Raw genomic sequence first — 110,394 nt, forward strand, 5'->3', positions numbered from 1 at the left:
GACAGATTGAGATTAGACATAAGGAGGAATTTATTCACCATGAGGGTGGTGAGGCACTGGCGAAGCTGTGGCTGCCCCATCCCTGAGGGTGTTCCAGGCCAGGTTGGATGGGCCTCGGGCAGCCTGAGCCACTGGGACGTGTCCCTGCCCATGGCAGGGGGTTGGAACTGGATGATCTTTAAGGTTCCTTCCAATCCAAACCATTCTATGATCCTACGATTTTCTCTCCCTGCCGTGGGCACCCATCTGTACTTTCTGCAGAGGGTTCCGAGCACTGTGCTGTGCAGTAACCGTGACACCCTGGTTATATTCTTAACCAATTGTTATAATGTTTGCACAAGTTATTATCCTTGGGTTTCAACGGTGTAAGCTTGGACCCTAAATCAAGACGAGATCCCTAGTCAGTGAGTCATTCTGTGTCTGACAAGGTCAGGCATGGGTTTCTCCAGGATTTTCGCCTGCTTACATCTACTGCATAGCTGCTCCAGCTGAAGGAGGTTGCTGCATCATTGGGAATGACTTCCACTCCTGGAAATTTTTATAAGCGAATTCACTGGTCATGAGAAAATGTCTGGTGGGGGGGGATATTCTTTTCTGAATTGTCATCAGTGTTTAAGTTCTGCCTTAATAACGGGAAAATATATGTCTCAACCATTTCTTAGTTTCAAGATAAACAAACAATAATCTCATCGTACTTCTGTAGCTGATGCCCAGCCATGTCTAGATTGTTTCTGCATTCTACCCGCTATCTGGCAAAGCGAAGTGGAAGACAGACATGAGGTCTGGTTTGTGGTGGCAACAAGTCAGGTTGGTGGGATTGAAATATCCCATTTCAACTGTACTGCTACAATGCTGATGAAGAAATAATGCCTTTTGGAAATACACTGGTTTTGAATAGACAACGAATCCTAAAGATGATCTTTTGTTTTCTTATTCCCACAGTGCAACATCCATTAAACCTCTAGAGTGGAAAACTAAGATTCCTCTCCACAAACTGCATTCTCTGAGGCCACCTTCTTTGAAGTGCTGCAAACCATCATGAGGAGGGAATAATGTCTGGGATGCGTAAGCGTAAGAGCCAAAATGCTGTCTGGCCCTTATATAAGCTTGTAAATTTGTCTTCAAATAGGTTCTACATGTACAGTTTAGATACAACGTGGCCCTCTGTGAACATCTGTATTCAGTCATGTAGACAATACCACCGAGGCATATTTTTGAAGAGTGAATGCAGAACTGCCGGATTACATTTTGCTATAGATGCCAAGAGCACAGGCTGCATTACCGTATACGGACACTGATTTAATTTTTACTAAATTGCCTGTGGTAAATAAACATGAGTGTTGATGCAATGACCTTTTACAAAGAAATTCTGCCAATGTATGTTGTAATAAAGAATACATAAATGCCTCATACCTGAAGCAGAAGACTATTCCCATAGCATACTTCACATAAATCAACTCTACAAGCTCCTTTTGGTGTAAAGGTGTTAACCACTGGTATCGAAAATAACGTACACCCCCAGGAAAGAGTTATTTGCTCAGTTATCCTCAGAAGATGAGTTGCTGCTGCTCAACACAAAACAATTTGCCATTCAAACTGTGAGAAAGGTCAACTGAACAATTTATATTCAAAGACTGCTGGTGCCATGATGTTTTCCACAATGAATTCCAGAAAAACAAAGGCTGCTCTAACAGTCCTGAGGTAACAGAAAGACCTGGTAATATTTGTAAAGGATTGATCATATTTAGCTCAGAAACAAACAAAACCAAATCTAGAATTACTTTTAGAAGATTATTGCTGTTATTATCATTATTACAATGATTATTCACTCTGTTGTGGTAAGGGGCAAAGACCCACTCAAGGTTAGTAGCTCATAATGCTGAATCTTACATGAGCACAGGGCAAGACAAAACATCAGTCAGTAAGAAATACAGTCTTGCTCAGTTCTTCCCAAGAATGATCTCTCCCAGCCCTCAATATACATGCTATCAGCTCTAAGTAATGTTATGTTACTGCTTGACTCATACAAATCAGTTGGAGTAACGAGGGATTCTGATACAGGATGCTCCTCCCAGCATCAGCTTTAAGGTTGCTGTGTGCCAGCAGTGCTTACATGAGGGTAGGAATTTCTGTCTATTTGATTTATAGGTAACCATGATTCTGTAATATGTTTTTTTCCTTAAAATGGTCAACAGTGTTAACCATGCATGATTCAAAGCAGTGTCTGCTTCAGCAGTAATGCATGCCATTTTTATCTTTCCCCTTTACAATGTGAAATAAAAAATACTGTCATGCAAGTTTATAGTACTCTCTTCCAAACCAGACAAAAATAGGACAATTAAATGTATTCACCATGTATTAATTCAATTTCCCCTTCCCCATTAATCCTGACTGAGCTTCAATAGCAAATTACTTAATAAAATAAGCAACTGGCAAATAACTGTAATGCATAAACCTACTGATTAATCTTCTCATTAGTTAGTCTATTTTGGTAAAGTGAGTTGACTGATTTAGAGCATGAATCAGTTCTGCCATACAAATTCTAGTCATAGTAGAATATCTATGCAGTCACATATGCCTCTGAGCTAAATATTTTCTTTCTTACAGCTAATAATCCTCAATGACTCTAGAGGAAGGGAAGAGAATGTATTCCTTTTAATTCAGTGAGACCGTCTATGCATGAGTGAGAATGAAAGGGCTAGGGGCCTGATTTAAAGCAGATGAAACATCACCAAATAATTACACAGCAAACAAAACCAAATCCCATTATATTTTAAAATCCGTAAGAAGGAATGTCTTTAGATTAATTATAAGATTTAATTTCTTCTTGCAACTATATTATACAGTCAATGTACCCATTTAAGTACAGTTAGACCATTAAGGTCTGATTCCGCAAACAGTTACCATTGGCAACAGGCAACTTACATTGGGCCTTCATCTGAGTAAGGTTATTAACCTGCCTCTAACCACTATAACATGTTCATGACTTTAACTGCTGCAGCCCTTAGCATCCATGGCTTCCACCAGGGCTCCCGTGGTTGAGACAGAAGCTATGTCAGCGTTTCTAATCCCCTAAGTGAAACACTCAGGTCCCTGGAGTAGATATCTTCTGGAGGTATGTAGAATTCAGTAAAGTTTGGTCTGTCCTGGCTGTTGCAAAGCCTTGGTTACAAATCTTTCACACATTTAAAATAGAAAATAATATATGGTTTTATTCCATGCTTAAATACTGCTAGATTTCTTTTTATTCCCAGCGCAGCTGCTTTTTATACTATCACAAAATGCAAGGACTGAATTCCTGCCAAGCAATTTATACGCTCCTGCTGTTATTTTTAATCCTAAAATGTAAACAGAAGTAATGTGCAGACCTAGATAATGTTAGATACAGTTACCAAAACAGCAGTGGGAAATAATAAAGGGAAACAAGTTCTATCAAAACCATGACACATACATCTCAAACAGTTCAACATGTGCATAAACCATCAGTCTTCACTGGTAAAAATAAATAATATATTTTAGTAAATTTTAAACTGAAATACCTGAAGAATCCTGGATAAAGTATTCCGACAAGAATTAGCTGCACGTTAATGAGATCATTACAGATTGCCAACTGACTGCCAACTCTCAAGAACCTTCTGCTTTCAATGTTAATGCAAAACCTACATTGCAATCTCTTTTCTAATGGAACACATCTAAGCAGCCTAAGCTTCTTTCTTGCATATTTTTTATACATAGTGACTTTAACAAGGCATCTATTGTGGCAGGCAAATAACATTAAAGTGAAAAGAAAGAATTTTAAATAACAGGATATATAGTAAGTAACAGCATTTTAAGTAACAGGATACATAAATATATATGTAAGTGTGACAGAAATACAATTTATTTGCTTTTCCATACTGTCTGGGTCATTCATATTTTAGAAATAGTATGGAGTGTTATTTGTTGTGATACCATACTGTTTATTATGGTAGCCCAAGTGCTCTCTGCACAACAGCTAGAGCCACATTTGTGAGGCAGACACTAAGGTAGGAGGTAGAGAAAGGCACAGCTCCAACAAGGTGAAGGGAGGTGAGAGCATACTGCCTTCCTATGCACAAAGAAGAACAGAGATCTTTTTGCCTTTAGAAAAAGAGGAGAAAACCAGTATTTTTAAACCCCTTTCCCCTCCATTTTCAGTCTTTGTCTCACAGATGGAAAAAAGTGGAGCAGAAAATTGTTTTGCCCAAAGCCACACACTGGCAGTAATTGAACTAGCGAATAGCATTGGTTTAAATAGAAAATGTGCAATACATTCATATTACTCAGGTTATTCTAACTGCTTTTTCTTTCTCTTGTCCACATACGCCATTTACTTTCAACTGTAGTTGTGCAGCACTGCTGGTAGTAGAATCTTATGGGGATTCCCAAATTTTTATTTGCTTTCAGGGAACTTCATAAATAAGAAGGAACAGGAGATACCAAACGCAATTCTCAATTCTTGAGAGAGAATCTAAAATTTTGGATGCTGCTTTCCCAAGAAAAAGATTAAGAAGTCAGCTTTGATTTTTGCCCTCGTCCAACAATTGTGACCCTAATTTCTAGTATAAAGCACCTGGTGAAACTCAAGAGTCCAGCCTCACTGTGCTGTGCAATACACTAAACACAGGGATAGTCATTGTTTTGCTCAATGTACAGTCTTAAGTAGCAACACACTGAAAAAAAACCCTCAGTACTCACTTATTAGATAAGAACTAAGATGCAAGGAAGTTAAGAATTGCCAGTCACACAGGGGTTTGGTGGCAGACCTCAGGTAACGCTTGTGGATTTCTGGAGACCACTCTAGTCCTGTGGCACACTGACACTCCAGCTTCAGAGGAGACACACAGAGTGTTTGCAGGAGATCATACAGCAAAGTAGAAACTATTAGGGACTAAAAGCAGAAAATAATGGAAGCTTGAAAGTTTTATACCTCCTTCTCCAAAGAAGCTAGTTTTATATCAGAAGTAAGATTAAGGTTCACTAGATCATACTTTTTAAATCCACATAGATGCCTCAGACTGACAGAACTGACTGCTCTTAAGCAGGGGCTAAAGAGCAGTGGTTGCACTGAGTCACAGTGGAGAAAGAAACTTTTGTGCAGCTTTTGTGGTAAATGAGATCAGACATCACAGTTGCATCAAAGGACCCGATGAAACAAACCATAGAGGCTGGCTAATATCCAGCAGCCCGTCAAGTGGGTGCCTTTTCAACACGGGGAAGCAATGGTCTGCAGGAGCTCTTATGTGCAAAATCTCGTTATGGCCAAAAGAAATCCACCCTATGTGTAAAGTCACACAAAATTTATTATTAGTATAATCAGAACCTTAGCGATCTAATAAAATATTTATTATTAGTCCAGATCTAATTACTGCACAAAAAGAATGGAAATAAATTTTATAGACAGTCTTAATAATAGTACAGTTAAAATCATCATGCATGCACTATGTAGTACCTACCCCTTCTCCTGGTGTCATGCCTACCCTTTCACCTCCCTATGGCTTCCATCTGATGGAGGGAGTACAGTGGATCATCAGCATCCAGAATCCTATGCCTGTAGGATAATGGTGTAAGTGTTTACAGCTTCTTTCTCTCTTTTTCCCTCTTCTGGGAACAGCTCTCATCTGGAGCTATTTTTATACATTTTCTAATCAAGTTTTACACCTTGCTTTTTCTTCAGTAGTCTGCAACTGTGTATTTTGTCTTTTTATCTTACATGCTTGTTCTTTTTTTTTATCTCTAAAGACTAGTTTTGTCCTGCTCCAGGTCCGCATGTCTTTGACACCTGGCAAGTTGTTTATAGCCTTGGGGTCTCCATCGCCAGCCTGTGCCCCATCTCCTACTGTTCCATGCTTCTACTCTACACTGCAGCGCATGTCTTCACTTCCCAAGGCTGCTGCTGTTCTAACTGGCCATAATTTCTGTACACTGTAACATTATGTTAGTCATAAATATATCATTCTACACAGAATAACTATTATTAACATTGATATAAAAACTGTGGTTACACCATATGAAGCAAAAAGTAAAATGCATCAGCCATGGGCTGCTGTCAGAAAAATTCTTACAGCTAAATCAAGCAAAACCAAAGCTCCAAGAAGATCAGGGAAAGTTCAGGCAAAGCACACATGAGAAGCCTTCATCCCGAGGTCTGGTAGATCCTGGACAAAGCCTGTGAACTGTTACTAGAGATAGCTGTGCAGTTGCAGCACTGTCACCAGTATTACTGGGCTACATGCTTATCACCTTCCAATTCTGGATTAATATTTGCATGTTGCATACTGTATGTAGCAGCAGAGGTATTTCCACAAAAGGCAAGGGAAGGAAGCCGGAATACTGCTGACTAGAAAACAAGCTACTGCACCTGAACTCATTAGTTTTATGAGCACAGTTCATAGTCCATGCATGCTCGGCGTAGACACACTGGGTTTGTAGGCTGCAAACAAGGTCACAAAAATCTGATGTAGCAGTTACTGTCTAACAGATGAATTGGAGGCCACACTAGAATAGCACAACGATGACTCTTGACTTTATAGTTTATTTCAAGGAAGTGGGGAATATTAAGCATCTTCCAATAGATATTCTCTAAGTATAGAACAGGATAATTATTTGAGGTTTTGTCTAGTCATAGAATAAAAACTATTTAAAGCAGCGTCAGGCCATCTGTTTAAAGCATATATTCATGGCAGAAAGGAATGAGCATTTGACTTTGAAAAAATAATTTTAATCCATTTTTTCATCAGTACAGTCCATCTTCTTATTCAGAAATGGCTTCTTTCAGTAAATGGACTGTGAATCAATAGTAGATATAAATAAAGCAGTACAAAGGGCGCAGCATTCAACAAGCTGCCAGTCGTTGGAGCAGAAGACATCAGAAATCAGTATTCCAAGATAGATACACAAATAAATCAGAAATAGCCAGATAATAAACAAAGATGCAACCTTTTTTACAGAAACTCCAGAGTTCTGTCTTATCCCGAGAACCACTGAAATATATCTAAGCTTGTAAGTGTTTTATATGAAAGATCAATATGAGATGGAGTTTGGTCTGAACTCTTGTTTTTCACTACGTATTTTCAAGTTCATCCCTCCTAGAACTTGCAGAGTTCTAGAAACATAGAGAATGAATTGCAAGGCTGCCAATGATCTTTCTGGAGCCAATAAAAAAAATATAATTAAAAACTGCAGACTTGGAATTATACTTCAAAGGATCAATTTTTGAGATGTACTGAATACCTGCAATTCCTGTAAGGTCAGTGAGAAGTGGTGTTACTCAGCATTTTTTAGAATTTGGCCTCCAACAGAAAGAAGAATAAAAGTTGTTTTACAAGCACACAGACCATAATGAATCAGTATTAGTTATCTACATCACACCAATCATATTTAAATGCTGCTAGTAAGAACTCAGAAAACTACTCATATTGCGTCTATCATAACTGTTAATTATTAATGAATAAATATGTCATTTGAGACCTAGCTAATATTTCCAGGCCATTTGTGTGAATAGTTGTTTTCAGCTGCGAGAGTGCCAGTTGCCAGGAATTCAACATTCTTAGGTATTTCATAATTATTAACCATACAGTATGTTAACCTGAAAAATCTCATTATTCTTTTATTAAAACTATGAGCATTCTAGCTGTTCAAAACATGTCATTCTCATGGCATAGTTTGAGCCTGCAGATGACGTGTTTTGTTTTCTTGTTTTCTTTTTTTAAATAACACATTACATTTTTTAAATAATAAGATAAAGACAGAATATTTGTAATTACTGATCTACAATTTAAGACTGCACAAGCTGGCATACTCACTAACCATGATGTTTAACAGCTTTTCCAAAAGAATTTATTATTTAAATAGGAATTCTGGATAATAACTGCAAGCCGTATAATTGTCTAATTTCACTTTGAACCCTTCTAAATTACTGACTTCAAAAACAATTATGCCGCAGTAAAACAAATTTGACTCAGTATGAATGCACTTGAATCAGTTTTGTATTTGCCATATTTTAATGTAGCTGTTCCATTCTTATTGCCTTACAAGGCAGAATTTTCCATTATATCTTAACACCATCTCTAATAATGTTTATGACAGTGGTGCATAGGGGGTCAGCTGGGAGTGGGGCCCCAAATGCGCCAACACTATGTAATAGAAATATAAGCTAGTCTCTGCTTGGCAGATTCAATCGACAAAAAGCTGGAAGGAAGCAATAGGAGCAAAGAGATGGCAGCACATGTTGTACCATTTTCATTTTTGTTTTCATTTGAATATCTCAGTCCCTCTCCTGAGGCTCTGTTATGAAAGATTTTAGTAAGCCACAAGACCACGGTAACAAGGACACACACAAAGCTATAACAAGAAACCTATCAAAACACATCGGAGGAGATTTTGGAGTGCAAACTTCAAGAAAGCAATTCAGTGGTACAGCCTTGACTTCAGTTTCTAGATGCATCTCACTGTTTCTTCCCTGTTAAAGCCTATGTTCAGTCCTAGTACTACCTTAAAGTGTCCACATCTCTACACACTCTGGATGAGGGGATGAACTTCCTTATTTAGCACCTATGCTGTAAGAGGCTAAAAATTCAGTGAATTTGTGCTTTCAGTGTATTTGTTAGCTAGAAAACATTGCTATTTTATATACAGAAAACAGAAAGAGAAAAAATTATCCAACTCAGGAAATCTGGGCATCTACAGCAATCTTGGTTTTTTATCTATGTTTCACTTCCTCAAGCGTACTTCACAACAGATAATGTACTTCACATGTAATATTTTAGTCATTATTTTATAATAAGAAATGTATGCATTACCCTATTTTTATTAATAAAGCTTTCCAAATTATACATCTTCATTGGATCAATATTAACAATTATTTGAGCACACTTCAGATGAATATGGACATAAAACACATACTCATTATCACAAAGCAGTCTCAGGCATCCTTCTATTTACTGGGATTGGCAACACCATTACAGATGAGTTGAAGCTTTTATTACACAATCTCTGAAACCATTTAAGTACATTAATGCTTATAAACGAGAAAAAACCCAAAACAAAGAAAATCCATTAGTTGCAAGCCAGCATTGTTATCCAGGATATAATTTATTTTTTCAAAATTCAATCAGATGAGTGTAAGGTCCATTTGTATCTAGTTGTAACACCTGCCTGTTTCCATACCTGCCGTGCTTGACGAGAACACCTGCTTCCACACATTTGGTGTTGGCAGCCAGCTCTTTTTCACACAAAGTCACAAACTGAGAATAAAGTTCCAGCCCTTTTTCTTTTTCAATGTTTGCATGGTACTGCATCTTTCTTCCCTTCACTTTACCACCTAGAGTAGCTTGTGGTATGATTAGCACATTGCCTGGTAAATCAAGAACAGAAACGTTCCTGCCACTTTCATCTTCACTTAATTTAACATTCAACAGCACGTTGACTGCAAATAATAAAAATAAAATAAAATAAAAGTTAAAAAAATTATTAAGAGTTAGTGTAGCTAAAGTAAACTAAACAGGACTGTGATGCGTGACAAACTACTAAAGTAAAAGAAACTGCATATTAATGAAATGAAAACTGGACAATCAATAAATACTATTAACCAACTAAGATTTCCATGTATTGGGAAGAATGTGAAGGATATTTATATTCATAGTATCATAGAATCATATAATGGTTGGGGTTGGAAGGGACCTTAAAGATTATCCAGTTCCAACCCCCCTGCAATGGGCAGGGATACCTGCCACTAGATCAGGCTGCTCAAGGCCCCGTCCAACCTGCCTTGAACATTTCCAGGGAGGGGGCATCCACAGCTTCTCTAGGCAACCCATTCCGGTGCCTCACCACACTCCCAGTAGATAATATGTCTAAAGAATTAGTCTGTGGGGGAAGTGGTTGGCTGTTGGAAATCCTAAAGTTGTTTCTAGCTGGACACTCTCAAAGGAACCCAGGATCCAATTAGTTATGCTAATCTAATTTCCTGATACTCAAGTAGGGAACATTTGCACAACACAATACATAGTAGGAGGTAACACCATCTTCAACACCCTTTGCAGAAGTTTCTGCCCTGATCATCTCTTTGTTCGAGCGGCAGTAGTTTATAGCAGGACCCAGCACCCATCTGGGATGAAGCCACACGCTCAGCAGTTCGGTCTCAAGTGGAGTGAGTGCCCTTACAGTGCTGCACCTCAAGATGTACAGTTCCCAGCTCATCTTTTGAAAGAGGAAAAAGGGTGGGCAGGTTGGAGATGCAATTTGGCCCATAAGCCAGAATATATAAACATGCAAATAAAATCAATGCATTTAACTAACATTATCTTTCAGTGTTTCTATTCTATAACAAGCCAAATCATTCCCCCAAAACTTCTTCCAATTCTGTAAAAGCTGTGAGGATACTAATCATGCTTCCAGAACCATAAAAGTTTAATTTGTTTGAAGCAAAGAGTGCCGAGTTATGATTTAGGAAGCAAAACCACTCATTTAAACAGTTTCAAAATATATTTAGGAAAAAATATTCTGCAAGGCAGACACTTTGGGGGCATGGTCAAAGATGAATCTCCTAATAGAAAACAGAATTTTCTTTTTCTGGCCTGTTTCAGCAGCTACACAGCTGAAAAGGTCATTATTCTCAAGTAACACTCTCATGAAACTCTCACAGGCACAAAAATCAATTTTTGTATCATAGCTTTGAATACATTCAAAGATTTCAACTTCTTTTAGCATCACAGAAAGACTGTGCCCTCCAAGACTGAGAGAAAATCTGCCAGGAGTTGCTCTCAGCATTTTCAGTAGCATTTATGCTTGTGCAGTGCCAGGTCTTTCTGCTGGTCCCAGCAAGTAGCCCAAAATAAACTACTGCCGATGGACCTTTTGTGAAACGACTTATATTATTCAGTCACAGAAAAGAAAAGGGGTACTTTGATCTGGAATACATGGCAACACAGAATTTCCCAAGTGATCCAGTGCTACTGATGGAGGAAAGGAGAGAGAAGAAATGAAACAAAAGTGAAAAAGTAAACAAAAAAAAAAAAAAAAACCAAACACAAAACCTTCAAGCCAGAACACCAGTGGTTGAAGACAGAAATGACTACCATTTGACCTTACCCACAGCATCTTCTCCGCTTTGATGTAAATGTTAAAGTGCATGCGGAGGAGAGGGGAAGAACTGCAAACATTGCTGTTACCCCCTCTGAAACAGAAAACTGCACTTGAAATGCTAACAACTTACAGAGCATCTCTGAAATGAGATGGGAAGGACACTGTTTAGTTATCCACCCGACTCCCTCTACTGGCTATAATTTTAAATATCCTGCACATACAGTGATGTTAAAATACTTCTCAAATTAAGTCATGAATTATTTGAAAACAGTTTTTCTAAATTAATTTCTGTCCTGGGCTGATCCTGTTGCCTAATACATGTAACATGTCAAACAGCACATGCTTTGTTTACTAAATGTGATCATCATGGGAACTGATCTTCTGATAGGTTGATCGTGAGCAGATGGACAGAGTGAGAGGTATGTCAAAAAGACACAAAACTGACCAAGCTGTTCTTTCAGCCAGGTGACTGATTTGGAATAAGGCTATCTGACAGCTTTTTGACTTCTACTTTTCCAAATAGTTGCTGCCTTCTCTGCCTCTACTGCTTTTCTTCTTCTTTTTTTTTTTTCTTTTAAATAATACAAGAATTTATAAGGATTATATCATACCAATTTTTGGAACAAGATCCTCATCAGCACCTTTGAAGAAGCATATGTAGATAACAAGCCCCCTCTGGATCTACAAAAGATTACAGAAAACTATGTAAATGTTTCTCATTGTTCACCATGCACACTTATTATTAAAAGTGGTATAAAAAATGACAAAACTACACAACAAAAAAACTTCTGAGAATAGTCTTAGTTATTTGGCATAGCTTCAGACATCAAGTTTACATACCATGCTATAGAAGCTTATAAGATATGTACTATCTACACCATGCTTCTACATAAAATAAAGGCAATCTATTAGCTCCATGTGGAGCCAAATTTAGTTGGAATGTACAATGTACAGCATTGACATAAGGCACAAGATGAATTAGTGTGCTTAAATTCAACATAGGAATTTAAGCTTTTTTCCTATCAAACATACAGATAAAGTAATTTTCAGTGTGAATTATGAGTTTATTTCCAGTTATGAAACATGACAAACAGCACAGGACTTGTCAGTGAACTGAACTACATAGTTGATGTTAAAGTAATCTAGTACAAGATAATTCTGAAAAAAAACCCACAAAGTCTGTTAATTAAAGATCTAAATATCATGCCTAATTTAAATTTGATGAACAAAACTATGAAGTTATTTGGAATATTATAAAGTTGTTCAAAATATATCAGTTTGGGTGAAATTTTTGGGGACATGAGACCTTTCCCCTGGTTTGTACAGGGTAAAGGATATGCTGCTTCTTTAGCATTCAGAGCTATTACTTGCAAGAACCATCTATTTGAGGGAAGAAATAGGTTTGTACTGAGGAGAATGCAAAGGAAATGTTTGTGTGGCATTTCTGCTGTCTTGATTAGTTTACAAGGGATTTGTGTGCATCTACCTGTGCTTTATTAATGCAGACTGATAGACTCTGCAGGCAACAGAAGTTGTCTCTTATGCAGAAACAAAGGGTTTAACTTCTTCAGGAGAAGAAAGACAGGCATACAATAGCCACAGGCATATAGTATCTAAAAAAAAAACCTCACCACTGCTTTGCCAAGGATAAGTACCTCTATATTTTTATTAGAAGAAAAATAAATGTCAGCTTATGAAATACCTAGGAGATGCTAACTCGATCATGGCAGAAAGGAGTCATTAATACTGACAATAAGAAAGCAAAAGGATAAGAAATATGAATAGCTTCTTAAAAATATATTTTTTTCTTTCTTTTCTTTATTTTTCCTTTCCCCTTTTCTTTAAAAGAAAAAGGTTCTTAGTGAAGAAAACTTAGCTATACACATGAGATTTTATCCCTTTGTCACTGCAGACATTAAACAAAATGCTCAAGGCAACGACTAAGAACAGCTATGCCTTCTCAACTATTTTTTCTAGTGACTAACTTCTGGAAAAAAGAATGTTCTTGGTATCCAAAACGTCACATGCTGAGAACTTTTGAAAGCTTTAAATGGCTCCTTTCAAAATTCATTGACCACTGCAGAATATTACACAGGTTCCCAAATGACTGCCAGATTTCTTAAACACTCTAAGAAATTTTATGGCCTGAACCTGAAATGACATTTCAAACCATCTGTTCAAATAAGGTAAAGAAATGCAGGCTGCGAAAAGTTAGATATCCTTACATGTTTAGCTAAATATTTATTCCAGAAACAGATCGGCATCGGGATATTAACACAGAATAACAATGTACACACACACACCCCCCTACTAATGAAAACATCTATGATAAAATAGGCCAAATGCATTTACATTGTGTGTATCTGACCACTGCATTAGAAACAAAGGACTCCATGATACAGCATACATCACAGAAAACAATTCTGAGACTTGTGACAGTGGTTTTTGCACAATCTCACATACAGAAGTAAAAATATTCTGCAAGCAGCTCGTTTAAAAAGACAAAAAAAAGTAAAGGAAGTGACATCTGCAAGGCCAGATAGCTAAAGATTAATTAAAAACATTTATTATTTTTCCAGCCTCTCTCTTACGGGTTTTATGCCTATTTTTCACCATACTTTTTTATCACAATATGAGACCTACATATTGAGGGAGATCAGAAGGACTTGAAGTTAAATGACAGCAAAAATATTCAGAGACGAGTTAAAGCTGCTACAGAATGCCTCCATTTATATTGCATGTTTATGATCTCCTGGAACACTCTTCAACCATATTGAAATAGTTGAAAACTATTCCACTGTGGTTGAACGCTCTTTTCAACACATGCGCAACTCTTGTAATGTCTTACTTTTTTGTTCTTTAGTTTTCTTAACTGAACAGCAGATGCAAAAATGAATGCAATTTCAAGACCTGACCTAAAAATATCACACCTCAGTCCTCCGATCGTACATCAGTGTTTCAGGTGTCCTAAGACTTCTCCTTGTTGCCAGTGTAAGAAACTTTAATGTGTAAACCTTCTGAACCAAAGCAAAACCATTACTATTGCTGAAGGTCCTCCATCACCTATCAAAATCTAGTGGACTGCTCTTCAGAGCTGTATTTAATGCAGGAAAAATCAAAGAAAATAACACAAATAAGAAGGTCATAAATTCAACGTGCTGATGTACACACAGCTGCCACAAAGAACTTACACAGTGATGGGTAGGCAGTTGGGCAGGGAAACTGTTCTATGTGGATTTACTGTTACCAGTAAAATGCCTACACAAATAAACCAGCAAAGCAAGTTACTTTGCAACACTGGCATTTATTATAAAACTGTTCTAAGTAATCATCAGAGCAGGCAATCTGCATCATGGAGAGCTGAAGTATCCACCCCTAAGGCCATGCAGCCTTAGGTAACTGTCACTTCTTAGCTGTTTTGTAGAAAAACCAAATAATTAACTCCTTCCTTACCCTCCTTTCTAAATACATTCATTTGAATTTTGCAATTCAAATATATTCTGCAAAACATTATCACAACACTATCCTTTTTTTCATGAACACTTCATAATCCTTAGGAAGCAAGCCGGTGAGACTAACTTTATATATAAACTATTATTTGACAGTTCCATTTCAAGTTCAGATTTGCTACCCCACGAAAAGATTTCTTCATATTTCTTGCATGCAGCTGCAGAAAAGAATACATCATCTACTGCAGGTCACAGAACAAGTCTGTGCCTGGTACTTTGCACCTTTTTGCTATCTTAGCCAGAAAACAAACCAAGGGAAAGAAGTTGAGGGAAACAGTTTTCACTGCATAAAGTGTAGGCACTTATATTTTTTAGCTGATTATTCATTTTATGTTTCTTTTCTCCCATAATTGTGAAATACACCAAACCTCACCTTATTTCTCTCCTGCCTTTAAAAGGAGAATACCTTTTTCTCCTCCTAAGTATTTTGCTGTATACATAAACCTTTATGGATACTATTTAATCGACATTTCTCCATACACAACACATCCCCAGTAATCCTCAACAGGCCAGAAAAACTCAATCATGAAAACACAATGAAGGCAGTGATTCATGAATAGATATCAACTACACCCCCAACCTTTTTCCAGATAAAGAACATCCACTCTAAAGTTCCTAAAGTACCTACAGGGGTGTCTCAATGCTCAGAAGCTATTCAAAGCCACCTACAAAATGTGCTATTTATAGTAAACTAGAAATTTCTCAAGGTGAGGACCTACTTTTAAGTTGCTACAGTTCATCAGGAACACAGTGGTGTATGTAAACATTAGTTTATGAGGTCTGTATTTTTTTTTTTGCTTTGACATACATATATAAGGAGTAACATTATCCTAACAGAAAACATCACCAGCAAAGATTCCTTCCAATGATCTCTAAAGTAGTCATACTAAAGCAACTATGAGCTTCCATATTTTTTGTTGCATGTTGACTAGTTCTTGTTACAATAGATTTCTCCTAAAAAGACACAGTTATCCACGAAAGATTCTTAAGTGCCCATGACAAATATTAGTAAGGGTCACGTCTGAAATATATCTTTTGCTGAGACTGCCCAAATCTCTTGCAGATTCCTTCAGAGCAATCTATTACTTTCCCAGTGATTTTGGTTAAGCCATTAAAAAGTTCAGATAAGATATATAAACAGCATAACCTCCTTGTAATACAGCTAGTCAAGCTCTCTCTAAACTATAACATATACTTCTTTTCAGGTAATTTAAGACAACCAGCACAATGACACAAATGCTTTTATTTACTAGATCTACAATGGCTTCTGAGATTAGCAAGATAGAAATAGGATATTTCATCTAAAGTTAATTTATGTTGTGCTGAGCAACTTTCACTATAATCAACCTTACACTGAGAGGCTAATAATGCAATACACGCAGATGGACTTCAGTCAAACACAGTATCTGTGAGATGGCAGATATTTCCTTTGAGCAAAATGTTCTGTTTTCCCAGACCATGATGCAGAAACTAGGTCTTATAGATCCATCTGCCTCTTCAAAACAAGGACAGAAATGTTTTAAGAAAAGCGTGAAAGTCAAACAGTGGATAGACCTAGGGACAGACTTATTTTTTTTAAATTCTCTTCAGATTTGTTGAATGAACTCATAAGCCCTTTAAACACATTAGAATTTTTACTTTTAAAAAAAGTTATGGAAGTGACTTTAATCCCTTCTGTTACAGTAGTCTTTAAGAAGGACAAAAGACAAAACCAAAAGGGCTAAAGAGTTGACACCTATGGGCTAAGATGGGTTATTCTAGTGTAGGTAATCCACGAACAGTCACAACCAACGGCATCTTGGCTTGTATCAGAAATAGGGTCACCAGCAGGTCCAGGGAGGTTATTCTCCCTCTGTACTCGGCACTGGTGAGACCGCACCTGGAATACTGTGTTCAGTTCTGGACCCCTCACCACAAGAAGGATGTTGAGGCTCTGGAGCGTGTCCAGAGAAGAGCAACAAAGCTGGTGAGGGGGCTTGAGAACAAGTCTTACGAGGAGCAGCTGAGAGAGCTGGGGTTGTTTAGCCTGGAGAAGAGGAGGCTGAGGGGAGACCTTATTACTCTCTACAACTACCTGAAAGGAGGTTGTGGAGAGGAGGGAGCTGGGCTCTTCTCCCAAGTGACAGGGGACAGGACAAGAGGGAATGGCCTGAAGCTCCGTCAGGGGAGGTTCAGGTTGGATATTAGAAAAAAATTCTTCACAGTAAGAGTCATTGGGTACTGGAACAGGCTGCCCAGGGAGGTGGTCGAGTCGCCTTCCTTGGAGGTGTTTAAGGAACGGGTGGATGAAGTGCTGAGGGACATGGTTTAGGGAGTGTTAGGAATGGTTGGACTCGATGATCCAATGGGTCCTTTCCAACCTTGTGATTCTGTGAACTACAGCAGCAAGTGCATCCCAAAGGGCAGCCCTCATGCTTTGGTGAATAGCCCTGTGTGGTACGCACAGCACACAGCCTAAAGAGTCTGCAGGCCTCCCTACCTCTCCCAACAGGACAATGGGAGGAAAAAGGAGAAATGACAATGTTTCCCTCAAGATGCATGGTGGCCTATATCCTACATTTCCATTTTGGTTAGTGGTCTGGAAAAAAAAAAATCAGAATAACTACTGCTCTAGCTGTCCTTTCTCCACCAAGTGTACACTATCAGACCATCAACACAGTACACAGCTGAGTCTGTCAAGTCCATAGCACCTCTGTGTAAGGGGATTTGAGAAAGGGCAGATAGTGCTAAGGAGGGAACAGCAAAGTTAGAGGGGAAGGGAGTGCTGTGGAACAGTCATGCTCCTAAAGAGACTGCAGCCTGTGGGGGGCCCACACTGAAGCACAGAGTAAGGAGTAGCAGCAGAGAGTCCTATATGCTGTCCCCAGTCTCCGATGTTGCTTGCTGCCTTGCTTAAGGGACCGTGTGAACATCAGTGATAACTGGAGGGGGAAGAAAAGGGCTCTCAGTGAAAACGAGCAAGGAGGCACAAGAGGTGTCTGAAGTGAAACTTCACCTGGAAAAGCAGGAAGGGTGTTTTCCTCAGGTGTCTAAATGGGTTTTTCATTTGTTGTTCCTTCCCTAATATCCAAATCACTAATTAAATATGTACATTACCTGACAACAAATTAATTTGAATTCCCCAAGTCAAGTCTGTTTTGCCTGTGATGGTAATGGAGAGGTATTACCACTGATTTTACTCACTCTTTTTGTTCCTACTCTCCCTCCCGGGTGGGTGAAGAAGCAGCTAGGTGGGTACTTGGCTGCTAGCACGGACCAGCCCACCACCCAGGGCTGCTTCCAAGCCAGCTCCCTGAGGAGCCAATGCAAGCGGAGACAGACCGTGGGTTTTGAAGGCAAGCGTAAAGTCCAGCTGGGATCTCCTGAAGCTCCACAGGCCTTACTGCAGGGATTACTGACCTGACCACGTGCAGGGAAAGGCTGGCAGCTCCACTGCCTGTTACCACTGAGACCTGCCGCGGTGAAGGTGTTGGACCATGACCCTTTGCTGCACAAGAGGCAGCCGTGTGTCATGGAATCATAGAACCATTAGGTTGGAAAAGACCTTTGAAGCCACCAAGTCCACGATTCAACTGTATCCCTGGGCACTTCATCCACTCGTCTTTAAACACCTCCAGGGATGGGGACTCAATCATCTCCCTGGGCAGCCTCAGAACCCTTTCGATGAAGAAACTTTTTCTGATATCCAGTCTGAAACTCCCCTGGTGTAACTTGAGGCCATTTCCCTCTCGTCCCCTCGCTGCCCGTCCCGCCCGGAGGAGAAGAAGGGGTGATGCGGGGGGAGAAGAAGAAGAAAGGGCAACAGTGGGGATTGAAAGAGAAGAAGGGGTGACGCAGGGGGAGAAGAAGAAAGGGAGACACCAGGAGGAGAAGAAGAAAGAAGGGGCGACAGCGCGGGGGGGAGAAGAAGAAGGGGCGATGCAGGGAGAGAAGAAAGGGCGACAGTGGGGGGAGAAGAAGAAGGGGCGACAACGCGGGGAGAAGAAGGGGCGATGCCGGGGGGGGGGGGGGGGGGGGAGGGAAGAAGAAGGGGCGATCTGAAGGAAGAAGAAGGGACGACGCCGTGGGGAGAAGAAGAAAGGGTGACAGTGGGAGGAAGAGAAGAAGAACAAGGGGCGACGAGAGGGGAGAAGAAAGCAGGGGCGATGCCGGAGGAAGAAGAAGGGACGACGCCGGGGGGGAGAAGAAGAAGACGGGGCGACGCCGAGCGGCTAAGGAAGAAGGCAGGGGCTATGCGGTGAGTAGAAGGGGCGACGAGGAGGAGGAGGAGGGCGTCTCACATTACCTCGACCCACTCGGCGCGGTCCCCGCTGTCGGGCGGGCTGACCCGCAGCCGCGCGGCCTCGCAGCGCTGCAGCAGCGCCCGCGCCATGGCCCGCACCGAGCGGGCGGCGCTGCTCCCACACACGCGCTTCCGCCGCCGCCCCCGGCCCGGCCCAGCGGGGAGGCAGCGCCTTGGATCCGCAGGCGTTTAACAGCGGGGGTTTGACTCCCCGGCGATAAAGTCTTTCCTGAAAACACGCGAGAAAAAGCGTGAAGTACCACGTGTCTGTTGTAGAGCGCTCTGCCCCGGGCCCGGCGGGCAGGGGGTGTCCGGGCTTCAGAATGGGACGGACGGAGCGCACGGCTCAGCGCCCGGAGCCCTTTGTGAACAGCTCCTCCCCAGCTGTGCTGTAGTTCCTTCAGGTACTGGTAGGTCACTATAAGATCTCCTCGGAGTCTTCTCCAGGATGAACAATCCCAACTGTCTCAGCCTGTCCTCGTAGGGAAGGTGCTCCAGCCCTCCGATCATCTTTGTAGCCCTCCTCTGGACCCGTTCCAACCGCTTCATATCCTTCTTATGTTGAGGATTCCAGACCTGGACACAGTATTCCAGATGAGGTCTCACAAGAGAGGAATAGAGGGGCAGAATCCCCTCCCTCGCCCTCCTGGCCACGCTGCTTTTGTTGCAGCCCAGGACACGGTTGGCCTCTGGGCTGTGAGTGCACATTGCCGGCTCACATCAAGCTTCTCATCAACCACCATCCCCAAAGTCCTTCTCTGCAGGGCTGCTCTCAATCACATCATCCCCCATTGTGTACTGAAAATGAGGACTGCCCCAGCCCAGCTGTAGGACCTTACACTTGGCCTTGTTGAACCTCATGAGGTTCTCACAGACCCACTTCTCCAGTCTGTCCAGGTCCCTTTGGATGACATCCCGTCCCTCCGCTGTGGAAACGTTGAAGGGATAAGATGCTTCTTAGATGTTATTCCTTTGTCTACGGTGTCTGAAACCATGATTAAAGGTCTTTCAATCAGCTATTGCATCAACAGTGTCATCTATTTTGAAGCAAATCTAGGCAAAGCTACAGTGGCACTTAGATAGCAAAGACGCAAAATAGGTTGCTGGTCAGAGTTATATCTTGGTAGAAATACCTTTTGTAGGACAGATGTAGCTGAAAGGCTGCAGTATGTCAAGGGAAGAATTAGATTTAAATGTTCTATTTTCTCCATTATCCAGTGTGGAACTCTCTCTTCCCACACATATAGAGATTTTTTTTTAAAAAAAAGACAAGAAAAGTAGCAGGGCACATAAGAGGAAAGAAAGAATACTTAGTTAAATCACTTAGAAACATTTAGTGGCATCCACCTGTGATTCTTTATTGCTGCTGTGAAGTGTGAGACAAAAGGGATAGACTCTGCTGTGCTAGCAGAAGCTGCTCCTAGAAGACTCTTTCATCATCAGAGATAGCCTGGAAAGTGGACTCTGCAGCAATGATTTGCAAATTTCTATTACAAGATAAAGAAAATGACAAAAAATACTTTGGAAACTGTAATTAATGTTTAAATAAAATGCATTTCTTTTAATTTGGCCATGCTGAAACAACATATAAATCCCTCAATGAAAGAAAGAAAAAAGATATTGCATGTGTTACTCTAAGATGTTAAAACTGCCACAAGACAGCTCAGAATGATAATGTTTTGGTTTTTGAAGTGATGTTTACAATTTTACATCCTGAATTAAGTCCTTTGCTTTCCATTGGACGATTATCCCTTTCTTCTCTTTTGCTCCCAGTTTATTTACTTCTGCTTTTGCTCATCACAGATAGCATGAATAGGCTATCTGGCTGTCATATAGTGATTTTTTTTTTGTAGCTTATTTCTCAGTCTAGTTCAAGATCCGCATAAGCTTTCTTCTCTGTACGTCCTCAGAATTGCTGGCTGAAATGCTGATTAGCTGAAAGAAAGAAGATATCACTGAACAGCAATGCGGGTGTAGAGAAGATGAGGTGGTGGTGTTAGAATCATTTTATTGTCTAAATGGCAGACACGTTATGATCAATGTACTTAGTACTGATTTCTCTCTGATTCAGTCCAGACGTTAAGGTCAGAGGTATGTCTGCCTCCCAGCCATCCTCCTAGAGGTATTTAAGGAAAGCAGAGAGAGGTCATGAAGAATTTCCCTAGTACAAGTCAAGTAGCAGAAATGAGATAGAATAGCAGTCCTGTCACTCAAAGACCACAAGTATTGCACAATGCCTGTCAAAGGTACCAGAAATAGCTCTGCCAGAGAAGTGGGGCAAAGACTATCATCAACTTTGCCTTCCAAATAGACACTCCCACCCCCCACCCCCTCCATTTAGATTTCAAAAGAAGCATAACATACTTCTGGGGGAAGATGACTGAGAAGAAGAGATGACACTGTGATTTTTATCTTTCTGGTTTGCACCATAGCTCTGAGGAAGGTGGTGACTTCTTCAGCTCCAATTTTGTTGCTTCAAGGTTGATACACCTCTTCAGCTCTTCCAACGTAGCCAATTCACTGTCCTTACAAATGTCAGAATTGTTTATAGTGAAGGCTGGTGTTCCTGTTGTAGGAAAACAGTTCTGTGATTTGAGCAGTTGATTTTATGCATGTTTAAAGTACACAGCAAAAATTAAATATGCTATTAAAAATAGATCAGTGTAATGTTTAGTCCTTCATACAATTACAAAACATACTGAAATGTGTTAAATTAGAGTAATCAAAGTTAATAAAATTTCTGACCCAAAGAACAGATTCTGTATGGAGTCTATGTCAGGTACAGTTGAACATTTTCAAAGTCAGAAGCAGAAATTTCATGATATTGGAAAAAAAAAAAGGTAGCCAAAGAAAGACACAATCTGCTTCTTTACTGTGATTGCTTAAGGGGAATAAAACACTATTAATCACAGTTTCTTTCTCTACATGTGTCAGACATGTTCATTTGCCTGTGACATTTATCTACTGTATTTTTTTCCTGCTTGGGTGTTTCCCACATCAAACCTTTGTCTGCATGATTGATGGACAGTAATGCTAAAAGAACTTCTGTGTCCTGCTCCAATGAAATTAATGCAGCAGTGGGAGTAGCCCACCTGCAGTATGTACCACAGAGTCTCGTTGTAACTCCTCACACTGGTTAGAAGCAAAACAGTTTGTTTTGTTTTGTTTTGTTTTTCACAGAACTGAGCTAATCTACTGTCCTGAACCTTTCTTGTGTAGAGCCAACCTTGACTTTCAATACCACACTCTCAGTCCTGGAATTCAGAAAGAGGTTGTACAAAGCCACCAAACTCACTCCAGAAGGAGTCCCTCAAAGGTCAGCAGTTTTCTGCTCTGGTTTAAGAACGGTGCTGCCAGGTCTGGGATCTTTGTACTTGCTTCAGCAGTCCCCTGAGTTAGGCATCTGGGTTCTACATAGCAGGAGTGCATAGAAACAACTTGGATGTAGGACAGTAACTGAAGCAGTGGTAAGGGAAAAAGCACCAACCTAGCTATAAAAGCCTCACTTTAAGTCACAGGGACTGGAGCAAACAGGGAGGAGTAAGAATATTGAATGAGTGTCTGCATCTTGACAGTGCGTTTGCTGTCCCTGAGCAAGTTCAGTATACTTTCTAAGGCTAGCTTTGATCAGTGAAGCTCAGCTTCAGCTTCTTGTGCCCTGTTTGGAGCTGCTGACCACTCACCTGTGCAAGCCTGGCATGGATCTGGCAGTGTGGTAGGTGACGGTTCTGCTTTGCATCAGACCGCTGAGCTACCCCATACCTGACCGACCTATATGGTTTTGCTAACTGGGTTCCTCCTAATGTGGTAAGTGTTTAGACTGGGCTCTTTTGCAGGCACTGTGGAGGACAGGTCCTACATTCGCGGTCGGTTTGGTGCAGAACCAAGGTGACTCCACCAAGTGTTTGTGGTGGGCTGCACGGCCCCTGTGTTATTGGTCACTGTTGTGTTGGAGGCTGTCCTCTACCCCTGTCATGTTAAAGAAATCAAAATCTGTTTTCTTCCCCAGGTATTGCTGAACTGTTCTCTTAACCTCATAGATACTTTCACAGCAGCAGTTAGTAGTACAGAGGAGTGTTTTTGTTAGTTGATCCCATTTCTTTCATTTTCAGTGAGAAATTTTGATGGTAATATGAGGACATAGCTGTAAGCAAAAATGCATCAGTATCTTCTAGGAGATGGAATTTGAGTTCTCCATGTTTTCAGTAGGTGCCATACTGTCAAACTATTGGCACAAAGTCTTGTGTTATTATTAAAAAATGTACATGGATTGAGACATAACTCTTTCCGCTTCTTTCACAAACAGTATGAAAGATCATTTATTTTTCTGTTATCATTCATTTTATTATTGACATGGAGAACTCCTTGTCTCCAGTTACTCTTGAGTGTGCAGGCATAATCAGGCTGCACGTAATTTTTTTTGAGTTTATATAGATGACTTTCAAAATAAAACTCTTGCCATAGCTTCAGGCTGAAAGCTTTCTCCTTGAGCCGCAGCTCCTATCATTTTTTTTCCCCCTTGGGCAAACGGATGCTTAGCTCCTCAGGAAAGCATGCACACAAATGATAGATCATTAGGAAATTCTCTGAATAGCAAACCTCTGAAGTCATCCCAAGTGCTATTTACCATGCATCATGATAAAACTGGGCAAGTTTGAGGAGGCACTAATTACATGCTTCATCTGTCATTTATGAGTTCCTGGAGCTGTTGTTCCCAGAACACAGCAACCTCTTTCACAGCATAGTACAAGACTGCCAGAGCTCGGTCAGCCAAGCAGGGGTGACAGATTTGGGCATTTTATTCCCTTCGATGTACGATCATTGCATTACAACACAAAGGGGTATCTTGCTTTGCCATAACACAGCGTCATACACAGATAGAGTAACATTGGTCTATGGGACTTTCCTAAAATTATATGCTGGGAACTCATCTACTTACAACAAATGGCAACTGTAGGACTTTAATTTACCGCCATCCTTTAGTTTTTGATTGTTTGTTTCAAATAATACAATAGTGTATTTATATCTCTTTAAATTATTTTAACCAACTTAAATAGAATTGATCTTGTTTCCCCTCAGATCTTGTGGGGAAAAAAAGCAGATGTTTAATGCAGTGAGCTAAATTATAGAAGATTGTAAATTCTAATGAATATTCATAGACTTAAATAAGATAATGGACCATGTGTCAAGAAATAATGTGGCTTCCTGCTATGACTTCCAGCGTGGCTTAACATGTTTCAAAGAGCCTCTGGTGTCAATAATTGTTCTTTAATATTTAATTCACACTTTCTTAAAGCATAAATTTCTTTAATGCATGTTGCTGAACTAATTTGGGGTGATATTATTTCTTTATTATTTGACACCTCAGAAGCATGATGAAAAGGATATTTTTCACATAATCTTCGGGGATTTTTTAAGCTGCTAAAGGGTCACAGTTTGTTTCTTTTACAGTAGATGCTAAATTAGCTGCTACTGAGTGGAAGTAAGACACTTTATCTTCAAAATTTGATGATCTAATGGAACAGAAATATGGTATTTGGTAAAACTTTTTCTAAAAGAACTTTTCATTTCACAGCTAATTTTTGGAACTGCTGGAGGCATACATTTTTTATTAATAACTAGGTGAAACAATTACTCTGTAACTTGGGATATGTTAATATCAATTACAGATATTTAATCTTCCCCTGGATACTCTGTTGCCTATAGGACAGAAAAATAATTGTGTCTTCACAGTGACAGTCTGAGTGAGGGCCACATCCAGATTAAAAAACACCTTTATTTCGGTGTCCACAAATAAATCCTGGTGCAAATATGAGGTGATTTAGCTCTTATTATAGAAAACACAGATCTAATGCACCCTTGAGGTTGGAGAATGACTCAGCTCACCTTCAGGTGAACCTCTATGCTACATCTATACTAGAAAGTTAATCATTTACAGGAAATATTCTTGGACGCTGCAATTCATCTTTACTTTTAACAATTCCTGACATACTTTTGGCCAAGGCTAACTCACTGACAAAAAAATTCTGGTCCCGGTTCAGCAGTTAAGATGGGCCTGAGTCCATGCTTAAGAGGCAGGTTGCATGACACCACCCTGCTTCGCAAACCTACTTTCTCTAATAACTTTCATAAGTCCAAAGTGTAAGCTAATAAAGCCAGATGCTGAATTCAACAATTGCTTAGTGTAAAAAAAAAAAGTATTTTCTATTAGTAGTCCCTCTATTTTCTGTAAAACCATTCTATTTCCCCATCTCAAAGTTTGATTAAACTGTTATTTTAGAAGGTATGGTATGGTGCTTTAGTGGCAATAATTAGAAGAGTCTAAATTACATTGATTTCTGTGATAGAGTTGTTTTTTAGACCTTAGTTTCAAGATCCATAGGCCAAGAGCTTTAATGAAGAATTTACTAGGAAACTACCTTTCTCTGAATCAATTACAATGAGAAACCTAATTACTTTGATGTGGAGAGCCACAAATCCAGTCCCTCTTCTCTTCATGCCCAGGGAGCTGGGATGGAAAACAAAGGAAAAATAAACTCTCTGGGTTGAGAGGAACTCAGTTTCTTGTCAAAGTTAAACTTCAAACATACTCTGCTTTAGCCTGTTCTTTCCTCAGTCTAAGCTTCCTACAAAGGAGAAAATAGGCAAGTTATAAACATGCCTATCTTTGCTCTCCGTGCGAGGAACATCGGTTGGCTCTGTCCTGCCTACAGCAGCCTGCTGTTTGATATTAGAGGACATTAGCATAATTAAAAATCCAGGGCACTGTGTCTCTCTCTTTTTGGGAGGTGGTGGTATAAATCAGTAACAACAGCACTTCAGCATAGATTAGAAATCAGGAACTCCAGATTATATTCCTATATATGCTCCTGACTTAATTTAAAAGCCTGAAGAAGAGTTACTTTCCTGCACAGGTGAGGATTAACCAGAGGGTTGCGTTCCAATAATCAGCTGCTCTGGCTTCACAGTGGTGGAGTGCCTCTCAATTTTAGTGCTTCAGATAAGGTGCACAGACAGAAGAAGTGTTCTTGGATCATGTTTTTTTCCAGCTGAGATTGGTCCTTGCACACTGAAACACCCCAGAGCAGGGTGCTGCTGGCATAATTTTTTAAGTGGTCCACCTACACCCGAAGTGCATTGATGCCCTTCGGAAATATCTTCCACGGCTAGATACTGGGAATTTGAGAAAAGTATTGAATGGCTATGGGACAAAACTGAACTGATCTGGAACACGAGCCAGATATAAAAAATAACTACTAAACACCAAAATCACTAAAAGTTGATGTAATATCTGGTAAATGTCTGTATATCAGGCCTCATTGTTCAAATAAGATAGATTTGCTATGCAGAACTCATTTATACTTAAGGTTCTGATGTTAACAAAAATGCTTCCTGCAAAGCATAAGCTCATTATTGAGAAAAGCGATTGAAGATCAGAATTAAAACTATTTCAGAAACTAAAGTGTGACTGAATGCCATTGTTACTCGGACCAGTAGTGTTAAATGGATTACTAGGACATCTTTTTCATTTTCTATTTGTATAATGTCTAATACAATAGGGCTCTTTCTGCCCCCGGGACTCTTAGCATTGCAATTTATCCCCAATACAGAAAACAAAACAAAACAAAAAAGGAAGTCCTAGTCTTCCTTCAATGTGTGTAAAATATGTAGCAAAGATTAGGAATACTTTTAAAAAAAATTTGTATTTCTCTTTTCTTCAACTATAGAAATATTGTTAATTGAACTTAATTCCATGCATGCAGGGAATATCTATACACCAGGTACCTAATAAAAATTATGTGGCTTTGTTCCTGAAGGGCATATTCAACAAAATAAATCTCTTCATTTTCCGCACGGTTTGCTTAAGGCTGGAAAAATTGCTGTAATATCAGCTGCATCTTCACAGTGATGTGACTGTTACTACAGTAAGCTGTACATTAACCTGAAGAACTTCATGACTGACTTCAGAAGAATCTAGAGATAATTTAAATAAGTTTTTCATTTCTTCTTGACTGTGAAGGACTGCACTGATTAAAATGTCCACATGAAAGCAATATAAAATCTAAGTGGGGCACAATTCTGCTAGACATTCTTCCTCCTTTAGCAAAACGGAACTAAAGGAGACAATTTCTTTCTCAGTTTTATGGTTTGGCAAAGCATTCCTATAGGACAAAGATACTTTTGTGGTCTCATATTTATTGAAAACGTTAATGCACATGACATGATAAATAAAAATTAATACATTATTCCTATTTCTTAGATGTTTTCATTGTGCTTGCTAAGATGTTGCAGTTTCAAGTATTGATATATATAATGAACAAAGGTTGCTTCTTAAACAAGGTGATATTCCGTATGAAAACACAGGTAAACTTCACCCACTTTGTCTGGATGTTTCAAATCAGGATCTGTTATAATATCTTGGGCCAAATTTAATTTGCAACAGGTAGGCATAATGGCCTTGATATCAGCGATGTTCACCTTGGTATCTAAGCCTAGCAGGAAAAAGACACAAGAAGAGAAATTCTAATGAATGACAGAGAGGCAATAGCACAAGACTGTCCTCATACGTGCCTGCAGTTGTTTTCTCCTCTCATGCCTGAAATTCCCTACATCCATATTTTTGAGGTGTGCCTTACTGACACCACCGCAGGTTGCTCCCTCCAGGTATGACACCGAGCCCATGTGCATGAGCTCTTCCAAGCCAACGCCAGCCCATGCAGGACCAGATCACGTGTCTCAGCATTAACTAAAGCAACCTGAAAATCGCTTTAACTTACATGAGGAGCATAGCAAAGATAAAGCAAAGAACTCACATTGGTAGGCATTTTGGCTTGGCTTATTTTACAGCCTGATCTAATTTTTCAGTCTCACAGGAGAATGATTGGCAACGGCCATGAATGCAGCTCTATCTTGGTTTCAGAGCTGCCAAAGGGAGGAGGTGGCAGCCATCCTGAGACAGAGTGGCTGAGCCAAGAGACAATACTAATGAGCCTGAGGCTCAGAAATAAGGGCAGATCAGCAAGGATTGTAATTTTATTTTTTTTTTTTCAAACTAGGTTTGGCTTTAAAAAAGCTTGGGAACGACTGCTCCGGTTTAAGATAGCACCGAAAAAGGGAACATGATGGACCCAGGTGTCTTCTTTGCTTTCCAGCAGTCTGAGGCTCAGAAAGAAGGCAATCCTAGTGAAAATTTTTCTGGCTTCTCCAGAAAAGCCACAACTCCCATAATTCATTTTTTAGAGCATTGTGTCTCATTTAACTATATAATAATATATAGTAGTAGTAGTCTAATTATTTAATTATTTATTTCTTAATCATACAACATCAGTCTTCTTGTTGATCACTTGAGCTTTGATAACTAGCCTAAAACTTAACTGCCTTGGACTTCTTTTCTTCATGAACCAAGTAAGTCTCACTACCTCAATAAAAAGATATAAAAAGCAGCATTTTAACCTTCTTTATTTTAAATGTGCCAGAGCTGGCTGACCAGCCAGAGAAAGAAACAAGATCAGTGATACCACTGCCACACATGCTACAGTATAACAATATACATCTGCGGCCAAGGATTACAGACCCAGCTATGAAGATAAAATGACCCTTTAGCTGTGAAGAACATTTCTTTCCTTTATTTAATATAGTACCTCGTTTAAATTGTGACCAAAATGTATGGCTCTTACAAGTAAGAGTCTGCAGCGTGCCCTGAACTTACTGTATTATTAATATGGTACTATGCAGACACACAGAATGAAAATGGGGCTCCATCAGCCCCATTAATTCATTAAAGTGGGGCTCCATCAGCCTTGAAAGCATAAAATCCTGATAACGTACTCTTGTTTCAGCTGCTTGCTTCCTATTCCACCTATATATAATCAACCTGATTAACTACCAAGTCATTTGTCAAATGTTAATTCACTTTTAAAACTTGGAGTCATTTGGCCATAAAACTCTCCTAGCTATACCTGGATACCCTAAATTGATTTTGGGTGGAGAAAGAATACATTTAAACACAAGACAATCGAATTTCAAACAAAAATCAGTTGTATTTTAATCATGTCAGCGTTCAGGCTGAATAGCATTTTAAAGTCTTTGAAAAGTTTTCTTACATTTACTTAAAGAAAATGTTATCAATCTGCATTAAAATTAACTATTGTGTTTTTCATTTTGTTGAACTGTTGAAAAGTAGAGAGTGGAATTTTAGGATAGATAGAGAGATTGTCCGTATATTCCATAAAGACTCAAGTCTGGCAGTAAAATCTTTGGTAATTTCTGGTTGCATTTTCCTAGACTTGTATTTTAGCACTGTATGTAGACTGCAATGACATGTCAGGCAAACAACTTACGCCAATACTTTCAAATGTTAAATTTTAAATAGGAAGCGAAAAGCAATTATGAGGCGACTGTAACCCATAAAACTGTCTTCACAATTAGTAGAGATGGTGGAACCTGATTCAATCAAACTGTAATCAATATATTCCACTAGTAACAATGATGGTATTTTGAAAATGGCTGCTTTATTCCTGAGCAAATGTAACCATTTTATAATGCCCAAATTCTATCTTACACATTCACTTCCAGTACAACCTACTGCCGTATTAGTTCCTTAGTATTACCAAAGCAGTGCTTAAAAAAATTATTCAAAACATTGAAAATTCTTCTTAGGTAACAGTTTGGAAAATTCCTTCAGCTTACCTTTCTAAAAATCAGTTTTATTTTTTTGCTAGATCAGCTTTACAAAAGACCAGACCCATAAAAATTTTTTTTAGGGTTGTTCCAGTCAGTGTCAGAACTATTCTCAGAACCAAAGAATACATAATGGAACACTTTTGTCATTTTCTTTTCTTTGAATAGACTTTGAAGTGATGGATAAGTAAACTGTGTGCCTACCACTGATCCTGTAGTACCTATTTAATTTCTTTGAGATGCATAATATCTTGCTCTTTTACACTGCCCCCAACTGCTCAAGGTAGGAAAACCAATTATGCAAATTTCTTGCAAGGTGAAAGGTAATATATTTTCCTGAGGCACTGAGAAAAAGCCCTCGAGGTAGATTTGTAGTTTCTATATGAAGTGGTGCATTGGTTTTTGGTATTCTTTTGCATTTTGGTTTGGTAGCAGGGTAAATTATTGGGAAACTGTTTCAACTCTTGAGGTGACTGCGCACCACACAAAATACGCTTGTGTGGGTACAGCAAAAAACAGAGTTTGACTAAGAATCACTCAAAGGATAGCAAAAAAAAATTATTTTCATTGTGATAAATTTTGTGTGATAGCTGAGCACTGGAAGAAGCCTTAGTAATGTTTTTTTTAGCAAAATGCTTGATTCATGCTGTCAATAAAACAAGTCAAAAAAAAGCATTAAATAGTGGTGAAAGTTCCACTGAATGTGAAGGACAGGAAATGTTTTTCATAAAAAAGTTTCAGACTGATGTAAAATTCTCCAATCCATTATGTATTACAATAGCTGATACCAACAAAGGACACTATCTGTGCTGTTTTGTCTTTGAAAACGATCGGCCTGGCACTGCCAAGATCTGAATGACTTCTGTAATCGCACTTAGCTCAATAAGGACTATTCACGGAATTGTCAAGAGCAAATAATGTCAAACGGATCTTATTTCCTTTGACAACATGGTTAGAAGCCTTGCAGATGTGAGAGAAGCAGCAGATGATGTGCATCTTAACACTTGTAACAAGTCTCACACGAGATAAGAAACAGACATGGTTTTGATGAAACATCCAGGGAGTAGGTGTTAAGTGGTTGGAAAACCAAAACTAAAACCAGAGCAATGATCAGTGCTTCAGTATTATTAAAAAAAAAAAATTAATTACCATGTAACCTGTGTCCTGGCTACCAGTCTCTTTGTTCTTTTAACTGATGACCCCAGCTATGAATTGGAGTGTATTTGCTCTATTTGCCGAAGACACTGATGCTGTGAAAAGCCAGACTCAATAATCAATGCCAATTTGATTATTAAGTATTGTTTAATGCGATATTCGGCATGCAGGAGACAGCTCCACCTAATGTGCATGCAACGTCCACTACAATTCACAAAGGCTATATACAGTCAAAGCATACACATTCATTGCTGTTCCTGGAACAGGTGTGTCTATTATAATCAGTTCCCAGAATTTATGTACATAGGTTTCCTCCCCTTGGTGCACATGCTTTGCCCTCCGGGGGTCTTTTTCAGAGGTCTTGAGATGAAGGCCATAGATCTTCCTCACAGCTGAATTTTTCAGCTCTCCTTCTTGCGCATGCTCTTAGACTCCTTGGGCACCTCTTCAAGGCTGCATCTGCTCCTAGCTGGTTCTTTCTCTTATCATTGCACTAGGCCTTGTTATCTGGCTTAATTAGATACAGTCACATTCTTTCCCATTATTTCTAACTGCAGCCTTGTGAAAATTCCTTATATAAGCATAAATATCCAGGCATAGGCTAGCTAAAAGTTATTATTCAAGCTAACCCTACATTTTAGTACTAAAATCACAAGTTCTATACATAATATTCAAATATATAATAGGTTAGCAACTCTTAACAAGTAATTTCTACCTTGAATAAAAAACCAAGGAAGGAACGACCTCTTGCCACCCATTCTGTGGGCCAAGGTAGGAATACAAAAGGCAGAGAAAAACCACAGGCGCCGCAGAGAAAACAAGAATGAGATGCAGCGGGACAGGTACAACACTGTGAGAAACACTTATTCACAGGTAAAATACTGAAAAGGACAAAGTCCTCAAAGCAAAGACAATAATATTTTATTTTACAATTCCGCGCTGAATCCAATGCCCTTCTAAAAAGGCATCCCAGTAGGTATATACACTAGTTTTAGACAAAGAATCGTCTAAGTTTTTTTACGTTATGTGACCATGTCTGGAGACTCCTTCAGGTTCTCTCTCGACCTAAGTCAACAATATCCTACAAGAAAATTAAGCATATCAATAAGTTCTTGCATCTCTAAGAGAGTGTTTATTCTTTCAAGTTATTTATCCATGCCTGGAGATTGTCTGCATATTATCTCTTGGTACAAGAAAGATTTATATTACAAGATAATTAAACATACAAACCAGCTGCAGCAAAACTTAGCAATTAATTTTCACATATTCAAATATATGACAGGTTAGCAACTTATAATTTCTTCCTTCAATCACAACCCAAGGAAGGACCTGACGTGTGGGAAGAACTCTAACTCAGGAAGGGTTATAAAACAGGTATGTTTTGACACACCAGGTGCAAAGGGGATAGCTTCACTTAGCTTGCACACCGAGAAACAAAAGGATAGCTTATTTATTCCACTAATGCATGCGTATTCATTGAAGTCCCTGGAACAGATGTGTCTATTATAATAATTTCCTGAAATTTATTTACATAACTTCTCTCCTTTTGGTGCACGTGCTTTTGGGCTAGGGGCTTGTGGAAGAAGGCTCATAGTCTTCTTCACGGTGAACTTCTCTACTCTCCTTCTTGAGCATGCTCTTAGACAGCTTGGGAACCTCTTCAAGGTTGCATCTGGTCCTAGCTGGTTGTTCTTCCTCTTATCCTGGTCCTAACAATTCTCCTTTCTTTTATCATTGTCCTAATGATTTTGTCTTTCTCTTATCATTGCACTAGTCCTTATTATCTGGCTTAACTGGCCAGGCACAGGCAACAGATATTCAATATCAAAACCAAACCGTGCTTCTGTAAGAGAAATCGCAATCTTAAAGGTTAAACAATCAAAGCATTGTTATAGTGCAAGTGAAATAGCTACTTTAAAACTTAAACTAGCAAAGCACGGCTAAACATATTACAAGTGAAATAGTTACTTAAAACTTAAACAAAGCAGAGCCAAACATGTCATAATGCCCCTCTTCAATTGGAATGGTTGGACTCGATGATCTAAGAGGTTTTTTCCAACCTCATGATTCCGTAATTCTATAATCAATAAATCCTTGCAGACCTAAGAGTGTTTATTCTTTCAGGTTATTTATCCATGCCTGGGGATTGTTTGCGTATTATCTCTTGATACAAGACAGATATTACGGGATAATTAAACACACAAATCAGCTGCAGCAAAACTTATCGATTAATTCTCACGTATTCAAATCGAGAACAGGTTAGCAACTTATAATCTTTTCCTTCAATCACACCCCAGGGAAGGGCCGAGCTCTCGGCCACCCGTTTTGCGGGGCCGGGTGAGAACACGAACGGCAGAGAACCAGGACGAGATACACAACACTGGGAGGAATAACCCCGAAGCAAAGCGCGGCCCGTGCGACCCTCAGCACCACCCCGCCCTACTTTCCCGCGCCCCCGGTGACCACGCCCACACAGAATTGGCCACGCCCCATTAACATAGGCCCATTGACCACGCCCACTCTTCACCGGCCGCATCCCCTATTGGCTCCGCCCCCGCCGCCCCCGCCCCCGTGGGCGGTGCTACCTCATCGCTGGCGGCGGGCATGGCGGGTCCCGCCTGGCGCTGGGCGCTGCGCGCTGCCCGCCTCCCCGCGGCTGGGGCGGCTCCTGGGGCTGGCGCGGCGGTGAGTGAGGCGGGAGGAGGGCGGGGGACCCGCCGGGTGCGGGAAGCATGGCGAGGCGCCGCTCTCGAGCGGCCCCGCGGCTCGCCGCGTGCGGGCGGGGGAGGCCGCCGCCCTGACCCGATGGGTTTGAAAGCTTCCAGCTTTGCTAAGTGGTTTATTTTAAGGCGAGCCCTTCGTTCTTTTCTGAGCGTTAAGCTCGGTCCTATTGAACCGTTCGTCTAAATGAAATACCCGTGTGTGTGTGTATATTATAGAGTAGAATCATAGGATAGTTTGGGTTGGAAGGGGCCTTAAAGATGATCAGGTTCCAGCCCCCCTGCCCTGGGCAGGGACGCGTCCCATCGCATCCCATTATGTTTATGATGTTTAAGCAGGCCCCGCCGGATCCCGTTATGTTTATGAGTAAGCAGGCCCCGCTCCCGCCTGCCCGTGTTCCCAACGCCCTTTGGGAGCGCTGCCCTGACGCCGTCCCAGCGCGCGGGTGGGTCCTGCCCTGCCGGCTTTCCCGGTGCAAACGGCGGGTCGGTGCATATGCGTTCCTTTCCTTTCTGTTCCTGTTAGTCCTCAGGCTCCAGGGATGAGGCTCTAAGGGACAAACGCGCCCGGATCGTGTCTCGCGGGCTGCCCAAACAGAAGCCCATCGAAGGAGTTAAGCAGGTGATGGTCGTGGCTTCTGGGAAAGGGGGAGTTGGAAAATCAACAACAGCAGGTAAGGCTTGGGTTTTCTTGTTTTTGGGGTTTTTTTTTTGTTCTGTTATTTTGTTTGTTTTGTTTCTTTTTTAATTGTTACTTTGCACATTTTGTGATACTTTGTTAAGGAATATTTGGGCACTTGTTCCCTCATGACTGTACTTGAGTCCCACTGTGAGAACTAATTGTGAAGTTTCGCTGCAGCTGGTTTGTATGTTTAATTATCTTGTAATATAAATCTTTCTTGTACCAAGAGATAATATGCAGATAATCACTAGACATGGATAAATACCCTGAAAGAAGAAGCACTCTCTTAGAGATGCAAGAACTTATTGATATGCTTAATTTTCTCGTAGGATGTATTTCCCTTAGGTCGAGAGAGAACCTGAAAGGAGTCTCCAGACATGGTCACATAACGTAAAAAAACTTAGACGGTTCCTTGTCTAAAACTAGTATATATACTTACTGGGATGCCTTTTTAGAAGGGCATCAGATTCAGCGCGGAATTGTAAAATAAAAATATTGTCTTTGCTTTGAGGACTTTGTCCTTTTCAATATTTTACTAGTGAATAGGTATTTCTCAGACCGCTAACACAGCCCTTCACCTCTGTCAATTCCCATTCCAGCCACTGAGAGTCTGTGCAGGTATAGAATTCTTGGCTTTAAGTGAAGTGCAAATCAAGCAGACAGCTTTGAAATAATGTCTTTTTAATAGTGCAGTGCCATCCTGGGACAGTCTGCTTTTATAAGGGATAGATAGGAGGTTTTGTGGGGAACATGTTCAGCCATAGCTCTGCTGACTCAATTTGAGAGCAAGAGTTGAAAAGGAAGGAGAGTGGTATGCACCACTCGTTCCTAAAGTGCCACAGAAAATATAATCAATATTATTGTCTACATTTCTCAGAAGGACTATCGAGGCTCTCTTCATGTTCTTTCCTCTGGTGTGTTTATGTTTCACTTGCTCTGGATCTCCATTTCAGGACATGTGGATAAATTTGACCAGAATGTCTATCAGGGCCGTTCCTTAACCCTGCTTTGTATTTCTGTTGAATGACTCTTTCTGCTTGTTGCAGATAGCTTTCATGTTTTATTCTCTGTTGCTTCTAGTGTTTTCAATATTCTGAAATCGATTTAGTCAATGATAAGAAGAAGAAATTGTGTTATAGAAAAAATGTTTTTCAATATATGTGTAAATACTTAGGTTGTTTTTCTCTTATTGTTGTTTGTATTTGTATATTTTAAGTGTTGGTTGGTTTGGTTCCTGTTTTTCGTATCTCTTTCCTGTCAAGTTCCTGTCTTTTACCAGCACTCTGCTGTATTTACTCCATCTGGCCAAGGTGTGGGGTTTTTGCTTGTTTGTTTTGGTGTCTTCTGTCCTCTCTTTTGTATTACCTCAAGGTGAGAGTACTGTAGAAAATTGATCCTGACATGAGAAGAGTTTAAAGTGTGGTCTTGAAAGAAGAGAGTTTTCTAATTTATTGAAACTTATTGTTTTCAGCTATGGAAGTGGAAAAAAAATAATGGCTGATGTTGTTGCTCACATTTTGTTAATCCTGCAGTTTGAGCAAAATAAAACTACTGATACCAGCGACTACCTTGGCCTTCAGCCATTTTTGGCAAAGGCTAACAGGCTGAATTTTTTCATTATTATTCAGGAGAGCTGATACGTTTGACCATATATTGACTTTATCTCAGTCATACTAACTGTTGTTTTTCTTTTTTCCCTCTTGCATGCTTTTATTCTGTGTGTAGGATGTACTATTACTGAAACTCACCCTTTGAAGCTAGGGACCAAAATTGATCTATTCACCTGAACAGCTCAGACGCAGGTCTGGGCTTTGGCAAAGGTGATAAAAGTGTTTGTTGATAGTTCTTTTCCAGGATTGACATCATGTTTTTTTTGATTCTGGGCCTTCTCTACATTTTAAAATATTCTGAGAAGTAGCCATAAGCCAATCATTTAATTTCTAAATGCTACTTGCAGTGAGATGTAGTATTAAAAGTTATCTTTCGGAAAGTGTTCATCTTAGTTACAAGTTTTTTATTGATGGATGTAGCTTAACCATGTCACAGATGCAGGTACGCTCATCTGGCTCTGTACATGTCTGATTTTGGGCCAAGAGGCTTTATTTATTTGTGTTGTCTGCTCAGCGTTCTGAGAATTCAACTGTGCTAATCCTAGGGCCAGTTCAGATATGGAAGTTATAACATTCAAACTAATCAACTTTTCTAGACTTGTATTGATTTCAAGAAGGCTAACTCCAGTCTCCCTGTGCGTCATTCTTGTACTGGTCGACTGGTTTGGAATGGGCAGAGATACCATGGTAACCTTCCTTGGAGCCTGCTGTGAAGTTTTAAAAAATAATTTTAAACAAAATTATTTAACTTCTGGAATGTCTCTGCCCTGCTCTGCACTTCTGCCTATGGCACTTACTAGTTAGGCCAACATGAATGTTTAGGATCAGGTTAGGTCCAGTGCCCCATCTCTGTGCCTTCTTGAAACTGACAGTAATGGAAAGACAACAGAATGCAAGGATCAGCTAGGATTTGACGGAGGACATGGTGTCCAACTATAGATATTCAGCCAAAAACCTTAGGTTTTCCCAGTGTGTTATTCTCGTTGTCTCCCTTTTTTCCCTTTCAGTGGGTGAATATCCTTTATTGAAGAATGACGGTGGATCGTATTTCAATTTTCACATTGATGGAAATGTGAAAGCTGTAAACAAACTCAGTCTGTTTAGTTGCTTCATCCTGTTTTTCTGTTTCTTTAGTTATTACAGATGCTTTCAGGATAGATGATACTTTGTCTAACATAAAAATAAAGTGAAGAGCATGCTTTGCACCTTCTTCCAGAAAACATCCACATGTAATGTAGCACAAAAAATAAAAAAAAAATGGGTATGGTGATCTATCTTGTCCTGGTACTTTAATAGTTTTGGTCAATGCTTACCTAGCCTCTAGTTTTTAGAAAGTTGACTAGAGCCTGGTGAAGGTTACCTGTGATGGGGTGTCGTAGTTTAGCCCTTGGCTGGCAGCTAACGGTATGCAGCTGCTCTCTCACCCCTCTGCCCCTGCCCTGGTGGGTTGGAAGGAGAATCGGAAAAGGAAATGAAAACGTGTGGGTTGAGGTAAAGACAGTTTTAATAGAAAAATAAGATAAAATAATAGCACCACTTTCAGTGAGCACAGATGTTGCAGTGAGCACAACAATAGCAGTGCGTGTGGAACACTGAACACCTACCTGCCCCCCGGCCAAATCCCTATTTCTATCCTAGGCATGATGTTATGGTATGGAATATTCCATTGGTGAGTTTGGGTTGGCTGACCCGGCTCTGCATGTGTACCCTAGCAAAAAAAAGTAAAAGCATCAGAGTATCATTGACACTGTTCTTACGCTTAATCTAAACACAGCAGCTACCGAGAAGAAAGTTTACTCTCTGCCAGCCAAACCCAGGACATAGGATTACTTCAGTTTCACAGTACTTATCAAATGTTGAGTTGGTACCTCAAAATTTTTTTCTTAATGTTAGTCTTTGCCAAAATACTTTGATTATGTTTTTGTTTCCCAGTATCCTTTGGAAACTTAGAGTTCCTGAGTTTTTATGGATTAGCTTGATTTTGTTAGCCTGTTATCAAACATAGGCTGAAATGTGGGTGCTGCTGCCACTTAAATAAGTAATATTGAAGAGGTGCAAGAGTCTACGAACCAAGATGATGAATGCAATTACTGTGTGATTTATTTTTTTTTATTTTGTTAGAAATTATAACATCCTCAATATTTAGGAGTTAAGTTTTCTTGCACTTAATTTTTCTGTTTTTTTCTTCTTCTTCTTTCTTGCAGTGAATATAGCCCTCGCCCTAGCAGCAAATGATTCGGTAGGTGAACATCTACTTAACAGCCTTAATGTGAAACAAGTGTATGTGTCTTAAATAAAATGATTACTGCTGGGGTCAGTCGAATACATTAAATCTAAGTATTTACTCTGATGGTTAAATTCTTTATTTGTGGTTCATGGACTACTGAGTTCCTATTTGATTATATTTTATCAGTACCATGAATAGCTTAGTAGCTCTCATCCTTCATCTCGGTTTGGCTGTGTCCTTTCTGCGAGGATGTGTAGACATAGTAGGGGATGTTTGTGCAGGTTGGAGAATGTGAAAAATAGTTAATTTCTATCACTTTAGAGCACTGATTTGGAAAAAATATGAGTAAGTGCTGGATGGTGTCCAAAACATTTTTTTATAGCTCTAAAGATTTACTTTTTCCTGACAAGTTAATGTGTAAAAACATATATACACAGCTGAGAGGGAAAAAAACCAAGGAACTATGTATCTTCTCCAGAGCTTGGAAATATAATTTTTGAGTGACAGAATGTCACTGCCCAGTTTGGTATTGCCCAAACTATTACTTGGACTGTAAATAGATAGAGGGAAGTGTAAAAGTGTGAAAACAATAGCTCTTCCTTATGTCCACCTGCTGCTTTAAACTGGAAGTAGTTCCTTTGTGCACATTTATTGCTACAGAGGTAAACTCACAAGCAAGCTTCTCTTCCTATGTGAGTGTGTATAATGCAGGTTTTGTACTTATAAAGCATTAATTAAAACCAAAATGTTTTCAAGTACTTTTTTAAATGGAACAAGTAGGAGTACATGCAATCTGCACACTTCTTGTAGAAATTTGGTAAAAGTTTAAAAAAAATTCTATAAACTCAGTCAAAGTTGATAAGAAGAGAGCGTTTCAAGCTGTTACATGAAGTTTGTGCTGTTGTAATAGCATCTGATGATGATATTTCACAGTTTTTTATTTCTGTTTTAAAATAGGCTGCTGGAATAATTTGGTTTTGGAGAAAAATCTGCTTGAATGGTTTCTTCTAATTAACTTTAAAATGTGACATTTGCTGTAATACTTTGAAAAAAAATGTGAACCTGCAATGGGATCTGCATTGTGGCATGGCCATTGAGTAGCTCCATGGAAACCATGTCAACTAATTGCACATAACTTTATCGGCTTAAGTATTTTTAGGATTGTGCCTGATACTTTTCAAATGTACTGTTTTGTGTGTTCCTTAAATTTAGATAAAGCATTCTTAGTAATTCTGATATGCGCAAGTTTTGGGGTTATACCCTTTTTTTGGGGAGTTAAACGTCTGACTTTAAAAATAATGATGTGTTACACCACTTCAGTAGTCCATTAAAACACTTGTAAAGCACACAGTTAAGAGAGCCCATAGTCTAGAATGATTGAAGAGGTTGTGGCAGGAGTTACTTGGACAATCAGGGACTGAGAAATAATTTTAAATGAAGTTGAATTAACGTAGAATGCATTAGTAAGTTTTGATGTTATGATTATGGGATGGTGTAAAATTGGAGGCCACTGTCTGCTAGATGTTATTGAAGAGCAGCTGAAATTTATGAAACAGCTGTGGCTTGCATGAACTGATGCTTGAACTTGCATGAACTTGCTGCTGCTATGGTGAAATTGTGCATTGGTGTAGTTACAGGTTAGAAAATATGAAATTATGGTGGATTGAATAAACCCAACTCTCTCTTCTTTGTTCATGTATTAATATTTATATAGTTTAAGATAATGGTGGCATCCATCATGTTTACGTTTAACTTTTGGGCTTGAATTTGCTGGTGTTCCTTTGTGTTTGCCCACTGATTTCAGTTTGCTAGTTTTGTGAGTCAGGGTTATGAAATGAATATCTCTGGGACCTTGATCCATGCTGGCATTGTCCAGTGCTCTGAAGTGTGGGGATCGTTGCGGTGTGCAGCTTTGTTATGTTGAAATAAATAAGGAAGTTGTTTTCTAGAGTGCATTGCTGCCTTCTGCTGAAGTTTGAAGTGTATTTCTTTGATCTCAAATATGTAGCAATGGGCCTCCTTTATTTTTTTTAACTGCTGATTGTGCACTCCCCCTTCCCATGATTTCCCTTCCTGTCATTCTGTTAGTAGGTAGAGCTTCAGCAGCCTTCTGCAGCTTCCTTCTGATGTCTTTTATAAGCAACATACAAATTTATAGAAACTGATGCACAAACTTGATGCACTGCATAAAGGAGGAAAGAAAGGACTTGTGCAGAAAAAGAGGTCACCATGACAATAAAGGTCTGTGTTTCCATCATTAGATGCAGTCTGTTTCTGTTACAAGCTCAATGTTTATAACAAACTACCCTTTAAAAGCAAGTGGAGCTAAATGACTTAAAAAAAAAAAAAGTGTTGTCTTCTGATCTTTGAAGTGTTCTTTTTCTAAGTTTATACAGGTCACAGACTATTGAGAACAACTGTTTTCTAGTGAAGGAGATCCATGGAAGATGCTTCCTTCTTCCAGAGGAGGTTGGATTAGAGTAGATTGTTGCTGCTTTCAGTAACAGCTGTGACAGCTTATTGTTATTTGATAGTATCATAAGACGGAAGAAGATTAACAGTTAAAGCATAAAAGGTCTTATTGTCCTCTTGATAAAAAAAAAAAAGCTTCCTTCCATCTTCTCTTAAAAGTTCACTTTCTATAGTTGAAAAACAAGACTGAAACCCCAGTGTTTCTACAGATAGGTATTTTTTTAATGGAAGCTTTTTCAGTTATTATAGTGATGCTCTGTTATATTAAGGCATTGACAGAGCCTTGGACATCATCATGGGCACACACAGCGATGTTGGCAGAGCTGGGATAAGAATTCAGGAGTTCAAGTCTTGCATGCTGGTGCTCAGTCTGTTTGGCATATTTTTACCTTATGGTTACAGAGTGACTAATCCAAGAGAGGTTTTCATTTAAATGCCTAGATACCACATCTAAGACAAAGTAAAGTTTTTTTAAAATTTTGTTTTGTTTGGTTTTTTTTTTTTTGATGCACAGCCAGTGAAACAATCAGGGCAGCCTTTTATCCCTTTCTGGAATATGAGGCTTTTGGTACCCTGTGTTACCTGTTATAGATGGATTAGTTAAGTATTGTATAAGCTCTTGTGTCTGTACCAGGACCTATAAAACAATACAGTGTCCTTTTTATATTAAGAAATAATATAAAGTTTTATCCTTGTGTCCTATTTTTAATTGCTTGCTTAGTTGGACAGCTGATTCTTCCCGTTCTTTTGATGTACCAGCAGTTAGTTGTGTTCCCCTAGGAGGACTAGGGGAAGAATTTTTGCGTTTAATGCCAGGACGATTCATATTCAGACTAGTAGGACTACTTACGAAAGCTGCCTGGCCAGGGACTATTTATTATAGTAGAAACAAATTGAATTAATAGATGGCAGCAATAATAGGATAGAGATTGCTTGTTTATGAACAGAGTATTTTAGTGAGCAAACACCAGCTGTGCATGACTAAGGATGGCACCAATCCAGTTGGGAGGCTGCATGCTTGTGCTGTCACTGTGAGGCAGGCTCTCCAGTCAGATTTCCTTTGACTCCTTTTCTTTCCAGGAAAATTTACATTTTGCCCTGTAGGATAAAATGTTTTTTGTGTTGTGCAGGATGGCGGAGCAAGAAGTAAAACCATATGGGAGAAATGAGTATGTTAGCATAAACAAGTGGCTTCTGCCTGCAGTACTGGGGGCACATGATTAAAGGCATCAGTTTTAGCTATTGTAGCTAAACACTGTATTGGGGGATTATTGGATCAAGGAGGACCAAAATTTGAAGTATGTCAAGGGTGGTTTAATCTTAGGGAATTGCCTTTGTTTTCCTAAGCAAACCCACTGGTTGCTGAGCAACTTATTGTATTTAAATATAAATCCATCAGTGTTTCTGCACTGAGAGAGGCAGGTAGCACATGGAGGGGATGTTAATGGGGGGTGAGTGGGGTGCTTCTCCCCCCGCAAGATACATTTAACCCCAGGAGTAAAAGGCCAAACACTTTGGCCTGTAAATACAGCTGTGGAAAGCTGATGACTAGGTAAATGAAAAACCCTTACTCAGTGTGGCAGTCAAAATGTTACAATGCTATTCTTTTTTTGTTACAAAAAGCAGAAAACCGGTGTGGGTATCTGCCCATTATATGCACATGCGAGTAGGAGGTTTCTCACAGGTATATAGCAAGTTAGAGTATAGTAATTATGTAGTTATGAGCAGAGTCCTCATGTGAATTCACTATTGTGATAATAAAATTACTTTTAATTATTTCAGAATGTGTATTTAATCAAACAACACACATTAAATTTAAAACTACTCAAAATCCCCTCTTCTTTACATTCCAGCTTTTTTCAAATATTTGGCTCCTGTAATTAAACTATTTGTTACAGATTAATATTTGACTGCTGCACTAATAGTTGAGTTCACAATGTATATACATTCCTTTCTGGTAGGGACAGAATTCCCTGGGAGGGGAACAAACAAATCTAGAAGAATTTAAACAGTAATGGGCTCCTTCACCGAATAATTAAAGCATGAAGGCAAGTACCTTTTTTGTCCTCTTCCTGTGCAGCTTTCCTAATTACTAGGGTTTCATTCGTAGGCGTCTTTACTTTTGTTGCTTAGAGAATTAGAAGACTTCAAATGCTTTAGATAAGGTCTTCATGCTTGTTTCTAGTGTCGATAAAGCTTGAGATGCTGGTTACAATTGATTTGGTTTATCTCGCAATGACAGCTCAGCTTCTAGATTGGCTGAGAAAGTGAGAAAATAAAGCTTCAAAAATCCTAACTGTTTTTCATGTAAAAACCAACTAAAATGAAAGATTGTTTTGAATGTAGGCCATTTAAAGTGTTTTATTTTAATCAAGTGACTATATGGTAAATGTGAGGAAAATAAAAATTTTAATTTTTTTTTTTTTAAGGAAGTATTCTATGTAGTGTTAATGGCCTGCATCCTGAATGTTCAAGTCATTGAAAGCCTATTGCGGATGTCAGAGAGACTGATATGAAAGGTGGAGCATGTTTATAATAACTTGGCATGCTTTGAAAGTGTTGAGGCATCTTGTGGACATGTGCTTACGTTTGGGATAATATTTTGGATTGTGGTAATTTGTTTTTGAAATGGTGCTGTATTGAATTTTTTTTCCAAAGGATACATAATATTCAAGAAGGCCAAACAATTCCTTGATGTCTGATTATTTGAAAATCTGACTGGGAGCTGCTGCAGACTGTGGAAAACAGTGTCAGAGAAGTTCTGTAGCTGACAGAAAATTAGATCTTCGTATGAAGGAAGAGGGCTTTAAACCAGTAAAAGAGTGAGCTTTTAAAACCAGTCTGTGTTTCTAGGTTAGAGTGTTAGAAAAATGCAGTGATACTTTTGGGGGCTTTAATCCAATTTACAGCTAGACATTTAAATATTGTGCAGCTGAAAGAGGCGGAGAATTAGAGATTAAAAGATGGCTATTCAATGTGTCAGTATGTCAAATGAGGAATTCAGAGCCTATCCTAAGTTTCATTTTGTCCTGTATGGATTAGCTTTAAATCGGTAATGACATTGAAAGGGTAAATTGAGAATCCTGGTGGTGGATTAAGAGTACCAGCTTTAGAAATTACTGGTACCTTCACTTAGCAAAGCTGGAATGTCTGTCTTTGGAATCAGCTGCAGCTGCTGAATATTGGGAGTACTTCTAACTTGCAGAATCCTTCACCATGTAGAACAAACGCTCATTAACCTATGCCTCCATACCTTCCAGGCTGAACACCAGAGAATTCCGGTGGTGTGCAGAGTTTACTTGAAAGTAAAATATCATCTGCTAACATCCAGTGGCGATACATATGCCCTACCAAGTATAGAAAAAATCTCAGAAAAGATGAGCAAAATTGAAATCAATGTTGTCGAAGAGTCTCTGGATGTTTAGCAGTAATACAGGATGTGTTGATTAACAGCTATTTATAGCAGCTTTTTGTAAGCTTGTTTACTTTTTTGCATGAAGTCTTTAATCAGACTTTTTCCTCCATAAAGCATTTGGTGACATGCAAAAAGTCAGTGAATATCACCAGATTCTGCACTGAACACGGAAGTATATTTGGAGTGGTCCTCTGTCACGTATGAATGGAACTGGTTGCATTTGATTGAAACAGCTGTTACTGGAAAACTTAATTGATTTCATAATGAATATTAACTGAAGGACAAAAAAGGGAACCTACATAAAGGAAGTGTATGAAACAGAATAAACTCTTTAAGTGCTTGCTAAAATATTTAATGTGAGAAAAGGTATGGTTTGTTTTGTCATTAGCATGGACCAGTTTCATCTGTACGAGGACCACATGTAGTAAAACTCACTTGCTTAGGAGAACAAACATAATAGCAATCGATTAATTTTGAAGAAGCATAAGGAAAAGCAAAGGAGGCGAAACTTAGTGGATTTTTAAAAAATAGTTCTTTGCCAGTATATGGAGAGACTGCGTCTAATATGCCCAACAACTTTATTTTATTCTTTTTCCCCAGAAGGATTTATTACAGCTAAGTTCAGAGCTTGAAAATCATTAATTATCTTGCAAATCTCTCTTGCTCACAAGGCAGTGACCAAGTTCAAAGGCTAAACTGAACTCTAATTACGTTGAAAATCTTGCCAGAGAAGTTAAAGGAAAGTATCTTTTTAGTGACGTTATCCATGACTGTAATTTGTCCACTGCACAAAAAAAAGCTGAAGGATTTTCATCTTTCAGGCATATATGCAAGAATATCTTCTTTATCTTTATTGATGTAGCATTTGGTTTTCTTGTAAATACAGAATCTATACCTGGTGACTGTGAAAACTGGTTTTCTTAGTGTAGATGTGAGAAGTTTCTAAATTTGAATGAAAACTTCACTGTATTTGTAGGGGGGTAAGAGGTGCAGTGATTATATAGATGAACCTTATGCTGACTATTTGTCAGAAATCTAAATTTAGACGTGTATTTGGGCAAATAAGTATCTTGTTGAGGAGATTAATGGTAGTGAAATAAAAAGTATGATCGAGTCAATGATGTAAAAGCAGAAGGTGAAGACGAGTTATAATTCTTTACCACAGTCCTTTATCCTGTTTTTTTTTAATCTTACTTATTTTGTGGTCTTGAGCTCACTGGTGATTGGATGGGACCATGACAGCTGGCACCAGTATTGCAGAAGGAGCAAATCCTAGCAGTAGTTAGCCTATGCTAGAGCTCTTTTAGCTAGAGAGGGGGAAAACCTTAAAAACATTGATAAGAAGGTAAATGTGAACTCTATGAGTGTTCAAGTATATCTTTTGCTGAATAGACTGAGTGCTTTTGTTTTCACGTGCCGACAGTATATTTCTAATTTTGTGTTCTCTCTGCCTACTGGAATATTGATGGTGATCTCACTGAAGACATTGATAATTCTGTTTGTGCTGCTCTAGTGCATTTTTTCCAAGTAACTTGCCCTGTGTCCATGGAAGTACATAATTAAATCATAGGGAAGTGACATGGAAGTATGTAATTAAGTCCTATGGTAATGGTCACATTATTGGTTATATGTTCAGAGTTTCAGCCGTTCAGAACTTGCAGTTAGGCAATAAAGAATTACAGGTGTCTAGAAAGTGTTTTCCGAGTGCAGTAAACTTGAAGGTTGATTCAAACTTTCTTCCACATCTGAGCAGAGGGAAGAAGGAAAAGGACGAATGTTAATTTGAGAACAGCTGTTTTGAACTTGGTTATTGCTATACCAGCTGGAGAGATGGAATGCTGTTTGTTAATAGCACAGGATAGAAATACTGTCATAATGAAAAGCAGCCATAAGAAGTTAATGGAGTTGTATTACCTGAATCCTTTTTTCCTGCAGAGTACCGAGTGTAGCTGTAGCAGTGATATGTGCTATGCTCTGAAAAACACTCAGAACCAGGGGGACTTTACATGCCCGAGTGTGATTTGCCTGCTGCATTTCTGTTTGCATAACCCTATTATTTAAGAAAAAAAATAATTTTACTTGGTATGAAATGTATATGCATATGAAAATAATGTTGGAGAACATTAGAGAGCAATCTTTGAGCTTTATTTTTCTTCCTTTTTTTTTTAGTTGTCTTCTTGGCCCTGCTTGTGATCCCCTGTAATCTGCTCCTTCTGTCCAGATGTTCTTTTTTGCTTTGTCTGATCTTATGCAGGTTTTTTAGGATTTGTTCTAATACAGCAGAACTTTGAAATATGTACTGATTTATGAGGTGTGGGTTATGTGGGTGAAAACACAATTTACTAAAATCTAATTAATTTTTTTTAAATTACTTGTGTCTGGGTTAAACTTAACTCAGTGTGAGAAGTATCTGGTGTTGGTAATTCTGATTAACAGTTTTATGTGGTACCATCCTGGTGTATACGAATTATTTCTCTCTTGAGGATTTAAAACATTTTAAGTGCTGGAAGAGATGATCTGGACTGTGTTGTGCCTGTATTAAAAAAAATCCCCTGGTAGTTGCCATAATGCTTTTCCAAGGTAATTAAACCTTGAGTAAAGGGTTATTATTAGTATTTTAGGGATGCTTATATACTGCAAAGGCAGGGATAGTTGGGAGAAATAAGCCTCAAAACCTTATCTTATCAGACCAATGTTTTCTTTACAAGCTGCTGCTTTAGGCGGTGTGAACTCTTTTTACCTAATATGCTGAATTGCTTGGTTAAAAAAACCCAAAACATAAACATACCTGAGGCTATCTTGTGCGAGGTTCTGCCAGTGATTTAAAGATGTTCTGAAAGATCCTTCTCCTGTTATCCTGGAGAAAGCATCATGTGTACAACAACACTTGTGTTGTCATTAGGAAGAGTTGTAGGAACTGGAGAATCTATTAATTATTTTTCTTCTTGAAGACAACCATTTTATTGAACCATATCCATGAAAAGTGCATCAGAAAGAGGCATCTTTCTTACTTTTGATGAACTCTGTATATTTATTTTGAGAAGCTGTCAGGTTTATTGTATTAGCTTGAAACAAAGATGAGCTTTGTAATTCAGAGGAGTTGCAGAATTTGCGAAGTCCGTTGAGATAATTAAAGGCTATCTTTCTCCAGCATGTGTCTGTCTCTTCTTCATTTCAGGAAGTGTGGTACACTCATAGATACACTCCTGCTGACTCCTAGGAGAAAGTAGCCTGTAGTGGTGAAGATCTCACTGTGCCCAGGAGGTTGTGAAATCAGTCTGATTAATTTATATCATTGTGACTCTTCAGTTCTTTAGGCTGAAAACAAAACTGTAGTGCGTTGTAAGTCATTGTGGTTAGTCAATGAGTGGATATTCAGTGGGGGGGGAACCCTCAAAAAGTTGAGGGATAGGATGTCAGTTAGGTTTAAAATATTATGTAGGTTTTTCTGCAAATATTTACTCTAATTTCAGAAGTAATTGGGTGACACAGCCCTCAGATGATCATTTGATGTGTTCGATTAACTTCTGACACAGGGAAAAGGAGTGAGTCATAAATCTTTCTCATCTGTTAAAATACACGTTTTATACAAGAGCAAAGAAGGTCTAGTACTGTTGTTGATGTCTTTGAAATCCAGCAGAAAAACGGGTCTTTTCGATCTTTTTGAAATAGCAGCTTTCATACAGTATTCAAGAAGAATGATTTGTCTGAGTAATTCCTGAGCTTTTAGTAGTGGCTCTCACAAGATGTTATTAAATGATGTAATCATGCAATTACATATGCTTTGCTCTATTTAATAATAAGATATGTTGAATAGCTGAACCCAAGTTTGGTTGATTTTTGTAGTAAAAACATTTTCCAAAAAACATAGTAGTACCGTAATGCATTTTTTACTTGTCAGTGGTAAAATTTAGGATGCATTTGGCTTATATTAGGTAAATATGACACTTCAGATTGCTCAGCTGTTAAGGGTGTCTTCAGGGTTCACTATGGACAGCTTAAAAAAGAGAAGAAAGAAAGAAAGCAACCCCTCCAGAAAAACAAACTCCAAACCCAAATTATTATATATGTTGTAGTAAAAACAATCAATCTTGCTTCTCAGGTGTCTAGGCTCCTGCGATTTAGTTTCTTTATCTTAATTGAATTTCAGATTTGTTTAGAAGTAGTGGCATGAATACCTAAGGTCTTAATCCATGCACATTTTGTTTTGGAAAAAAAAAAAACCCAAACAGATTGTCATGCCACCGACTGTGCTTCATGTTTAGATGGGTAGAGATCTTCAAAGGTATAGATGCTGTATACTTGCATTAAAAGTCTCGTCATACTCTTCTTCTAAGCAGAAACTTGATAGTTATCACTGGGCCTTTGTCATAGAATGATAGAGTGATTTGGGTTGGAAAGGACCTTAGAGATCATCCAGTTCCAACCCCCCTGCCGTGGGCAGGGACACCTTCCAGGTTGCTCAAGGCTTCATCCAACCTGGCATTGAACACTTCTGAGGATGGGGCATCCACGACTTCTCTGGGCAACCTATTCCAGTGCATCATCGCCCTCACAGTAAAAAATTTCTTCGTAATATCTATATTTCCCCTCTTACAGCTTAAAACCATTACCCTTCATCCTGTCACTACACTCCCTGATCAAGGCCTCTCCCCAGCTTTCCTGTGTCCCCCTTTAAGTACTGGAAGGGTACTCTAAGATCTCTCCAGAGCCTTCTCTTCTCTAGGGTAAACAAGCCCAACTCTCTCAGCCAGTTGTCTTAAGGGGGTGCTCCAGCCCTCTGATTATCTTTGTGGCCCTCCTTTGTCTGTCTCCATCTTTCCCATCTAAACTGTAATAACAAAATGGTTTAATATATGATAGCAAATTATGAAAGCTTAATCCAAAAAACGAAGCACATATTTTGAAACACCACTAGTGAAAATCTGATTCAGCATTGTTGGAAAAGCTCCCATTGCTGCCTTAACCTTTCAAACAAGACCTAAAACATATTTGCTTGCAGTTTCGCGAAAAGTTGAATACAGTTAGGTTTTTATTTTAGAAAACATGACATTCAGTGCTTTAAAGGGCTTGTTTTTTACTACTTAATTTGCAGAACTGGTAATTGGTGGTGTGTCTTGCTGTCTGTAGGAAAAATAGTTTTATTTCCACAAGATGTTTATGTACATCTATGAAAAAGCATTGAGAAATGAATCTTGTAAGTCTAGACTACAGAGTTGCAATGTTTTTTTATTTAAAGTTGATTGCTTAATGTACCATATGTACTCGAATAAACCCATTTTTAACATTCTTCTGTGTAAATGGATTTGATTAAGGTGTTATGCCTGGTTTGACACAAGTTTTCAGGGACTTGCATTTCAGTATTTTCAAGATGTCTGCAGAAGTTTACTTTGGCTACTTAAACTGAAGATAAAAGATGGGTTTTATGTTTTTCACATTCCTTGTAGTCACTAGTATAATTCAAATTGCATTAATTAGGATATATTTACTAACACCGTTTGTCTTCTTTTACAATAAAATATGATAGCTTTTAAAAAAATAAAAATTTATTTCTGGGTAAATGTACATGGATTAGAGGGAACATAGCTTATAATGTTTAATATAAAGTCTGTGGTGTACGCTGTAAGTAAGAAAATGTGCAAGTGAGGATTCTGTGTATTGAAGGTCTAGTTTTTGTGAAGATGTCTGGCTCAACTTGTAGCAATGTTGCTATATTTTATGCTTCAATTGCAATTCGGAGAGAAAGGAATGAGTGATAACTCATGTCTAAAATCAAGATCATATTTTTATTTCTCTGGATAGTTCGGAAATTTTGCTCAACTAATAATTCATAAAGGAAGACAGACATTTTGATGAATACTTTTTTTTTTGTTCCTTACACAGACAAAAGAAGTTGGTTTACTTGATGCAGACATATATGGACCTTCAATTCCAAAGATGATGAACTTGAAGGGAAATCCAGAATTAACACCAAGTAAGTGGAAGTGATTTTTCTTACTGTCTTTGTTTGGGGTTGAGCATGGACCACTCGTTGGTGCTTCCTTGGTGTGACACAAAAGGGATGCAAGCAAATGCTGAGAATTTTAAGTGTGGGGTTTTTTTTAATTTATTTTTACTTTTAGTAATGAGGTTGCTTTCAAAGCTAGCTTGTACAACTAGGAGTATATCAGGGTTGTATTTTTTTTAATGTTGGTCCACAGGCTTTGAGAGTTTTCTGGATTGTTACCATAAATATTAGAAAGGAAGGTTATTGTCGGTCGTTTTAAACTTGCTATACAGCATCCCACTGTAAGTCCTCCAAATTAAAAAACCAAACCTGCTAGTCTAGGAGCAAAAATGATTCAAAAGAAGGATCATTATAGTATCTTGCATGAAATGCCATTGAAATGGTTGTGTTTTATCTCACACTTTTCAGCAAAATGCGCCAGGCTACTTGATTGATTATTATTTGAAGTTTTGTGTTCAGGAATGCAGCGGTGCTGACTTTACTATGAGAAATTAAAGTCAGTAGACGAAACTCCTAATGTTCCTTCTGCCTTATTCGGTTCCAGTGTCTTTCTGGATGTGATGTTTATTTCCGCTTCAGTCTGTAGAGTAGTGAAGTTGTTTGCAAGGGTACCTCAGGCTTTGGGGAAGCTTCCTCCTGCTGGTCCTTGCCCTTTCCATCTTCTATTCTTCTTCATTATTGTCCCCCCTTTTTTCTGTGTGTGCTGATGGGGGAGTTCTTAGCTGCTTGGCGGTGAGGTTGTGGGTCCACAGCCTCAGAAGCAGCAATGTAGCTCCTTCTCACCCTCCCTGATGCTTCTCACCGCTTCCTGCAGCTCAGCTGCTGGCTGCAGGAGCTCCTCCGCTTGAGCACACCTTTTGCAAGCAGCTCTGCCACCTGCCTCTGTCCCAGGAGAAAGGTCCAGGCTCTTCCTGCAATCTGAGGTCTGCCTCGCAGCTTCTACCCTGAGCAGCCCACTCTGCATGGAGGCATTGGCCATCGCTGGGGTGGGTGGTGCAAATCCTCCAGCCTAAGCTGCACCTTTGATCTCAGACAAGTGGCCACCGTTCTGCCTTGAGGGTCAGGTAGGAGGAGTGACTTGATCTGTGCAGGTGGTCACAGAACGATTCCTGTGTTCTGTGTGTCTTAGTACCCCCATTCAACCAGTGCAATGCCCCCCTTTTGAGAGGTGCCCTCCCTCGGGAGCTGCTGCACGAAGCACTGTGCCACTGCCCTGTTTATTGCACAGTGCTCCCCCAGGGCTGCGTGTCGTGCGGGTGGGGTGGCTGCTGGTACTGCAGGCTCTGCGTCAGCCACCCTCATGAGAACTGCTGCTTCCTGGCAAGTCTCTGCAGGTATCTTGCACTCACCCTGGAGTTTCCTTGGTTCAGGAACCCCCTCTGAATGCCACGATTTCCTGCTCCGCTGTGGCACATACCTGCACTGGCACTGCTCCCCTCAGACAAAATCTTAATTTATGTGTGTGTATGGGTGCTGTAGTGGTGGTTGTTCTGTACGTTCTCACTTGGTGTAAAGCACGCAGAATGAAGCAGTGCCAATATCTTTAAAGGGTGATGATTGAGCTTGCAACACTGGCATCTGAAAAATTAGTGTCTCCTTATGCTTATAGCCTCTATTCTACATAAAGGAAAAGTAATGTATTTCCATACATGGATGCACTGCATGTGGTTATACAGGCAACTGTAAAATTGAGTACTTTCTGTATTTAAGTACCTGGTGCACAAATATACACTTCATTTATGTTAGCTTCTAGGAGAGAAGGAGAGTACTTGGTTTTATTTCTTGGGTTTCTGTTTTATCTTTTTAAGTCAAAGGCTAATTCTGTTGTGTGATATATAAATAATTGAACCCGCTAATGTATCATCAGTAGAGTTTGACTTCTGATACAAGTTGAAATATTATTGCATTCTCTTTTACTTTGGACCTTGTTGAGGGTGTATATCGTGTGGTCCATATTTTCCCATAACAGATTTCCAGAGGGGATCAGGTAAATATTTGATTCTTTTTTTTTTTGTTTTCCTTACTGCCTGAAAAATATACTTGATAATTTTGAACTACATATCTGTTTTGGTATGTATTTTATCAATCTATACCAAATTTAAATCCTTGTCATGAACTATGAATCAGAAGCGCAGTCTATTTCACATGATCACACAAATTAAATTGCTAGGAGTGAAGGAACTTAAGAGTGGATTCAGTCATGTATTAGGGCGGCTCAGTTTTGTTATAGTTTTTAGCAACTGTAATTTTTAGCAACTGTAGATATCTTGGGTATACAGCTGAGAATTCACCATAAGCTGTTGTCTTAATGTATTTTGAGTGTTGTTAAAAATACAGAAAAATTCAATGTAATAGGAAGAAATTGGATGATTTCCATAAGTTGAAATTGCTGCTGTTGACTTGTGAGCACTAACATTTTGATTGCTAAAATGTTTTTTCTACTTCTGGGTAGGATGTACAAGGGTTTTCAACATTTAAAACTACCTTGTTTTTTTTAACTGACAGAAAATGAATTTGCCAATTTCAAAAGCCTGGCACATTACATGAGTCTACTGAGAAACTCACATAGTAATTGAGTGCGAGTGGTAACAGGAGAGAATGTGTGTTTCAGGGATTCCATTCAACTGTTCAATGCTTTTGAGTTGTACAGTAACAACTGTAATGAAACACAATGAAAGTGCTGACAAGGTAGCTGACATTGAAGGTGAATTGATTATGAAAATAGGAATTTGGAGGGCACAGGAAGCTTTAATTGTGCATTTCAAGGATTCTTTTATTGAGCGACAGATAGGATGAACTTGCAAGGAAGTGATCCATCATAGGTGTACGTATATGTTGTGCATAAATAGGTGTACAGATACAAAAATATATATGACCCTTGTATTTTTTTAGTAAGATTTAGTGTTACTTTCAGGTTTCTTACTGAGTTTTCCAGAATACATCATAAACTCTGAACAAGTATTGTTTTTACAGTAATTGAGCAAACCTAGTTTTGTGTTTAAGATGTGCATTTAGAATTATAGAATGAATCATAGAATGGTTTGAGTTGGAAGGGACCTTAAATATCATCCAGTTCCAGCCCCCCTGTCCTGGACATGGACACCTCCCACTAGATCAGGCTGCTCAAGGCCCCATGCAGCCTGGCCTTGCACACTTCCAGGGGTGGGGCATCCACAGCTTCCCTGGGCAACCTGTTCCTCACCGCTCTCATTGTGAAGAATTTCCTCCTTACGTCCAGTCTCAGTCTGCCCCTCTCCAGTTTATAGCTATAACTATGGAACAAATATTAACATCAGCTACAGTGTATACAGAGGGCAATTCTTGTAACGGAAGTAACAAAAGCATTACTTGTATTCTTTCCCCAAATAATTTACTTAAAAGCTGCTTTCTGACTTAGTGAATTGCATAAAGTAAGTTTTTTTCCTTTTCCCAAAATAGAACATTTAAAGTAGTTGGCTGAGATGAAAAACTGTTATATTGCCAGAAAGATATTGCCATTTTGCCAGATAAATATAACATTTCTTCATTTAATTTAAATGTTTATGAAGGTTTTGGTGGGCTTTTATCCTTTATGACTGTTGAGTGCTCTTTTAATATTTCAAAGCTTGTTGCTATTTTATCTTTAGTGTCTTTTTTTATTTATTAATAAGATAGTATAGTCAAAAGATCAGTAGCGGGCATCTGTTTTCAGAATTTGGAATAAAAAGTACTTTTTGAGGGAAAGCCAGCAGTAGTTGTGTCTGACCCCATTGAGGTTAGTGATGCTGCAGGAGCTATAGAAATGAAGTCATTGATAAAATTCTAAAAGTCAGAAGTGGACACATGCATTTTTTTTTTCACTGACATATTTACATGTCTGCTACTCTTTACAAGATTCTGTTATCACAGTGTAACAGAAAATGATAATTTAAAATCTAATCTGCTGTGCCTTTTTAAATGTGTTTGCTGGAAATAGCTGTATGAAGGGATTGTGATGCATCCATTTGTGAGTTGTAAATAGAAAATTTGGAGTGGACCTGTTAAATAGAGAAAGCGTTACCTAGATAGGGTGGTTATGGAGGTAACCCTGAAGAAGTTTCTTGATTGTACCTAAGGGTTTAATTCTAAAGATACATCTTGTATTCTCACACAGAGTCGTCTTTACCAGTGGAACTGCGCCATAATTAATTTAAGTAAAACCTAAATGTGAATCTTCCAAATAAGTCATAGTTTGGTACCGCTCTTACCTCTTGGATTTCTGAACAAGCGATTTTTAGGATATGTATAGACTAATGATTTGCTCTACTGAGTCTGTTTTGAAAGATGACTGAACTGAATCTGCATGTTTTGCTTTTGGTGATGCCTTAGCCCAGCTTATTTGGATGGCTGGAGTAGTCCCATGTGTCTTGTATGTGACAAAATAATTAAAATGTTGTAGTTAGTTGCGGTTAAGGCTCTTTCATACTTGATGAGTTAGTTGAAAATAAGAATAGTCAAATGTTAAATACTGTATTCTGGACCCTGACTGTTGCTCTCAAGCCTGTAACAACCTCAGACTGGATTCATTCAGCTATTTTTGAGTTGACTTGTGGAAAAAAATGATGACCATTACTAGGAGGGTAAAGGAGGTAGAGGATACCCAGTTCTGCAAGGAATTGTATATAGGCATGCTGTTGTTAGCTTCTGTTTATAAAATAAAAAACCTCTAGACAGCTATTAATATTTTATTCTTCACTATACATAACTTCATACTCAGAATTACAAAAAAAGGCAAAAAAGTATGAGATGAGAAATGTAATGTAGTAATTCAAGCTTCTTACTGAGAACAGTTATTTTTGGATAAGTGGTAAATAAAATTTTACAATAGACTCTTGCAATATGAGACGCTGTAACCGAAAAAAAAAAAACCAAAAACATTTCAAGTACTTAAAAGCAGAAGTGTATTTACTCTTCATGTTGTTAATCCTGCAGTGCTGTGATTCTAGAAGTTTTGGTAGGGGTTACGGCTAGCAAATATTCATTACACTATTAAGTTTACTCTTGAGTGATGCAAATGGTTTGTCTGGTTCAACTTTTATATGAAGTGGAATTAAATTGCAAAATGGTTTTATTATAGTAGCACAATAGATACACATTTCATTGTACATACATACATAAACAAAACTAATGATTCATTTTGTTGTTTGTACACTGGAACATTTATGTTTTTTCTTGTTTTAGGTGAATAAATATTTGCATCCCTCTTCTCTGCAAGAAGTATAATTAAATAACTAATTTTCACCTTACAATTACATTGGAGTGGCTTTTCAGAATAAAGCAATGAAGCTGAATACATAAAAAATAGAAAAGATGTATTTCAATCCTTTCTCTATAGTCTCTAAGTGTCAGAGTTTAAAAGCTAGAATCTCTTTCGTTTGCATTAGTTGACAGTCATAATCTTGTAGAGTATGTAGAATATCACTTTACAAGTGGTGAAATTATAATAAAATCACAGAAGGGTGCATGAGGGGATTAATGTGAAATGCAAAAGAGAATAGTTAATATAAACAAACACTTTTTTTTAGTGGAAAATCAGTGTTTGCTGTATTTTTCCTTTATGTCATTGTGTTCAGGACCTTTCTGTTAAAAATTACACATACTTAGAAAAATTTTTGCATCCATGTCTTTTCAAACTTTTTTTGGTTTTTTTTTGGACGGGGTGTCTTGTTTACAATATTTAATAAAAAAAGACTAAATCTACTCATAAATTGAGTTCCATAGCTTTGCTTTGAAACCAAAGAAAGTCCCTCATTAACTGGAATGTTTTTTGAAGTTAGGTCTTGAATTGAAAGGATTACCTAGGGAATATCAGCCCCTTGGGTTCCTGCTTCTCCCTGTCCTGATTTACTGTTATCTTTGACACTGGAACACCATTGACCTGGGCAGCCCTGCCTCTTGCAGCAGCGAGTCAGTGCTTCAGGTAACATCAGCCTTCCCAGAGGTTTTTTGTGTCAGGACAGAAGCCTGGAACTGATGGTTGCCTTAGTTGGATTCATTCCTCATGGGTATATAATGAACTAAAACTACCTACCCAAATTAGTCTAATAAAGCTTTTGATCCACTATAAATAAATTTTTTGGCTCCATGGGGATCTGAGGGCTTTTCAAAATGTGGGTTATTTTAATGACTGTAAGGAAGATGCTTGTGATGGAAGGCAATGGCTTCTGTTCCAAGTCTTGCCTATTAGCAATGCTTTAAAATGTAACAAAGATACAACTAAATTGCTGTGCTACTGACTTGTGCCAGACTTGCCATTGAGATGTAGTCCAGCAAGCAGTTAGTTCTTTTTGTTTTAGGTGCAATAGATGATGTCATATCTACAAAACGGTTCGGTTAATGAACGAGCTTTGGTAGAGCTTTGCTTCCTCTGCAGTATATCAGGAGAAAAAAAAAATGTGGGAAAACCCACTCAGGTGGTACCCTACTTGTATCCTCCCAGAAAATGCATTTTATTGACATTTCATTGGTGTGCTGTTGATCTTACTGATCTGATTTTGTATACTCAGAGCAAAAAACCAGCAGCTTTTACTTAAGGCCATCAAACTTGCTGAAAAGCTGTAAAGAGGAATATTTTAGTAATCGCTTAGTGTAGGTGGTATACTATTGCGTGTTGCGATATTAAGTAATCTGTTTTATTGTGTGGTGGATTTTTGGAGCTATATAGTAGGCGTCTGGTAACAGAGAAGGAATGTTATCTCAGAAAGTGATAGCAATTAGAGATGTTACTGAGATCTCATTAAGCTAAATCATCTTTACATGTTATATTTTAGAAAATGTTCCTGAGACCCAGGGTGAAAGATAAGGAATGCCTGTTGCTTTTGATTAGACAAGAGTGATTACCAGAGCCCACTGAAGCACTTTAGGTTCAAGTTAGTCTTAAGAATGCTTTTTAGCAGTAGGCAAACAGTGGGATGCTTTGCAATATTTTGTAGTACTTTGAGAATACGCAGAACATTATAGCCAGAGTATGTAGCAGGTTGTGAATTGTTCTTGTGTATTGTATAAATTTGATTTAATCTTGCTGCTTGGAGCAGTTTATAGTCCTTGTTGTTAACCAAAGAAAATAAGATCCAGTTTTCATAAAATGAAACTCTACTGTTGAGAAATAAACAGTACACATTTTAACAACACAGAGGCCCCTTTGGCTGGTCTATAGGTCAGTGTTAGTGTACCAATAGCAGCTCCACTATTTTACCTGCAGAGGTGAAGGAGAGGGAGATCTCTGAAGGTGGGTCTGTTGTGTGAAATCAGTATGTCTGCCTGGCCTCTGTACAGAAGAAACTGTCCGTGCATCAACCAGTGGATGTTGAGATGTTAGCTTCCGGATATTTGACTGACCTACTGTAGTGTGCTTGGATTGAACTGAGAAATGGCATAGTATTTTGGGGAACTTCTCAGAATGAATGCATCTTTCCCATTTCTCTTACCCTTCAGTTTCTGGTCTTGATGTACTGAGTGGTCAAGGTTTGGCCTCCCCTCTTTGCTTTCTTTGTGTTCTCTTAAAATCATTCCTGTTTCATGGGAAGAATGAAGCAGACCTTGAATCTGCACTGATGTGTGTTGTTGTAGACACTTTTTTTCCTGCTTCCATTTTTAAAACCCTCTCAAACATAAATACGTAGTCATTTTTCTCAAGACTTTCAACAGCATTGTAACTTCTGGTCGTACATATGTTGTTTACAAGGACACCAAAGCAGTGCTAGAAATGGCTCTAGGTGAAATTCAAGTGTCGTCAACAAAACTATCTTAGTGCAGGGGAGAAAAGTAAGGTTGTGATTCTCAGAAATGCAGTTAGGATGCCACCAAAATGAGCCCTGCCTAAACACTGAAAAGAGCTGCGCAAGCAGAGAAGAGTTGTATTACACCGGTGCAGTGCACCAGTCCAAGACCGTCTATTTTTCATTAGTGGTTCCATCCTTATTCCTAAAGGCAATAGTGATGCAAGTGATTTATTCAGCCTCTTGCTTTGTTGTTTTTGATTTGTAAACCAAAACATCAAATTTATTTTGAGCCATATTTCTACAAAATTACATGGCTTGAAATCCCTGCTTACTTGATAGCTTGAAAGCTGTTGTCTGCAGAGTTTAGCTGTTTAATTTGCATATTCTTGGGTGTTATTTTGTTGGAATTTGGAGTAGAGCTTTGAATGCATTGCATTATACTGACATTGCTTTTATTTTACTAGCTATATATACTTTACTTCGGGTGCATCAAAGGTTTCTGTAAAAATGTTTTAAAAGAATTTTTTTTATTGCTTAAAATATTCTCTCTCTTTACTGTTGGTTCCTGCCTGTGCATGTTCTTAAAGAACAGCTAGACCAAATACAATTTCTTTTGTTCTTTTGTGCGTGTGCACAATTTTGAGGTGAGGTTTGGGTTTTGATGGCAGAGACTATAAAGAGTTTTTTGCTTTTGTGGGGTTTTGTTTTGAATGCATTTGGGTTTTGGATACGTTGTTTCCTTGCTCCTTTGCCAGCATAACAATTACAGTATTTCCCCCTCCTTTTTTTTTTCTTGACACTGGAAAGCATAGCTCAAGGACATTACCAGTGTTCAAATAAGCATCTTTTGTTTCTGCAGAAATTGTGGAAGTCCTGCAGACTTCTGCCGATCTGAAGAAACCCAGGGCTTCTTGCCTGGAGCTGTTAACAGTATGTAGTTTAGGGGGGGCTTTATTTGGTAACTCTCCTCTAGAGTTCCAAAGCAAACTTCATACAAAGAAGAATTCCACGAAACACTGGTGTGTTAATGAGAACAATCCTCTGATTCCTGAGGTGAGGGAATAGCATAGTTTAAAAAAAAAAAAAAAAATTGAAATCCATTCATTTTGTAGGACTTCGATTTTGTTCTGATGTAAATGGCCGAGCACTTAGCAAAGGCTCGCAGAAGTAGAGAGCTGCCTAATAGGGGATTTATGCCTTGCGTGGGGATTTCGTATGAATATGTGAAGTCATGGCTTCAGCAGCAGGAAGTGGTTTTGCATTATAGGCAAATGAGTAGTTGTTCTGGCGGAAGATGAAAGGTATCAATGGAATGTAACAACATAAGAAAAAGTGGGGCCAGGTTCTTGGATAGAATACATAAAGATGTGCGTGTATAGAAGGAGTGAGAGGGAAAAATAGACAAATGCTTTTAACAGAGAGAGAGCTGCTTTTAAAAGGAAAAAAAAATTGTGGAAGCTTATTTCTTTAAAAGAAACATAAACCCAAATCCCTAAACCAACTGCCCCCCCCTCAAAAAAAAACCCTTCCTTGTTTGCTTCTGTTTTAGAAAATCTAATGAGGCCTCTTAAGAACTATGGAATCGCATGGTGAGCATATGTTTTAATTTACATCAAGCTTCTTTACAAATGTATTTGGTTTTGTACTGGAAAGCTTAAGGTTTTGCTTTGTTGTTTCAGCATGTCTATGGGTTTCTTGGTTGACGAGACTGCCCCTGTTGTGTGGAGAGGGCTCATGGTAATGTCAGCTGTTGAGAAATTATTGAGACAGGTAAGGACTTAGGTACATACTTGTGTTTCGAACTAATCAGTATTTAAAAATGCATTTAACTGAAAAATGAGAGTCCATGACATTATTTCATATATTAGAGGTGAGCATTTTTTTTTTTGTGTCCGTGGCCTTAAATTCTTAAGAATTTAAACTTCAGGTAAGGTGGAAAGTTGATGCATTTAGTGTTTATCTGTCCCCTTCAAATGGTGCTATCATTCCATGCATTTGATGAGTGAATCACCCCAATTTGCTTCCCTTCTTATTCCTTTTTGTTTCTTTATGCAGTTGTTAAAAAAAGAAAAAGGCATTTCTAACCTAAGGATTTGAATGTATAGGTATCTATGCATATCTACAGCTGTATTATTCCCTTATGTGCTTGTTAATTCACCGGCACTAAGAATTTTTGGATGGCATTTGACGTATGGCAGGTACACGAAAATCATTAGATACCATCTCTGTGTAATGCAGATAGATTGTTAGTTAATAATTTTCCTGGCATATGGAAGTGAGGTGGCTTTTTTATTTCTTGACAGATTTTTTTTTTTTTTTTGTGAATAGATCTGTGAAGTGCTAATGAGACTAACAGCTGAAAAAATGCATTAAGATTGCACGTCGAGCCTTTGAAGTGACCTAGATTGTTCATGGCTGACATCCATTCCAGGGATTTAATGTATACAGCTCGGAGTTCACTAGGTTTCTTTATGTCTTCTGTAAATGTCTCCAAATCTTGTCCTCACTTATTTGCTGAACAAAAAGACTTTTCTGTCCCCAACCTTTTTCCATTTCTGTTGAATTCTCCAATTCAGACTTTTGAATAGTGACAATTATTGCCCTGATCAGAATCTGAAAAGCCGTATGTTTGCCAAAATTTCAGGAGGAACATCTTTGTCTAGGTTTGGCCTTTAAAAATAAATGCTATGTCAATAGCTGTAGAAGGCTGTTTGGACTTCCTAGTGTGCTGCATGATGTTGGCCAGACTCACAAAGCCTAGAGCCTAAAATGTTAAAGGTAGAGCTAAAGTTAGCAGCTGTTGGTGTTGGCGTACTCCGCATTGGGACACTGAAGACTAGCAGGCACTCTGGTGCTGTTACTTCAGTCAGTGGGTTCCCCCGATGGGAAGCACGTGCCAGCATCCTTGAGGAGGGTACAAATGATGCCACGTGACGAGTTCGTTGCTCCCTAGCAACCGATGAAGCAGTTAGGTGCTGGCTGATCGTGCTGTAGGAACAAGACAGAGCCCATTAATGCTTGGGGCATCAGTGATTTCCCTGACAGTGGAAACTGAATTCTGAAAGAGGAAGATTTTACAGCTGAATTTCTTTTTCCCACAAGCATTTTGCTTTTGCATAATCACCAGGGTAGTGCCAGACCAGTCTGTGCTGGAAAAAGTTGTTTGCATCTTCTCCTTAGAAGAAAGAAGCTCACAGATCACAGGGAGAACTAGCATCTTCTTTCTGATGTTCTTTCTATGGTATTTAGAAAATAAATAATAGTTTTTCTGCCATGCTAGTTTTGTTTTAAAAACTGTAATCTCCCTTCTGACATAGTTACTAGTCAGTCTCAGGGAGTTAACTGTAGAAGCAGTTTTGTTATAGCCTTGGACACCTAAACAAGAGAGGACCACGGCATGTGATGACGTTTTTAAAGATATTATCATTCCATTTCATGATAGAAATACTTTTGTGGTCTGTTGAGGGCTTTAATGTTTTTCCTTGTTTTCTCTTTTTCTGTTCTTGTTGGTTTTAGCTATTACCTTTTGGTTGACAGGGTAAAGTAAAGTACTTCCACTTGTATTTAACTTTATAGAACAGTGTTTCTTAAGAAATGGCTGCTTTACCTCTATAGCTGCGTATAAACCATTTAAATTAGCTCCCTGATCTAGGTTTATAATGTAATATAAATGTAAGGAGACATTCAGAAGAGCTGATAAAATATTAAGTTCTTAAAATAATTAAGCCAGCCGGATTGACAACACAGGAGTCCCAGACTTTAGCATTAAAAACACTGGTGGTGTTTTATAATGATGTTTATTGTTAGGTGGTGGAGGGTATTTTTGGTTGTTTCAAGAGCATCACAACTATGCTTCAGTATGTAAATAACTTTGGACACTTGTTTGGGTTTTTCCTTACAAACAAACTTGTTTTCCAGAGTTTATCGTGCTTCAGATACTCCAGTAAAACATTGAAGGGCCCAGTTTCCAAATCCGTTAGTGGGGACTTATTAACTTGTTAAGTCGTAATTGGTCTGTGCCTGTAATGAGTATTTAAATACTTGTCTCACATTTACAACTTACTTAAAATTGTGGAACTTTTACCTTGGAAAATACATTTGTTAAATATTTACATTATGTGCTTTCTTATATATGGACACCTTGTCACTTCTGTGGCAAAGGAGCGATTAGAAGGGTGCAAGCACAATCTTTAACTGATCTGAGAGCGACATGACTGGCCACTATGCATCCTAGAGTATATTATGCCAATTATTCTGCCAAAAGTTAGAGGGAGAGGAAGTGGCACTGTCTTGGCTGCCAGTTTAATAGCTGCTATACTAATGGAGGGTGTGGCAATAATCAGTAAAAAAATTAATAGGAAGTATAGGAGGAAAGTTTCTCTGATCTTGAAGTCTCTATCTTATTCAAAGTGTGTTATCCAGTAGAAATACCAGCAGAGAAGAGTAGAAATACCAGCAGAGAAGGAAAAAAATTGACTGTGCAGTAGACAATCAGCTTGTCTATTAAAAAACAATCAAAGGAAAAAACGGGACTACAGGTAAAATACAAGTGTACGAGTACATATTTCAGCATGTAGTTCTCCTTATGTCTTTGTCATATCAATATATATCATTCTTAGGAACAAACATTACCTATGCAACATGGGTTATGGATGTCCGCAATTCTGTTAAGTTCGAACAATCCTCTTGGAATTAACCCAAATATCTGCTCTCCTTTCGAGACCTATGTTTTTACAGGCTACTCAGATCTTACACAGCAAGTCTCTTGTATTTCTTCCTTATCATGCTCCTGTAAAGTATCAAGAATGTTTAGTGCTTTGACAACATTCTTGGTACAGTATGCCTGTAAAATAGACCCTCAGTGTTGTTAAGTGTATTGGAAACTTTAAAGGTTCCTTAGATGTACCTGTTAAGAATGAACACATTTTCTCAGAAAAACGATGAAGCTTATCCTGAATTGGCTCGATTCTAATGAGTCCCTAAAATACTCTTCTTATTAGTTAATTGTAATTCCTCCATCTCTTTCTTGCTGCTTCTTTTAGTACCACTTTAGTGAATCTGTTTTGTAAAAGCTATGTATTGAAAGAAAATGAAAACAAAACGCAGTTTTACTCTGAGGGATATAATTGGAAAGGAAGGAGCACAGGGAAACAGAGCTGTTGTGTGTGAGAAAAAGGAAATGGGGCCTTGCATTTTGAAGCATGGTTAGGCTTTATACCCTTTATGTTCATGTTGAAAACCATAAATTGAGTAGAAGAATGATCAGAATAGCTTTATTAGCTCAAATCAAATGTTGAATAGGGTTGTAGTCTGAAGATCCAGTCTTGTGCTTTAAAAAAACTTTAACTCAGTTTATGCCGTTTGTATAATGTTGAAAGTTTGGCTAGAGATGGAGATTTTGTCTTTTCCTTTTGTGTGATCTTCTTCCTGACCTGTCCTCTAAGAGAATAACTGCTTCAAAACCAGCACTTGCCAGAGGTAATGGTGGTAGTATTTATATGGTAGAGTGTGTATGTGTGAATATACATACATGTGGTCAAACCTTTTATGTAACACAGTTCTCTGATACTCAGTTATCATGCATAAGTAGTTCTACAGTATCATATGTTATTGGGCATAGGGAACATGCAGACAGATGGATAACCAGTCTTTGAAATACTGAGCAGACTGTGGGTTGTGAGGTCTGGGAAATTTCAACAGCCTCCATCAAAAAACTGCCATAAAAGCAACAGTGGAGTGAATGGAAAAGTAAAGAATTATATTAAAAGATTTGAGGTAATGTTAACTTGGAAACAGTAGTGTTAGGTAATTCTGGGAGAACAAACTATGCAGACTATCATTGTGGGGGTTTGATCATTTCTTGAAGTGGCCCATCTCTATAGAGGAAATTATAGATTTCCAATACTATTTTTGTTTGACATAGATTAGTTAGTAAATTATTGTGTGCAGTTGCTGCTGTTTGAGAAGTGTATGAGTAGTTATTCTCCTTTCCATGATTTAAATCAGAGAGTTTGCACATGTGGATTTGAGGACAATTTTTTTTAAAATATTTGTTTTAGATATGTGTTAATACTGTGCTTGGGAAGGCAAGAAAAATAGATGAGATTAAAAGCAGATGTATTTACACATGGTAAAATAGGTACCATGCTGCTATTGACTGTTTTAATGTGCGTGTTCTACACAGCAGGATGTTCTGTATATGGTGTCTGTAGACATCAGTCTCAACTCATTTATCGTGTGTGTTTTTAACACTGTGTTGATTCTGTCTTTTACAGAGATCACTGGTTAGAGCACTAAGTCAAAACACCGATGTTTCTTTCACATGAGTGTCCTTATCACTAAGCTAGACAGTCATGCTAGCTCATCTGTCTTGGTCAAATGAATATACAATTAGGCCTTCCAATCAAATGAGGAATTTTCAACATAACGACTGAGAGCATCCTTTCTTCAGTAACATTTCCAGTCATTTGGCCAGTCTCTTTAGTCCTCAGAGGTGCTGAAGAGATCCCTGTAGGCAGAGACAAAAAGTCGAACACAAATAAGCATTATTTCTTGAATGAGCATCCTTAGTATGAACTATGAAATAAAAAAAAAGATAAATGTTTTTTCTTTCCTGTTTTACCTCATCTTTTGATAGAAGTACCTTGATCTAGGAGAGCTTTAAAAAGTGAGATTCTAGGCTTGTGTGCGGTGATGTGCCCTAAGGCGTCTCAGAATTGACTAGCAGTACTGTGAATAAGGTTGTGCTCGAGACATATGGCAATTATTTGCTTTAGTGTTGTACTGCCTAGGATGCATTCCTATATGAAACTCAGTCTAAGGTGTCTGTCCCTCCTCTGTTGTGCATGGAGAACCAAAGGCTGAATTTCTTGTTGTAGTATTAAGTCTTGCTATCAATGTTAGCCTTGAATATTTTACAGTCTAAACTGGACAAAGACAAATTCAAAGATGGCAGCAAAACACGTATTGAAATAAGAAATTACATGTGTAGAATAAATCCTTGATGTCCAATTTTTTTTGGAAAAGAAAAGCAAGGAAGGGTGAGTTCAGGAATGGATTCTGGAGACATGGGTATGAAGGTTAGCATGTTTCAAAGTGTTTGTTAAACAGGAAGACTGGTGGTACTTAGTTGTATGAAAAAAATTTAAAATATGGACTACAGTAGCCAATGCCATTTTTCTGTTTTTTCTATTAATAAAGGAGTAAGTTCATTCTTTATAGCTGCTGTAGGTTAGACGTAAAAACGAACATGGGTATTGCTTTACTGAACATTCAAGTGCCTAAGATGTAGGTGCCCTGAGTGCAGGAATGGAGGGTCAAGCTGAAGCCTAGGCTAGATCCACTGTGTACTTGAGATGGTGGCAATACATCACTTGTCATTTCCAGTGGTACTATATGAGGGGTTACTTTTCTCTTTAGATTTACCTTCATGCTCTGTGGCACTGTCTTAGTAAAATAAGTGCAAGTCTTGGATTTCAAAGGTAGCAAAATTTTAACCTTCAGATCCACAGCTTGAGCAATTTGGCATCACGTTCCAGTTTTGCTATGTTGCATCACTTAACCTGGTCAGTGTCATTGATGGCTTGCTTAAAGAGGAATTTACTATTAGTGTGGGCAAAAACCTGTGTGTCATCAGGATAAAATTAGTGTGAGAGTGTATTGGTGGATGAAAGGGAGCAGTGAAATGGGATTTAGCAAAGAATGACTCATACTGGGTCAGAAAGAAGAGGACAATAACAAGTTGATAGCTTTGATTTTTTTTGCAGCTATATTTTGAATGAATTGCAAGGATCCCCAGAATAGTAATAGTGAGTCAATAATACAAATTATTCTTTTTTGTAAATGTAAAGAGCAAGTGAAAGAAAAGCCATGTAGCAAAGCCAGAAGATTTTTGTTTTGGTGTGTGCATTTTATTTTTCAACACTTTTGGGTTTAGGAAAGGCGCTCTATCATAAGATTACTGTTGAAGGAATTTAACTTGCATTATGGCAGTAAATTTTCAAGGTGGGAAAAGTGAGATGCTGCAATGGGAACGTGTAGCAAAAGTGGTCGGAAACATGAGTAGTTGTTACTATGTTTTTTTTCAAAATTATATCTCTTTTTGTCCTCTAATACATATAAGAGTCTGTGCGTGCTTGTTTATTTATCAACAGAGTAGATGTACCTAAAGTGTATATGCTAAATGTAGATTAATGTTTTTTTCCTCTTTCTATATTTTGTGTTTTGGCAATCTCTTCTATTTGGCAGTTTTTGCTAATTTCGAAATAGACTTGCATTTCATAATATTGATGTATTTATACAGTCTGCAACTAACTGAGGAATTGAGGCAGATAGTTTGTAGCAGGATATTTACAGTTTACATTTCATAGAGTTAAACAAAGCTGTGCTTGTGTTTTAAACTACGAAGATGCATTTATACTTTACAGTGCATAATTCTAAAATACACTAGTCTCACCAGGTGTCACTACAGTGAAAAATTTGCCAGTATTTCAGCAATTACAAACATTTCTTCTGTTTTATATTTCTGTTTTGAGTTATCTTAGCCTGAGGTGGGGCTAGAGTCTCCTACTTTATAAACTGGGAGGGGGAAGTAAGTTGAGACTTCTCTGTTCTTCAGAACTGTTAGAGCAGTTGCATCTTCAGGAAGTTGGGATACTTTCTGTTTTTACTTATATAGTCCAAAGTACAAAAATGCAAAGATCCAGACATTTAGTCTCTACGTAAGATCATTGATGTTATATATTTGTTCTATTTAGAAGGGTCAAGATCTGCTACTGAGGTACTTTGAAAAGGGGAACCAACACTCAATAATAAGTAGTGGCAAAACTTTGAAGTCCTAATAGTGCACTTTGATGTGCTACTAGGACTGCATCTATAGCTGCCAGACAGTAAACAGTAACTCTGGTTGCTTGTGGGGATTTTTCTTGAACCTTTTAATAAGCTTTCATTTAAAGCAAGCAAGGTCAATTGACATCCCTTATTTTATCACTGAAATTAAGCAAACTGCTTAAAGGGAAGAAAAGCAGGTGACCCACTCATACCTTTATAAAAGAATTTGTTTTAAGAAATGCTTATACTATTTTGTTACATGTAGTTTGCTAAGTCTAAAGGATAAATTTCTTGTCATTGAACCCACTGAAACAAATGGAAATCTTGACATTAATTTGTGCACCGTGCTTTAGTTGAGAAGTCGATGTTTAGATCAGCCTGTAACAGGAATTTGTATAATCATCACTAATTTGCTCAAATGTGAATAATCACTTGGAAAGATCCTGTTAGTCCAGAGAGAGCTGCCTTAACCAGTCCTAATCAGTATGTACCTATTTAAGGAACTTATTGTAGTTCCTGGAGATTAGAAGCTAAACGTAGATGTAAGGATGTACTCTGGCCAAAAGCACAGACGGTTCCTTCATTCCACCACTCTGCCCCCCAGGTTAACTGACTACGGAGTCAGAAAATTCCAACTGTCACCCAAGTGCAATATATCCCTTTTACTGGAATGCACCTCAATGTTTTCGGAAGGGATGATTGAACACATATGGGCTTGATTCTTTCTTTTTGTGGAAGTTACAAAACCTGTTCTGTGGGCTTTCTTCTGCTAATGAAGGAAGCAGGATCTATACAGATCCCTGTAGCTTTATTGGCTTGCATTAACAGCTGATATGAAAAGGGATTATAGTGTCTGAAAGGAATTGACAGTCATAGAAAGACGTGTTAGGAGAGCCAGAAGAAAACAAAAGCATTAGCCAACAACTTGCTGCTGCACTGGAAGTGTTTGCAGTAAATGTATTTTAACTGTCTTGGAGGATTAAAAAAAAAAAAAGAAGCTAAGAAAAAAAAAGTGCCTAAGAACATAGTGAGAATGTATTTACAGAAAACATTTCTTGGCCTGATTCCTCTGCTGTCATGGTTATGACTGCAGCTACTGCTGCTGTGGGAACAGACTGTGAGAGTATTTCCTTCACTATGCTTCCAGTAGCCTCATCTCTTGCAGTTTACGCAGGTATGCATGTCCCTAGCCTCCTTTGCATAAAACAGAACAAATGTCGAACATCTAACTGTTCTTTTGGATTTGTGGACCAGATGGGAAGAAATGATAGATCATAGCGTCTCAAAACGGCTGCATTTCAACCTCCTCCTCTCTTACCCCTACCCCCAAACCTCTTGAGATTTTAAAGGAAACTGAGGTTTAAGATTTCTCTGTAACAAAGTTCAGAACTTCATGCATAAATGGCATCCAACTTCATTCTTGGAAACAGGTGGCAGTTTAAGCGTGTTCTTGTGTTTACTGAACAGGAATACTGGTGTTAGGGGAACTAGGAAAAGAGAAGATGTTATTTGTTTTCTTGTGTAAATGAGGCTTCCATTATTATAAGACTTTTCAACAAATAATAGGCATCTAATGCTGCTTTTCTACTTTGTTTATTCTTCGCCACTAATAAAGGAGTAGGTTCATTCTTTGTAGCTGCTGTAGGTTAGGTGTAAAAAGGAACATAGGTAAAAAGGAACTGCTGCGCTGAACATTGCAGTGCCTAAGAGGTAGGTGCCTTGCCTGCAGGAATGGCAAGCTAAACTGAAGCCTGGGCTGGATCTGCGATGTGCCTGGAATGGTGGGAATATATCACTTGTCATTCCCAGTGGTGCTATATGAAGGGTTACCTTTCCTTCCTAGATTTACCTTCATTGCTCTGTGGCACTGCCTTAGCAGAATAGGTGCAGTGTCTTAGAGAGCTGATGTTTAGAGCTTGATGTGGAATAAGTGGAAATTAATGGTGTAAATCAGAGTTGGTAGGTTCACCAGCTGGAAACGAATGATACTAAAGACATTGAGCAAGAGGGTTATTACGAAGAGCTTATGGGATGTGTCTCACTTTCTGTCTCTGTCATGGATTTTGGCACCTGTTTGTAGCCTGTATCAGACAGCTCTGTGGAGCTCAGATTTAGAGCCAAAATCAAATATCTTCTTTTGTGTGCCAAGACATTTCTTTCAGTTTAATTTGACAGGCTTATTCTCTGTTCATAATAACAGCCTGGGAAGTTTCCATAACCATTCAGCCAGGACAAGGGAGCTGCAAGTTCAGTTACTTTCTCAGTTTAGCATTTTACCTTGTATTTCCTGCTACCCAGGAGAATGCCCTGAAATCACATACAGCAGTCAAAACCTTCTGCTGTGCAGCTAGGGATGCAAGATTCCCAGAGCCAGGACTAGATCTGTGAAGGGGGAGTATGACTAGTACTAATACAGTAAATTCAGTTAATCTGATGTTTCAGCTTTCCAGGTGAAAACCGTAGCTACTGGCCTTATATAAGGTTATTGTTGCTTCAGTGGTTTTTTCATTCTTGATTGTACAGTGGCCCAGGTAAATGCCACCTGCCTGAGAAAAAGAAATGCACATGTTCTGGTTCATGGCTAGATTCTCTCCTGTGTCTAATTATAATATCAAACTGCCACAATTATAACAGCAGAACCACGAGTTTTGTTTTCTTTTGTTTTTAATGACCACAAGTGCCCAGCTTTGCGTTGGGTTTGGTGTTATCCTGGGCTGGTGCATTTAGAGTGTGCTTGCTAGATTGGACCTGTGAGACTTGCTGCTTTCTCCTAAATAGGCACAATTAATGGATCCCAAATGAGCTTCTGCTTGAAACTTAGTGCTCAGTGGAGGCTTTGATATTTCTGTTCCTGAATAGTCAAGATCTTTCAAGAGAACTTTCAGGATTGTTTCTGAATGCATAGGTGGAGCTCACCAAAGCTGCTTTTTTAGGCGTTCTTTTTTGTCTTTTTTCAGAATTTCTTTTTCTTTTTTTTTGGTTAGAACAGAAGTGGAACCTATCCATCCTCAAATATTGATACATTATTTAGGGGAACACGCTGCTTTTAATTAGTAAATAAGCTATGAATATAGCTGTATAAACAGCTTTTAGAAATTAATATTGAATTAATATATGTTAAATTGATGGCATAGAGTTGTTTTCCTTTGATAATCCATCTTGCATTCTGACCATTGGTAGATGACAGATTGATTCTTCACTCATATCATCCTTCCATATGTCTTTTGCTCCCAGAAAATAACTGGATGTCCAAGAATCACAGCAGGTTTTGTACTAGTCTTCCTTATAAAAGTGAATATTTTTTATATACCAAATGATTGACACAAACATAAAGTACCTGTGCCTAAGGTAGTAGAGATCGGTGTCTGTCTCTCCCTCCCCAAAGAAGAAAACCCTGTGATTTTCTGTATTACAGAGCTGTGATAGATGTTTCTCCTCCTACAATGTTTTGTTAAATCAACACGGTCTTTTAAAAGAAGGGATATGTGATCCCAGCAGAACCATACCTTTGAAATATAGCTCTTTTATTATGCAGCTAAAGTGGATGCCCCTTTTAAGCTCTTTTTCTGCTAAAGGTAAGCAATTTTTTCTGTGTAAAAACAATGAAGTAAGAATTGGATCTAAATAAAAATTTAGGAAGCAAATTAAAATATGAAGACTATCCCTTACTTGGCAGTAATCACTGAATGTTGATGAAATTCATGATACCAGCACCTTCAGCAAATTATTTTAATTAGGTTTAGAATACACATAGCAATTTATTGTTTCAGTTACATAATTAAGGGCACTGCTAAATGTGAAACCTTGTTCTGTAGGCACAGCAATTATTTTGGCAATATATATGTGATGCTTTTACAGATTATCTGTTGTCTAATTCATGGTAAATACTCTTAGTACTCTAGAAATAAGACCTTCAGCACATCTTTAAATTGTAGTATTGTTATTTGTGCAACTGCAAAATATGTACAATTTTTGAGTAGTACTTATTTTTAGTTTTACATCTTGTCTGTATCTTTAATGCACTTTCTTTGATCCACTCTGTCAGGACAAGCTATATGCAGTTGCTCTTGCTCCTTTCTGACCTAAGGGCAATTCTTCTAACAGAGAACATGTACCAACTTCACAGTCACAATCTCATCGTCAGGAATCCCAGGAAGTCAGTGATCTGCTCAGCATGCTTTTACGTGTGTTCTCACTTATACTCTTTTTTTTTTTTTTTTTAACACTCTCTCATCCTTGTGAATCTTCCAGTGGGATTGAAATGTTCTGTATTTTGTGCAGCCTTGTTGTGATTTCTTATTTCTTGTTGGATTTATTGATTATTGTGCTTCGGAGTAATTCAGTCAAACTCTCCAATGCTGGTTTCATTAGCAAGAGTAAACTGCTTTGGATTTGGTAATTCAGGAGGGTATGCTTGTGAATTTCAAGTACAAAAAGTTTGGAAGATGATTCCTGTTTGTGAAAAACAGGTTATTTTGAAAAAATCCAAACATTTCATTATTGACAATTAGTGTTTGACCTCAAAGCTACTTACTTTGAGATCCACTAACGTCTTGGCAGCCAAAAACCCGAGTTCTATATTGAGACTTACTGTCTTTTGGCCTCAGTTCAGCGGTCTATATCTAATTGTTTCTATTCCAGTTTTCATATTGCATGGTTTATGGTAATCTTAAGTGACTTGAATAATGTCTATCATTATTTTCTTCTGTAATCCCTTTTTCTGAAGGCCTTAGACTGTCCTCTGTAGAAGTTCCATCTTCATTATACATAGTACTTCTAAAAGATCAGAAAATACTGGTTTTTATCTAATGATTTTTAGTTTAAGCACTACTTTAACATCGGTGTCTCAATTATGGGCATGAAGTGATGTCTGCATTCGTCTGTTGATACCCCAATATGTAATTTATTAATTATTGTTGTACCAGAGTATGAACTGAAGTTTAACTTCCTGATATGACTGCTGAAGAGAATTAGGGATGTTGATTCCCATTGCGTAGATTAAGCCTTCAGCCTTAAACTACATATTAGCTTTTAACATAATTACAGAAATATTGGTTAAAATACATATGGGAAGTGGGCTAAATAAGCTTCTCCCTTTTGATTCTTGTTGCCAACGCTTGCAATGTTTCCTTCTGTTGTTATTGTAGGGAAAATATCAATCAGACATATGAAGTGCTGGTAACAGTGGTTTAAAAATGTATTGACAACTTTGGATTTGATAGCTCAGCAGTGCCAATATCTTTGTGATGTGCTTAACGCAGCTGAATCAACCTGGTGATTAGTTTAATTAGATGATGCAATATTACTCCATTTTCTTCCGCTGTGTTTGCATTTATATTACTGTACTTTTGGGCTTGATTTTATTGCTCGAAGGCATAAGAACAGAAACTTGCATATTTCCATATTTCTTTCCAGTCATTATTATTCCGCAGCTGTGCTACAGGCAGTTCTGTATTGTAGAAAAGGGAAAAATAGGTGGCGTATTTCTGAAGAAAAGGTTCTGTAAATTATATAGGCAAGACTATTTGTGAGTCAAGGGTAGAGAGTAGCAGATCAATGGTCAATCTCAAGACTGACTACGTAATAAACGTTTGCTTCTCAAAGTGTCATCTTTTAGAGAACGAGTGCCTTGAGTCCATGAGAAATGTGAATCTCAGCTTCATGAAGGTAACAACTCAAACCTAACGGAAGAGACTTGTGTGGTAGTGCTGATACAGTCTCCATCAGCCATGCTGGGGATGCACAGAAGTATTCCTTTTCAGTCTCATTCCCAGGGACTGTCCCTGGACTCTAGTGGCCATGCCAGGCTGTCCCAGAGCTGTGTGCCCTCTTCCCTCCAAGCTGGCACAGTGTTGACTGGGCTTTCTGAAGCTGAGTAGGAGCCCGATGTTGAGTGCCTTCCCGCAGTCTCTTGGAATGTGATGTAGAGAATAACCTCTTTATTGTTGTTTTCTGGCTGGAAGTTGTTTAATTTTGTAGGCTATATAGATCACAGTGACAGAAACTTCAGGCTACTGCGTTTGCCTTCAATTCTTAATGTTATTAAAAGCCATCAGGGAGGAGGAGGCTGTCATTTTCTCTTTTGTATTAAACAGGAGTCTTGACTTCCTAGGCACTTCTAAAAGTTACTCTGAGTCTATACTGAGAAGGAATAGAGTTTCCTTCTCTTTATGGAAAACTTTGGAGCAAACTGTTCTTATGGTCCACTTCAGTTTCTCTCTGAACTTGTCAGAACAGACTGCTCAGAAGTACCTTAGAGGGAATTTGAACTGTTGCAGTACATCTGTTTTTCATGGTGTTAGATTGGAAGTCTTTGAGATCTTTTTGAGCAGTTGTCTTTGTTGAGGAAGTGTCTAGTTGTATTAAGCACTATGGAATATTCTTCTGTAGTGTAATTAGTTGTTTCCCTACCGGAGAGAAAATTTCTATAGGGACTGAAAATTCTCTGGTTTATGTTTGAGTAACATCTCCTATTTATCAAATACTCGTGAGAAGAAATAAAATTTTTTTTTAATTAAAATACCATGTTTCATTATACTATTCCAAAAATTTCTGTTTTCTTATATCATGAAATGATTTATTTTTTTCCCAGGTTCTGTATATGTTTAAGCAGAATCTTTTAAGTAACTTTTCATGGAAATGTTTTCAAATACTTGTTATTTCTTACCTTTATTTTGTTCAGCTTTTTGCCTGTATTAAGTCATCTATATGTACAACAAAGTACTAAGAAGGATGGTGGGGGGGAGGGTTGGGCAGTAACAGACCTTAAGCTATCTGCAATGTAGCTGTTGGTACTTCTCTGATATTGATGTTCAGAACTTGGCTGGTTGCTGCCAAGTCTGCACTCGCAGTGCTGCTTGACTGACATTCTGCATCTTTTCCTCTTACTGAGAACAAATAAGTAATATCTTCTATCATTTGCCAGATACCAGGATTACTTGAAAACCACAAGGAGCAATCCCTCTTCTGTGCTAATATTCCATCACTTCTGCCTCACGCACAGAGGATGCTCAGCCTTCATTCCTCAGCAGAAATACCATCTATATCTCTGAATTCTGCCTTGATTTTAACTTGCTGTTTGGAACCTTTACTCAAAATGCATATCTGGTATTTTGATTATGAATTGTCACATAAACAGAGTGATTGATTAAAGTAATTTACGTAGAAGCGTTCAGAGTGTTTCTGAGCAATGGAAAGTACACAGAAACACATGGCACTTAATTACATTGCTTAACAATAAATGTCAAGTTAAACCTTTTTAAAAAAAGATGAATGCTATACTTAAGGAAAGTGCAATTACATTTCTATGGTTTGAAATGTTTTACACACTGTATGTATTAGAGGGGCAAACATATTAACACTTCTGTACATGCAAAGCTGCTGATAGATTTCAGATGCCACAAGGCAGGCTTTTGTAACCACTGTCCATTTATTGCTTGCTAAGGGAGCTCATTTACTGAGCTGTTAATCTAAGCTCATTTACTTGTATGCAACTAAATTTGCATACAGACACACTTCTCAGAACTGATTGAGAACATGAGGAGTAAGGTTCTGATTTGGTAAATTGTTGCATATAAACGAGATTTGCATTCAAATTAGTGTTTTATGTCACAGCCTGATTATATGCCCAATTCTAATAATGTTGAATGAATGACAGTAGTAGATTTCAGAAAGCTGCTCTGATTTTATGTTCCAATTCTAAATTTAATTAAAAATGTCTCTCCTCCCTTTTTTTCATCCTAGGCTGAAATTTAATAACAGACCTGGAATTTCTTCTCCTGTTAAATAATGTGTACACTTCTATAACAAATAGACCTTGCAAATTATGTTCAATAATTTGTTTAATAAAAGCTATTTATAAAAGTGTTCTTTTACTTTGAAGGATCTATGTGGAACTGCTTTTACCAAGGCAGCTACCTCTCCTTAAAAGAACAGCAACTGCTTTATGCTTCCTCAAAAAAATGAATGCCTAGGAAAGAGTTAGAGCACTGGCTTTTGAGGTCTTTTCCGTTAGCGTTTTAGATAGTAGTAGAATAGGTCTAGATCTTTTCTTTAGGAAACTGTAATGCTTACTAAGTAGAGGGATCACATCAATCTTGATGAAGGAGACTACTGCTTTAAGAAGATGGAGGAACAGAACATCTTGCATTACTTGGTGAGGCAGTGCTGTACCTAAGTTGAGTTCATGGAGAAAAGGGCTGAAAACTACTCAATATCCAAGTTTTTTCAATAACCAGTCGTTTGTTATAGACAAAGTGGTTGGTTACTGTGCTGCTCAGAAATGTGTTTCAGGACTGTACCTTGCTGTAACGCAGAAAGCAACAAAAAAAGGTTTCTTCATAGTTGCTTTAGAGGTATTTAAGGAAGGAAAATATAACTACTGTACTTGTAAATTTGTCTTAACGAGTGTAAGAATACATTGGTACTAACCTGTACCATGTCAGAATTGAATTGAGGATCTTCTGAAACTTAGTTGAACTCTTGGGAAATATTTAGGCAAAGTATATCTTGGCTTTACATGATACAGAATAGGCGTAGGACCATTTCTTTTCTTGTGAAGAGAACATGTATTGCAGAACACAGTGCACTAGAGATAGATATTTGGCTTTCCTGGAAATCTATCCTAGTAAAGAATGTAAATAATCACAGCATTCTCATATGTGAGCCTCATATCTTTCAAGGGTCACTCATTTGGTGCCTAGCAACCAGTGAATTTTTTTTTTTATTGTGTGTTATGTTATGTATGTTGTAAGTTTGTATTATTATACCTGGTGATTTTCCTTTAACAAATCTGGTACTGATAGCTCTAACTTCACAACAGGAAACTAGGAAAAATAATAAGGATTTATAGGTAGTTTCAAAGATGTTATAAGAAACAGGCAAAATTTGGTTTTAAATTAATGGAGACAATTTCTAATGCATTTTTGTTGCACAAACCCCAGAATTTTAGCCTGGATTTTACCTAACATTTGCTTCTTTCCTGTGATTAGGCAGCTGCAAAGTAGAAGTCTTAAATTAAGTTGTTACTACTTTCTCAGGGGGAAAGAGTTCAGTAAGGATTATGCTCAAGTTAATGATAGGGTTGCATTCATAGTTTTGACTGATCAGCAAAGATGGCATCTCTTAGAAAGAATACTGTCTTGACCCTGTACTGAAGGTGTGACTAAAAGGGTATCTTGTTATTGTTCTTTTGATGTCTCCTTGGTTCACTTGTTCTACATTATAGGAAACAAGGACTGCAAAGTGTCTTAAAAACTCTTAGAACCTCCAAAATATGTTTTTATTGTCATTTTCTAGGTTGACTGGGGTCAACTGGACTATTTAGTAATTGACATGCCGCCTGGGACTGGAGATGTGCAGCTGTCAGTCTCACAGAATATCCCAATTGCAGGTATGTGTATTGCTTGATGGTTTCAGAGATTTGAAGTTAGTTAAGTCTGGTAGCTTTAGGAAAAGAGTACTAAAATGCTGGTGAAAAAGTCTTGTAATTGTCATGATGAAAACCACTTACGAATCCTTTCTAATGTGTTCGAATTATGATTGTGTTACTTTCTTTTGAACTAAGTTTTGAAAAGCTTAAGAACTCAAGTGTAGCAGCCCTCTTGAGGGCTGAAAAATGCTGAAAATTGATAAGGTTAATTGATAAGAAGATAATTTTGTCTGTATCTACTACATAGTAAAGATAATACAACAAAGTAGTTTGTCTTCATGACTGCTTTTTGATTAGAAGCTGACAACGCTGTTAATGCACAGTATTTATTCATGTTAATTATGCAGCACTGTAATACACTAATGCATACAAGAAAGTTTAAAAAAGACAAGGAACTACTGGAGTCAGTCTTGGATCATTTTTATTTATATGCTTTGGACTTGCAGAAGCATGTCCTGCTTTGGTCTACTTCCCTGGGTTGAAGAAAGCATTGATGCTGGAGTTTATTTAAGCGTTCTGACTGGGGGGGTCTGGGAAGGAAGAGCTTTAGAAGTTTCCCTCGTACTCTACTTCACGGACACAAAGGCAGGAGGCCTCAAGGCTCAAGCATAAACAGAAGCAAATGAGAACCTCAGCTCACCCTCTCACTCATCTATGTCCTCTGCAATTGTACTCTGAAATCCCCACACCCAGGCCCCTCCGCTCCTGTGCGCAGGAGAGGCTCTGATCTTCTCAGCAGTATCCAGTGACAGGACAAGAAAGAGTAGGCACAAACTGAAATAAAGGAACCTCTTGCTAACTGTAGTGCAAAACTTGTTTGTGTGAAGGGAGATCAAGCCCTGGAAGACATTGCCCAGAGAGGTTCTGGAGGCTGCATGCTACGAGATCGTCAAAGCCTGTGTGGCTGTGGCCCTGGACAGTCTGCTCTGACTGCCCCTGCTCGAGCAGTGGCTTGGAGTAGATGATCTCTAGATGTCCCTTCCCACCTTGAGTTGGTGATTCTCCATGAGAAGAGACGGCGGGAGGGTTTTCTGCACTGGATTTCATTTCTCAGCAGGAGCAGTGGGACTAGCTTGATCTTGTTCACTGCCAGTGCCAGAGTTGAAGACAGCCCAGATTGCCACTGTTCCTCTGCCACCATCGGTGTGGCCTTGAGCTGTGGTAGTGGGAGCACAGACTCCAATTGTGGTACAAATGAAATGAACTTTATTGAGTGAAAGTACAGCTTATATACCCTTGTCTGCTCTGTTAACAGCTACCCCAATAAAATTCCACTGCTAAAGTTTCCATGAGTACAGAGATCAAGAGCAATGACTAGTGCTAGAGATGTACCCCCTGTCTTCTTTGTCTTGCTACAAAATCCTACATTCCCACGAGCACTGTTAGTGATTATAAGGTTTCTTAAACTAGCTAGCGAAGTTCAGAACAGTGGCTGCTTGCTTTGCGTTGGCTACTGATATCATAGGCGTGCCAAGGCATCAGCCACCTGCATTGGCAGCTGCACGACAGTGGAGTCCTTTATGCCTGTGCTGATTCAAGGACATAGTCTTTTCTCATCCAGTTCAAACCGATACATGCTTTCTCCCATATTCAGCATCAGCACAGTCACCACATCCTCCTTCTGTGTCCCTGGGCTCATTGTGCTGCCCTGGCTGGTGCTGGTGAGGTGGCGAGTGTTGCTTTTCTCTGCTCGGCAAGATGTGTGCTACCAGGCCCTGTGCCCAGCATGGCTGCACACCTCCTGCCAAGGCTGACTCCTTGCTGCACACCCTTCTCTGGAGGAACCGCAGCCACCCTGCTGACAGTGCTGTGTTTTCCTGGGATAAGCTGGACCTTCCCATTCAGGGCTTGGAGCTTGCTCCTTGTCCTAATACCTCCTCCTCTGCCACCTCTGCCATGCTCGGCCCCAGCTGCTGTGGGACCTATGCCAGGATCGCCTCCTGCCTGAGAAGTCTCGGCTCTCATCACGATCCCTGCTCATCCACTGCCTCCTCCTTGGAGAGATGTAGGTCTGTCTGCGTTGGCGTCCCATGTGGCCTTCCTGGCGCTGCCTGGGGGACCTGCTCCATTGACCGTCCCAGGCACGAGGACGCTGCCGGTCCCGGCTCCGCCACCGCTGTCTGCTGTGGTGTCTCCGTGAGTGCTCCCTCCGAGCTCTGCCTGCAGTGCTGTGCGACCCATGGTGGGATCGTCTTCTCCTTGCACGCCGGTCCCTGCTGGAATCCCAGGCTGACCACTGGTGGAACTCTCTCCTCCTTGTCGAGGGTGGGACATGCCAGTCAGGCCTTCTAGCTTGGTCCTCATGGCGAACAGCATCCCAGCCCCTGCTCTGCTGCCGCCTCCTGGTTCTTGAGGAGTCATAGCCCCAGGTACGCTGAGCTCCTCTGTGGCCGCCATGGTGCCGCCTTGTGGACCTGCTTTGGTCCCTGTGTGGGGCCCTGCTGTGGCCTCTTTGGGAAGAGCTGCGGCCTGAGGAATTCCACCACCTCCTTCCTGCGGAGCGGGGTCGAGATCTCCCTCTGTGGTTGCGGTGTGCCTCGTGATTGTGGGCTTGAAGAATGGGGAAGGTGTGGTGAGAAGTCCACCCGCAGTTTGTGCACGTGGCTCTGCTGTGGGCCCAGTGCGCTACACAGGAAGGACAGAAGCAGTGCCTGCATGAAGTCTGGCAAGGTTCGTAGTTGGTGGTGTCCCGGTCGCGTGGGCGGTTTGGGTGCTCAGAGGCATCGAGCTGTGCAGCGTGGGGCCCCTGGCTGGTGCTGGCAACAGGGGAAGAGGCACCCTGTTCTGCCAAATCCTCTCTCGATGCCATCATGTGCAGCAAAGGGAAGAGATAAAAAGTTCACGGCTTGCCCTGTAGACACAAGCTGGCAGGAGACAGTAAAGCTGATGAATTGAAAGGGCTAAAGAGGTGCTTGCTCTGCTTCAGGGTGGTACTTGTGCTGCCACAAATGCTAAGGATCGTCCCGGAGCAGACAAGCGACACCAAAGCAGCTTTGTGTACTCCTGGTGTTTGGGCAAGACTGTAATCAATGTCTTTGACACGTGCGGGCAAGAATTGGGGAAGGCAGAAAAGCAGTTCCCAGCCTCTCTGCAAGGGCAGCGCAAGAAGAGTTGGAGTGTGGCTGGTCGGAACTGTTTCCCCTGGCTCTGCTGGTGTCCCTGTTGAGCAGATTCTCTCTGAGCTCTTAGCAGCGAGCCTGTGGGATGACGTTCCTTCGTCCTCCTCCTGTTGAATGACTGTCCCCCACACGAGGGGACAGTCTTGAAGTGCCACAGGACTGTCCCCCACACGAGGGGACAGTACTGTGGCACTTCAAGACTGCCGCAGCCTCACAATGAGTGTTGCCATGGGAGTCTCAGTGACTCTCTTGTGACATCACAGTGCTTTTGGGGACCGCACCCAGAAGACAAAAGCCATGGCTTTTGGGGGTGGGGGTGGGGAAACAATTAGCAAACATACTCTGTGTATTGCTGGGCTCCCCAGTACAGTAGAGAAATGGACGTACTGGAGAGAGCCCAACACGGGGCCACAAGGAGGATGAAGTGTCTGGAGCATATCTCTTGCGAGGAGAGGCTGAGGGAACTGATGACCATGGCTTGGGTGCCTTGACCACTTTGGTGTCGGGAAGGTGGCGAGTGTTGCTTTTCTCTGCTCGGCAAGATGTGTGCTACCAGGCCCTGTGCCCAGCATGGCTGCGCACCTCCCGCCAAGGCTGGCTCCTTGCTGCACACCCTTCTCTGGAGGAACCGCAGGCACCCTGCCGACAGTGCTGTGTTCTCCTGGGATAAGCTGGGCCTTCCCGTTCAGGGCTTGGAGCTCACTCCTTGTCCAAATTCCTGAGTGAACTGGCAGATGTAGTTGCCAAGCCAGTCTCCTTGATATTTGAAATGCCATGACAGTCAGGAGAAGTCCCTGGTGATGGGAAGAAGGGTAATGTGGTACCCATTTTTAAAAAGGGTAGAAAAGACGAACCTGAGAACTACCGACCTGTCAGCCTCACCTCTGTGCCTGGGAAGATCATGGAATAGATCCTCGTAGAAGCTATGCTAAAGCACATGGAGGACAGGGAGGTGATTAATGGCAGCCAGCATGGCTTCGCCAGGGGCAAGTCCTGTCTGACCAACTTGGTGTCTTTCTGTGGTGGGGTAACCGCAGCATTGGACATGGGTAAACCGGTGGATGTGATCTATCTAGACTTCTGTAAAGCCTTTGACACGGTTCCCCCCAACATCCTTCTCTCTAAATTGGCGATATATGGATTTGATGGGTGGATGGTAAGTTGGATAAGAAAGTGGTTGGATGGTTGTATTCAGAGAGTAGTGGTCAATGGCTCAAAGTTCAGATGGAGATCCATGACGAGTGGTGGCCCTCAGGGGTCCGTACTGGGACTGGTGCTGTTCAATATTTTTATCAATGATATTGACAGCAAGATTGAGTGCACTCTCAGCAAGTTTGTGGATGGCACCAAGCTGAGTGGTGCGGTTTCCACACCGGAAGGATGGGATGTCATCCCGAGGGACCTGGACAGACTGGAGAAGTGGGTCTGTGAGAACCTCATGAGGTTCAACAAGGCCAAATGTAAGGTCCTACACCTGGGTTGGGGCAGTCCCTGTTTTCAGTACACGATAGGAGATGATGTGATAGAGAGCAGCCGTGCAGAGAAGGACTTGGGGATGCTGGTCAATGAGAAGCTCAACATGAGCTGGCAGTGTGTGCTTGCAGCCCAGAAGGCCAACCGCGTCCTGGGCTGCATCAAAGAAGTGTGTCCAGCATGGTGAGGAACATTATTCTACCCCTCTGTTCCTCTCTTGTGAGATCTCATCTGGAAGAATAAAGGGATGCCACTACCTTGAAGACACTTGGCATTTTAAAATTCGAAGTGTGACATACCAGGCTATTTACTGATATCTATGTCACACAGACCAGGGTGTAGCCTTCTACACAGCTGTTGCATAGCAGCATTGGGACTTTGGAGAACCGGATCCTGCCTTAACATATCATAATATACAAGTGTAAAGCCCAAGTAAGTTTCTTGCTTTGTTGTTTGTGTCCTTTGTGGCACCTAAGGACACAAAGAGTGGGCATCACTCTCCTGGTGTGGCTGTGCTTAGGACCCGGTGCTGGCTGCTGCAGGGGGAAGGTGCTGCAGCAGTGGGGACTGCTCGCCCCACCGCCGTCTTCCTCTGCCCGCTGGACTGCCCAGGCTGGACCCTCCCAAAAGACACATGGCAAGACCACGCCAACACATGCTGATGAGGGTCTGATGGGCCTTATAAAAAGAACTTTCAAGGAACCAGGCAAGGTTTGTCACTCCTGTGCTCTCACACTCTCTCGACCATCGCTTGGATCGGACCAGCCTGGACCACGCAGCCTGGAAGAAGCCACTGCTGCGACGACCACATGTTCCCAAGAACCACTGCTGCCATCAATGTGGCGATTTATTTCCTTCCCTTTCTCTCTCTTTATCTCCTTCCCGTTCCCTTTGCGTGCCAGATCGGGTCCGAGTGACCTGTGTTGCGTTCAGGGATAATATTGTGATCCAAACAGGTTGGGATTTGTTTCTGTAGCTTTGGGAAGTTGCACCCCTATGTCCCGGCTGTGCACACCAGTATTTTTGTCTGTTTATGTTTGTCAGAGTCAGAATAAATATCACTTTTGATTTTCGCCCTGGGAGGGTCCTTGTTGGCCTCCGGATCGCCGCACGGATAAGCGAACACACCCCCATCTCCCCCAGTCAGGCGTAGATGCAAATGTGTGGGTCCAGGGTGTGACAACAAGAACAAGAAGTTTCAGGAGATAAGTAAACTCTTCCAAAGCAAGCATTAAAAACAGCAAAAAGAGAATTTCAAATCAGAGTTTTAAAAAGAAAATTCTGTTGATGCTTTGTAAAACTAAGCATAAAATAGCAGAAAAAAAGAACTGTGATTTGTGAGATAAAGATATCTTTTTAAATTAACTGGAATTGCAAGTTGAATAAGTTGATGCTGTTCTCTTGTCTTTTCTGTAGAGAAATGATCAAAAAAACCCCAGTGCTGCAGTACAAGTTACATGTAGTGTACAGTTTAAGATTAGAGATTAGTATTCTGTTATTGCTCTTTGTACAAATGTCTGTTTGCCCCTTGTTGAATATCTCTTACTTTGATGCAAATCACAGTTGCAAGGCATCTGATCTTCATTCCTTTTAGTTTAACAATAGTATACAATGTTTCTCTCAGTTTCTAAGCTTGCTTTCTTCTTTTATGGAGGGGGTACATCATTAGTTCCTACAGTATATTTTTGAAGCTGTTTTACTGAAACCATCTGGGTAATCGTGAATTTTACTTGATCTATTTTTGAATGGCAAATATTTTTAATATCAGATTTTTATGTAGATTTACTCTTTCTTTCATACTGTACTTTGATATTTTAAATAACTGCAGGAAAGGAAAGGTACATAAGTTTAGGATAGATTGAAATTCAAAAAAAACACCCCTTAGTCACATCAGTAGGGATTTAAAAATCATCTTTGTATTCATCCAAATATAACTCGTGTGCTGAAATAGTTTGCTTCTGTTGTCAGAAAACATGTAGTTGACAAATGCAAATTATCATCAAGATTATCTTGGCTTTGGACACTCCTGGTACTTCTTCATGAAGCGCCAGTCTCAGTAGACTCTGTAAACTTTAAATTTAGAGACCAAAATACAGTATAAGTTTATGAGTCTACCCAGTAATGCCTCACCATCTTTCAATATAAATTCAAATTTAACTCTTGGTTCATGGAGGTTAAAGTGACAGTGTATTCAGTGCAAGTTCTTTAAATGTTAAAATTCCTGAAAAATAGTTTCCAGTTATTGGAGAAACGTATAGAGGCTTTGAAAACTGAGGTTCTCTGAGGTCTGGCAACAATGGCTAAGTATGTAAAGTACTAGATTAGTTGCAATTGCCTTGATTTTCTTAGGCCCACTATTCTGAATAGGAAGACAGTTGGAAAAGATGAGAATAATAGTACTGCATTCTGTCCTCTAGCTATTTCTTATGAAAAAAATAAGTGTTTAAATCTGCCCCTTATTGTCCCCACCTCTGGGGGAAAAATGCGAAAATCAGAATGGGTTTTGGAGGTTATGAAAGTAGTCTCAGTGTTGTCTTTTTTTGTGTAGTAGATCCACTCTTTTACCTAGTTCTCCTCTTTGCATTTTGACCTTGAATTTTAAAAGAATCATATTCATTTGTCAAAAGAGACCATTTGGACTTCACTCTTGCTGAATGCAATGCTCATTGTAGTCTGGACATGATCAGCAAATGTCCGTGAAAGCAGGAGGTGGAATGGAGTAGAGCAGAAAAATGCTAATTCAGATAGCTAAGGAAAAGTGGAAAGTCACAGAGAGTCGGTGAGGCAGTAGCTTTTTACTTTATGCCTATACTTAGAAAATCATGCTTGTTTGCAGATGTTATGACAAATCTTTGCAGTGTTTTCACTTTGCTAAGTAAATATTGCATTGTAAATGGCATTAGTATGACATGTATTTAGTTTGCCATGACCAAACCCAGACTTTTTAACACAGCGAGATTTGTTTTTCCATGTCTTTTTCCATATGATCTAATGGGAAATAGATGTTATAATACTTACTGGTCAGTTAGATGAGGGCAGTTTAACTTCTAGGTGACAGCTTTATTGAAATTGAGATATTCTCTGCTCAGTGATTTCATTGACAGTTCCTCTTGCCAGGAGGAAGAAGCTTACTCTAAGATTTATGTTCTCTTTTCGTGCGGTCAAGGCAGTAGTGCCCAAATCGCCATAACTACCCGCTATTCTGTGGGCAGAAAAGGATGTGTGGCTCTTGGAAACATACAGTGTTAGAGCAGTTGTTCAGAGATTCCTCCATGAAGAAGGTACCAAGCAGGCTGGAGGTATAATATAGCCAGGATCTGGTCTTTGGGAGTTCTGAGCTGTATTATGAGTCTTGGGTAAGGATCCCTTAAGGGAAAAATCACACTAGTGATTCTTTTATGTTGCTAGTTGTAATGAGATGTCACACACAAAAGCTAAAGGAACTTCTTTGCAAGGTTTATCCAAGGAGATGGACTTTTTTTTTTCATGTTAATGGATCTGCAGTCGTTGTCAGCTAAAATTCTAGCAAAGACAGAAATCTTTGTTCTTGCAAGACCTTGTTTTGCATCTTCAAGTGCAAACTGTCTGGATGAGATGTGTGTAGCCTGGTTCTGAAGTCTCTGCTTGAAGACACTGGAGGGAAAAAAGAATATGTTAGAGAGATCCTTTACATCCTGAGGTAGACCTTCTGAACTGCTGCTTATCACTTCTTTTTAGATGTGCCTGTTTCCCACTTGGGTACAAATTGGCTATGGCTAAGTCCTGGAGGGTTTCCACCTTCTGCCATGTAAGCCAGAGCGTCTAATGTAAACCTTAATGATGCAGTGAATATAGGTGATATTTTCTATACTAAGAAATTATGTGCTGTTTCAGTGCAGTTTCCTGAATACCAGTCTGCCAGAAGGGCGAGCACTAATGACTGTGTAGGCACACCTTTCTTTTACTGAGGATTAAGTACATAGGGATAAAAAAGAGGCGAATGTCAGTGTTAGAGGCTACTCTTAGTTCTGTCTCTATATATTATCCATGCTAAGGATTAAAAATACAGTTTGCGTAGTTTTTACTACTGTAACATGCATGCTTTTTGTCAACTGAAATACAGGGAAGTTACAAAAATAAGTGGAATGCATGAATAATTAGATATATCAGTTAAACCTAAATGTGCTCAACCTAGATATCCTTAGTGTGCTTAAGGCACAGAAATTATTTTCGCCACACAACTGCAAGCATAGAATTTGTAGTACATTCTAATGTACAATGTGATAGCATTATAGTTTCTGCAACTTCTGTGTTCAATTTGTCAGTGTGTTTCCCTCATTCACAGGTTTGTGTAAATGTTGCACGTATTGCTTTAAGAGCCACACTGTGTACCTAAATTCAGTCATATGTCATTACTTTATTGATCAAAATAACTCTTTACTGTTTGATGTTCTTGTTAACCATGTAGAGCCAAGACAGCAAAGAAGGTATGGGCTGTGTTCTTTCTTGCTCATCATTTGAATCACTTTCGGATTTAAACATATGGAAATATATTCAGGGAGGAGAGCACTGTGAAACATTTATTTGCTATATTCATATGCTAGTAAGGGAAATAATGTGGCTAATAATTTGAATTCTTGAACTTCAGGTTGGATTTGCTGCACTAGGGGTTGTACCAAAGAACGAGAAAAGATACTTATTTTAAAGAGTGTTGGTATAATTCAGTACAAGCTGTGTGTGAATAAATTTTGTCTGTAATCAAGCTCAGAGTGAAAAGGAAAATAAGAGAGACTCATCTATTACACCCTCAGGAGCTTCTTGGGCATATTGGCTTTCATTCTGTGGAAAAAAACAGGCAAGCTGTCCATGAGCATAATTTTAACTCATTATTTCAGAAGCCAGAGGTTTTCATACATGGAGTTGGTGTCTGCAGCAGCCTAAACTCTGCAAGGTGCCATTGGGTCTACTTTTCCCTTTGGGTGAGGTTCTCTAGCAACAGAATTTGTTAGTCAAAAATCTCTCTCAGACAAACTGATTATGGTTCTAGTGGGTGTCCTGCTGTGCATAGCTTCTGTCCTGCATGTCATGCCAATTACTGGATCCTTAAAAAAATGTATAATGGCCCAGAGAATGAAGACTTCAGTTCTGTTGACTGCATGTTAGCTTTAACTTGAAGAACACTGAGCCAGCATCTTCCAAGGAAAGTGTGAACAAAAGTGTGGAGCAACTGACATGAATGTGTACACTTAAATTTCCGGTTTTGTTTGAAAAGAAAACAGTAATAACAGTTTTGTCCGGGTATTGAAGGATCTTTATTTTACAAGTATGCAGAAAAATTGAGGGCACTGAGTCTAAATTACTTATTCGTGGTCTATGCTTTTAGGAAATGGTGCGTTCATTCTTTAGTCCTACATTTCAATGTCAGCTGTAAAGCGTAAGTGAAGTCAGTGAAGCAAGGAGCTAAGGTGACTTGGATATAACCGAAAGGCTTCTACCTTACTCTTTACGATGCCATTGCAAGCAGTTTGGCTTGGCAAAACCAGCAGATTATTCAAATGCTGGAGTTCTAATGAACAGTAAGGGAATTGGGTTTGCTTAGTACATTACATATGCTGTTCGGTTTTTGGTCTTGTGTCTAATATTATGTAAGGCAGAGACTGGCAGCTTTTCAGGAGCGAAGCGCCAGATTGTATTTTTCTTTCACAAATTAGAGGTTAAGAACACTGGTTGAAAACATTGAAACACACTGCCAGGCATTGTTTGGCTGTCTTTCATGCAGGCAAGCTGCCACCCGGCAGCCAGTGTCGGGCTGATGTGGGGGGCAAGGGCTCTCTGTCCCACCACTGCCAAAGCTGGGAGTGCTCCCAGAACGCCCAGGCTCCTGGTGCACCAGCTCCTGCCAGTAATGCCAGTGTTTCGTGGCTCTGGAGATCTACCCACTCTTCCTTTGCTGTGTACACTGAGGACTGGGAACCGCTGGGCCAGTAGGAAACTCTATCCCATGTGTCTAATACTGTTTGTTGTAATTGCTGTTAATGTGGAATCTGGCACAGGTTTCTTATGCAAGGTTGGCTTACCATGGCTCTACAGAGATGTTTTTATAACAGATAAATTGGAGACTGGATGGTCACTGTGAAACCAGAGCTAATCAATTCACAAGTAAAATCCTCTTTTACATTGTGTTTTTTGAAAACAGTGACGAGCCTGAGCAGATTCTTGATGCAAGTTTTGAAAAATTAATATAAGAAACCCCTGAGCGTATGCAAAATATGCTTTTTGAAGTAATGTGGAATATTATAATGCCGATATTGGTTTTGTAGGATGTATTAATCAAGAAGTAGTACAGGATGGTATGGGATAGTAACCTGTAGGCTTACTTTAGGATCTAACCTCTGACAATGAGCTCTTGCTGTTTTGTATGCTTCATAACTCTTTGGAATACTAATTGTCAGGTAATCTGCAGCTATGTCTGAGTTGTGAGTAATACTATACTTTTTTGGAAGCTAGTGCAAGTGTTCATGAGTTGGCCTCTTATTTTGTAGTATCATTTGTACAAATATACTGGTGTTGTGTCTAGTGTAACATGTTTCAGGCCTGTGCCTGTCAAGTGTAGTGCGTTCAGAAAACAACAGTCTTGATTACTGGCAGCTGCCTCTTGATTTTAGGAAAAAGCTTATTCTTAAATGAAAAACTTTCAAATGTAATGATGGCATGGGACAGTTACTGCGTTGATACTCCCAGAGTACCACCTCTGCAGCCTGTGAGCATTTGGACCATATTGTCTTTTATCCATGGTCATATGACAGCTAGATCAGTTTTTCGCATTTAGAAATTATAAGTGGATTCTACATAGGAAAACTGAAGATGAACATTTTTAAGTTATTTCTATCACTCTGTATCATATCTCAGTGATTTTGGTCATTGCATAATAAAAAAACAAGCATCAATTTCTTCCTCAAAATAAAAAGGACGCATACAAGTCTGTGACTATTTTGAATTTAGTAGCGCGTGCTAGATAGTAAAAATACTGAACAGTATAATTAGTCATATGCATTTTAATGATATTTCGTTTTTTCTTTTCCCAGGAGCTGTGATCGTCTCCACTCCACAAGATGTGGCTTTATTGGATGCCCGCAAAGGAGCTGAAATGTTTAGAAAAGTCCATGTACCTGTAAGCCTGTGTATTAAAAATACCAATATTTTTTTTACAATTTTCCAAAATATAGGAAAAAAAAAAGTAAATCCATGTATTGCAGTGGGTAAACAAAACATTCAGGATTCCCTTGAATTTCATAAATGCTTGTTAAAAAAAAAGGATTAGAATCCCTCTTATGTCCATATCAGGAGCTTGCTTTAACAGAAAGGAAAGAATTTTCTCAGGCTGAGGTCATAATAGTGCTTGACTTCTTTTAAATCAATTTGTTTGATCACCTGGAATGGTTCAGACTGTTAAACAGAGTATCTTACAAAGTAATGTGTGCTTTCCAATTGTACTGTCTTGCTATATCCTCGTTATGTGTCCTCTTCAGCAGTGCCTTTGTTAGAGCTTAAAATCTAGAATTTCTTGAAAAGTGGAAAAATTGTATATTGGTTCATTTTAAGAAGGAAATTTAAGTTTTTGGGAGATACACATGTACCTAATTGTCGCTTTGCCATTGGAAGGGCTCCATGAATGTTACGCCAGCTAGAAAGTTGTCTGTATCACTTTGTTTTTCATGAGGTTTATAGCTTACATGGTAGCTTGCTTGTTTGTGAAATGCAAGATTTAAAAATATCCACGATGTTCATATGGATTAGGAGAAAATATTAAACAGGTTGACATTGACTCAATGTTTTCTCTGTGTGCTACAAGTTGCTAAGTAACTGAACGTTCTACTCTAGAGTATGTTCATTAAGAGATTCTTTTTTCATTAGAAATGTGCAGCTGATGAGAAAAGGTAAACTTAAATGTTTCCTTATCTTAAACAGTAAAGAAAAAAAAGCCATTCACTAAACCTTAAAAAAGATATTTTCTTGCCTATGTGTTTGAAGGACACTTCCACTCTTTATTATTATATAAGTGACTATTTTCCCTTTTTGTTTAATTTATACAATAGCTTAACAAAAGCAATACATCAATAAACTCCTTATTGTTAACTATTTCTTAAGCATATTTTCACCAGGATGGAAGTATAGTGGCATTTATTATTTGTTACTAGAAGAAAAGCAAACACATAGAATCATAGAATAGTTAGGGATGGAAGGGACCTTAAAGATCATCTAGTTCCAACGCCCCTGCAATGGGCAGGGACATTGCACTAAACCAGGCTGCCCAAGGCCCATCCAACCTGGCCTTGAACACCTCCAGGGATGGGGCAGCCGTGACTCCATCTCGCTGTCAGTAGCATTGATGAAGATATTGAACAGCACTGGAGGTCCCAGTACAGACCCCTGAGAGACACTCCTCATCACGGATCTCTATCTGGACTTTGAGCCATTGACCACTAGCGTTTAAATATGACCATCCAACCAGTTTCTTATCCACCGTGCATGTAAAAGTATAACATATGGAATGTTTTGGTTTGATTTTATGTTTGGGTTTGCTAAAGTTATGCAAGAATGTTTTCTTCAAATAACATTATGTTCAAGTTAGTCCTTTGTTGAAATTTTCTTTCTTTCAATGAGAAATTGTCAAGATTTCTTTCAAATGTTTTTTTCAATGTTCTTTGGAGAGAATGGCCACTAAGAAAATTGTGTGTTCCAGGACTGGATTGGCTCCTGTTAATTTGACTAGTTGTAGATAAGATATGAAATATGATCTGTTTGATTCCTTAGAATTTTCAGATCTTTCTAAATCAAATGAAAAGTCACAGTGAAGGTGTTATACTAGATGCTGAGTTTAAATGCACTTGAACCAGTCGTCAGGTCTTAGCTTTTTCGTGATGCTGCTTCGTTTTACTTATACGTACATCAGTACAGATGTGTCATTTATTTCAGTGTTATAGCAGCACCTGCCTATGTATTACTTTTCTGTCAGCTAAATCTGAAGAACTAAAGAAAGTTCAGTTATGTAATTTTTGATGGACAACTTCAAACTTGAGGTTTACGTCAAAGAGGAGGAATCTGAGGGACTATGCTAAAATTATGTGTCCTGATTATATAATTGACTGATCTTTAAAAATCTGATCTTTGAAATCTTTTATCTTGAAAAAAACGCTTGCAAAGAGTCTGCTTTTCGGAGAAGTAGAAAGTCTATAGGTTGCTGAGCTCTGTCTTTGAGAACACTTGCTTATATTCAGTGCAGTCTCTCTCTTGTACAGATAGGCGTACATACATCACCTTCCCTTCACCCCCGTGGTTATTAGTTACCAAAGCTTCAAATGACATGTGCAGGATTACCACAGTAAAGAAACAACTGCTAATATTGTTTGCTTGTCCTTTTACTGCATTGAAATTAAAGTAGAATGAACTGAAGGAATTGATAAAAAGCTGTCAGTAAGAGTCAGCGTTAGAACCAGGACTACAATGCAAAAGTCTTGTTTTCAGTCTTAAGACATAGTCATTAGAAGAGGAGTGCCATCTCTTTGCAGTGGAGCCCACCTAGCAAGGAAAGAGTTTGCAAAGTGTTGCTGACTCCTATCACAAGTTTCAAGATTCTTGTCCGTTATTTGAGTTTGGCCATCGTTCTTATGCATCCCAGAAGCTTGCTCTGGGCAGGTGACAAAAAGTGAGTATTTAGGAAAAAATTGCCTATTTTCCCCCGCCAAAATTGAGTTCAGTTCAGTATGATTTATCTTATCAGTCATATCCCTGAAACAGAAAGACAGGGTTTTAAATAAATCTGCAACTTACCTGGTAGTTTTTGTGAATTGGAAGGTTATGTTGTGGATTTTGATGGTTTCAAAAAACTGCTTTTGAAAACTCAGCTATGTATTTCCTTCTAAGAGGTACTAAAATTGTTTTTTTGGCTGTGTACTTACTGGTATTTATGTAGCATCTGGACTACCCAGCCAACATTGTGGTGTCATATTGAGGACAGAAGTTAAAACCAAAGATGGCTTGTTGTAAGATGAAAGATAGGAAGATAGAAATATTATTGTACACCTTTACTTGAAGCACTAAAACATCAAGTGACTGATGGTTACGTACGAGGTCAACTGCAGCCTGCGGACCTGTAGCCCTGACTACTTCAGTCCCTGTCAAATTGGAGTTGGACCTCAGCACCATCCATCCTTAAGTACAGTGAAGGACTTAAGTGGGTTTGTCAGGAATTTTCTCCTTGTGTAAAGACAGGGCTTTCATTCTCTCACTGTATTGTCTTTAACTTAGAAGGTAGTATGTTTGGATTTTGGCATGTTTTGTTGTGTAACCAAAAGTTAAATTGAACATAAGAAATGTGTAAACACTCAGAAACAGCGTGTGTGTGGATAATTCATAATGAAAGGTTTCTTCGTTTCCTGTTATTTCTTGATAGATGTCTTTTCATCATTTAAAATAATTATGTGACTAAATGAAAGTCAGTTCCATGCATTATAACTATCCTCTGCTCCAGTACCATAGGTTACCTCCTGTATTGTGGTGCAGCTCGTAATAGTTTTCATGTCATTATGAGCCAAGTTTCTGGAGAGATGTACAGGGAAAGGAGCTCACTGAGCAGCAGAATAGGATTCATACATAAAGGATAGTTTGTGTAGACAGTAACAGCTGCTTTGAAGCTTTTTCAGATCTTTTATTTGAGCAGGGAAATGAGAGTTATTGCTGATTTTGTCAGCAAGGCTTACTACTTCATCTGTAGATTTAAAAGCTCTGAAGGTCACAGTGAACTCTCTTCCATCTGTAAGCATATCTGCAGAAATAGGCATGTTAAAACACACTTCAGCACTGAAGTTGTGTTTGTTTGCACAGAATCTATATTAAACTTTGTCATTGACAACTTAATAATTCAAAACATGCATGTTCTAGAATAATACTTTATGCATTAATGTGCACTACTCAGTGGGTAACAGGAACAATGGTGAAGAAATAAATGAAATAAAAATAATTGCTTAGTACTAAAATGTCACTTGCTTTTAGTGAGATTTGTTAAAATGAGAGCAAAAAATGGCAGTAAATAAGACCTAAAATTGATGCAGTATTGGGGATACAGTTATATCTCAGCATTTGCATTAACTAGCGGAAAGATTTCCAAGTTATTAGGTCATCAAAGAATCAACAAAACAGCTGTAATAGACCTCAGTTGTTCACAAAACAATAATATACTACATAACTTTTTCTTTGATTGTGAATTCACTGAATCATATATGTAGTATGACCACTTTGAGGAGAACAGAAAGTTCAAACCCCAAGATACCTGAAGATTAATTCATTTGAAGTATTAATGTCAAGTTCTTTTTTCTTCTGTGCAGCAGAAAATTACTTTCTTGTATCCTGGTTAAAACGCTATTTTTCTTTTGTCAAATAATACTCCTTCCAGTGTTCTCCAGTTTATCAACTGTGAAAATTCCATGACTTAAATTTAAGGAGAGCAGGATGAATGCCTGCTCAGAGGCTGTTGGTGGAAAACTGTGGCTGTAGAGCCCTTCTTACCGTGTATGCTGTGTCTCTCTTGGTTTAAGAACTGGATGAGAAAATTACCTGTAATAATATTCCAGTAAATAGAAACATGTTCCTCTTGCTCCTCCAGTAGTCCCCAGGAAAGAGTAGAAAATGGGGAAAGTTTGTGGTGTTAAACAGAAAGTAGGTAATTGTTTGTTTGTTTGTTTTGTTGTTCTGTTCCTTAAAATATTTCTTGCTTTAAACCCTGTGAAAGTTTTACATATAAAGGAAAACTTCTTAGAAAATAGTGTGAAAAACAGTGGTGAAGAAAAAGTGATCATCTTTTGGTTAGTTTTAGCTTAAATATAAGGGCATTTTTATTAGGACATCGTAAATAACTTACTTTTTTATTTTCAGCTTTGGTGCCAGAAGCTGTACATTCACTTTTAATTAAATAACTCATTTGTTGCATTGAACACTGGTATGTCCTTTTAGATATGCATTGTTAACATAGTGGATACATTATTCCTCTAATAACTAGGCCAGGTTGTTCAAGCACAAAGCTGGAGTGCTCAGGAAAATTTAAAAAGCAACAGAAGCTATGAAGTAAATAACAGCTTTTTGTACTCGAACATTTACATGCGTATTTTTAAAACTTGGCTGTAGTGTGAGTGAAATAATAGATAACTCTTAAAATGAAATATTGTGATGTGGAGCATCCTTAAAGCAGGTCTTCTGTTCATTAGCAGATGGGTAGGAGCTTTTACCCTGTAGTGTCTGAATGCTGTATTCATGACTTTTGAGAAATTCTACTCTGCCTCAATGAATGATTTTGCTTACTAGGTGAATTACTTGAGTTCAGATATATCATACTACATTGTGAAAGAAGATTTTTTTGTGCATGGTTTGGCAAATTTTCATTTGACATAATTTGCAAGGAAGGTGTTCAACATCTGGCATTAACAGAAAGATGCCTAATCCAGGTGTTTTAGATTTTTTTGCTGTGGATTTTGCCACTTAGTTTCACATAAATATTTCTGTTGTTTGATCTTTAAAATGTATTTCTGCTCTTCAGAAGAATAGCAGGACAGGCTGAGAGAGTTGGGCTTGTTCAGCGTCGAGAAGAGAAGGCTCGGAGGAGATCTTATAGTGACCTTCCAGTACCTGAAGAGGCTGCAGGAAGGCTGGAGCGGGACTGATCATAAAGGCTTGTGGTCATAGGACGAGGGGCAATGGATATTAACTGGAGAGGGGCAGATTTAGACTGGACATTAGGAAGCATTTCTTCACCGTGAGAGTGGTGAGGCACTGGCCCAGGTTGCCCAGGGGAGTTGTGGCTGCCCCATCCCTGGGGGTGTTCAAAGCCAGGTTGGATGGGCCTTGGGCAGCCTGATCAGTGGGAGGTGTCCCTGCCCATGGCAGAGGGGTTGGAACTGGATGATCTTTAAGGTCCCTTCCAAACATAACTCTTCTATGATTTTACGATATTGCGGAGTCTGACCTTACTGCTGCTTTCTGGTATAAGTGAATACTCTTTGTCGATTCCTTGTTGATAAACTCTTCTTTATTGTCAGAAATGAATAATGGAAATAACGATGCGTGAATCCCAGGTTTGAATATTCCTTTCCTTTCCTTTAACAGGTTTTAGGACTAATTCAAAATATGAGTGTTTTCCAGTGTCCCAAATGCAAGCATGAGACACACATTTTCGGATCTGATGGTGTAAGAGATCTAGCAAAAACCCTTGGATTGGATGTTTTAGGTAAGGATACAGAAATGGTTTGAGTTTTGAAGAAAAATTTCACAGCATGTGTGAGGAAAGCATTAACAGAAGTATGAAACTGCATAATCCTAGATCACTCTATTTACAGAGTGTTCAAATATAACAGAACTAATAACTTAAGTAATTGAACGTCACGGGTTTTGTATGCTCTGTTCTTTATCAGGATCATCAGGATGTAGACTGGATATGAAAATTCTTCAATTGTTTCTTTAATCTCTTCAGGTTTATAAACAATCCAGAACGTGAATTGTATTGATATTGATGCACTATATTATCTGAAATTCATTATATTATTGGTCATATGAAAAATTTCACAAATACCCAAGAGTTTTCTTCAGATTTGTAAAACAGACCTGAAGTCTTGTCAATAGAAGTTTTCTCATTTATTTCCTTTAAATGAAATGAGTTTTGACATGTTGAAATAAGTACGGTTGTTTGAAATGCAGTCCCTCAAAGCAGTTCAGTTTATGCTCATATGATGATATCTTGACTTTTGTGTGGAAGCAAGTATACTGTAATGATTTGCATTAAAGTGTTCAGATTAAAAGAATACCCTGAATTGCAAAATGTTGTTTCAAAAGAAATTTTATTTTTGTTGAAAACAAAAATTAGCCATAATTAAGCAATCTGGTATGTCTATAAGCTAAAACATACATTGATCTTGAAAATATACATTGCTATTTTAAAAAGGCATGTTCCAACCTCTACTACCAGTAAAAAATAAATACAGAATATAACACAGCATAATTAAGTTGGTAAATGGGATAATTGCATGTGCTAATGATGTGTTTCCATGTATTACTATAATTATCTCAATGATTTTCCATAGCTAATTCATTAAAAAGAACCAGGAAGCTCACTTAGAAAGATCAACACAAAACATCAAGGTCTGACATAAACTTAAGATAGCAAGGCAACACATAATTAAATACATGCTTTTGGGCTGTCTTTTTAGTTTTCTGAATATCAATGAGTTGTGATTGGAGCCCAAAGGGACTTCTACAGCCTTGGGTTGTGTGGATGGATGCAAATCCTCTGCAAGCAGTTGAATCAAACATATCAGACACAAATGATGTGTCGTGCCATTGGTCCCATAGATGTTTTTTTGTTATTCCTTGGATTCGTTGTGATTTTTTTTAATTGGGAGTGGTGTGAGAGATTTATGAGTTTATTGGGGATGAAGGAGTTGTATGAAGGAAAACAGAGTGAAATTTATCTTAGTCTGGTCTTTCACTGACTGTTTTAAGATTAAAGATAATATCCCACAGGATAAATGTAGAATTACAATACTTGATCTGATTAGTATGCTCCTCCTTCCAGGGATGACCGTTACATAATAATTCACAGGGTATTATAACAATTACTGCTTAGAGATTTTACAGTAATCTATTCCAAATGGAACTTGTATCCCACTGTTGTTTGAATTCTGCCCCAAAGCCTCGAGAACTTATTTTTTATGTATATATATGTATAATGTAGGTACTTAAAATCAGTATTTCTAAATTTGTTTTGCTTATATTTTCCAACACTTGTGGTTGTCCCGTTTGTTCGACTAAGCGCTCAGTCCTCTTGTGAAACCTGAAAAGGTTTTAGTTTTCACGATAACATCTGAAAATTCTACAAGCTAATAATGTGCAGGATAGAAAAGTATTTTTCTTTTATTTGCTTAGAATCAGCTGCCTTTAATATTATGGAATACCTCCTTAATTTTTGTTTAGGAGTTTAAAACAGAAGAGAATTAGCAGTTGACACTACCTCTTTCAGTGTAGTTCATTATTTCATATACTTTTGATGGTCTCGTCTTTTTATTGTTCCCTAAAGGAAGGAGTGCCAAAGTTTGTGAGAAGGGCATTGTGTGGCTCATTGCTTCTCTCCTTATCTCTGAAATTCCCCCCCCCCCTTTTCTTTTTTTTAAAGTTAGATGATCAGAACTGTTATCAGGAAGCTGCCCCACTGAGATACAAATGCTGAGATAATAATTTCTACATCCTGACCTTTGCACTTCCTAATTTTTTAAACTGTATCAGCTAATAGAGATGACAACAGTGACTCAGATTTTAAAAATATTTTCCTTTTTTCTTTTTTTTTTTTTACTTCCTACAATAAATTCTAATTGTTCTTAGTACTTACCCTTTGCAGTTAGCAGTAGTTGTTACTGTCAGAAAAACATACAATGGCAAGTTCCCATCACATTCTGCAGTGAAGAATAGTGCAAAATTTCCATATTTCTCAAACCCCTATCACCCAAACATGTGCAGATGCTTTTGCTGTCTTTACGGTTCTGTTACAAGGTCTGATTTTTTTGTAATTAAGATTGCATTTTATACATCTTTGTAAGTGTGAGTAAGAAAAGCGCGAGGCTGCCATTTTGAAGTAGGGCAGTTCTTTTTAGAATCCTCTGAGATTGTTATTAAACTGATAGGGAGGTATTTTTTATTAATAAAGCATCCTTGGAGAAAAAAGTGTAGATTAGTCACTGCCTAAAAAATGGTAGGAACTAATTTCTGGGAGATCTATGAAGTTATTGCAATGTTAATAAGAAAGTTTAAGGTTAAAAAAACTTTTAAAGATTCGCCTAAATATTTTTAATGAATGAATGAACCGATGTTTTTTATGCCTAAATAAATTTATTCATGACTAAAAAACGTAAACGCTTAAGTTTGAAGGAAATGCATTGTAATGATTGTGAAGAACAAATTGAGATTCTTCGAAGATTCAGCTCACTAATCATGGAGTGACAGCTTTTGTGTTTGCTACTTGTTTGAGGGTTTTGTTTGTATTCCTGCTTGCTTTTGATTCTGTTTTTCTTACCTTTTAAGCTCTTTTAAGTTTCATACTTTTTTAATGTTTCTTTTCCTAACTATGTTGAACTTCAGTAATTTACACTGGCCTTGGTTTGTGTTAAATAAATGTTTCTACAGCGTATGAATTAAACTGATACAGTTTATGAGACCAGTCAAGTTTGCACTAAGCCGAGGCTGTTCTAGCTGTATCCATCCTGGATGTGAAATGTGGGTTTATCTCGCATTAAAAGAAAGACGGTCTTCAGTTCGCTTCATAATTTTCTATGTAGCAATGAACTAAACATGGGAACTTCAAGTTTTCTTAGTGCTGAAAAACTATTGCAGAAATTAAGTTTCAAAATGGAATAGGGCTGCTAATTGTTTCTGCTTTAGAACATTCCTTTCTTCTCTGACAGTTCCTACTTGTTATAAAAGCAGAATATGAAGATTTCTATTGGAAAAAAGAATGAACTGAATAGTTGTCTACCTTTTAATTGGATCCAAGGCCTAATAAGGACACTAACAAATGCTGTTATTTGGAAATTAAGTATTCAAAGAAGTCTTTGAACAGTCATTAAAATCTTAAAACAAAACTGAAAAGAATATACAATGAGGAGATAGGCTGAACAGTGAGTTGCATGATGAGCATTTGCCTAATACTCAATTTATTTTATGTATGCAAAATAATTTGTATCTCAGCCTGTGTTTTTCTTTGTATTCAAGAGGCAAAAAAGCATACCTCCATCTCTAATAACTGACTATAAAACATAGTTTTTCCTATTCAGAGAATGAAAAACCCAAAACATGTTTGGCATTAATTGTTACGAATGTAGATAAACTCTACTGCAGCCCATTTTCATTTGAAATGCTATTTTTTTTTGCAATAAAAGTAATTAAAAGAATATACCAAACTGGAATTTTATTTCAAGTCACTTCAGGACTATTTTAATGAAACATTTAAGAAATATTAAGTCTTCATGTGTGTGTGTGTCTTGGTATTTTTGATACAGGAGACGTTCCACTACATGTTAATATACGAGAGACGTGTGATTCAGGACAGCCTGTTGTGATCTCGCAGCCTCAAAGCAATGCTGTAAGTTTGGTGCACTGTGCTTCTTACAACAAAAAGCCTTCCCCCGGAAGTGAACGGAGAATGCTTTTTGCTATTGCTCTTTGAAAAGAAATATGTATCTGATTGTAACTTAGGGAAATATAGTAAAAGAGGGTATCATCAAGTAACTCAGACCCTTCATTTTGGGGGGGTGGTCATCCATTTGTGTTTAATTAGTCTGAATGATTGAGAACAGCGAAGATTGGATCTAGATTCTGGCATGCCAAGAAGAGGAAGGTCAGTGTCAGGCCTCATGAGACTGTGCAGCTAATGTCAGTCCTCTAAAACTGTCAGTTGAGCCTTTGGCAGTTGAGCCTGGAAACTGTCAAAGGGTTCTATCCAAAGATATTTGGAACAAAACCTGCATATTGTCACTACCTGGGTTGTTTTGAGCAGGAAGTGGAGCAATTTACACACAAGAGGAAATGGATTGTTTGGTGTGTTTACCGTAACATTTTATTGCCAAAGGAATATATGAATTGTTGAGGTGGTAGAAGTCAAATGTGAAAATCTGTAAGGAAAAGCAGTTGCACTTATAAAACTTCCTGGCTAGTATTTTCTTTGTCCTCTGCAGGAGTTTCCCTGCTGGGTTTTGTAGGGTAGGGTGTTGTCTGCCACGTTTTGTTTACGCAGTATATGGCATGATGTAGCCTCACTCTTGACTGCTGCTTAGGTGTGTGGTTAATGCTGATAATAAATAGATGGTAGAATCGATTAGTGATAAGGTAGAGTGTACCTACAGTACATTTTAATATGGGTAACTTTTCTAATATCGTGATTGTTGGGCAAATGCTGAAATATTTTTTTCCTTCCCGCTCTTTTAAAAGAAACAAAAAAGGAGAGATTAACATTGTTAATCCAGTGTTATTAAAATACTCGGGATTCTGGAGGAACACTGACAGAATTGTAATACATCATTTTGATTTCAAAGAGATGCAGCAGCGCTATGGCACGTTGGTTTCTGAGTGCCAAATTTTTGCTGTGCTTGGGCAAGGCCTGTGCTGATCCTTTGTGGAATAATGTAGTGATCTTGAATGTAGATCTTTGTGAAAAGGAATCATTCTAATCAATGCAGTGGTTTCTATCTGAGAAGTTTGATCAGCGGTGCAAAAGTTTGAATAGATGCATGGCTTAGGTCAAAGTTGAAGGAGAACAGCTGAGCAAACTAAGTCTTTGAAATCTGTAATAACCAAGAGTCTGTAGCCTGCAGGACTATCAATCTAAAAATTCAGACATGCAGGATAGCATTCACAACATTAAAAAAGACAAGAAATTCTGTTGTATTGCCATCTGTTCCTTCTTGGACTATGTTCTTGGTAATGAAAGGAGGAGTCATAAGCATAATTTGTGGCAATTAAGTTATATATGAAGAGGAATAAAGATTTACAAATATGCGTGACTCTGGGGAAAACTTTTAATATTCTTCTCTGCCTCTGTGTCTTTGAGATAATCATTCTCCTCAGAGTGATGTTTTTTCAGATGTCACTAATCTCTACAGAGTGAAAAAGAATTTCCTTTTATCCCTAGTTTACTTCTTATTTTAAAGACAGAGAAAATGATCGTTGTTCTCTGAGATTTTAAAAGAAAAATTACATTCTTAGCACATAATGGTGGTGGGAAAGGTCATATAAGGTCAGGTTCTAATTTTTTATACATGACACCCATCACCATGTTTCTCAAATAAACCAAAATTGTGGCTCTTCATGTAAAAAAGATCACATTTTTTTTGGATAGAGAACAGTGTGCACAGAGCTGCTGAAATTATCTCTGCTTTTGTCCTTCAAACTTACAGAGGTTTTTTAATACAAAATTCTGTGCTGTTTTTGTTAGAACACACAAATCAAATATGGAATCACAGAACTTAAATAATACCTAGCTGATTCAAACAGTGGGGAATAAGGGTGGTGATTGACTTCTCAGAAACCCAGCATGCTGTCACACCTTCCAGGCTCTGTCAAAACTAGAAAAGTGTTTCTAAAAATATATTAGCTAATACATTTTTTTGCTTATACACCTGCTATGAGGTTCAACTTGGCGTGCTGATATATGAAAGTATAGCTCTCACTCTACACTAGAATTTTAAAATGTGTAAGCAAACTTGTCTAAATTAATTATTTTAAAGCTTAGATGTAGTTGGTAGAAAAAGGAAGTTTCCTTTTCACAAGTAGCAAAGCAATTACTAACGACTGAAACGACGCTTCCAGAAATAAGAAAAATATTAGTAGAATTGTGCATGTGTGAACTTAGAAAGTCCTTTCTCAGGGAAGGCGCAGAATACGTAAGATTTGTCTACGTACAGAAAGGGCTGACCAGATGTGAAGCTAGAGAGAGTGAAGAGTTGGCAGAGTTCTCTCCTAGTGAAGCTTGGGACAGTCCCCAGAGAGAAATAAACAGTGCTGGTAAAATGATTTTGAACTTGGGATAGCAGTATCTATAGTAGTGTTTCTGTCAGCTTCATTGTTTAAATGGTGGCCTTTTTTAAACAATCTTCATTGATGAAACTTTGTTATGTGTTGCAGAAATTGAATGTTACTGCACTCACATAGTAGCCTATACGGCAGGGTCTAGTCTAACAGAAAGAAGGCAGACACACCACAGCAGCTGAGAGTGATCTGAGATCCTCTACAAGAATCTAATTAACGTCTTAGTTTAATCAACCAGACCCTTATGGAGATAATTGAGAGTTTGGGGATCTTTTTCTTCCGCCGTCAAGCTCTGGAGGTGGATTCGTTTTTTTGCTCACCCAAGCAAATGGAAGAGTCTGTAGACAGCAAAAGGTTGTAAAGGAAAATCAGGAACACTGCTAAAATGGTAGAATAGGGAAAACAATAGGGGAAAAGGCAGAATAAGGAAAACAAGAGGAATCGCTGAAAAGGTGGAATTGATTATGCTCAAATGTAGGGGAACCTCCTTGGGATCATGAGAAAGAAGCAGCGGCAAAACAGGTGTTTGAAAAAGCCATCTTGAAATTTGAGGATAAGAGGGTTAGAAACACAGCAAGAGCTATAGAACATGATTAATTGCAGTGGGGCCACTTCTCATAAGACTTGTTCTCCAGACCCTTCACCAGCTTCGTTGCCCTTCTCCGGACATGCTCCAGCAGCTCTGTGTCTGTATTCTAGTGAGGGGCCCAAAACTGAATGCAGCATTCAAGGTCTAGCTTCACCAGCGCTGAGTGCAGGGAATGTTCACTCTCCTAGTCCTGATGACCACACTACTTCTGATACAAGCCAAAATGCTTTTGGCCACCTTGGCCACCTGGGCACACTGCTGACTTGTCTTCAGCCAGCTGTCAAACAGCACCACCAGGTTCTTTTCCACTGCGCAGCTTTCCAGCCACTCTTCCCCAAATCTGTAGCGCGTTGCATGGTGGTGGTGGTACCGAAGTGGAGGATCCAGCACTTGGCTTTTTTAAATGTCACACAATTGACCTCAGCCTGTCAATCTAGCCTTGATGGCACCGTGGATTTGTTACTACCTTGCTAGAGCAGACAGACAAGCTGTGACTGTTGAACACCAAACTCCCATCTGTTTCAAAATCAAAGCAGCTTCTCAAACAAGTACAAAATATGTTTGCTCTACCAGTGTGCCCATGTTCTAAAAGCTAGGGAGTCTTGTTGGGATAGACATTTCAGGGAGTAGACATGCTGGAGGCTGAGGCAAATAATAGATGTTGTTTCTCGTCTTCTTATCTTGGGAATGAGAGGATAAAAAAAGAATTGTAGAGGAGAGATGATATGCCTCTAAGGTTCAACACTGACAATGTATAGAAGATAGCAGAGAAGTCATGAAACAACGGAGTTTCGATTTTACCTTCTTCACCTTCCCTGTTATTAAAGAGATAGTGAGCCCTCATAGCAGAAAGTATGAAGAGGATGACTGCTTTTGGAAAAAAAATAAATTCTGGGAAACACACAATGGTCAGTTAGTTCCTTAGTATTTTTTTGCCACATATTGTTATTGAAAACATTTGAGATCTATTAAAGAAAAATACTTCGAGTTCACTCTCTTGTTCTATGAAAATAAAGTGGAGTATATTGAAGGGGAATATCAAAGTGGACAAACTTAGTGAATCATACAGAGCTAGGAGTCTTGGATCCCCACATCGCACAGCCTTTTGCAGGTGTATGCGAACTATGTGCTGAGTGGTGAAGAATTTATGATTTGGATAGGAGAAGAGCCAAACTTGTCCTGGAGCAAGGAAACCAGGACCTGGGGGTGGAAAGCATGTTTAATGTCAGCCTGTCCAGCTTGTGGTAAAGACCAGTGTATGATACAAACCACACTTAATTCTTGAGGAAGGTTCTGTTACTGTTTATTTCACATTTAACAACATGAAATGTGTTCAGCCCTCTTGCAGATTTCAAATACTCATATATATTGGCGAAGGATTTTGAGGCTGGTAAATTGCACACAGATCTCTTAGGGGAGAGGAAAAGCTCAGTCAGGTGAAAAGCAGGGGCAAAGGTATCAGCAGTCTGAAATAACAGAGGAAAGTAAGTCTGGTTAAAAATCCCTTTTCAATTAAATTAGAAATGCTGTGTTACCTTACTGTGGTATTATCCGAAGAAACAGTTGAAGTTTGTGTTCAGAAAGACTATTTTGTACAGTTCTGTGAAAGTGTGATGTGTGTAGAGGGAAAATGTACAGCCTTACCCACTTGCAGAAAATAGTTGGAGAAAAATTGAAGTAGTGGTAGCAAATAACATTTGTTGTTTAGCTGTCATCAATAATTCCTTTTAAAGAGTCGTCTTTCCAGGGTATGATATCTTTAAAAGAAAGTCAAACCCTGAAGAAGCCTGCATGGTATGATTTTATAATAGGTCTTATCATCAAAGCTTCCTTGGAATGATCACAGTAACATTTGGTATACGTAGGTTTGAATATTTCATTCAGGGTGTAGGTAGTCCAGTATCAGATCCTCATTTATGCTTCACTCTACTGAGGAAAATGGTGAGTGGTAGGATAGTCTGTTTGAAGGATTACGTTTGAATTGTTCTGTTCTACTTAACCGTGTTTTCTGGGCAGTATGTCTTTTTTAATGTATGAAATGGCACCTGAGTGCTGTACATGCCTCGTGGCACCTTGGGGCTAGCAGTTTTCCCCGGCTGAGGCTCCCTCAGAGGATGGCTTGGCTTTTGTAACTGTGTATATATACATCATTAATAGGAATTTTTCCATATGCACTAAGGATTTTATTTTTGAGGTATTAGATTCAGGAAGCATCTCATTTACTTACCCATCTTCTCCATTTTGTGTTATAATTCGTGGATTGACTTTTATCACCTCATTAAGGTCCCTTTCTGGGCTGAGACTTCATTGCAGGAGTTGCCAGTACATGCAAAGAACAGTCTTACGGTAGAACTGCCCAGGGGAGGACAGGGTGGGAAAGGCTCTGGGCCTTTTGCAGCAATGAAAAAATTCTCCAGGTGACATGAAGCTTTTTATCTGAAGCGGAAGCTTATTTAAAGCTCCGTTTATCATCATGCTTTTAGTGTCTTCTGAGCTGACCACAGTAAAAGACAGACATTGGAGGGCAGCTCCAATTGAGTATTGAAGGTTGGAGTTGTGTCAAAGTAAGAAGCAATTTCCATGGAAATTAAAGCTATTTAAAAATCTGATTGAACTCATAAATGGACTGTTGAGCAAAGAGAGTGCTAACAAAGAGCAAAAGCTATCACCTATCATTATTTTCATGCAGATGGTAGTAAAGTCTAGTGTTTGTTCTTGTGATAGTCACTATTTGAATTGTTGCTCATGGTTGCTAGTTTTCTGTAGCAATAAATAAGGTATAAGCCTGTGACAGCTCAGTTCAGCAGATTTAAATATCTTATTAATTTATCCTTCCTTGCAGGTATAGTTGCATCAACAGCATTGAATATTCCAAGCAGTTCGGACTTGCATAGATTGTTCCTTGGGATTGCTGGGCTTGATAAAGCATATTAATAGTCTTGAAGTCTTTTAATCACAAATAGAAGTTAGAAAGCATTTCAGTACTGGGATGTACACTCCATGGTGTACCTGGCCTGCAGTCGAGCTATAGGATCAATGTGCTTTTTCTGAATAACTAGTTGTTAGGTCCCTTTAAAAGGTCCTAATACGTTCGTAAATTCCAGTTGGTTTGAGCTGAGGTGATAACGACACCAGTGATCCTTTTCAGCAGTTGATTTCACTTGACATTTATATTGTCTTAGGATATAGCTGTGGCTTTTGGAAAAGAAGTGCTGGTATAGAGAAGAGGGGCGAGAGAGAGAGGTCACCACCCTTTGTTCCTGTGACAGTCCTCTGAGAAGTCACTCTGTCTGTCTGTCAGTGAGGTCTTCAGGATGGTGGGCACGTGCCAGGTTCCCCAGGGAGACACCTTTTATGTGGCACTGCTCCAAGCCCCATACTCCTCATTAGCATTGGAGGTGAGAGGAGATGTATTCTCTGTGCATATTAGGCAGGGGTCTCTGAAGGTCCATGAGGGGCTTTTGTGCTAGTTACTCCCGAAATACCAGGCAAAGCATTCACAGATTGGTCAAGTGTACCTTCTCCTCTGTTCTCATTGGCTGATTTTCAGGAACTCACTTCGGGGAACAAAGCCCAACTTCCATCATGCTTTGTTCTCGGATACAGTTCCCATTGTGACAGCGACCAAACCGTGGAACATAATGTTTAGAACCCTCTTGCCAATCCAAGTTGAAAATATTTCAGATATCTTAAGTGAAACATTGTGACACGCTGGTCTGGAGTTGTTTGTATGCAGTAGCTTGGGTGAAGGCAAATGTGTTATCAGCTTCTACCTGTTTTGACTTTTTTGATGTGTAAATTGTATTCTGTAGTTGTGTGGCTGTTGTACTAAACACGGGAAGCCATTGTAGTGAGCTGTTTGCAGGCTAAGGTCTACACTTCAGTAAAAGGCAAACTAGCTGGTTAAGCCAAGCCAGTCCAATCCACAAGAACGGGGCAGTGTTGGCTGTGACCTGTGTGGTCAGTTTGCAGGAATCTTAGCAGTTATGCATGTTTCCCTCATAGGTAAGATTTTTCAGGAGAATAAAATGTCACAACTGAAATCTTCGTGTTTCTCTACGATTACCACAGGTCTTAGTTAGATGAGCTAATAAAAAGACGTGCAGTTTAGATCTGCCCCATGTCTATTATCCCGTGACAGAGTAATGAGTCAGGATGTTCTGATTACTTAGACTAAATGGGGCTTTCAGTCTCTTTCCTGATGAACTTCATTACAAGTTCTCTGTTTCTTGCTCCATGACCTATGCTGTCATTAGTCACTTTATCATCTACTGTGGAGGTAGTAGTCCTCATCAGGAGGTTTGTGATTTGAAGATTGCTGCACTTTTCAGGTGAACAGATTCTCACTTGCCATTATCCAGCTCTTTTGACCCTCTGGATGTCACCTTCCAGCTCTACCACTGCCCTTTCTAGTGCTTCTTTCAGACCCCACCTAGGCAGCGTTTGTGCTGAACAGGTCTGGTCTGGTTTTAGGGCATTCTGTCTTCCTGTACATTTCTGCTTCATCCTCTCGAAGCAGGGAGAATGTTTAGCTTTCAGCTGACTGATACGTTACTGTTAAATTTAAAGTTGTCCATCTGCAAAAAAATACTTCCAGAAAGGCAGTCTATAAACTATTCTTTTAGAGTTTCCAAACCATAAAGGGAAAAACTGATCCGTAAAGTTCCTTTTCATCCTATTAAAGTGAAAATGGTTGTGAGTGTTGAATAAGAATTCATCCTTTGCTTTTTATCCTCTGGCTTTCTGCCCAAAAAAGAAGTAAGAAACTCTGTTTCAAGTTGCAACCCATCTTCTGCTTAATAATGATGGAGTGACAAGTCACTGACATTCCATTTAGACCTTTCACATATGTTGATTCATAGACAGGTCCTCACTCATAGCAGAATGATTTGTTCAAAGATAGGAAACTAAGGCTCAAAACAGTTGATTTTGTTACAGACGTGTTACTCGTAGAGTTCTGTAAGGGCATGAATGAGATAATAGTCCGTTCAACATATTAAATAGTGGTCTAGGAAAACAAAAAAAAGCATGATTAGTAGGTAAAACTGATTGCTGATAAAACTAGGGCTAGGTGATAATAGCATGCTGGCTACAAGAAGTTGCACCAGGAACCTCAAGTTATAAAGCAACAGATGAGCTACTTGCCAAATGAGAATCAGTGTACGTTGTGAAATTGTTGCCCATATATATTCATTATCGGTGTTTTGTAGGGTAAAGAAATTAGTTTACTGGGGTCTTGACATGAGTAACAGCAGCTAAGGCTCCAAAGCAGGATATCTGGTTGCTGTCTGGTTGTTAGACGGTTATGGAAGTCTGTGTTCCAGGGACCCTTGCCAGTGGTGTCTTTGGCTGGATCGAATGAGGCTCCCTGAACAGCTATTTAGCTCAGTTTTAACAAAGCAGCTAGCCTGTTGTCCTCCTTGGCTGCTACAGCATATTTATGATCCATTGCTGTTGATTATCTTCATCTATGTGCAGAACATCTCCTATTTTAACTACATGCAAAGCCACTGTCCTATGTTACTATTTTTGCACCTGCAGGAATAATTTCTATGGAATATTTATAATTCCGCATACACAGATTGGGCCAATTTGGGCCAGATTTTCCATGCAGATTGTTAATTGACTCATTAAAACACATGAATTGATGTGTGTGAAGTGGGAGCCGCCTGTGAGACTCTTCAAGATAGTCCAAAATTCCCACCTGGAGTGCTCCTACGTCAATTAGTCAAATACTTAACTGCAAAGGCAGCTTGACTGCAATCAATCACTTTATTTCAAGTTGGTCCATTATCTCATCTAGGCAGGGGACGAGCTGGGGAGTAGCTAGACCGTTCAGGGAATTAATAGCTATGGGTAGTGGGTGTTGTGCATGGGCACGGCTGTGCTACCCAACTGCATTGCAATTACACCCGTAGGAGGAGTTTGAATTTTGTGCTTGTGACTTAAGTTCTACAGTTCTTGCCACAAAGTCACGCATATGGGAGAAAACAATCCTAGCTTGGTGTCTGCCTTGCTTATAAACTCAGAAAGTTACATTACTTTAGTTTTAAAGTGATGTGAGCACTGAAGACTATGAAGCGCTGAGGCTGGGAGAGCCAGAAAAGAAAACCCTACAAGCCAGGAGCAAATCCTAGAAGGCTGGAGACACGTTAGGAGTGCCTGGCTCTGCGAAAGAATGCCACCTGGTTCAGACCAGTGACACATGTTGTTTGTGGCCTGTGTGAGACCTTCTCTTCCAGCCCTCAAGCTATGGTCTCTGGCATCTGTCTGTTTGATTGCTATTTTGAAGGCTCGTCAGGGTTCTAACTTAATTTCTAACTTGGGGTTAGAGCCAGCTAGGAGTGCTGCAGGAGGCAAGAAAGATCAGTGCAGTAGAGAATATTCTGGTGATTTGTTCTAGTAAAAGAAGGAAGGTTGTCAGGGTCTGCTCTGTATGCAGATTTATTTGAGAAGGTGAAGAAGGAGCTTGGTCACAATCTTAACAGTGTAGGAGCAAGCTGAATAGCTGGGAATTTTTCTGTTGTACTACACAAACACAGAACATGATGTACCAGCTGGAGACTGAAGCATGACAAATCCAAATTTTACGTAAGGTGTACATTTGTAAAAATGGAAGTATTCAGCCTCTGGAACAATGTACTACATATATGTGTACACACACAGAAAGATACTCTTCTAGTTGAAGATCTTTATATCAAGACTAGAGACCTTTCTAAAAGGCATGTTTGATTTCGACTGTAGGTTGTTGAGCTTGGTGAAGGAATTATTTGGTTTTGTTTTGTGTTGAACCTTAGCCAATGCTTTTATAAGTGTCTCTTGACATTAAATTTGTGAATACCTGATGTTAGACTGATCATGGTCCCAGCTGTGTCATGTTTTTAGAGATGTTAAAAGAAGTACATTCCTTTGGGTCACTCCCGATAGTCTTGCAATTCTTTGACCGTCTGCCCTCCAATTTAGAGCATGTACCCAAATGCCACGAGTAGCGTGAAAGGGATTTTGCTGTATGGATTCTAGTATTGCAGAATTATTTCTTACTGATACCCATTTTAGTCTCTTGGAAATATGGTTTTTTTTGGAAAATACTTGAATTTTTAATGTCTCTATGGGAAATTCTGTAGTGTAGTCTAGTCTATAATGAATTAATTATCTGATTTTTTTTTTCAAATATCATTGCTTTTTCTGATTTTCTATCTCAGTCCTGTACATGGTGCATCTCAGTCTTAAGGTTGAAGGAAGTTTTTTAACTAATTGTACCTGTGGGACTGAAAAGTCTCTTTCCTTCTCAACGCTTCTTCTCCAGAAGAATATTGATTCTGTTTGCTGTTTAAGACAGATTGTTCAGTCAATTTCTATTCTCAGAATTATACTAAAGATAGATTTTGTCCGCCTCTCCCCCCCAAATAACTGGCTGAATTGAACCCAGGTATTGCAACAATTTTTTTTTCTTTGAATGTGTGTGAAAGAACATATACCTAACAAGGTGTGAAATACTCCTTTTTATAGAAAATGAAAGGTGCTGAATATATGTTTCTGTTTCCACAGGCTAAGGCCTACCTAAAGATAGCTATGGAGATAGTAAGACGACTTCCAGTACCTCCAGCTTGAAATGTTTATCACTGAAACTTACCAAAAAAGTGATCTTTTGGTGCGACTGATGCCGAAGAGTCCTGCTACCTAGTTATGTGGATGCCGTATTTCCATTCTAAGGACTTTTTTAGACGTTAAATTACTAGAATTTAAATTACAGTTGTGATGTTTTCTCTTTTTCCAATCATTATTTGACCATGTCCAAATGGATTGAAGTATGCAAAAGATGATAGGCAATATTTAGCTACTGGACTGAACATCATCAAGCAAGAAGAGATGAAGTGCATCTTTCATATGTGCCCTGTTTTTAGGGTCAAGAATGCAAAACAGCCTCTCTAGCCAAGCAGAATGATGATGGGGTTGCCAAGGCATAAGTGCTTCTTAAAAAATAACATTTGCAATACTTAAATTGCTGTCAGTTTTGATTCAGCTTTTTATTTGGTTAACTATCAAGCTCGGCAGAATTTTAAGAAGCAAATTCGGTTATGTAACTGCAGTAATTTTATGTGTTTATCTTTAAAAATAAATTAAAAAGTTCAGCATATACTCTGAAGAGTTTCTGTGATGGATCCTGAGCAAATTCATTCATTATTGGACAATGTCGGATCATGAGGCAAGTCACAGTTTAGTGGAGAATGGATTACATGACCCTGAGGCTTTTTTCTTGGCTTCTTTGCATTATAATGGACCTAAACAGAAGACTAGGTAACCAAGGTTTTCACTGAAAACTAGATGTTGTGCCTCAGCTCAGTTTGCCAGGGGTTGCAAATGCTAAATTAAATTTGTGATTGCATATTCCCATTACAGTGGACAAACTTGGAATGTGAATACATTTTTGAAGTAAAGAAGAATTTGGTCTTCAAACTGCATGACCTTGTGGATTTGGGTTTTTTTATTGCCGTATATTTCTGCCATGTATATTTTTGTGTCGGTGTGTGGAAGTGGATGAATATGCCTTCAGAGAATGAGCTTCCGTGTACAATTAGATGTTTGAATTGACAGTTAGGCTTTTTCAATTACACAATCATATATGGAGTATCATAAACAATCATTGTAACCATACCATACTGGGATTTTAACCATACTAAAGCCTGTTGACTTCTGTGGGACCAAGATTTTGCCTGTACTCCAAGTAATTATTCATAATTTTTGATGTAGTTGTTTTTTATTATTGAAGTGATACAACATGGAAAGTTAGTATACCTTTACATTAAGAATATTTAAGTAGTATGTACTCAGAGTTTACATAGGAAAGGTAGACACAAATTATGGGTTGAATTTCAAGCTTATGGGTTGAAATAAAAGCTGGCTTAGCGTCCTGCCCTTTCATATTTTATTGATAACAAGTTGGGTTTTTAAATTGTTTTATCTCTACACATATTTTTATTCCTTTCTTTACATATTGGGATTGTTAGTACATATGTCTACAAGTAATCCTGTAATTGTTTTGGCATAGTATAATTGTAAGTTGCAGTGGAAAAACTGGGATTTCTGACTGTTATTTAGCAGAAGACTGATACTTTGGTATTTATTTATTTATTATTTTCATTCTGTTAATAAGAATGTGTATGACACCTTCACATTGAGACCAGGTGAGCAATCACTATACAGATATAATGTTGTTTGTTTTCCCTTTCTTTTCTTTCTCATTGCTTTTTTTGTTAGTTGATGGGTGAAATTTGCTTTCAAATGTCCTTTTATTTTTACTCCTTTTTACTTTTTTTTCTTTTAATTAAATACTATGGCTTTGCCTTTTGAATCTTTCACCTGCAAAACTCTTTTGGATGCCTTTATCAAAAAACTGATTATAGTGATTCAATATAGTTTCTAAGCTATTCTGAAAATTCATATTTAATTAATTAATATTTTTATGTAAGGATTATACGTAGTAGGTGAAACCAGATTTATTGAGTAAAAATTGTCAGTCATTTAAAATGCATATGTATTATTGTACAGATAAGGTAAGATTTTCCTACTATTTATCTTCATTTAAGGATAGTCAAACTAAAATGAGAACATATTTGCTTTACTATCCTCATTCTCATGGGTGAAAAAGTATGTCTCCCAGCCCTTCTCCTGCAAAGGAAATGAAGAGCATGGACGCAGCGTTATTGCTGCTTCATGTTATAGAAATCTGTACTTATGTATTTTTATATTATACAGTACA

General features: G+C 38.8%; 2 protein-coding genes across 2 annotated transcripts; one reads left to right on the forward strand and one right to left on the reverse strand.

Annotated features, from left to right (window-relative positions):
* Positions 1-6,431: 6,431 nt before the first annotated feature.
* DTD2 (D-aminoacyl-tRNA deacylase 2) lies at positions 6,432-19,145 on the reverse strand. Its single transcript, XM_054066785.1, has 3 exons — positions 18,898-19,145; positions 11,715-11,784; positions 6,432-9,445 (listed from the first exon to the last, which is right to left on the reverse strand). The coding sequence occupies exons 1-3, from the start codon at positions 18,982-18,984 to the stop codon at positions 9,120-9,122; spliced, it is 483 nt and encodes a 160-aa protein (XP_053922760.1). The 5' UTR covers positions 18,985-19,145; the 3' UTR covers positions 6,432-9,119.
* Positions 19,146-33,333: 14,188 nt separating this feature from the next.
* Positions 33,334-110,133, forward strand: NUBPL (NUBP iron-sulfur cluster assembly factor, mitochondrial). Its single transcript, XM_054068131.1, has 11 exons — positions 33,334-33,603; positions 33,976-34,123; positions 37,946-37,980; positions 49,739-49,829; positions 59,151-59,190; positions 59,281-59,371; positions 75,728-75,821; positions 87,517-87,602; positions 93,587-93,707; positions 97,522-97,604; positions 108,183-110,133. The coding sequence occupies exons 1-11, from the start codon at positions 33,334-33,336 to the stop codon at positions 108,243-108,245; spliced, it is 1,122 nt and encodes a 373-aa protein (XP_053924106.1). The 3' UTR covers positions 108,246-110,133.
* Positions 110,134-110,394: the final 261 nt, after the last annotated feature.

Source organism: Cuculus canorus, chromosome 5 (genome assembly GCF_017976375.1).
Source record: "Cuculus canorus isolate bCucCan1 chromosome 5, bCucCan1.pri, whole genome shotgun sequence".
Lineage (NCBI taxonomy): Eukaryota > Metazoa > Chordata > Aves > Cuculiformes > Cuculidae > Cuculus > Cuculus canorus.

Coding starts and splice junctions, on each gene's coding strand:
- DTD2 (XM_054066785.1), bottom strand. CDS start 18,984: ATGGCGCGGGCGCTGCTGCAGCGCTGCGAGGCCGCGCGGCTGCGGGTC. Junction 11,785..18,897: donor ACCGCGCCGAGTGGGTCGAG/GTAATGTGAGAC, acceptor AATCTTTTGTAG/ATCCAGAGGGGGCTTGTTAT. Junction 9,446..11,714: donor GGATCTTGTTCCAAAAATTG/GTATGATATAAT, acceptor TATTATTTGCAG/TCAACGTGCTGTTGAATGTT.
- NUBPL (XM_054068131.1), top strand. CDS start 33,334: ATGGCGGGTCCCGCCTGGCGCTGGGCGCTGCGCGCTGCCCGCCTCCCC. Junction 59,372..75,727: donor TTGAGAAATTATTGAGACAG/GTAAGGACTTAG, acceptor GTCATTTTCTAG/GTTGACTGGGGTCAACTGGA. Junction 97,605..108,182: donor CGCAGCCTCAAAGCAATGCT/GTAAGTTTGGTG, acceptor CTGTTTCCACAG/GCTAAGGCCTACCTAAAGAT.